This window comes from Teleopsis dalmanni, chromosome 2, assembly GCF_002237135.1.
Source record: "Teleopsis dalmanni isolate 2A chromosome 2, ASM223713v2, whole genome shotgun sequence".
In the NCBI taxonomy this organism is placed as follows: domain Eukaryota; kingdom Metazoa; phylum Arthropoda; class Insecta; order Diptera; family Diopsidae; genus Teleopsis; species Teleopsis dalmanni.
In genome coordinates, this window is record NC_051847.1 from 29,005,361 (window position 1) to 29,149,539 (window position 144,179).

A 144,179-nucleotide genomic window follows, 5' to 3' on the forward strand; every position below is an offset into this window, starting at 1 on the left:
GAGTACTAAGATAACATCTAAAATATTTTTAAATTAAATAGTTACCAGATTAATACACATTGTAAAATAAATGAAATGACTAATAAAAAAATAATAATAAGAAAAATACATCGGTTGCGTTATAACAAATGTGAACTTCGACGGAGATCAGCCTTATTAGACCTCTTTGGGTTTCTTTCAAAAAACACAAAAGTGTGGAAAAAATAGACATATGAGCTGAGTTGTACGTTGTACACTACGTATTCATACAAGACAAGAATGAATTTATATATAGATATATATATAAATGAATATATTTTTAAAGAGTTATGATAAATGAAATAACAATGTAAGCATCGTTTCATTCATGGACAACTATGCCTGCTTGAAAAATGTGACCCGAAATGAAACCTTTCAAACTTGTGTTTGTTTTATATAATAGCATAAGTATTGCCAGATATATGGGTACCATACCATACCATAATCTCTAGTAAATCCGAAATTTCCAGTATTTGTCGAGCCATCTCGCTGAGATGAATGGTACTACGTTAGTTTATCTTTCAACGGAGAAGACTTATTCTTATTCATTTGTATTAAATTTGTTGTATAAAATTAAAAAAAAATAAACAATATAGCAAATCTATTCATTTGCCAATGCATTTTGTTAATTCTCATACTTCTTCTATTCTGGTTTACTTTTTTAGTCTAAATAAAAGATTTAACTTGACAGAATTTCTGCCCTAATCAATTTTTCTTTCACTGTAACTGATGGGTTGACAAATAATCTCTAATATAATTTATAACATTGCAAAAGTAAATGGCTCTGAGCTATGTTACTACTAAGGCAACTTCTAATAGGCCTATAATCTACAATTTCAAACTCTCTTACCTTCCACACTCCAGTGTCCAGCGCTAAGTAACCTCTCGTAGCCTAATATGTTACCAAAACCGACACAAGGGACACTAGCACAAGGGACACTGTGTACAGTTTTTTGTTACACATTTATGGTGTTACCAACCACAATTTTCTGACTGCTAAAGTAGTTTCTAGTTCAATTTACCAATCAAATTTTATTTAATTTAACAATCTTTAGTACTTCCACTATTTCAAACCAAAATTTAGAATTTTTAAAATTCTTTCGAGAACATGTCGACAAACTTATAAAGTTCTTTCGAATGCAATTGAACAAACTATTAAAATTAAACCGACGAAACTACCAAAAAATCTGCATGCAGCAGAAACTCTCCATCTCATCAAATTATTTTTATTTTGCCGCACAGCAGCGAAGCATAGTGCCAAAAACAAATATATAGTTTGAAATGTACTGTAGTACATTATTTATGTTATTGTGAATTGAATATGTCATCTAACACAACACAAATGTCAATCGTTTGCATTTCAGAGATGAAGAATTCGAAAAGAGTAGCAGTGGAGGAAGAAATTATTGGAATGGTTAAATTAAATCCATTTTTATATGAAAGAAAACATGAAATGTACAAAAATAAATGTATGCGAAACAAGAAATTTAATGAACTTGGAAAAAAATTAAATGTTCCAGGTAATGCACGCACAATTTACATATTTTGAAGGATACTATTTTTTTGTTGTAAATATTTTCATACAGCACAACAGCTAAAAGCTAGATGGAGAACATTAAAGGATAAATTTTTTCAGGAATTTAAAGCGGAGTTGATACCATCAGGGAGTGCTGACGAAGCAGTGAAAAGCAAGTGGAAGTGGATGGAGCATCTGCGTTTTTTAGAAAACATATACACGCCTGTGGAGTAAGTACATATATAAATAAGGAAATAGCTCAATACATAAATGGCTTTTTCATATTTACAGCAATTCGCCTTGCAGTAGTTTAAATATCAGTAAGACGGTACAGGAGTTACAACAGAATATGACTTCACTAGTTGATCGTGCAAAAATAATAGCCGAACCTTCTGTGCCCAAAAGTGCTGCGCAGTTATTTTTTGAGAGTTTAGCAAAGCAAACGGAAGAAGCCGAACTAACACCAGCAGAATTTTGCAATTTGCAAATTGAAATATTAAAAGCATTCAACAATTGCATACATAAAAATGAATCAAAAATCAATTCAACTATTTCTAACTTTATTTAATAATAAATATTGATAGAAGCAATACGAAATAATAAATTTTTCAATAAAAAAATAAATGTTAAACCATCTTTATCTTGTTCATAACTAACAGCTTGAAGGCGGCTTCAATACCAAATTACTTGCAGATGTTCTGCTTGCAGCAAATCTAAAGCGTTGCATCGCATATGCAGTCGCATTTGCTGCGCAGCGAAATATTGTCAATACATGCAGTTTGGAGTGCATTGCTATATGTTTTTTGAAATTATTGTGAATTATATTTAGCGAAATAATATCAAAATTTGCATACACAGTTTGAAATGTAGTGCTATCTGTTTTTTTTGGATTATTGTGAATTATATTTTAAATTTTGAAAATTGCTAAATTTGAAATTAACAATAATTCAAAATAGATTAAATAATTTTCAGCACAAAAAAAGTGAATTTGCAGAATTAATGCGTAATTTAAATTTGTACATTCATATGTATAATATAGCACTTTCTTGAACATAAAAAAGATACAAAATCAAACAATTGTCAACAAAACTTAACAGTTTCGCTAAATTATTGCCCAGCGAGCAGTAAAAAAACTAATATCATTCACAATAGAGTTTTGACAATTACATATGTAAGAGCTAATTGGTGTTGAAAATATTATGTTGCATATTGCCTTTTAAATCAATTATAGAATCATAAGAAAGGAAATTGTTTTTATAAAATCAAGTAATTTTGCACATGCAACGATGCACAAAGATCTTGAATAGCCCTAATATCTCTGTAGCAACAATTCGAGCGCTACTACACATGGGTATACACAAGTGCGTTTCTCCAGCAAATTTTCGATTAAATGAGAACATCTGAGAGAACGTAACATCTCTGTCGAAATTTGAAAATGCTATACAGACTTTACTTTTATTTCAAGTAAAATTTGTGTTGATGTGTGAGTCAGCTGTTTTGGTTTCAATTTCAATTTTTGTATTGTTTTTTTTCGCGGCACTGATATTTTCATTAGACTTTACACAAAGCTATTCCATGAAAATCTGTGTAAAAAGCATAATTTGGCACTTTATTTCTGTTACGCTTTCAGTTTGTACTTTTCTTGTGTTTTACTTGAGTTTTACTACGTTTAGCTCGTGGAACAGATCTATTAATATATTTACAGCATCAACAGTTTCAGAACTCCTGCAATAACATTTGGAGAATCACTACTCTAGCTGATCATTCACAATAGTTTCTGTATCAACAAGTATGTAATCGATAACAAAAACATATAAACCAAACAGCTGATGCTTGCAGCGAACAAAAACGTTGCGTTGTTTGTACGTTCGTTAGAGTCTGTCGAGCAGATAAAATAGTTTTTCTTATTAAGTAATAAAATTTTGTAATTGCAAAAGAAATAAAGTAAATACATCTTAATAGAAACTAGTCTTTATAACTAAGTGCAATTATAGAAAACTAAATTTTAATATTTAGTACATGAAAGCGAACTGCCGGGGTCAATAGTCCAATCATTTTTATTTTTGTTTTTAGTATATTCTTTGCATTGTTATAAGTTAAACTAACAAAAAAGTACGTTAAGAATATATTTAATAAAATAAAATAAATACACAATTTATGCATCTTTACAAAAGTTGAAAAATGTCTACATTGCTTAAACTTACGAGGGGTGAGTGTTTAATTTAATTATAGATTAATTGAATATTTTGCTCACACAATTTAATTGTTTTATTACATAACGATAAAAGAAGACAAAAATGTTGTTTATGCTGTTTGTTTAAATTTTCTATTAATTTAATTAAATTTTTATTTAACTAAAAGAATTAAATTTTTAAGTGAAGAATAGAACCAAATTATTTCTCAAAGAGATAGAAGATTCAAGGCAAATGCTACGTGGCATAAACCACATCGTCTGCTGCGGCAAGAAACTACAGAGAAAAGTAATAAAAATTCTTTTTTTTTTAAATTATTTAACCGATAATGAAAGCAATAAATTACTCCAAAGAAGATTGGATTTATTTTTTAAAACAATATCACTATCATTAGTTGCTTTAAGGACTTAAGTTTTCGCACCCATGAAGATTTCCTCAATGAATTCATAATAAAACAGATAGTCTACTACCGTAGACTATATTTTTTCTCTTATATCTATAAATAAAATAGAACGAATTATTTATTAGATAATAAGATTTTGGCAAGTCAGTCCTATGCGGTTTCTTTTTTATTTATTAATTCCGAAGATCACATTTTGAATTACTTTTAATTTTCTTATCTCAAAAAAGTTGTTAAATTTTTATTAAATAAGATTTGTATGGAAAATAATTTTTTTCTTATTATTCGATAACGACATATTAAAATATTTAACATGTAGTACTAAAAAATAAAACACATTTATGTCATCAAATTAATCCACACAACTGACGACCAAACTTTCTTATGAAGTCCCAAATTTGCAGAATAAGTTTCAGATCTTTAACCTGGACTTAACTTAAGCAAAACATAATATAACTATCCATTACGAGATCTATTTGAAAGACTTTTAAAAAAGTTTGAAAAAGTTATGACTATTTTCGATTAAAAAAATATTTATAACAAATTATATACAGACTATAAACTAATTAAGAAGTTAGAATATTTTTGATGATGAGTACTTGAATTTGCAGACGTTTACATAATGATAGATAAGGTTTGATACTATATAAACAGAAGGAATCAGCGGAGCTGAGCACTGCGTCATGCTTTTTGAACTTTGTTTAGATGGATAATTGATATCAAAAACTAAGTTTAAATCTGCAAACTAAATACAAAGGTTGGGTTTGGAATGTAGCAAGACTTTAAACCGAAACTGAGCCGTTAACTAAAAAAGATATATACCTATTGGTTCTAAAAATGATATCGGTTAAAATCGATATTTTGGTTTCAAAGACTATATCCGTTAAAATCGATATTTTGATTAACACAGGAATTCTCTAAATAACCAAAACACCGGTAGATGGTGGTATCTTAAAACGATAGACCTGGGGTAATGCTGCAGCTCCATGGACGGTATATGTAGAGCTTATCAAGTTTGCTCATATATTCTCATTACCATATACCTAGTAAACAACTGATAGCATCCTATAAAAATCATAGTCCATGTTTCCTTTCATATTCTCATTCCATAGTATGTCGTAAATAACTGAGTTTGTTAGTTCCCGAAACTGGTAGTATCTTACAATGAGCAACAACAACAACTATAAAAAAAATTGATTATTTTGTTTTAAATAAAATAAAATTTATAAAATAAAATTTATGTAATTTTTTACAGCAACCAAACCCTTTTTAAATGGCAGTATACGCACAGTGGCGGATGTAGCCAAATATCCAAAAATAACAACTCACTACACAATACATCCAAGAGAAAAAGATGAAAGATGGAAGGGTAAGCAAATACCAATTATCAAACAGATTTATATTTAAATAAAATTTCCGTACTTCTATTGTAGAAATCGAGATGGAACGCTTCGTAGACGAAGTGGACATTGTTATTGTAGGTGGCGGACCAGCAGGCATGTCAGCTGCGATACGTGCAAAACAACTAGCAGCAGAGCAAAATAAAGTAAAAACCTTAATTCTTTTTTAATATAAATAAAATATAATTATTTATTAATTACCTTTATAATTAATTTAGGAGCTACGAGTTTGTGTGGTTGAAAAAGCTGCTGAAGTTGGTGGTCATATACTGTCTGGTGCTGTTATTGATCCCATATCGCTAAACGAACTCATACCAAACTGGGAAGAACTTGGTGCACCATTAAATACGCCAGTTGAGAAAGACACTTTCTCATATCTGACAAAGTCTGGCAAAATTTCGCTACCCATTTTTAAGGGTTGGCCAATGGACAATCACGGAAATTATATAGTACGTCTTGGACACTTAGTTAAATGGTTAGGGGAACAAGCAGAAGCTTTAGGAGTAGAAATTTATCCCGGCTGTGCGGCTTCAGAAGTGCTTTATCATGAGGATGGCAGCGTTAAAGGCATTGCTACAAATGATGTTGGCATTGCTAAGGATGGCTCTCCAAAAGACACATTTGCACGTGGCATGGAATTGCATGCAAAGACTACAATATTCGCTGAAGGATGTCGTGGTCATTTAAGCAAACAAGTAATGCGTAAATTTAATTTAATGGAAGGCAGTCAGCCGCAAACGTACGGTATTGGTTTAAAAGAAATTTGGGAAATTGCACCTGAGAAGCATGTGTAAGTGGTTATATATATAACCGAAATAAAATTTTTGTCCAATGTCCATTTCATTCACCAATCATTTTATTTTATTTCATAATTTTGATGGGCATAATAAAGAGGTTGGAAAATATAAAACGAACTAACAGATGTAAATATCAAATATAGCTTGCTTAAACATTAATCCAGTATCATCAATCCCAGTATATCCTGCAAATATTGTTTTGAGTTATTCTATCATTATATTTTTGGTTAATAGTAATCGTATATCAAGCAATCATTTGTAAATAGTCCATTTTATAATTTATGTTGTCCATGAACTTTGCTACATAACAATTCGTTTTAGCCCCGGTTTAGTTGAACACTCAATTGGTTGGCCGCTCGATAAGTTTACCTATGGTGGTTCCTTTTTATACCATTTAAATGAACCAACGCCTACAATTGCTGTTGGCTTTGTTGTTGGTCTGGATTATAAAAATCCTTGGATTAGTCCGTTCCAAGAATTTCAACGTTTTAAAACTCATCCTAAAATACGTGATGTATTTGAAGGTGGTAATCGTATTGCTTATGGTGCACGTGCTATAAACGAAGGTGGACTGCAAAGTTTACCAAGTAAACTAACTTTCCCTGGCGGCTGCTTGGTGGGATGTAGTGCTGGATTTTTAAACGTACCACGTATTAAAGGATCTCACTATGCTATGAAAAGCGGTAAGAATATTATTTAATATATAATTCTTTCATATAATAATTATAATTCTTTCTTTAAATTACTATACTTGTAATTTAAAGGTATGCTTGCTGCTGAAAGTGCCGTCGATGCCATATTAAATGAAAAACAAGAGACTGCTGGTATTGAACCAACTTCCTATCCCTATAAGTACGTATTTTTATTTAGCTAGATATGTAAATCCAATTTAATAAACATATTTTTCTTTTTACAGAATTATCAATTCCTTTGTTTGGTATGATTTGCATAAAGTGCGTAACGTGCGTCCATCGTTCCATAATCCTTTAGGTCTTTATGGTGGTGTGGCATTCAGTGGCGTATCTATATTACTGGGTGGTACAGAACCATGGACTTTAAAACACGGTCCACCTGATCATGAAACTCTAAAACCAGCTTCCGAATGTAAACAAATTGTATATCCTAAGCCAGATGGTAAAATCTCTTTTGATTTGCTGTCTTCTGTGGCTTTAACGGGCACTAATCATGAAGGCGACCAGCCAGCGCATCTAACATTAAAAGACGATCATATACCTGTCGATCATAATTTAGCTTTATACGAAGGACCAGAGCAGCGTTTCTGTCCTGCTGGCGTTTACGAATATGTACCCAACGAAGAGGGTGGCAATATGAAGCTACAAATCAATGCTCAAAATTGCATTCATTGTAAAACTTGTGATATTAAAGATCCAAAACAGAATATAAACTGGGTCGTGCCAGAAGGTGGCGGTGGTCCGGCATACAATGGCATGTAAATTTTGGTGCCAAACGATTTTTTCATATTGCATTTATTAGTTTTAAAATTAATACGAGTATTTTTATAAATTTTGTAGTAAATTCAAATATTCGATTAAAAAAATTATGTGCAAAATTTAAATTTTATACATTATATGCATGTTTTGTGTAAATAAATTTATATTTTTATGTTTAAATAATTATTTTATTGATTAATAGTGCACTCTCAAGAAATGTGGAAGTGATTTAAGGTACTTATTCAGCGACTCTCTGGTTGATAATTCCATTTATTTTAAAATATATAATTAATAATGGGGGTAATAGTCAGAAAATTTTCCATGCAGCTGTATTGGATTCCAACAAACACACATTGCAAGTACACTTTGGAAACATCTATTGAGTTTACTTTGAAATTGACCGAGTTGCAGGGGCTGTGATACCTACTATTACTAAGAGTGAAATCTACAACGTCGTGATGCCTGGCTGTAACAAATGTTGAGAAAATACTTGCATTTTCTATATACACCCTTACAGAGAAAATAAAATCGAAGCGTTAGTTTTTTCGAGTATTCCATTTACTACTACCCTAATGATAAGAAGACTTCAGCTATTCGTTTCACAGTAGCATATAAGTTCGTTTACAATTCTTGGAAGTGGAGGAAGCAATGAGTAGCTAAGTCTGCGATGAAATTAATCCATTTACCGTGCATTTAATTAAATTATCAATAAATTTACCATTTACCGGTTCTGTAGATTATTTTTACTGTAACGAGGTATTGAGTACAGAATTTTCTAGGTTTAGTAGCAGTAAGTTTAACCGATATTACGAAATTGCCTTTTGGAAAAACGTGGCTTAAAATGTCGCCTTTCACACACATTTTCGTTATACATAATCGAATTGGTGTTACCAGTTATATGGGTACCAACAGCATCTAGTGACCAAAAACAGTGGATGCTTAAATAATATCTAATATAATAAATCTTAATCATAAAAAATAAAAAAAATTATTTAAAATTTTAAAATAAAATAAGTTTATTACCTTTCTGGTATTTTAAAAACTTAACACCAAATTATTTATTATATATTTCTTTTTGTTTAAAACAAATAGAGATTTACCAATATTTTTAACAGTGTACTGTTGAAAATTTTAAATTGCTGTGATCATTTTCTTATTTTTAATTAAAATTTTCTTTTATATATTTAAAAGAAATTTTCTGTGTTTTTTAAATAAAATTTTACATGTAGACATATATAAATATAATATATTCAATATATTACTTCTGTAAGTTATGTATATACTTTTAAAAAGAACTTCACATATATTTATTTCCGTGCACTTTTTTAACTAATATAATTACATAAAATTTTTGTTTTTATTTTTCACAAAATTTTTAATTTTTTAGTATTTTTTCTAAAATTCATATAGCTTGATTTTTGTTTTATTAAATTTATATTTTATTATTTTTTTTAATTTGAATTTGAATTCCTTATTTCATATATGTATATATATAAATATATTCTTCACATTTAAAACATCTTTAAAATTTTTTCTAGAATAGGTACATTTAAGTAACAATCTTTTATGCATATTTCACACATAAAATAAACAATTTTTTTTACAATTACATTTTTTAAATGTTAATTTCAAATTTTTGTCTGTTTTTTTTTCAATTTTTTTAATTTATCCACAATAAAATTTTTTTGCATAAAATTATAATTCTATAAATTTTTCTTTTATTTTCTAAAGACCAAGATTTATGTTTTGGCGCTAGTTTTAAAAATAACAAGTCTTTTAATTTTTAGCTTTTTAAATACCATATACAATATATAATTTTAACATATAAACATATAAATATATTTATATATACATTTAACTATTTATCCTAATGGGTTATTAACAACGTTCAAATTATTTATCTTTATCTTATTTTTGTAGGTAAAATTTCACATTTCTTTGAACTTTCTCCATAGTGCAAATATTTTTATTTATTTTAAAATTAATTTTCTTATATTTAAATTCACTTAAGTATTTTTAATTTTTCATACACATATATATTTTATTAATAATTTTTTTTTAAGTGTAGTCTAGTGTAAATTTGTAATTTTATAGACTTTATGGGAGAACAATATATTAGAGATATTGTATATTTAATTTAAAATATTTACTTACATTTAAGCTTATATTCGAATACATTTATTTTAACTAAATATTTAGATACATTTTAGCTACTTACAAAATGTCCATATCTTAATATCTGTCAATGTGTGGTCCCCGCCACCGGTAACTGTTGCATATATGCACTTAAGTATATCTTAGCGATTGTATATTTTAACCTACGGTTTGCTTAAACATTAACTGATTCTAATATAAGATTTTATCTGAGTGACAACATTTAACATTCAATAAATAGTCTTAAGAAATAAGTGGGTGTAATCCAATTACAAGGAGTGATGCAATAAATTTTTTTACTTTATAATATCGTTTTTTTTAATTATGAACGTATATATATAATTTTGTACATATTATGTGCCGTAAAAAAATTTTAATTCCGACAATCCAGCTATTCTACATTTAAAATTTGATTATTAATATTAATTTCAGGTATTTATTGATTTAATGAACTATTTTATATATTGTATTTTAAGTACTAGCTTCGAAATAATACCTAAGTATTTTGTAGCATTCACATTTTTAAGAAAAGATGTACAAACAAAATTATTAATTTATTATTTATTATATTTTAATTATAAAATTTTTGCTAAATTATATTTTTTTCAAGTAATATGAGCAATGATAAAATGTATCATATCATTGTCTGCCTAGTTTTGTTTAAATGAGTTTAACTAAAATTTAACATTTTATATGCCAAAACAAAAATATATTGTCGAAACTATAAAAAAAACACATAATTGAACATAATATTGTAAATTAATTATTTTAATGAATATTTAACTTTTAACGAGGTTAAACGACGTTGAGTTTTCAACATCTTTATTTTTTTAGCGACAGTGAAAAAAAACCTTTAAAATCGCTTAAAATGACAATTTTAGTCTCTTGTGGAAACGAGTACACGTATAAAATACGCATATGAAGTCTTTACTATGTTAAACTAACTATTGTATTATAAAACCTCATTAGCACATTTTTGTATGAATTTTATACGAAAAATATTCTTTTATTATTTATTTTTAAGGCTAACAAAAATGCAATACAATATAATATAGTACTGTAAGAGATATGATTAAAGTTTTTTGGTGCTTTAAAAAAGCACTAATATACACAGAGACATCAAAACTTCATCAATCGAAAAAGAAATATAAGGAACCTGTAAAGAACGTACGGAACGACTTGCAACCCATAACAATGAAGAAGTTTTAGAACTTGTGAAACTCAGAAAATTGTTAAAGGGGTTGAGGCGTACGAAGCCATTTGATATAATAAAAGTGAACTATATATGATCATATTTTCTATACACCATGAGTATGATATGTAATATAATAAAATTACTATACAGTTCAATTTAAGGGACTAGTGGCAAAAATAAATAATTGTATAAAAAATAAACACAAAATATAATAATTGACTTGAGACTTGTTGTTTCTTTGCTCTTGTCTTTAAGAAGAAAATAAGTACATTTTTTAAGAATAATTACTCAATACCGTGAAATTTTGTAAATGGTTAAATTAATTTTAAAATTAAAAAATACTTCTTACAATCATATTTTATTTGAGATATATGTGTTATAATCCTTCCGTCATAACTAAAGTTTTATAGTAAATAATGCAAGGATAGCTAAACCCGCTTAACAGTTTTAGGACTGTTTGGGTTTATATCTAAAAATAACTTGTCTACATAAATGACCAAGTGTGGCTCATGTTTCTTAACAAGGATAATGTCAGTAGATCTCTTTAAATTCTAAAATATTAGGAATTCTCTTGATGAAGGCAAAAAAGGGAATTTGCCGAAATACGTATAGAAATTTACTAAGAGTAACGGTCGAAATAATGCTAAAATTTAAAAAAAAAAACAAAACGGACTTTAAAAATTATGTTTTTAAATAAATAATTAATAAATAATTAATAAATATTAATAAATAATATTAATAAATATTAAAATATTAAATAAATATTAAAAATAAATTAAATAATTCAGTTTTTGACAAGAATTATGTATAACAATATTAAATTATTTCCTTTTTATACGTTTTCGAAACAACACTGTATTAATTAATAATTTTGTTTTGTATTTATATATTATATAGAACTACTTCACCTATTATATGCATATACATTCATGTATTATAGTTATTAAAATATTAACAAGTAAAATCCTCTATAAGATCTTCAATTTTTTGTTAAAAACCTTTTATAAAACTACTTTCAATTTTTTATTTAAAATTTATTAAAGCCTTTTTTTACTTTAGTAGCACATTTTACCTGCATTTCATTAATAATTATTATTACATTATTTTATAAAAATGTATATGTGTATGTGGTTGTGTATGCAAATCTATATTTTACTTATAAATAATATTTAAGTTTCATGAATTTTTTTATTTTCTTTAATAAATTTTTTACAATAACTTTTTTGGTTTTAAGATATATGTTTTTTTATAAAAAAGAGGCACTGTTTATAAGGCAACTACAAAGTGGAGTAGTAAACAAAATAAAAATTAAATTAAGATATAGTATTAATGATATTAAATAAAAAATAAAATGTATATTAAAAACAATTAAACTAACATTTTTGTATTCAGTTTTTATAAAAAATTTATATCTTAATTTTTAACTTAATTTATTTTTATTATCACTTTAATTAATTAATTATTTTTTAACATGGAAGTTTTTTTTATTTTTTTAAATATTAATTTTGTGATTATTTAAATGATTTTTGTTTTTCAAAATGTATAAATAACTTTATTTATCAAATATTATGTGTGATATATTTGTTTATAAAATATTATAAAATGATTTATACATTCAATTAATAAATTTTTCAAACAATAATTTTAAATGTAAAATAATTTATAAAAAAATATTTTGATATATTATTATGCTTTTAATATTACTGTTATCAATTTGTAAATTTGACTTAATTATAAGTCCTTTTTATTATCTAATGATGGTTGATGATATTGTAAATTTTTGTTATTTTTTATTGTCATTAAAATTATGTATATAATATATTTTTAATTAAAAATTTTAAAGTTATTATTATGTTGAGTATTATTATTATTATGTTTTTATTATTATTTATGTTTTATTAAATATTAATTGTTATCGAGTATATATTGTCGTAGCTATATGAATATAAAACTACTCAGAGTGAGTTTACATTTTTAAATATGTAAGGACATTAGATTTTTACTGTGAATAGAATTTATAAAGAAATTATATATATAATGCTTAGAAAAAATTATAGTCATACCGTAAATATGTAAATAAAATAAATTTAAATCATAGCTAATTGTGGGGAGATACTGTAAATTTAGGTAAGTTTAAAAGTAAATTTTGTTATGATCATTATTATATTATTATAATTATTTTATATTATTATTTTTTCTTAATATTGTATTATTTGTAAAATAAAATAGTTTTCAATTTAAAAATTCAATATCTTTTAATACTCATATAAATTTAATTATAAAAATTATTTTTTATTTATTTGTTTATTGTTAATATTTATTATCATATTTAATATTTATTAAATATTCATATTTATTATATATTTATTAATAGTATTTATTAACATTTATTTATTTTTTATATGTTTAAATAAAATACTATTTATATTATAATAACTCATGTATTTTATTTTTATATCTTATTTTGTTAATATATTAAAATATTTTATTTTATTTAATTTTACTTTAATAATTATTATTATTAGAGTTAATTTTTAAATATTTCCGAATTAATTAAAATGTGAAATATCATTTGAGTCAATTTATATAAATTTTTTCATTAATTAAAAAAAATGTGAATTTTGAAAATTGGTTATAATAGTGATCCGTGAAATTTTTGAAGTCTTTTAAATTATTATTACTACAATTTTAAATTTAAAATTATAAAGTTTTACTTATTAAAATCATATTATTATTTAAATATTATTTAAATAATAGAGATATTATAACAAAAAAAATTGTTATAAATAATTTATAAACATTTTTTTACATTTTGCTTTTTTTTCTTAATTCATTATTATGCAATTATTACACAAATTATCATTATTGTTATAAAAATTTTTTTATTCACTACGTTATTAAATAATCTATTTATAAAACTAATTGTTGAAATTAGTTCAACAAAGAACTTTATTATAATGATTTTTATATGCTTAGTTTATATTTAAAATCATAATTTATAAACATATTGTTATTACTTTATATATATATTATTATTTTTTTATATTAAACATTATTTCTTATAATATTTTTTTATATCCATCATTTTTCTTTTTTTTTTATAACTTTATAACAATGTAATTATTACCCAAATTATCATGACTGTTATACACATTTTAATATGAAATATGTTAATTAAAAATTAATATTAATTTTATTATTTCTATAATCATATTTGCTTACTGTTTATATTAAAAACCATTATTTATAAATTTAGTATTATTATTATTATTATTACATATTTTTCCATGTAATTTTATTAAATTTATTTTATAATTTTTTTAATATTATTTTATTTCTATTATATTTGCATGAATACACAAAAATGTTAATTTAACTGGAAAACTGAAAAAAAAATAATTAAAATTGGAAACAATTAAGTATTATTGCAAATTATTTAAAATATTTAAACTTTACAATATAAATTATAATTTTACAAAATATATTTGTTCAGGAGAATACATCAAATACACTTAACATATATATTTTATATATACAAAAATACATATACTTCTATACAAATATTCAGATACATAAATCTATATTCTTTCAACAATGAACAACATTTATTTATAATAAATATGTGCAATTATTTAGTTAATTTGCATATAAAAATTATATTTTTCCATATCCATTGGAAGCGTACAAGGAGCTTGACTTTTTGCAATTCTATAAATTTTTATATATAAAATATATAAATATTTATCTATATATTAAAATATCATTCTCCTTTATTTTCAGAAACCATGTTATTATATCTTCTAATATTTTATTTCTTATAAAATATTTATATACAGTACTATATGTATATATTTACACTTTGTTAAGGTTTATATCAATAATTTTAAAAACTATTTGTGTTCGAATGTGCACCAGCTGTCAATTTTGCCTATATTAATTATTATTAAATTAAATATAATATAATATTTTTGTTATTCTATATTATACATATATATATAAATATATATATATATATACATGTAGGTTATTTTACACTTAATATATACTAACACACAGATAGGGAATTGACAATATACATTTATAGCTCAATTGTTATTAAATATGTTGCGCAATTCGTTGATTGGAGAGGAGAAGTGATGGAGAGAGACATTATTTTTTTTCATAAATTTATTTATAATGATTTTATTTTTTATGATATTTTAATATTAAAATTGTAGAAAATAAACTCTTTAAAGCTATTAAATATAATAAATAAATTAAGAAATCGAATGCTAATGTAATTTTTTAAATTGAAACTATTATCATAGAAGTTTTTAAATCACAAATTTAAAATTTATCATATTCTACTTACATATTGCAACAAAAGAATAAGAAATCACTTTTTTAAAATAATAAATATTAATTATTATTAATTTTTAAATATTTTAAAATAATATATTTTAATTTTAAGCCAATAAAATATGAAAACCTATATTCATTTTATATAACTTTTAAATAATTTTATCTAATTAATACAAAATCTGATCTTTCCTAGATTGACTCGGTTCCAGCAAATGTCATAATTGCATTTGTACTTTTTATTAAATCACTAATGATACGTGATGATAATACACAATATTTTATGTATTAAAATGTTAAGCTCAGAAATGAGTGCATAATTTCATTACCATAAATGCTAATCATTAAGTAAAGAGTATTATGAATAATGTAGTTAGTACCTTAACGTAAGCTTATAAATAACTATGTATGTGTACAGTAACATAATGAGCTAAAATGCTTAAGTGATTATTTAGGATCGCCCTTTTAACGTAATCTAACCTTTACAGAAACTGACAGAATCGAATTCAATGTGTGACCACCCATGTTATATTAAATTAAGACATCTTATATTAATATTTGTGTGAAAACATATTATAGTGGATCACCAAAATGATCTGTCACTATTGGATAAAAACACTTACAACACTAACTCTTGATTTAAAAATTAATTTATTTATGTAAATAATATATATAAATATTATTGTGATAAATGGGAATTTAATTTATTTGTTAATTCTATGCGATATTGTAAAAAATAAACAATAATAAACTATAAAAAGATAGATGTAAAAAAAAATAATTACAAAAAATATTATATTTGTTTACATGTCTGTAAGATTTCTATTCACCAAAACATAAGAAAAATTGCTGAAGTCTCTGAAACCATATCTGTATAAAAAACTATAAATTATATTTTTGTTCTAAATAAAAAATTAATAAAAGTAAACAATATACAAATAAAACTATAAATAATAATAATAATAGTATTTATTTTTAATTCTTTCGAAAATAAAATTATGTACGAAATAATTATATAAATAGAAATTAAAAACAGAAACAAAAGAAAATTATTTTGCATATTTTTATTTATTAATTTATTTTAAAAAATGTAATTTAAACTTTTTTTCTACAAATTATATTCTTACAAACAACTTACTAAACATTTTATAATTAAACAATTTTTTTACAAAGAACTGAAAACAAATTTCATTGCTCATTGCGCCCAAAGTCCAAAGTACAGTTTTTTCTTTATAATGTAATAGTAATTATAATAATAGTAATAATAATAATAGTAATAATAATAATAATTTAAATTTAAGGAAAACAAAATGTATTTGAGTACTAAATAGAATTATGTAAATTAAAAACTAATGAACATCATTGCATAAATTATTACATATAATATATAATTTCCAAATTAAACAAATTTTAATAAGTGTTGATAATTAAAACTAATTTTTAAATGATATGACTGTAGTTCACTGCAAAAAATATTAACTTAAACTATTATTGAAACTTAAACAGATGCGTATTGACTTCAACTTAAAAATAATACATATATATATGTATATATATATATAAATTTAAAAAATGACAAAATATATATATAAATATATATAGAGTAATGAAATGAATGGCATTTAATTAAATTATTTAAGGACAAGTAAATATAGTAATTCATTTATTTTCAATATTAATTAATTAATATATGAAGTATATTTATTTGTAAAAATAATTTGATTTTCTTTGTAAATGTTGCTTTTCATTGCACGAAAATTAAAAATTGCACAAATATTGTAAGTAGAAAATGCTTTTCTTTTTTTGATTGAAAATAAAAGTTTTGATTATGAGTATAAGAGAATGAATTTCTATAAAATAGAAATATTTTGAAAAATATATTATTTAAAGAATTAAATCTTAATAATAATAAATTATAAAAAAGTATTTATGTATCTTATGACTTTCAGGGTTTACGTATATTCAAGTTATGAAAGTAACGTGCATTATAATTCTAATTAATTGCTTCACATATGACAGCAATATATGTCATTCATAATTTTTGTTTTTTATTAATTTATTTATCTTTTGTATATAACAATTCAATATTAACAATATATTAGGAAGTTCATTAACAAATCTTCACATATATATTTATTGCATTAATATAATTATTTTAAATTAATTGAAGTCTTCATTTCTGAAGAGCATTTTTAAATTTGCATATCTTATTTGTATTTGATTATTTATAGTTATTATTTATTTATAATGTTTATATTTCACTTCTCACAGATGTACTAACAATTACTTAAAATATATTTTTTATTTTTTTAAATATTTTTTATACTTTAAAATTTCTTAAGTTTTGTAAAAATTTTACAAACTTTCTAAAATCAATAATTATTATGATATTTTATATAATTTAACATTTAATTATTTTATAAGATATGACACTTTTTACAAATTTAATTTTAACTTATTTATTTACTATAATTACTTTTGTTCTATGAGTAATTTTTGCAAACGAAATTAACTTATTTATCCCTAATCTCTATATATAATAATATATAATATTACAAATATTTTAATTTCAATGGATGATAAGTCTATCTCTTTCAGTATTTATGCCATTTCTTATAACTATCACCTAATATAGTAAACATTTTTATTTTATGTTTTAAGATAGCTACATATACACAATATGCAGAAACAACAAAAACAATAATGACAATAACAATTTCTTAAATTTGCTATTAAAGAGTTTTAACGCAGTTCCCCTTTTGAGGTATACACTAGTATTGCCCTAGAGCAGTGTTATTCAAGATGAGGTCTACGGCCCACAGGAGGATCATACGAAATTCATCTAAATCTGTCTAAGTCTGTCTGATTAATTAACAAATATTTCGCAGTTAGGATAAGTTTTCTAAAATCTTTACATAAGCTATTGATAAGTACCCGTAATTTTTACTGAAAAAAGAAACTAGTAACTTCTGTCTGTCAAGTTTAATCGTGATTTCATTAATTAGAGTGTAATAAGACTCAACTTGAGTCTTAGACTCTAAAAATCATGACATGAAGAGACTAGTCGGTTTTTCGGTGGGGCACAGTAGGTTATTGTTCAATAACGACCGCCCTAGAGTACTATATTGTATCTAAAAACAAATTTGTACATAAATGTCTAGCATTTACTACATACATTATTATAACAGTTTAGACTTATTGACTCATTTCTATACAAAATTAATAATAAAATATTATTTTCTATTTTATAGATTGTTGTGCACAATCTATATTATTAATTAACAACAAAAAAACTTAACAAACTCATGCTGCACTTTATCTGCTCCGCTGCTGTTTTTTTTAATAAAATTCCTTGGTTTTAAGTATTGGAAATTATATTAATTAAGGTTTCATCTATATCCGGCATACATTTTTAAAAATATTTATAAGCATTTATACCATAATGTGTTTGTTGTTGTTGATGTTGTTGTTGCTGCTGAAGTGCTTTGTAGCTTAAATTGTTGTATTTGTTGCTGCTATTATAATTGTTACTGTTAAAGCCACGGTAACGCATTTGAGGTACGGTCAACATATGCTGTTGGGTGTTACTGTTAATGCTGCTGTTATTGTTAATGTTATTGTTAACATTACTGCTATTGTTGTAGTTCATATTGTATGTTGCTGAATTTTCAGTATTATTGGTTGTGTTAGAGTTAGTCATTTTGTGATGTAATTGATATTTTGTTGATGTTGCATTATTTGACAAATTATTATTTGCATGCAGGTGTGTACCATGTGTACCATGTGGCTATGTTGCCCAGCCACCTGATATTCTGGGACGTTTGTGCGGTTGATTTGGACCACCATCATAGTCATTGCACTGTTGCTGCTGTTGCTGATGATTGAGGCCGGCTGCTGCCAAACGTAAATCTGGCGATGGCACATTGGTGGGCGTTACGGAACCTGTATTAAAAATAATAAAATCTGTTAAAGTATTAGTTAGAGCTATACAATTCTTTAAAAAATAGGACTTGGTTTAGGATTATGTTGGATTAATTGTATTACTGGCTGTTTGTTTGGTTCAATTCAAACACATCTAGGCGTTCTAGTTTGTTGTTCGTTAATAAGAAAAAAAATAAACAAATACTGTTAAAAAAATGCAACTTTTAAAGTTATTAATTAGTTATATTACATTACTTTTTAATTAAGCATATAGGTATTGTATCTAGGCATTTAACTTTTCATTAAAAAGGCAATGTTAATTACTCAACTTGATAAAATTATTAACAAAAGAGAGTATAACTGCTATGGTAAAAAAATTTATATAATCTATCTATAGTTCAACCAAATTTAAAAGTTATCAAATATATATGAAATTATATATATGTATATTTTATTTCTATTTGTATAGTATTACTACAACGCTTATCATTTTTTAAATACTATACTTTAAAGAATGTCGAAAGTATGAATGTATGCTATATCCTAAATAAATTTACACGAAAAACCCTTTATCCAACTAATTATAATATAATTTATTGGTAAACACCACTATATAGTATGTATTTATGATTTAAATGGATATGTTAAGCTTGAGAAAATTTTACTAAAAATAATGTTATTCTTTTAAAATGTAATATTAATTTAAAAATTTGATAATAAAAAAATATAGAAATAAAAAACAATACTAAATGATTCCTTACTAGGAGCTTTGTTCTCAAAACTTCAAAAAAGTCAAAACTTTTTTTATTGCAACTAATAACTGCTGACAGTTGGAGGAAGCAGATGGACTTTACTCATATTTTAAAAATCTTTTGAAAATTTTATGCATATAAATACACATAAGCTTAAATAACTTTTAAGCCTTATAAAAAAACATATAATTAAATGTTTTGAAATTGCTTTAACTACTTTGAAAGACTAGAAATTAAGAATTGCAAATTAAGAATCTTTCAGTATTCCGTTGGCAGTAATACTTTCAAGGAATTTATTGATATCAAATTTGTCTAGAATTTGTTCTGAGCTAATTTAAAATATGGCGACATTTTAATTTTTAAGTCTCTAATACCTTTAATATTTTTTTGCCATAAAAAAAAGATTAGGTAATGATGATCCAGACTCTTTTTTTTACTATAAAATAATATTTAGTTTATAAAATTGTTTTAGTATCTCAAAGAATGTTCTAGTTAAGTTTATTACTCTATTCGTTTAATTATTCACAATTATTTCGAATCCCTACTGAATCTCAAGACACTCTTTAAGAGAAGGTTTTGCAACTGGTTAGGTTTCTATAGTAGGTCAGTTCTTGGTATGATCTAATTAAAATATGAATTCCATAAGTAACGAAAATGCAGAATCATTGATAACCATTTAAACGTAGAGTTTAAATTAGAGAGATAGATTATAGTCAATATATCACCGAATAATATATTTTAAAGGCATTCATTGAAATCAGAACAGAGTTTTTATTTTCTCTGTTATAATAATCGAGAAATAAAATCAAGAATTTGGGAAGTAGGTTATACAAAAGCTTTATTCTTTAGGTACATGTTATACTAGCGACATATAAGTCCTACATTATCTAAAACCACTGCTGTTAACATTGCTTACAATTCCATATAAATAAATAAAGGATTGAAGATAAACATAATTCAGTTAACTGTATATTAAACATTTTCTATTTGTTGAGATCAAGTATATATAAATAAAGCTGCAGAAGCTCTTTTATAATATCATCATAGAAAAAAAATAATGTCTAATGTTAATTTTTAAATCCTTAAAAAAATATGCATATAAAGTATGTTTCTTTATATGTATACTCTTATAAATGTGTATATATTTCACATAGTTTGTTTTATCTTCAAGTAATATTCTAAACTAATTTAAAAACAAATAACTATGGCATTAATACAATTTTTCTCTACATATAAATATTTTTCAATTAATTTATAATTAATTATTATGTTTTAGGTAATTGGAAGCCAGGCAAAATAATTGAAATATCTCTTTTGTTCTACAAAGAAAAAGAATTTTAGGTATTCCTTAGATTATTAACAAAAAGGAATTATTGTTTGCTACCTATTATCTGAACGTTATAAGCTACCAATACCACGAAGCCATTATATGCAAGGAATTAGTAGGATGCTTTCATATACAATATATAAAATACATAACTGACAAAAGTTACTCGAGCTAAGATTATTGCATGCATATAAGCGGTTTTATAAGCAAAAATGTGTTGATGTATATGTGTGTAGTTGATGTGTTGATGTGTATGAAAATATGTGCAGGTATTTGTATTTTGTATGTTTATGTATATGTATATCTGTGTAACTGTGTTTTTGTGCTATTTGAGAAATTTTGGTTTAACTTTCAGAAATATTTTAAAGTCTGAATTTTGAAGTGCCAAAATGTCATATAAAGTAGAGAAAATAAATAGATTCATAAATAAATCGGAAGATTGAAAATTTAATTTTTATAAATTAGCGATAAATCGCATATCTAAGTTTTGAAAGGATACTATATAAAGTATATAGCATAAATATAGTATTATGTAAAAATATATCAAATAAAAACATTTTCAAGTTTAAGGATAGTACATTTTTTTTAAAACATAAGGTGAATATAAAGGGCTGAGAGTATGATGAGCTTGATATATAGTTGTTTAGATATTACATGTATATATATAAAACGATTTTAATATATTTTTTTTATATTTTTGGCCAATTTACCGGCTAAATTCCATAATCTAGAATTAGGACCCAGTTGGGAGCGGTATGGATATCCTTCATATTTATCTAGCACTGTATTTATGCAAAGAAAATAAAATAAAAAATACGAGAAAAAATAGTATCACTTGTTTAATTTTAATTAATTATTAAAATTTCTATTTATAATTTCAACTAGAATAATTAACACTTGTAAGCTGTATTTTATGTACCTAAGCCAACTGATATGTAATTAATATCTCTTCTGCATTAAATAATTTCTCATATTATTAATATTTTACAATATTTTTTATATAAAATTAAACAATGCAATAAAAAAAAATTATTTTATGAAGTTTACGTGTTTGTTGCTAACAATATTTGAAATCTGTTTGCATCAAAGCAATCAATAATTTGCTATACAGCAAAAATGTTACTCATACGCACCGTATACTGTATTTCAACTACGATTTGCTTTCTCTGTTATGTTGTTTATTTTATTATCATGTTAATTTTTCGTATTTGCTGTTTGAATATTAAATTAAGCATTAACTTTAATACTATATTAATTGAAAAAACTTTAAAAAATTGATTTTCATGCCGCAACTAATGCGTAAACATTACAACTTTTAGTAATGTATCAACAGAAAGGAAAAAAGAAAAAACTATAACAAAAAAAATTTTGTTTAAATCTTGCGCTATTAATAATTATTATTATTAATTAGTTAAAAATTTTTATTAAATAAAATTTATTATTAAAACGCTACAAAAACTTTTTGAAAAAAATCTAAGCGTTGTTATGTCTACAAGTAAAAAAAAAATGGAAAAATTTCAACTTACCAGGAGTTGGCGTCAAATGACCAGTAGATGAAGGACGAGATCCTGACATGCCAAGATGCTGTTGCGAATGACCTAAAACACTCAAATTAGCAGCTTGTTCTATAGAACCATTTGTACTACCAGTAGTACCATTTCCACCATTACCTCCGCCTGATATAACACCACTACTATTCATGCCAGTAATCGATAATGCATTGCTGTTACTATTACAACCACCTATGCCAAGATTGCCTCCACCACTACTACTAGCACTGCTACTAACACTTCCCGCAGAACCATTACTATTTTGCTGATGGCCACCAGAGAGATCACGCGGTGGGGATTGTGGCTCGGATTTCACTTTTATATGTATGGGTGAGGAGGCGGGTGGAGGTGTACTATTCGAAACAGCTAAATGTGACAGACTGTTTTTGTGAAGAAAAAACCAAAAAATATAAATTATTAACAAAATAAAATTAAATTATTAAATTATGAAATATCTTATTTCATTACATTATTACATTATTAATTTATACAAAAAGCTATAGGTTTATTTTAAACAGTGTTTGAATATAATACCTCTTACTGTCTATATGGAAAAAAATAGTACTGAAATCTAACGTCAAAGAACTATAATTAGTAATTGAACTATGTATAGCTGTTGTTTATGCTTTCGTTATAATATTGCGAAATTCTAGGTTTAATTGCAATTAATACTGTCTCTATGGAAAATAATAGTACTGAAGTCTAACATCAAAAAAGTAAAATTAGTTATTGAACTATGTATAGCTGTTGTTTATGCTTTCGTTATAATATAAAACAGGGAATGAATTTGTTCATAGACAGAAACAACAAATTGCCAAGACTTCAAGTTAGATAATGACAGGTCAAGTACAGTATTGTTTTAGTTGTCTAAAACGCAACTCTGAGCTTCAATTTGCGATTTAAAAAATATGAATAACTTCGGTAAAAATTTGGACAGACCAATGTTGATGAGTATTTGACAATACTCGAAACAGCTATTTGGTATTTTAGTTAGGCAAAAATTTATTTACATAAAATATATTTAAGCGTTATTAAAATTTACTAATTTACTGTTTAAAACTTCTTTTTTTAAAAGTAGTTTCCATATTAAAAGTGATAAATTAAATTATTAAATTAAATTCAAATTTCAATTAATTTTAAACAATTTATTTATAAACAATTAAATTAATTTGTAATTTTTTTTTTATGTAAAGAAAGGTGTACTTATAGCTTTTGTATTTATAACTTATTATAAAAATGATATTTGTTTTTTAATTTAGATATGTACATACCTTGAATGCTGCACCAGGCTTTGATGCGAGGGCCACGAAGGTAAACTCATGACATCAGCAGAACTTATAGAGAAATCTTGTGGTGCAAATGAGTAACCCGTGAGCGCAGGAATTGGTGTTTGCAGCGTAACAACAGGTGTGTTCAGTGATGTCTGATTATGTCGCTGTTTATTGAAAGAATTTAGAAGATATGTTTATCACAATTATTAATAAATATATATTTTTGAATAAAATTTTAAAAATGTTTTTTAAACAGCATATAATTAATATATTTATAGATTAGAGATTTTTGAAATCTCTAATATTATTTTAAATGTATGTTTACGATTTTATTTTTTGAAATTTTCACATTACTTATTAATTTAATTTTTTATTTAATTTTAATTATATTTGACTATCTATTTATGAAGAAAATCTAGAGATATTTCAAGTATAAAAAAAATTAAAATTGGGATTTATGTTTTACATAGAAAAACTAATTGAAAATTTTTTATTTTAATTTAAGTGAAACTTTTTATTCCTCACCTATTTATTCATAGTAAATATACATCACTGTTATAATATAATTTTATACAGTACTTATTAATTTATTTAAAAATTATACAAAGCACATTTTGTAATGACTGAATAAAGATTGATTATTGCTACTTAAGAAGTAATATGCTCTTTCTACGATTTAAAGGAAGTTATGTATATATTTGCGAAGTAAGTGTTTCATTGCTAGCCGTTGAACATAATTAATATATTTAACAAATACAATATTAATAATAATTAATTGAATTATAAAGTATCACTTCAATTCATTATGAGTTATTTTTTCAACACATTATAGAGATGTTCATGTTTATATTACTTATAAACATAATGATACACTAAGTGTATCCATGAGAGGAGCGCGTGTAATGATTCCACATTACTCATACGCACTGTTGTTATTATTAAAAGACTAATTAAGTAATATGTAATTCATGTATATATTTTCTTAATATTTCTGTTAATTATTATATACTTATTACTTTTATTATCTTATTTATCTTATTTTTACCTCTGCATACGAAATATCATCTGGCGCTGACATGTTTTGAGCAATTGCTGGTGTTGGTATGACAACGCGTAAATTGGAAGCACGTCCATTTTGACTGCCCGGGGACTGTTGTTTATGCGGCAAGTGATGTGCTAAAAGTAAAATAAGATAAAAAATAACAAAAAAAAAGAAAAAATGTTAGACAAATTGTATAGCAAATTCGAAGAACAAACTTGAATCAAAATACAAAATATGTATAAGCAGATGTTAAAAAATTGGTACAAGGATATAAGTTCGGAAAAGAAATATAGTATAAGGACAAATAAAGAACTAATTTTAGCAGTTCAGTATGCGTTACTGCTTGAGAAATCTAAAATTGGAGTGGTAGTTAGAAGAAATTGAAAACTAATAAATATAAACTGGAAATAATAAATAATTATAGTTTTAAAACTCAATAAGTATGGAAGTTTTTTTTTAAAGAATTTTTATTTTCTTGTTATTCAATTATTTGCTTTATAAACCAAGCCGTTAGTACATGCTAAACGTTTCTGAACTACTTTTTGTTAGCTAATTTGTTATTAATTTTGAATTGTATTTGATATTGTTTATTTGCCCACCTAAGCCAGGACTTGGACCCGGACTTGGTGATCCACCAAGTGGCGAATGTGAATGTGGATAACCATTTGACATCTCCAACATGGAACCCGATTGATAAACTGTTTACGTTGTTTTCGTTTAGTACGTATATAAATTGCGTACAGATGCGATGAAATAGAAAGAAAGTATATATGAAAAAAATTTATTTTATATAGAATTACGTAAAATATCAATTGTGCAAATTTTGTGCAAAAATTATAAGGATAAAACAAAATGAAACATAAAAACATTTAAGAAGAGAAGTAAATAAAAATTTCTACTGACTTGAAAAATGTTATATAATAAATAAAAATTTTAAAAGTTAATAAAACATATTGATAAGAAAATAAAGTTTTTAAATATTCTCTATACATGCTTAGGGTGGGAAATAAAAGGGTAAAAGCGAGGATATAATTTTATATTAGATATTGAAAAAGTTTTTTTTTTAATTTGTTATTAATAGCTTTCAATTAAAAAGGAATAATAAAGTAAGAATCTGTAAGAATTTTTAGGATTTCAGAAGAAAATTTTTGTTTTTCAAACAATAGTAAACACAAAACAACAACAAAACAGAACAAAATATAAAAAATGTGCTTCAACACTAACTTATCAATGACATCCCACCTGAATCCGAACTAGCTGGCCTGGGACTTATGTTCGTGTGGGACATTTGCGGACTGGCTTGCAGCATTGCTTCTCCATAAGAACCGGCTACTGGTACTGATACTGGTAACGTATAATTAGAATTTGGCATATTTCGTCTATCTCCACCGACCAGTTGACTGCGTTGCATAACCATTTGAAAGTCTTCATCAATTTTATTATATTTAGCTTCGGTGCGGGGCGTTAGTGTGAAGTCAGTTTCTTGTTCTGGTGAATCCGGTGACATTACACCGTTTTTATTTTCTTTCTGCAAAAAAAAAAAAAATAATAATATATATTATATATGTAATAGTTGTAAGAAAATATTTTTCTGTCTAAACTTTTTCATTACTAATAAAATATATTACTAATATAATATTATTATATATTATTTTTTTTATTATAAATATTTAAAAGCGCCTCATAGAATGTACGATTAAAAAAAAGGGATGATTAAATTATTTACATGATTTTTAGGTCATTACTAAATAGAGAAATCCTACTTTGTATGATTTAATTACTAAGTAACTTAATTACCCTTTAAATATATACCGCTGCATACGAATTACCTACTAGATTGATTTTATATTAAAAAAAAAATTAAAAACAATAAAAAAATTTAAAATAATACTAAAAAAATTAAAAATTAAAATAATTAAAAATTAAAATAATTAAAAATTAAAATAAAACAAATGATGAAAAAACAATAATAAAAAAAAAAATAAAAATAAAAAAATAGCAATAAACTAAAAAAAACGCCAATAAAAATAAAAAATATAGTAAAAATAAAATATATAATAAAAATAAAAAAAGTAACAATGAAAATAAAAAAAATTAAAAACAAAAAAAAAGAAAAAAAATGCAAATAAAAAAATAATATATTGCTAGCTGACTGCACTAAAATATAGAATAAAAATAAAATAAAACATATAAAAAATAAAATAAAAGTTATAAAAAAAACCAACAAAAAAAAATTTTTTTAAGAAAACGTCTATATAGACATTTCCAAAATTAAAATAAATAAGTGAGGTTTTTTATTCAGTATCTTAGAGTAAAACTTTTCTGTATTTTATACACATATTTTATACTTTATATTTTTATTTTTTATACTTTATTGGCACTAATTAAAAAAATTGTTTTCGGTTGTTATTTTATAGGTGTTTTTTAAGTTTTTATTTTATGTTTTGTGTTATTTACTATAATTTATGTTTTTAATTTTTATTTAATATTTTAAATTTATAAAATAAAAAGTAATATTTTATATTGTTTATTTGTTTTAATTAATTTTAGCTTAAATTGTGCAATAGTTACTATTGAATATTTTATTTTATATTTAATTAATAATAAATTATTCAAAATCCAAACAACCAGACATATTAAATAAAAATTCGTTGTTCTCTCCTGCCACTTTGCAAAGCTCAAGTGTCATTTTGTATTAATTGTTTAAGACGAAATTATGTAAATTTAATAGAATTAACATTATAAAGCAATACACAAAACATCTGCTTTGAAAAATGCAAATTTCTCAAACGATGACAACAAAGATATTCAAAGATTCTTCTAAAATACAATTTTGTTTAGCTTCGCTGTACTTTTAGAGATGCTCAATTTACTGAATTTCATTTTACACTCAATTAAATATGAATAATTTTATGCACTGACAACGAACGAACGACAACAATTAAAATGTTTAACTTTGCTTTTTTGCTTTTTTGCTTTTTTAGTAAAACGGGTAAAATAATATATTTACAAAAATTTATACCAACTTTTTATTGTTTGACATGGTATTGACATGGTGTCGATATTTGCATAATTTAAATTTTATACTTTAAGAAAAATATTTCTACTTCAAAAACAATCAAAACAAAATGTTTGAACACATTTTTTACTTACCTCAATAATATTTTTGTTCGTCAATGATTCGTGAGGTTCATTATATTCGGTGTATTTTAATAATACTTTGTCCATATCGGTACTGGCATACTGGTACAATTTATTGCTAGATGAAAAGATAATCAGCGCAATTTCGCAATCACATAACACCGAAAGTTCATAGGCCTTTTTCATAACGCCAAATTTGCGTTTATTGAAAGTCACCTAAAAATAGACAAATAAATTTTATTTCAATAAATATCTTTACATATTAAATACTTAAATCTAATATATATACATATATAATCTAAAATGTGATGCTTTATCTATGCCATAGAAAAGTTTTAATATTTATGATCATTATATATTGGAAGAGTGCAAGTTTTTTTTCATGTTGACAAGTTCATCGGTTTGACATATAACTTTTTCTTTTTATTTCTAACGTATATCGGTTTTTTCTTTTAATTATCAATAATTAACTATCAATAAACGTTAGTACTTTTTTCATAAACACTTTTTCTTAAAAAAATTCATAAGTTCTACTAAACTTTATATACATGAATCATTTTTTTTTCAGCGAAACGACTTTTGACTTCATCATCTCTGATTTTTCAAATTTTTTATGCGCTCATTTTTAAAATAAATATTTAAAATTCAAATATTTTAAATTTATTTTACATTTAAAATTTAAAATATAAAAAATTTGAATTGTTTAAACTATTTCTAAAATATGGAGTAGTTGTCAGTTAATTTTTTTAATTCTTTATAATTGATAAAAATGCTGAAGTGAAAAAAATAAAAGGTTATAAACTTTGATGTTTCGAAGTTCGTTTGACTTCTTCCTCAGGGCACAATATTATTATAAGTTATAATAATGATGAGCAGCTCTTCAGTATGAGCAAATTTTGGGTTCACGTAATAATTGGCTCTTGTTCAAAACCCTGAGCTGATCATGAGTGAGCAAATATGAACCCTGATTATAAATATTTTTCCAAACATATCAAGCAGTTATTTTAGTTTCAAATAATAAACAATATATACAATATATATATATATATATAATGTTTCTAAAATATTTCATCAATTAAATTTACAGTGCAAAAACATTTAGGTCTCTACCATTTACAAAAGTCTGGGTTTCAAAAACAAACAGCTTCAACCAAATCGGAAGTGATAAAATCAATTTTGTCAAAATCCGTTCCGCTTGTAAAATAATGACTCATATGCTTTTTTCTAAATGTTTAACTTTAAGAAATTCAATATTAAAACATTCTTGCTTTTTTGATATTATATTGTAATTGATATTTTCTTTACACTACTAGTGTATTAAAACATATATGTAATGCCATTTTACTGAATCATTTACTTCGATTACTGAGCATTCTCACAAGAGATATGATTAAATATACTTTTAAGAGTGCAGTTCTAATAAAATTTAGAGAAAAATAATTGCAGTACTTTACTAATAACTTAATTTAGCATGTGACAATAAACAAATGATATTATTAATTTTTAAATTAAAAAAAAATTATCAATAGATTATAATATATCAATCATAAATTGCACGCAATAGCTATTACATTTCTTCATACCTGTGTGTAAAATTTAATATATACTTTGTAAATACTATAACATTATTACTTTGTATATTTATATAAAAACACTCAGCAACGTCTTTATGTGTTTGATTCAAAACTTACAATTTCTACTAGCACTTGTCTGTGAACGGAAGTGCAGCCATATTTGATTTAATTATTTGCAATTGATTTTAATTGGTAAAGTTTTTCCGTCATTTCCAGAACTTTAACGGAAATTATGTTGGCGTATTGGAAGCCATTTAATTAATTAAGGAATTATAACGTACACTTCATAACTAAGTCATACAAAACAAAGTAAGTTTTATACTGTTAAGAAAAGTTTTCAAACAAAAAGTAGATAAACTGAATCCTTCATTCACTTAATACCGCTAAATACAGCCAGAATACATAAATTTATTTAACAAGAAAAAAATGTTGGTGGATGTGTGCATTTAAAAATAAATTTAAAATTTTTTCTATAATAAATAAGAAATATAAGATTAATAAGAAATAAAAATATGTGTTTTAAAATGCAGAAATACTTGATAATATTAATATTTATATTACTTGTATTATATTAATAAACCTAAGTCCTGACTTTAAAATCGAATCAACATGTAGTAATTATATATATACCAATAAATGAAAATTAACTCAACCTAAGTGCTTAGCTAATGTGTTTGTGAAAGGCAGTAAAGAAGTTTTTAGTTTAATCATATATATTTAAATTAGTCAATGAAGGGTGACTAAAAGAGGCGTTTTACGGACTATTTAACTTTTTGTCTTGTAGCAAATGCATTTATTAACCGAATAAAATAAGTAACTCTAGCCGTAATTTTTTCTTTCAGAGTAGCAAAAAAATACTCGCAGCTTATGGAACAAAACATGTGAAGCAACAACAATGCTTTTAAAATCCTCAGAGTTAGGTTTTACTCGCGAAAAAATGTGAGACTAAAATTTTAATGCGGCCAAATTCAAAAATCAGTTTATTGTGAATATTCAATGAAAATATGTTTCAAAATTCAAGTCATTCATATCATATCATATTGTACACAATACAACAAAAAATATTTGTCAAAAAAAAGCATTCAATACATTTTAAAAGTGCTGCCAATTTCTTTCAACCAGAGTTAATGTTTTTTTTTTCCTGTTCTGAAAGAAAAAATAGGGCTACTCGTTGAAAATAACAATGTTCCTCAAAGTGAATTTTACTATAATTTTTAATTTATAATTAAATAAAAATGATATAAATACTAACGTTTATAATCTATATCATAATTTTATTAATAATTTTAATTTAAGATGTAAACTCACCTGTCTATTTCGTTCATCCGTGATGCGAGAAATTTGTATTTTCTTCCTACCCATGGCAGCAATTTTGACTAATATTTAACACTGGTATAAATTGAAATTTATAATTTTCTTTTACTTTTTGTTTAAACAAATGAAATGTTAAAACAAAAAAAAAACACTACAATTTTACAAAATTTTCCAACTTTACAGTATTTATATCACCACAGTGAAGTGGTGACACTTAGGTCGTTAAAATAGTTTATCTTTTATATTATTTTACACTTTATTCATTAATTTTAAATTTTCATAAAATGTTTTTTTTTTTTTAGAAATTAATATTAATATTTGGAAAAGTCATAATGTTTTTTTTTATCATATCCAACTATATGTATATTTATATTTAAATATTTCTATAGGTCAATGTGAAATTTTTGTTGTATATTTTTTGTTTTAGAATTTTTTACACAATAGAACTTTTTCTGTAATAGAACTGTGTGGACGGTGTTATTGTATTTCACTATGATTTTATAACTTATATACAAAATTTATTATCGACAGCAGTTATATTGTACATATTATTCCAAAAGTAGTACCAGGTATACAAGTTCTGAAATAAGATAAAAAAATATTATAATTAATTGAGATAGTCAAAATATAAAAAAAAATATATAAATTTTTTCAAATATGGTTAATATAAATAAGACCACTATATAATAATTAAATTAACCAAATTGCACCAAATAAATTAATAATTAATAATTAAATTTTTAAATAAAATAACTTTCACTTTAAATTAAATTTTGGTTCAAAAATTATTTGACAATAAAAAGTACTTTGCATAGACCTTTTTTTCTGTGACTATAAATCTAAGATACACTGGATAACTAAACATACTAAACTCGTTCATTGAAAAGAACGAAGTCATACTACTCCATCAGTTATGTGATGTGCAGAAAGCCCAACAACGTTAGCTTATAGCTCCACAAACAGTTTCAAAGGAATACATTGACGTTGCTTAAGGAATCATTGAAAAGTGAAAAGTTCATTGCTCCTCTGTGAATCTAATACGAATCGCATTGGTAGTCAAATTGTGTTACTTTATAAAACTTGTATAAGACTCAACTTTTTATGCATTAGACCGTTTACAGCATAATTTCTTTTTTTTATTTATTATTTTTTTTTTGTTTTTGTTTTGGATCATGTCGTTATAGATGTATTCATGCCAGAGTTTTGCGCATATTAAATCAGTTTGACCTATATACCCATTAAATATGGCCTGCTGTACTAATTTTTTATAATATTTTCTATCAGCTTCATACTTTTTTTTCTGTTTTTTGGGTTTCTGCAAGGCTTGTAAGGCTTACAAAATTGTTTAATCGAATTTAATTGAGTGTATTCCTCAGTTACGCGCACAATTTTCTTACGCATGATTTAACAAGGAATAATCAGTTACAAACAACAACAACAATAACAATAAAAAAAGAAAACTAAATAGAAAAAAAGATTTCCCATGACGTATATGGTAACTACGTAAATTGTTTGAAGTTCGTAAAAAGGACACAGATATGAAAGGAACTCAATATTAGTACAAGGTCTCAATAAAGTCAAGTCAAAACAGTTATGGCTTCTGTAATTAATATACAAGAGATTTATGTATTTCGTAAAATAATTAATATTAAATGAAAATATTTATTAGACTTAATGTGAAAATTATGTATTGAAATTAATTTAAACATAGTTATATTAATAATAACACAAAATTATTGGGTGATGCACGGGTATAGTTATTTCAATCCAATCATGTTAAGATGAGCCCACTGCTTATTAAGTAAAGAAGCTATTGCAGTGACCTATATTGAACTATACATACATATACCCGCATTATAAGTGAACTATCGCCATCAGGAAGAAAGTAACAATTAACTCCAAATAGTCGCATGAATATTATAGTAACCTATGTTGGACTATATAGGTATATATATATATATAAATTAACACTCGCGTCCTTTCAAATCCGGCTCCTGTGCTTAATTTTATTAACGGCAGGGGCTGGATTTGAGAGAACGCGTTTGTTAACTTATTTAACCGTATATATTAGTAAATTGTCAACAATAAAAGTGACAGTCTACTTCAAATGATCACATTTTAGACTTCATTTTATTATCGTTGCGTTAATGTTTTCTGCTAATATGCTTATTATTATTTATTTAAATTGAAGCATTAATCATCTAATAGGAATAATGGCTTGGATCATTCTCACTAGAGTTGACGTGTCACGTTTTATTAATTTAAGACTGGATTGAGCATCTAGTGAAAATGATAAATTGGATCACTTCCAATAGAGTTGAATCAATTAACATTACACTCTTCATTAATTTAAGAGTACATCTAGTGAGAATGATGGATTGAATCTTCCAGAGTTAAACCAACAAATGTACCATTATTAAAATGTATCATTAATTTAGAATGCGTCCTCGGATAGAATTTTTAATATTTTTGTGAATGCTTATGTTTCTTTAAATTCAAATGTGCTATTGGCCAACATTGAAAAAGTCGTCACTGAAATCAGATTTTTTTTTAATTTTGATTGACTGAATTAAATATAATAAGTCCAATAATAACTTCAATAATTTTAGACTAATTTTAAAATATTTGTATTTAAGTGAAAATTGAAATTCAATTTCATAGCTGTCAAAAACAAATATGTAACCTTCGAAATGTCAGCAAAGGCAGCAATAAGCCTCACATAACTTCAAACAAAAACCCTGTAAAATGTATAAAAGTGAGAGAGCAAGAAGCATTCCTAATTCCTTTCTTGCGTTCCACATGCTTCTGTTACTTCTCTTACTCTTATTCTTACTCTTCTTTTATTATTATTATTTATATATGTATATTTTTTTTTTTAGTTAAAAGAAGAAAGTATAAGAAAAAAAAATGGTTATTTGAGAAATTAACAGTAAGCAGCGGGTTGAAAGGCAAAACATATTGCGTAGGTCGGTATTAAAAAGCTAAAAATCGTGTGGTAGGCAACGCAACCGGAGTAGCATAGAACCAGAACCAACCAACATGGCAACATCAACGAAAATGATGGTGGCAATGGTAATGGCAGCGTTAACGGAAACAAAATTGTAAAGGCACCATAAGCATAATAATAAGGGAAAAGAATCGAATTGTAAGAACAACAATAATATTGTAAAAACCCGCAGGTTTTGTAGCCTTTTACTTGTTGTCACTCATTTCACTTCCAAAACCATTTCGTGCACACTTAAAGCACTCTCATGGTAAACGATAGATTTCCGTTTTCATTTCCGTGGCCTGTATTGTATAAGTAAAGAAAAAGCAGTTCTTGAAGAGGAAAAAGTGTTACACATATTTTATTTGCATACTTTTAGGTTTATAATGTCAAAAATATTTTCAGAAAAGCTTTCCTCTTTCTTTCCTCCCAGTGATTCTTTCAAATGCAGTGATTTTAAAGTCTTAACGTAAGAACTATAGCGTAAAATCCCTTTCAATGCCTTCAAAACACCGAGAAAAAATTGCCTACTAAAGCCTTTCCAGTTGTTTTTGCAAATACATGTAATTGTTTTAGATTTTATGTTACAAATTTTGACTTAAATCCAAGGACTTTATTTATTTGTATAGTATATCAAGAGAAGTATTTCGATTAAAATCCTTTTTTGATTTTGTTTGTTTTTTTCTAAATTCTTCAATTTTTATACATATTATTATATATTTATTTAACTCTCATATTCTCATATCTCAACTTTTTTGTTTCATTCAATTTTCTGCATAATTCCACATTTCTCAACAAAGTTTTGTCAATTTTTCAACTTTTTCACTAAACTGGCACTTTGATGTATGCCAGGTTCAGTTCAGGGAAGCAAATGAAATTTTTATGTTTTTGTGGTTTATTATGCGGAAAAGTTGATAATTTTTTGCATTTAAGTTCCGCTACTACTGCTACTACTGCTCCTGCTATTCCTGCCGCTCTACAGTTGAAGTTCTACAGTTGGGCAGCATAGATTTTGTTAGTAGAATTTCCAAACAATTTTGGTTTCAGTAAAACTTTGGTTACCAGACACGTGTGCCTTGCGTAGGCCTCAATATTGCGTGTGTTCTGTGTGTAAACTTTTCAAAAATTCATTGAAGCATAAATAATTTAAGTCTATTGATTAATCTGTGCGTTCAGTTCTGCAACGACGGTAATTAGTAGCAAATTAAAGTGATATATTATAAAATAATTGATACATTCTGCGGTAGTGGTTACTGACTGTTCCGAAATCATAAAATTTTTTTTTAAGCCAAGAAATAATGAATTGAAATAATCCACTGTAAAATATGCTTCAATTTGCAAATTTAATTAATTTAGTGGCTGATTGATGAATTTTAAATTATAAATTCGACTAAAGAACAGTTTCGTAGGTTCTCTTCTTAAATGCGATTTGCTTAAACAAAGAAGATAGAAACTTATTGAGAAAAATACTAAATAGGTTGAAGATCCTTTCTCTTAAACTATGACACCCAACCACTGATATAGAATAAAATAAATAAAATAAACTATTCGTTTGAGAAAGATTTATTTCTAATTTTAAGTCACAACTATAAATGAGATTTTATATATTATGCTTTAGAACTTTTAAAACAAAATTTTCCTATTTCATAATTTCATTTATATCACGTACCCCATAGAATCAAAAGTATCTAGGTTAATATTTGTCGAGACACTGAACTATAAGTTGGTATGGAGTCAGACTCGGTCTGCCCTGTCGAATCTTCTGTAGTAGATAACTACCGGTGCTTGCAAAGGAAACACCAGAGCAGCTATTGTGTCTACATCCATGCTTGCCAGGAACAATGTTTAACCTATAAGATATCAATCAGATATTTGTATTAATCAAAGCGTCCGACTGGTTCTAATATGCCCAACTTTCTACCCACAATGACGACGAATGTGGAACTAAAACAGGTTCTTTAGCTTATGGGGAGGATTCAATCCGTTTCCATTGCACCTATCTATCGTTCATCAAATTTTAAAATTAATATAAAATGTAATGTATAAGGGACCATGGATTTTCCGAAGAATTTTTCTCTCGAATGCTCCTAACGCTTTTTTATGTCCGCTGGTAATTGACCAAGCTACTGCACCATACTGCAGAACGGGCATAATAAAAGATTTGTAGAGCGTGATTTTTGTTTAATAGAAGAGGACTTTATTTCTCGAACATCTATTAGGCCGAAGTAACATATGTTGACTGGAATGATTATGCGTTGAATATCTAGGTTGACGTCACTACGATGGCTTTTACAACTTCGAACTTATAGTTGTCAACAGTGACGTAGGTCCCTAAATGGTCAGGAAATTTGCTTTTTTTTTTCTTTACTACTAGACCCACTTGCTTTGTTTGTTTTTTTAAGTTGGAAAAAGCTGCACTAACGGCGTGGGTTTTCATTTAGGCCAATAATATCAATATCGTCGGCATACTTAAGCAGTACGGGTATTCATTATTACAATTTAAAGTACTCATATTGCTAATAATAAATAGCAATCTCATTAGGTTATTTTTAATAAAAAGGAGATATATACCTACATATAAAAAAGGTATAATTTTTTACGTAAATAAAAGTTTTTCAACAAAAACTAAAAAGTGCTTATAATTATTTTAAGCGTACTTTCACTGATTTATGAGCATATTGTGCATTAATTTCGAAGTATGTTTGTGAAATCATACACGTGTCAACGAAACTTCCCACTTCTTCTGCCCGTACATTACTCCAACGAACTAAATATAATGTTGTGGCGCACTGTAAGTTCCAGTGTTGCAGGTTTTTCCCTAACAAACTTTATGACTATGTTTGAATGAATTAACCTTCACCTTGAAGTTGAAGTAGCATTTATATCCTTACCATTATATACCATTATACTTTTGCGCTGGTGTTGGTTAAGAATGTACATGAGGTTATTACCACTTTTAAAATGGTTTAGCATTTAAGTACAAACTGAACACACTCAAGCAGAGTGAAAACTTTTTGGAACATAGTGAAAGGAAAGCTTCCTATTTCCGGTTTTATTTTTACACACTGTCTAAAGTATTTTTGTGTAAAATATTGATATAATTTCTCATGCCTTTCATTACTGTCTGCGTTTAAAGGGAATACACATATTTATTTATATCTAGTTGGATTATAAAAATATCGTTGAGTACTTGTATTTATAATTTCATTGCTAAATTATTTTATTTTTGTTTTAATTATGTGTATAATTACTTTGATTGCTTTAAACAAATGTATAAAAAGTACTTTAAAATGCGTACATTTAAGCAAATAATATTAAAACGCAAAAACGGATTTTAATTTAAATTTTACCTACCAAATAAGCGTAAATATATTTTCATGTATTTAATTTTTTTTTATATTAAAGTATATTTTAGTAATATTTTTACAAAAACGGATTTTAATTTAAATTTATTCTACCAAATAAGTGTAAATATATTTTTATATATTTAATTTATTTAATATTCTAGTATTTTTTAGTAATAATATTTTTTAATAAGTGCACGTTATTGTATTATCCTTTGAAGGTTAAATTACCACCGCTTCGATTGTTATATTAATTTTGCCCAACCCAAATAAATTAAATCCACATGAAATTTTTCCCTGCAATACGAATTTACGTCACTTAATTACAGTTAATATCAGAATAAATATAGCTACATACGTAACTAAAAATGCAAGATTTTTTTTATTTATACAGTTATACGCACTTAGTTACACTAAGTTTATATACAAAATAAAATTTCAATAAAAAAATCACTGAATAGTACTTTGTACTAAAAAGTTACTTACACTTGTGGTTGTGGTTTTTTTGTGAAATATTTACAGATGACACTAAAAATATTATTTATTATTTTACTAAGGACAATATTTTCATTTCAGAGTGGTAATAAATAATATGTTGATTTAAAAGGATAATGACCACTAATAAAAATCAATACATAAGATATGAAAAAATATTATTTACACATAACTTTGATGTTAGTTATAAAAAAAATTATTATTTACTATTGCGGTTTTGATATATTTTAATATTTTTAAAAGATTGAATGTAGTTACCAAACGATAAAAGATTTTTATATTATTTATAAAATAGACGTACATAGCTCGTCTATTAGTAGAAGTACCCAAATCAAAATTACTTTAAAAAACAAAATAGATGATATAATGGAACCAACACTGAAATAAATATTTGGTAACCATCAATAACAACGCTTATGCATCTGAATCTATTATAGATCAGAGAACATAACTTTAGTTTTATAAAGTTGACAGAAAATTAAGAGTTTTCAATAATTGTTAAGAAATCCCAAGAAGTTGGTAGTGTGTTATCATAGAAGTTCTTAAATAATGAGCAAGTGAAAGATTAGAGTCAAAATAGGTAAGAGTTGATAAAAAATAAAATAAATAAATAAATAATAAATAAAATTGACCCAAGTACAAAATTTAACAAAGAATTATATCATTATAAGATATATTGTTACCAAACTTTGAATTACTTTTATTTTACTAAAATTTGAAGCGGAAGGAGGATCAAATAGTTAGCTAAGGATGCTGTTTTGATTCCACATTCCTCGTAATTGTGTGTAAAACGTTGGACATATTAGAACCAGACACACGCATTAATAACTGCAAGTATGTACCTACTTTAATGTTGGAACTATCGACGAGTGCATTAAACAATGGACTATTCAAAAACTTAAATTTGGTTCTAGATAAGAATGGACATGGAAACAGGTAGTTTAGTGTCTTCTCCTCGATTGCCGATAGATATGTACTATGGAATATTTGACATTTGATATTTGACTGCTTCCACACAGTCCTGTAATTCAGTATAGTTCAGATACTCCGATTTACTTCTAACGACCAAGTCAGCAGTTTTACATTTGAAATAAAAGAGCCATGTAGCTCTTGATCAGGCTGCTGAGGAAATGTTAACCCAATTTTTACTGGCATATCGTAAAAAATGGTTGCATATCAACATTTATCTCTGTCTAGCAGGTGCAGGGATTAAAACGGAAGGTTTAATAGAAAACGCGACAAATCATGCTAACTCATCTGCGCATTCGTCACTGCTATATTCGTAAGTCCACCAACCCAAAGCAGAGCTACCGTAAAGCTACTACTTAGGCTGTTAATAACTCGTCTTTATTTGTGAATTATTTTGTAAATTTACATTGAAGAACAGAATTTGCATTGAAGAAAAAAACATCGCTTTATAAACTCACAATTAGGAAAAGCTAAAAAAGGTTATACCAGTACAAATATAAATATAAAATAATGACAAGTAAATGAATTAAGAAAAAGAAAGCAGTACATATATTCTTTCATGTTCCTTATTAATTAATATTACACTTACGTATCATGTATTGTAAAAAGTACTTATTTATATATGAAATATGAAATATGTATATTTTTATAAAATATTTAATCATTTCAAATATATAATACTATACAGTATATATTAAAATATTATGTAAAGTAGTATTAAGTTTTCATTTCAAGTTGACATTACGTTTTTAATGCTATCAGATGTAAAATAATAAGTAGTTTTATTTTCATACTAAATTGCTTTCATATCTTATTTAATATCATTCTAGGAATAGCATTAGGTTGTTGACAAAAAAATATACTAATAAGCAATAAAGTATTGTACAACAAGATACATAACTAATATGTATATAAACTGGAAAGTTCATATTTCATTCAAAACATAACAATGGCATATAAGATCTTATTAAGGAAACAAATACATAAAAAATCATAAAATAATATGAATATCTTCAAAGCTGATTTGAATGTTAATAATAAAATGCTGCTTTTATCAAATATATGCTTATGTAAATAAATATAATACTTGTTGCCACAAGCATAGAAAAAAAATTAATTCACAAATAAATGTCAATATATGTAACAATATGTTTTATTATTTTGTATTTTACCTAATTATAAAAAATAATATAAAAAATAATATAAAGAAATAATATATGAAATACTTAGAAAAAGATGTGGGATAAAAGAAAAGAGAATAACTTCTTCTTTAGTAATTAATTTATTTTAGGTATATATACAAAATGTATATTATTTTCATTTATTACTTTTAATGTTACTTTAATATATATAAAAATTAATTTTTGTTATATCTGAAAAGTTGTTACCTTTGGGCAGTATTCTTGAATTTCAATGAAAGGCAATTACGCAGTAGATAGATTTATAGATATACTTATTATTATTTGAATGTACTCAACTGAAAAATAATCACTCATTTTCTTTTTTATCTTAATCTCAATCAAACAATCTTTGTAAAAACCAGATGTTTAAAATATGTATAAATTTAATCACAATTATAGAAAACTTTGATCAGTTAATGGTTATACAACCATTTGAAAATTGCCAAGTAATTCAGGATGAAAATACGTGATTATTGAAAAAGTAAAATAAATATATTATTTAAGATTAAATATTTGACAAGAAATACTTATCACATTATTAAATCTTATTCAAGCGAATTTATTTTCTAAGAAGTAAATATTCATATACATTTCAAATTTCTTTTAAAAAAAATATAAGACTACTATTAAATTCTTAAGTAGATACCAATTTTTATATATTATAGTTTATTTCCAGAAATCCCTTGTAATAAGGTTTTAATGCATAGTCATTAATTAATTATATTCATTAATTTTTATGTAGTTTTTCAGGTAATTTTTTTTAGTAAAATATAATGAAGTGCAATTTAAATAACTAAGCATACTTTTAGAGGTTCTATATTAAAAAAAAAATTATTAAATATTCAATAAATAAAATTTTAATTAAAATTCATTCAATAAAAGCTTGTTATTAAATAGCAATTATATAGATGTCAAAAACATTGCAAATTTTAATGAAAAATATAAAATTTCTTATGCGAATACATAATATATTTCAATTTAAACAAACAGTTACATACTGCTACATTTTTATATATTGTACTTATAGGTTTCTGTATTGAAATATAGTCATATACATTCAATAATGTATCTACATACATACAATATGCTACAAAACAAACAAAGTGTACAATATTTAATTAAAATATCTATGTGCAGATAGTCTTACTAGATTGTTATCACACTTATTTATCGTAGACGTAATTAAAAATATTACAAATAGCATTGTTGTTTCTTCTGTTAATTTGTTTATTGTATGAATGTATTTATTACTTAATTAAAATTAATTAAAATAATATGATTAAAAGATTAAAAGATATCTCAACATTTAATCAATAAAAACAAATATTTTTAATTGGTGAAAAAAAATATTATCACAATAAAAGCAGCAGGTGGCAACATTAAAGGAACTTAACCGTATAAATAAAATATTTCGCGCCATGCTGTCTACAACAGTTTTATTTATCATATTTAAACTACGTTATGTATATTACGCTATTACGCTACTATGTTACTAAAAATATAAAAACCATTTATAAATACAAAAATGTTAAAGGCAATTTTATAAATATGAAAAAATCTTAATACTGTTTAAAAATAACCACCGGCAAAACAGTAAAGCAAAAATATTTAAGATATACTCATACTCGTACTCTAGCAGTTAAATATATACGTATACATATTTACTTATTTATTTACGGAAACACAAATTTATGCACATTGAATTTTTTTTATTTAGGTATAGTAAAACACATATGTATACCAATAAAAACACAGTTATATGTATGGTTAAAAATAAAACTTTATAACATTTCCATTAAAATAATATTAATAAAAATATAGTTGAAAGTAAACAAGAACATTTCAACATATTAGTTTATTGTAGAACAAACATCTGAAGAAAATAAATAAAAAGTAGAATAATTAAATAAAAATTAATATATTTTTATAACATGTTTGATATAAAAAGTATTTATATATATAGATGTAGATGTATACAAAATATTTTAGAAAATAAAATAAATCCCACAGTAACTGGAATATTGTATTTCTCTTAATTAGTTAAGTAGCATTTTTAATTGCACTTAGAACTACTTTTTTATCATAAGAAGGTATTAAATGCTATTTCATTAAAAATATTTATATTATGTTTAGAATTATATTAAAATATATATTTAAATATAATTTTACTTATAGTATGGTATAATTATTGTAACACTTTTTCTGATATACGTATGTACAAAGTATTAGATATGATTTAGTTTCCTTGTTAGAGATAAATTTATAAGAAACGAAACCAACCAATTTATGAAAAATATAATAGTTAATATTTATTATCAAATATTATATTTAATATATAGGCAACAAATTATAGATGAGATCTTTTAACTGCACTTATGTATGCATAACAATAGTTACTAATTATGTTATCAAGATTAGAGGGATAAAGAGTAGGCCATAGCATTAAGTAATTAAATAATGTACAAAATATGAATAATTATTTCATGTTTTTAAATTAATAATAAAGAATACTGCTATTATATTTAATATTATTTAATTTTCAGTCCACTACAAAGTAGCACATATATACCTTCTGCTCAAAAAGTACTCGGTTTTTGTAAATAAAACACACAATTTTAAATTTTATACCAAATTTATTTTATCTCCTTCAAAATATGCTCCTTCTGAAGCGATACACATATGCCAACGCTTAACCCAATCTTCCATACACTTTTCGTAGGCCCGTGAAGGTATGGCTTTTAGTTCCTTCAGCGAATTCTCTTTTACCGATTCAATCGACTCAAAACGCTTACCACGAAGGGGCAATTTGAGTTTCGGGAACAGGAAAAGGCCGCACGGATCCATATCTGGCGAATATGGCGCCTGAGCGATGACAGCGGTGCCGTGTTTGGTCAAAAAATCGCGTATAGCAAGAATTTTCCATAGTAAAAATCGCTAAATGCACTTGAGGCAGACTCACATTAACAGCTGCTGTAAACAAACTAATTGACAGATGGCGCTCAAATTTGTACCATATGTCAAGAGAGGGTGTACCAACATAACAAAAAAAAAATTTTTCCAAAAAGGTCTATTACTTAAGGAGTAGTTAACAAACAACAAAATCCGGACAACTTTTGAGCAGAAGGTATATCGATTAAGAAGGAAAGCAATATATGAAAAATTTTATTTTATTATACTTTGAAATAAATGAATTAAATTTTATTTTTTTTATTTTTGCTATAATATAAGCAATTTTTCTGTATGATAGCACAATATTTTAAAACTATCAAAACACATATATCTCCGTTATAACATAGAAATATTTTTACAATAAAAAATTTTTCTATTGACTTTTCAAATTGAAAATATTTATATTTGCGCTATATATTAGCTGTTTTAGAATAAAAAAATAAAAACCAAAGCACGACTTAATATCAAATATTTGTAGAATTAATTAGTAAATATCACTTTTATATTTTGTAGAGTCAAATACACTTTTTACTACTTTTTCTCTAAAGAAAAAAAACTAGATATAAGTGAGATACTTTTACTGCGTTTATATATACCTACAACATAATATGTTGCTTATACAAATTTTAGCAAACCTTTCATCTTTGAAAAAATGTATTACTAAATATTTTTGTAAGATATATTTGAAATTCTTTGAAAAGCTCTGATTACAAATATTTGAAATTTGATAAATTACAAAGAACAAACCATCATTAATCATTTTTTAACAAATTTTTCATAATTTAACGGTCTTTTTGTAACTCACGTTATTACCATAACGGATATACTGATTCATTGTTAATATTGTAAAACTAAATAGATATTATTAAGCGTTGAACATATTTGCATATGTATTAAGCATTGCTATTAAAATTATTATTTTAGACAAACTAAAGAGTTTTTATCTATTTTGCTACAGATTAAGCACACCAAATTTTTATGTTGACAAAATCTATCAAACAATTAAATAGTTTTTATTATCTTAGGTTCTTAATTTTTACAAAAAGTTACAAAGCTAAACAAATATTTAATATACAAAAGAGTCAAACTATATTAAAAAACTATTCAAATTTATATTAAATCCAAAATAAATATATAGATAAGATTGTAAACAAACAAAGATAACGTATTCTATTAAGTTTGTTTAAATAATTTCATGCTTTTGCTAACAAATATAATTTATAAAATTAATATTAAAAAAACTATAATTTATAAATATACGTAAACAATTTTATAATGATGATTAATTTTGACAAAAGTTTTATGGGTTCATAAATACCTTAATTGATATTTAAAAAAATAGATAAACAATATTAATGAAACAGCACATCTATTAAGACAGAACATAAATTATTACAAGTGTCACTTAAATACCAACAAAAAAAAAATAAAAAATTATTATAATTTTGTTAATTTATTTGGAATAAGTTGTGTATTTCGTCATAAAGCTTTTTTTCATATGAAATAAAAAATTTTATGTGTCTCATACAACTTACTAATTGGACCCTTTTCAATAGTGTAAATTAACCATTAAAATATTCGACCACTTCCTACCTAACAAACCTAATGCTTCGGGTTAAAACTTGACTTATTTTGCATAACACCAAATGACAAAGCCAGTAAAGAGACAAAGTTCTTAGCACACTTAAAAACTTTCACTATTTCCAGTTTTAAGAAAGTAAAATGATGCTGTGATTTGTAAGATCCACTAAAATGCCACTAAAGCTGCATATCCACTTAAGCACATTTGTAATAAGGACACTTTAATGACGCATTCTAGCAACGGAAATAAAAACAAATACGGATAAGAAAAACTGAAAAGCTAATGTAAGCCATAACGTCAAGTGTTTGGCGGATGTTAGCAGTGAATACTGAATAGTGAATAACAGAAGCATGTTATATGTCAACAATGGCGGCAAACTATGCTTGATAATAGCATACATAGCACATAACAGGTCCTTTGAATTTAGTATTTGTTAGTTTAAAACAATTTTTAAAATAATTTAAATAGGAAAATCTTCGCAAAATACACAGAAATTAAATAAAACAATATGTCTTAAGATAAGACAATTAATTTTTGTGAACTAAGTATAAGTTTGTAATTTTCTACTAGTCTCCCGAAAATCTCTTATTTTAGAGTATTTTCAGTAATAACTACGGTTCTGATTTTTTTATAAATTTTAAAAAAAATATACTTATTCCTTTAGTAATTTCACTAATCAATATAACATTGCATGTACTACTTGGGAATAAATAGCATGTGTAATTTTTGTAAGTGTAATCAATGTTAAAAGTTTACAATTTAAAACCTCGATATTTAAAGAAGAAGTTTTTATAGCGGACTGTAAGTTAAACTATCATTTAACAAAACCGAGAACTTACTCTAAAAAAACTTGTTGGCTTTGCAGAGAAGAGAATGACACCTCAAAACACGTACGAGCAATTTGCACGGCACTATAGCATAAACGAGGAAAACACCTAGGTAAGCAACTCATATCGAATGAAGAAATACATCTATACAGAGTCAAAACTCGTAATACAATTTATAGCGGAAGTTGGAATTGGAAATCTACTCTCAGTTCATGGAGATGCCATAGTCTCTAAGTGCAACTGTAAATTCTCTCGTGAAAAATAATAATAATAAAAATCTCAAATAGTCAACTATATCGGAATAAAATAAATAACAATAAAATACTACATATTTTTAAACTTTGTTGTAAGACCCTGTATTCCTACAAAACCCGATATACAAAAATTTATTTGATTTGCACTTTTAAACAAAGGAATTTTTTTTTTTAATTATACCAAAAAAAAATACTTAATAGCGTTTGAAGAAATTTTTTTTAAAAGTAGTATTTGCTTTGATTTATTTTAATAATTACAATTATTTATGTTTTAGATATACAACAAAAACATTAAGAAACAACCCAATTTTTAATTGAGAAAAATGGTAAAATTTAAAGAAATATTACCAAAAAAAAAAATTGTTTTTACATAAAACCCATTAGGCTATTTGCCAATTATTAAAATTAATGTAAATTTTAATAAAATTCTAATTAATGTGGGTTGCGCTCAATTAATTATTAGTAATTAAAAATTTTTAATTTGAGTTTAAAAATTAAAAAATTGCAAACAGATTATAAAAATTAAGCTACTCACATTTTTGTATTAAATATTTAATAAAATGTAAGCTGATATATCTTTTCTCATAGTTTTTAAGTAACTCAAATGTGTGTTCTAAGCGCATTTGAAATGTGTGTATCTGAAAAGCGATATTAGCGCAAAATAGAAAAGAAGCTTACTTCTCTTAAGAAAATACACGAAAACAAACATGGAAATATCACAACAGGCACGGACAGATATTTTGTTGATATTTGTGCCTACGCAATTGAAGCAATGAATGTAAACAAAACTTAAAGAATATTTATTGTTGAAATATGGCATTGCAAAACACATGCACAACAAATAAGGATGTTTGACGATTTCGTAAATATGGCCTAGAACGGAAACGGATATCAATGGTATCTATTGACAACATGGAAATTTTTGCGTTTAAGCAATTGAAGAAATACTGAAATTATGGGCAATGCTATCACAAGAAGTAAGGAACATAATGAAAGCGGGTAAATAGGGGGAAATTTTCTATTTTCAGTTAAGTATCAAATTTGTATTAAAACTTATATTTTATATATTGTACATGAGCAATGGAACTTCAATTATATAGTATTGTAGTAACTTATTTGGAATTGTATGTATTGTATGTATTTAATTTAAAAAATTTAAATTTAAATACTTTTTTAATTTTTTGATTTCAATAAAAAATAAAATAAAATTATATACTTATTATTTTATGACCGAATTTATTAATATAGTGTTGTATTAAACTAATTGAACAATTATTTTAAACTATAGTTGCAAATAAAAATTAAGAAAATAATATAAATTATTTCACATTAATTTCAATTTTAACTATAAAGCTGTTACAATTATTTTAATTACGATTTTTTATATACAGAATACATTTATATTTATTTTATATATAAAGAAAAATAATAAATAAAATATTTATTATTTATTTCTTTATTTTATATAGTTTTTATATTTGATACTGAGCTTAGGTCGTTTATTTAAAACATAAATTTATAAAAATGTTTTACACTTCTTAAACTGTGTTAAATGTTAGGTTATATTTTAATTTTAATACAAATTTACTTATATTACAAATATTTCGGTCTAGTTCGACCGTTTTCAATATATAATGACCTAAGCCGAGTAACAAATATAAAAACTAATTGAATATTGGTCGTAATAACAATTTATTTACTTTATATATAAATAAAAACAATAAATAATAAATAAAAATAATAAATACAATAAATTAAATTAAATTAAATAATAATAATAATTTAATAATTACAATAAATATTTTTATACCGAATAATGAGTAATATAATATAATAATAATGAAATAAAATAAATTGTTATACATTATAAATTTATATATAATACATGAATACTATTTAAAATGTTAATTGAACAGTAAATTATATTTTTAAAAATTTTATAAATTAATTAAATTAAAAGTATTTTACTTTACTTACCTCTAATCAGTAAATATTATCTCTTCCTGCTTAAATATTTGATGCAACAATACGGTTTGTTTATAACATGTGTATATAAGAGCTGAAAAAAAATGAATAACAATAAATAATTAATAAAAAATTTCTTTAAAACATAAATGAATCATTAATATAATAAAGTTTAATTTTTTTTTTTTGGAAAAATTAAATTATATTACAGATGTAATTAACAACATTTTTATTTAATGAATATTTGAATCAAAGTTGTTTCTTTTCCTCATCTTAGTTGATTGAACTTTCATAAAACAAGTTCTAAAACTTGTCACATTACAATTATATTATATATATTTTACATACATATAATATATATGAATTTTTTTTCTTAATTACGAATAAAATATTTTATTTTACCAATAAATTTTAAACTTTCTGAAATCGTTTGTTTTTAATGAAATTAATATTATTTCAGAGAAATAAAAATGTCCAAACGTTCAACTTCAATTATTTACTGTTAAATAAACTTACGAGTTCTTTGATTTTAATTTAAAAACAAAATTTAATTTAAAATGTTTTAAGCCAAACAGATAGCGCACAGCTACAAAAAAAAATGCATTGAAAAAAAATAGTTTGTATTGAATTTTCCAATGAAAATATCAATGTAGCTGCCAGTAGCAAAAGATACTAATGGAGTTATGAGTTACTACTACAGGCAGGATATTGATACGATGACAATATTGACACTAAATGGTATTTTGCATTCAGCTTAAAAACTTTTTTTTTAGTGTTGTTAATGTCAAAAAATTTAAGGATTTAAATTGCAACGAAAACTGTGCAAAAAGAAACCTTTTATAAAGATACTTTTATAATGATTTAATGAAAATAAATAAATAATTTTATAAGATATAAATTAAAAGTTAAGTTCAGATCCTTTAAATTTGATTTATGGAAGGAAAGCGCTATAACTGGCTTCTAATTTAAATCATAATTAGATCAAGAAGAAATTATTTCATAAAAACAAAAAGTACTGATTCTTAAAAGACGTTAATGAGAAATTGGGGAAAGCTTATAATGACATTATTTCACATGCCCTGCATTGCCGTTTTTATGATTACATTAAGCTGGTTGGCTTAAATCTTTAATAGTGTCCCTGCTTTTATGCTGCTAAATTATCATTAAAATTTGCTTATTCAAAATAAAATACAACTCAAACCAGCACATGTATAAAAATATGAAAAAACTTTATTAAAAAGAAAATGAAAGGAAAAATCACAGCACGCGTATTCCATTTTGAAAGAAAAAATTTAATAAAGACACTTGTCAAAGAGCAAAGGAGCGATGTCGAAACGTATATGTAAAGAAATTATAAGGAATATTCTCAAAGCAAAAGTAGCATTTACAATTTAATGGAATTTGGCTTTGTAAAGGATACAATGAACAGTATCTTTATTGATAGCAACAGTAGCAATGCGTTTTCTATTTTCACATTTGTGACTCTAGATAATATTATTTTGTAACATGAAATTAGAACAGCGGGAATAAATTTTAAGTGCAAATAAAATTGTATATTTTATTAAACATAGTAGAATTACTACTGTTCAATCAACTAATATACAAAATTTTCTAGGTATATATGTACTAGTCACTAATTTTAGAAATATATTACTATTGTATATTACTACGGTTTCCACATATATACGCATATATTTGACTAAAATTTGAGCAGAAGATCTAATTGCTATTTATATTAGCTTGTGCTAACTTTGGGATGCACTTATATAGGTTGGGTTATACCCGTGATTTCTAGGGGATCCACTTAGACCTATTGGTCCGTTGCGTTACCGTATATAGAAGGAAAACTTAGAGTTTAAGACCACCTACAACCTTTGGCGTAGCTCAGAATGCTGTTTAGTGGGAAGTCTTGTAATTGAACCCCAAGATCTCCTAAGAAAGGGGCTACTACTAAAGTAGTAGCACGCCGTACATGAGCTAAGCAAAGCCAGAGTAAATGAGAGGCACTCTCATCGTCTTCTTCACAGCTGCAACAGATATGATTGAAATGCACTTATATAAAAACATGATGAATTATTGAAGAGATTTATTTGAAATAAAAATAGAATATTTAACTCTTAATTTTTAATGAAAACCCGATTTTTATAACTAAAAATTCATATATACTTTTTAGAGTCTTTAGTAACATATAAAAAAAAGATTGTTAATATACATGATATATTTATTATCTGAATTTCCGAATGATGACAATCGACTTTAGTCGAAATATCATCAGAAAAATAAATTATTAATATTAATAACAATAATTGTATTATATTCTATATATGAAAATATATATACATATAGACTTTTTAATAACTTTTCATAAAATTTAATTTTATAAAAATACTAATGCCGGAAATTAGAATGCGAATATTTATTTGAGAACCTAACAAAAGTTCCTAGGTCACAACAAAAATAGCATTCAAATTTATTTGTTACAGATATAAATTCCAATAAGTAATGTTATAAATATAAAAATATTTAAACCTTATTATTATATTTATTTCCTTTATAAAATGAAAGTTAGTTTATACTTTCCCAACCTTTGAACCTTGAACAAAGAGATCTTAACCACAAAATACCTCATACAAAAATAATAAATTGCTTTGAATAAACTGCATACTTCTGTCGAAAAAGGTAAAACTTTTATTATAATTTAATACAGAAATTTGTAGAATTGCTTTTGTTATATATACAATATAAAACCATTTAAAAATTACTGACCAAAACAGGATTTTGTTTGAACTTTTACAGAGAGCTTGGCTTTTACTCAATGAAATACACATACATGTCGACAATTTGATATAAAAAATTTTATCGAAATTCGAAACATCTAAAGTTCAAAGACAAATGAACCTTTTAAAATTATTTTCTTGTAATTATTATTATTGATACACTTTGGCATTACTCACTCACTCTTCTATATTAAATGAAAGTAAACTTTATATATCAGTTTAAAACAAATTGTTGTGTATTTTTTAGAATTCATTTGATTATATTTTCAAAGAAACATGTTGTGTGTAGTTTTATGAACTAAAAAATGTGCATGAAAAAGTTATCTTAGTTATTTTTTTTTTTTATCACAGTAATATTACAATTTTGAAAGTACAATTTACAATACAAAGAATACAAAGAATTATAGAATTTAATTTTTAGATTTAAAAATACATAGAATAGGCCACATTTGTGGTCACTTAATTAAAATCCGTATTGACTATCTAAAACAAAATTTTGTCTATATCTATCTACTATATATAGTTACTCGATTTTGATCTTTACAATAAATATTTAAGCTTTGTTATCAAATAGTTAAATATTTTACTGACTTTAATGCAAATAATGACTTCAGAAATTTATCATATTTTTATTATTTTAGGGTATAAAATTATTAAAAGCAATTAAATTAATGTTGAAAGTAATTCCTTACTATATATAAAAATAAGCAAACACTGTAAAAAATATATTTGAATCACAAAAACTATAACTAGGTATTATACATCAATATATATGTATTAAAAAACGCAATTATATTAAATTAAGTAACTAGAGGTTGCTTAATAATTTTTTAATAATATTAAATAATTAGCAATAATTATTGTAGTAGATATATCATATCTATATACCTATCTATATATATATATATATATGATATGTATGTGATATTATATATATATATATCATATATATATATATCATATACATATATCATATATATATATATATATCATATATATATATCATATACATATATTATATATATATATAATATATATATGTAATTTCTATATTTCTATATCATACTAAGCGTAAAAATATTAAATAACAAATCATTTCATTTATACTTAGAGATTCAAGATGCTTTGGATATTAAGGACAAAGTTCAACTAAAACAACTTTTAGTATTTAATATTTAATACAACTAATTATTTCTAATTCCTTAAAATAGAAAGCTTTTGATGTAACTATTTTAAAAAAAATTCTAAAATTTTACTTAAATAATATTGTAATACTTTTGTGTTACATATTTTGGTTGCACTTAATTTTTTTCTTTATTTTTTTTTTGTACTTAGAAATTCACCTTTGACCGCACAGTGTGAAAATTTTTACAATAATATTATTTTTTGTATTTAATTTAAATTGAAGTTTCTATATATTTTTGTTCAATGTGTAATTAGTCTATAACGCTCACAATATATACACATAATTTTATCATATAGATTTAACAAAATTTGTGCGATTGGAAATCCCACCAAGCTAGCGAGCAGACATCGAAGTAATACTTTATGTCTTCAACTTAATACCATATAATTCATAACTTGTTGTACTTTCTTTTAACTGAGAATAATGACTGTTTATTATGCCCAAAGCCAAGGTTAAAGTCACATATTGTATTGTACGAACCTGTAAACATACTATTGTGGTATTGTTTATAGCACACGTTTTTCAGACATTGGAAAATGCATATGCTGGCTGGCCGTATCTTATCAATAAAAAAAAAAGAAATTTATGAAATATGTGTACGTACGAGTTTATATAAAATCAGAATAAAAATAAAGGAAACGAAATACCTAACCTAACAAACATTGTCGCAAACAATAACTTTTGGATTCTGATAAGAAAGACTCTCCCTTTCATTTGTGATAGTTCAGTAATTATAGCAAAAACAACAAATAATAATAAAAATTATAACAAAAAAAGTTTATTCTTATCAGTAAACAAAAAGTATTTGCAAAATTTTATTGTTTTCATTGTTGTAGATACTTGTAGGTACATTTGTATCAGTTTGCCTTTTCTATATGTACTACATTTTCATTATGCATTTAGTTTTAAAAATAATAAATTTGTGTTTATATTTAAATTTCATTGGTATGTTAACTTAAATTTAGCAAGTCATAAGTCATTTATTATATACGTATTTTTCTGCGACGATATTTTGCGAGTGATAGTGCAAAAGATTAACTTTATGAATTTTTATGGATTTTAGGTAATCTTTACCAACGTCAAAAGAATTAAGATTGTTAAAAGAATTAAAAAAATTAAAAAAATATTATATATATGAAATGATTAAAGTGCAAATGCCCCACTAGTTCAAATTGCTTTTAAGTTCTTTCATAAAAAGTAAGATTAAATCGCGGTGTGTTAAAATATCAAAAGTGTATATAAATATGTAACAAATAAATTTTGTTAATTTTAATGATAAGTGATAAGTCAAAAAAATTTTTTTTGGTTTGATTTTAAAAACTAAAACTTGATAAACACGTGACCATTTCATGCTTAGCACACTTGGAAATTCCCAAAAAGTATAAAAGAATTCGTAAATATGGTCAAAGTTTCTACTTTTTACTTTTTATTAATGGACGACAAGTCTAACATATCAATAGAAAAATACAAATAAAAAGTATAATTTTTAATTTGCAATATTAATGAATAAAATATGATTTTTGATTATGATTTATGTTTTAGTACTCAGTATTTTAATATTTTAAAATTAGTGACCGATCAACAAGCAAAATTCTTTAATAGACATACTTGCGATATCCAATAGAAGGCAGACTAAGAAGGTACATATAGATGCTATGAGTGTTGGAAATTTTACAAGAGTAGCGTTTGTAGGGATATTTTAATAAAGAATTTTCGGCTTATAAGAAATTAAAAAATATGAATAATACTACATACAATTAATTTAAATATTTTAATGATCAATGTTTCAATTATACTATATATATTGTGATATTTATTTTTCTTTAAGTTAATTCAATATTTTTTTTTATGAACAACAGACAAATTGTATTGTCTAATCAAGAATTTTATATCCTGTGACAAAAAAAAGTTAATTTCAAATAATAAAGGAGTAAGAAGAAGTAAAGAAGTAAAGGAGCAGTAAGAAAATATTTGGACCAAAAAATTTTTTTATTTTTAATCAAGTGAATTCTTAAGCTAATTGTCCAGTTGTTTCGGATATCACCAAATATCCATCATCAGTAAACAATTTTATTGCGATATATATTATTATATTATATATTTTATTATCTAAAAATGATGTAAAAGTAAATCTCATTTCTTTCATGTAATCCTAAGTATAATAAATTTGATTTTTATTGTTGAGAAAAATAATATGTAGAAGTTTTACAGCAAAAATCAAAAAAAAAAGCACTTACATTATAGACTTTTTTCAAGATATGGAGTAAAATGTAGTTTGAACTGAGTGCATTGTACGCAAGCGAATACCAAGTAATGGCGCCCACATTGGTGGTGGTGGTGGTATATGCCAAAACTGATAAGAAATTCCCATAGTCGGCTTCACAGACACGGCAGACCATTTTACAAATAAAAATTTGCAATAATAATCAAAATAAATAAAACAAAAAAAAATAATTCAAGTAGAAAGTTAAAATCAAAATTGATAAAAAAACGCGATATGATTTCATACATTCAACATACAACAGAGGAATTTTATATATTCATATATATATATATATATATGTGTATTTAGATTTCATACAATTATAATAGTCAAAATATAGAAAGTGTTTAAGAAGCCACAAAAACGAAACAAATCTTATCTGTAAAACATAGAAATAAAGAATTAAAGAAATTGCAGTCATAAAGACAGACAAAAAAAATAATAAATTGTATATATATATATAAAGAGATAAATAAACTTTAAGTAATATATATATATATATATACAATAACTGTGTGCTAAGTTCATTTTCTTTTTTTTTGCGCGAAAATTATTATAAAAATTACTTAATTTATAATAGCAGCTAATTCCAGAAAGACAAATATTATAAAATAATATGAATATTTTTATTACGTTTAGATAAGTTAATAATTATTTTAATGCTTAACATTTACATGTAATGATCGTTCAGTTGTTAAGTGTTGGCATATCATTCACAAAATTATAAAATATTTTATAAGTACTAAGTTGTGATATTAATATAAATATTTTTATCACTTTAAAAAAATTAAATAATTATTTGAATAATCAGCAATTACATATAATGATCGTTCAGTTAGTTCTTAAGTGTTAACATATCTTTACAAAATTATATAATATCTTACGAGCATAGTACTAAGTTTATTTGAATACAGTACAAAATTAATAAAATGCAAAATTTATAATAGTAGTTTAGTACGAAAAAAACTTCAACAACACTAACTAAAGTAATTAATAACACCCGCCTAATTGTGCGTTTCGTCGTTGTGGTCTAAGTTAAAATAAAAATATTATGAATAAGTTGCTACGTAAATAACATTCAAAGTTTTAAACAGTTATTATCGCAAGCAGTTTTTTCGTTTTTGATTTGATATTTAGTTAGTAGATTTAAATATATTTCGCATTAAAAATTTCACAGTTTGACCAATATTTCTTCACAAATCAAAATACTCATGACGCACCAAAATTTGTCAAAAAATTGCTCATGGAACGTAAATCATACAAGGAACAAAATGTTACACTAAAACTACTGATTCATATTAATTGCGAAGTTAACCCCACAATTTACGCATGCGGACAGTCAATGCTCAACTTAGCTGAAATATACAATGTATAATGAAATAATCAATGTGCTATATAATAGCACTAAAAACATAAATAAAATTAGATAGAGCGACAAAACAATTCAACGAAAAGATCGATTTTACACAATTACCTAGATAAGTACTGTACAGTAATATCAAAAACTGCTTTTCAATAATAATTTTTTATAATTGTAAATATTTTATAAGATTATACTGCTTAAAGCATACTTATTAAGTTAAACTACGCATTTTAAAGTAATTTTATCGCTAGTATCCATAGCAATGAACAATTTTTAATTGAGATTTAATTGGTTTATGAGATTATATATAACAGCATCATTACAGATCTTTCCAAAATGTACCCCATAGTTATTAGCGAGAATAAAAAAAAATTTTAAATTTAAAGCTAATTTACTAACTTTTAAATAAACGAGACTAAAAAACAAAGTCTATTATTTATACATAATACACATTACCTACAAGTTTTCCCCGAATAATTATTATTGAAATGAACACAAAACAACCAACGAATATATATAATCACATTCACTATTTTCTTATATATATAAATTAAACTCTTATCATCTGAGGTACTATACATTACTTCCACAAATCTATATAACATGTACCTAGATAAGAGCAATATCAATATCAAATAGTTGTGACGTATTTAGATAAGAAAAATTGTTACTTAATCCGACACTGAAAGTGTAGTTAAGGCAATAACTAATTAAATAAATAAAAAATGTTTAATTATTTGCTTAAACTAAGTTTTGGCGCGCTAATTAATCAGCTGTTTAATGTATATTTCAAGTATCTGCTTATTTACAATTTTAAAAACATATTAATATTTAATAAATAAATTTTAAAAAATTAAAACTTATAGAAAACAGTTTTCAAGTGCTTTTATTTAAACATTCACTTACTATGTTCTTTAAAAAAATAAGTGCTTAAATATAATTTCTCAGCTTTGATATATATCTTTGGTTCCAATGAAGTAAAACTTTAGGTTAGATGACTTCTCCAAGTTCGTTAAACAAATTCACTTTACGCATTAAGTTCAGTGTAATTACAAGTACGTATTTTAAAGCTTATAACAGTTTTTCTCTTATACATTATAGTTCAATATAAACTATTGCAGTTAATAATAATTATTTGTTTTATATTTTTTTAACAGTTTGTCTTTTATGTTACCCGTAAAATAGTACTAAAATTTGTTTATTTTTTTATAAATTCTTTAAAAAGCACAGATAAAGTAACTTTTACAATTAGTATTTTATCTCATATGCATATTTATATTTTATTTGTTTTAACAACATAAAATATGTAAAATTCATTAAGTCAAGAGTTTTTAAAATTCATTTTTGATATGATAAAAATTTTTGTATAAATTTTAAAAGTTAAAAAAACCTAGTCTCTTATTTAAATCATTAAAATGCTTTAAGCGACGGCTTTTTTGTTACTAATTTTTTTAAATATTGTTTATTTTTATTTTGTTATTTTTTAATCTTGTTTTCTTAGCTTAATTTGAATGTTTCATAATATTTATAAACATTTTACACACTTGATAATAAGTTTCAAAAATAAATTCCACTTTACTTTGGTTTAAATATAACAACAAAGCGTAAAATAAATATGTTTTTTTTTTATTTATGTACGAAAATTATTGTTTTTTGTGTTTTTTTTGTTTAAATATTTATTTAATAATCAATTTTAGCAAAATTAATTAGAATATATTATTGAAAACGAAAATATTAAACACTTATAAACATGAAAAAAAATTTTAATATTTTTTATTGTTTAAAAAACTTTTTAATAAAACTCATAAATTATAATATATTATATATAATTTCAAATATTTAGTTTTGGCAAATGACAAAACTCGTGGATAAATAAAAATAACGGTTTATTGAATGTTGGAGCGCGAAAACGTATTACCGACGACTTGTGTTGTGGACGGCGGTGAATCCAACAGTGCGTGTATCTTCAAGTTGGTAGCATTTTAGGGCGCAAGAAATACAACAGAACAGAACAATACAGATAGAGCAGCGAGAAATTTGCTCTTTTTAGTTATACTGATTGTTGTACAATTTAAATACAAGGGCCAACAAAAAATTACGCTGAAATAAAACATGAGAACAAATAAGAAATACCGCATACAAAAGCAAAAAATAACATATTGCTGATGTATCTGTATCTGTAACTGTACAGTGCCGTATAGCACTTTCGAACCCACGATTTAGACGCACACACATTTATAAAGCAGAATTCCCACACAGATATTATTATTCCCTCAGAACGCATTACTTGTATCTGTGCACAACATTTATTTTGTAATCAAATATCTGAACTGCAAATTTCAATACATAAAAGCAAGCAACAGAAGCATGAACAACAGCGCATGTCTGGAGAGGCTCTGCTCACAGCAGTTACATTGAAATCATGATAGTCGCGCAGTGCGAACGCAAATGAAAGCAAAAGTAGCAGTAAACGTGTGAATTGCTCTTGAAAACAGATGTTTTTGTTTTCGACCGGAGTCACATACAGGCCTACAGTCTACAAGCAAAACAATTGTATACATATATATCTGGGCATATTTATACAGATGGGTAGCTACTCACACAGATATTGACGCACACCCACACGGCAGGGTTATAATTTCTGTGTTGGTGTATCTAACTGTGAAAATCATATGTATCGGTGCAAGAACAAATGAAAAACATATGCACACAAATTCGTACCGCACATACGCAATACAAACAAAAACACAGAACACTAGCGCACTTTTACAAAAAATATGATAACACATAACATCGCTGTTGTATATAAATGCCCTGCTTCGAAACCGGCAGTTAACAGCAATGTTCGTTCACAGTACTACAACAACACCATCGCTTGAACAACAGTCAGGGCAGCAACAGATACTTTTCCATTTTGATTTCTGCTGTATTTTGTTTTATTTCCTTTCATTTCGTTTCCTTTTCTCAAATCACACAATGCGTAAGTATGTAGTGTGTAGTTACGAGTACCTAATAATGTTTGAATTTTGAGCTTTCATGCCTTTTTAACACGGTCTGCGTAAGCTTTTGTTCTAGTATTCATTTGCTAAAAGTCGGAACAAAACTGTAGTTGCTTGCAAGCATAGTAAGTTATGTGTACATACAAGTACACTGAATTTAGGAACCTTCGTCCTTCACGCCGGTTTTCTCATCATTATCATTGTCTACATTTTCAATGCCAATAAGCTTTTTTATTAAAAAGAAAATGTTATGGTTGTCTTCTTCCTTATCGAATTCTTAGTTTGTTATTTGCTTTTGGCATTACTTAATAAAATGTAGATTGACCCCAAAGTTTTACTAAGGAACTTTTATTTTTCCGGAAGAAATATGAACAAAAAAAAACCAAGTAAAGAAACTTTTTAAAGAAATATTTAGTTAGTATTCTCAGTGATGCGAAATATGAATCCTATCATCGTAACTTAGTACAGCTTCTTAAACTTTGATTCTATTGAACTTTACATTCAGTTTAGAACTAGAAATAGTTTTATTAAATTTTAATTTTATTTTAATATATTCAACATACTAAATTAAAAACAAGATTTTATTAAAAAAGTATGCACACCAATGCCCACTTGAACTCAAATCGAGAAACGCTTAATCCAAGGAATGAGCAACGAAAATAAATTTGGAAAGGGTATTTATTTTCGATGTTATAGGTCAGGGCTGTCCAAAACAGGGCCTACGGGTCACATGCGGCCCGTGGCTAATGTTTGTAATGTACCATAACTACACAAATTTTCTAAAAGTTCGTCGAATTCGAATAGCAAAGAAAAGACAAAATTCTCGTGTGAAAATCTATTTAAAATAGATCCTGAGATTACAATTTAAAGTCATATTAGTCAAAAGTCAATCTACATTTGCCCAATAGTTTTAGACAATAGTTTTATTTTAATATGACAAATATGAAACTACCTTTACCAAGTAACTTATACTAATTAAGGCATATATATAGAAACTTTACTTAACAGTCTTTTCTTTAAAAATAAGTAAATAAATTTAAATTTTAATAACATTTTTTTTTATTTAACTATAATAACATTAAGATCATAAAACATACATACATAAATATGTAAGAATACTGACTTCTTTTAAAACAAGCGCTTTTTGGTTCAATAATTACAAAACAACTTAGAGGCATGTATGAATCCTAATGAACATACCCAGACTATACTTTTGAGAAATTAAACGTTTTACATTGTCCTTGAATGCTTGACGCCCTAAGCGGTAGATTTGTAGTTGTTGTTTTTGTTATTCATTGAATGCAACAGGCAAACAAATGACAATAACGTTACACATGAGCAGCAAACACATTGGTTCCTACAACAATATTGCACATATGTGCAACATTTGTCCGATCTTCCTTCCACGCATGTGTCATATTTCTGTTAAAACAAAACCGTTTTAACTGCGGATGCTATAATGCAACTAAGTAAAACATAATTTTGAATGAAATACAATACAAATAAAAAAAAATGGTAATAAAAACATAACATTTTGGCAAAACAAAAACTATAAAGAAACAACAACAATTACCACACTTGGCGAAACCGATTTTTATTTTTTGTATTTTGATTTTGTATAAAGATACTTTACTTCACTCACTTGTATGCTCACAAGTAGGAAAGATTGCACTACAATTGGGCGTGCTATAATCGAGAAATAAAATGCACATGTGAATAGCATAATGCATTTATGTAAGACACGATACCAGTTGCGATATGCAAAACGTGCACTATTTGAAGCTGTTGCGTTTTTTATTGACTTTTGCAGCAGAAGCTGCATGCACGGAAATATGGGATTATATGCGTAAAATTCCAAAGTATGCTTAATATTTGGAGGGGTTACTTCTCGTACGTACTAAATGGCAGCAGTAGTGATGTCTGTAGTAGTTTCTAAAAGCGAAGCTGATCCCGATTTTTCAATAGTCAACGATGAAATTATCGTTCCACCACCCGACTAAAAATAAGTTAAAATAGCTAGAAGCAGCTCAAAAACAACAAAACTGCAGGTATAAATGATTTACCGGCTGAGCTGTTCAAAGTTGGAGGCGGAGAGCTATCTAAATGCATACTACAGCAAATTTGCAAAATATAGTACATACCTAACAGTTGATATTTAAGTGAAAAGGTGATTCTGCAAACTGTAGGATTGTAGTAGAATTAAGAAATGTCACTCTCTCGGCAAACAAAAATAACGCTCTACATGTCTGTTCTACTATATGTTACAGAAACTTGGAGAATTAGCAACAGTGATGAAAAGACGTTAGAAAGATTCACGAGAAAAATTATTCAAAAAATGAAGCCCGTGATCGGGCTACTGAACGCGACTAACAACAACTCACGTCTGTAATGGCCAACTAAGTAAGTAAGTAAGTATATGCGCTGATACCAGTTATAATAGCAAGTACAGGCACTATGGAACAATTGTGATTCCACTACATAACATTTAATCCAAACTGTTAATGAATTATAAATCCATTTCGACACCTTTTTAAGTTTCTTTAATTATATATTATTCTTTAGCTGTTAGTTGTGGATCATGTCAGTAAAAATATCGTTCTAAGAGAATCTATTTAAATTATATCCTCAAATCTCAATAAAAAGTCATAATACAGATAAATAAACACTTTAATTTCATCATTTATAACTCCATCTAGCGTGTCAAAGTAATATCAAATTTATACATATAACTTCATAGAAATTGTTTTTTATCCTTTCAATTATTTATACAATATTGAGTTAAAAAATTTATTTCGAAATAAGGTACCATCGTTATACCAATATTTACTTCTACTTAAATTATGTAGTTGCAAAGTTTAAACTTCATTATCAGGAAGTAATAATTTCATTAGTAACTTAACACCAACAAACGGAAGAATATGCTACATAACGTTTTACTGTTAACACCGCAAAACCAATGGCACTTTATTAAAGTTGAAAGAATAAGTTTTAAAACTATTTTATTTAAAAAAAAAAGTGTAAAGTTCAAAATATATGATTTTAACTTTTTTTGTTGTAAATTATATGATAATCTTATCACCAGGTTTTACAGACAGTCATATGACAAATGGTCAAGGAATTTAACGTTCGTTTCGGCATGTTACACAGAGAGTTTTTTATCACAATTGTCTATTTCCTACTTTTAGTACTATTTTGGTCCTATTTTTTTTTTTTGGTCTTAATAAATGGAAATTCTTACATTTATAATTTAGGAATAGTGTTTAAATCAACATAATGAGGCACATAATACCTCGTCACCGTGTTCAAATTTAAATCGACATTTATTTTTCTTTAATTCTCAATTTTTGAAATTTTATTGTAAACAAAAATTGCAAATTTATATGACATGGCCCTTACAGAATATAAAATCGTTTTGTACTAAATTATAAAACCTCGGTTTAAGTGGTCTCTCACTGTAGCTCATCGAAAAGTTAAAACAAAAATTTAAAAAAAATTTAAAAAAATTTTAAAAAAAAATAAGTAATAAAAACAAAAATTTAAAAAAAAAATAAAAAAATTTTATAACCTCTTAGTATACGGTTCTAAAAATTTAATAAGTACTTAAACATAAATTGTGTTTATGAGTTTAAAAGTATGTACTCGTTTCAAAAACTGTCCCAGGTCAGAGCAAATTAAATATTATATTAATGTGTTTTTAATAAATTTAAAAAATTTTCCACAATATCCTACGCAATCCAATACACAAATCGAATTATGTACATGTCTATTAAGGAAATTTGTCTAAAGCTTATCATTACAAAAATAAGTTTCATGTAAAAAATTGAATTTAAGGAAGCCATTAAAAGATTAACCTAATATTAACGTAAATACAGATTAACAATGCTAATAAGCAAATTGCTTTATTTTCTTTTTTCAAGAAAAAAACATATGTACAAATAATAAATAATTATTATACATATATTATATAATGGGCTATATAAGCAACTAAGTACGTCAGTCGAATTAACAGTAAGTAGGAAAAATAAAATAACAAAAAATGTGAAATAACAAAGACAAGAATATTTAAAATTATACTATATCCTTCAAAATTTAAGTAGAATAAGCTGAGCTATTAAGCATGCCTAATTACATTTCAATCACCCAATTGGCATGCTCTGTTCCCCACTTACACCCTTCAAACTCTAACTACGTGCAACAATGCCGGCACTTGGTTTTGACAACAACAACAGTGAAAACAAAAGAAGCAGAAAACTAATTTCAATAGAGAGGATATTTTGTACACCATTTAAGTACAATTAGACTTAAATATGCCTTTGTACATTCCATGTAGTAGACACCATTTCCAGGTTTAATCTCCCTTAACAACAAAATATATAATAAATACCATAACCAAATATAAAAGAAGTGTACATTATAAAACTGAAACACAATAATATTAGATAAGCAACACAAGCAACGCAAGCAACACGGCAGGCTGACAATATATCCTTTAAAGTAATTATTTTTACCTTATAAAGTATGATATGAGTATCGCCACAAGCTTCCTACTCAAACCAACGCCGGCAACTGCCAAAAAAGTGTCGTTTTTCAAACGTGCACCAGCAGAGTGTTTCCATCTTAATAAAAATCAATTTTATTTAATACAAACCCACGCATCAGCACACAACAACATAGAACATACAACAAAACCCCAAGACCCCAGGACCGGCGGTGATATCGGCAACTCTGACGTTTTTGCAATGGCAAAACTTACAAGCAACGGTAGCTTCACGTCTCAAAAAATGACAGCCAAGTTACACAAGCAAACAACAACAACAACAGAAAATAAATAAATAAAAGTACAACGAAAACATCTTTAGGGCTTCTAATTGAAGTTGAAAAGGGAACAACAGGCAAACCTGAAGTGAGGAGACAGTTTTCCCGAATTCAAGAATGTTGACACGTTACCGTGAACAAGCATTTCGCAGCGTAAATATCTGCAACAACTTTTGGATAGGGTATCACAATTATGGGTAGTAGGTGTATATAACCGGGGTTGGTAACACTTTGCAGATATATCACGAGTGTGAGAAACAAGACGCAAGTAAGGAATTTTATGAATGAATTTTTGTTTTTTTTTTTGTTTTTTTTGAAAGCTTTACATTTATTAATTATGTATAAATGCACTTATATATAAAACAAAAATTAGATGAAATAAACAAAAATTTATTTCTACTTTAAGGTTATTTAATTCTAAATAGATTTTAATATAAAACATTAGATAAAAATTATATTAAAGAGTTTTCTCCAAAAAAAAAAATTTAATTCCAGAAAGGGTAATAAATCGTAGGGAAAATATATTTGTCAATTAAAAAAGCATCAAAAGTATAACTAAAGTAATATTTTTTTAGTTATATATTTTTTGTAGTTTAACTTAGACATAGAAAATGCTAATAATGTCAGGAACATAATATATACTGCTAAGTGTATACATAAGTTTTTTACGGTTTAACTAAGAGATCTTCTTCTTAGTATTCGTTTTTCCTAGTGTGGCATAGGGCGCAACGATACTTTTAAACCGCACTTTGTTAGATACTTTTCTGCATATATCGTTCTATGTGTAGTGCGCTTCTGTCATTTCTCTTTCAATTGTCCTTCTCCAAGTTAAAGCCGGTGCACCAGGGCGTCTTCTGCCTTGTGGGTTCCATTTATTTGGACTTCGGATAGTATGCCCTAACCAATTCCATTTACCATCAGTGATGGTAAACACATATATACGAATTAGAATTTAAATTAAATTTAATTTAAAAGAGATGATTTCTACTGTGAGTGCGAAAGACTGTGAGCGCTTTGGTAGACCAGGTGAGTGCGAAGACAAGCAACTGCAGGAGTTATTGAATGATGATCCAACTCAAACTTAACAGCAATTGGCAAAAGTATTAAATGTATCATCAAAAACAATCAGCAGCGTTTACGAACAATTGGAAAGATCAATAAACTGTGTAAATGGGTCCACCATGGTGTGATTGAACTTCAAATTGCAATCACGTTTCCATTTGAATGGAAATTCGCAGTCATTTGTAACCTCACACTATCCAACTCGTAGAGCACCACTTCAGCAATCTCGAGGAATTTGGATGTGGACGTTGAAGGAATGGTTTGCCGCAAAAGACAAACAGTTTTTCTAACATGATATAAGATGAGCCCAATTTCGAATAAAAATGTGGTGCTGTCTTGACCAAAAAGCCGAAAAAAATTTATGCATACACCTGACTTTTTTAAATGTCTCTCTGTATAATATACATCAAAAAGTAAACATTTTTAAATATATTTCAAATAAATTATATTGTATTACCACAATAGAAAATTTAATATATTTATTAATGAAAAAAATTTCTATTTAATATTTTTAATTAAAAATTGCCTAAAAATATTGAACTAACCCAATACTAAAATTCTATAAATAAAATGAGAAGAAAAAAAAATTAATATTTTTTTAAGGATAGCTACTCAAAAATATCAAGCACCTGTAAGTATTTTTATATATATGTATAAATTACGGGTAAATCATCAATTTAAATGACAACTCATGTAATAAAATATCCTGGAATCGACTTTGATCTATGACATACAAAACATATAAGAATAATGAAATAAATTTGCTAGTATTAAAGTAGCAAATCAAATAAAAAAAATAGGGAACAACCAAATTTATGACATGTAAAACACAAAATTATGAACAGACATCACTATTAGTCTCCTTTTACCTTAAGTTACATAAGTACTTTGTCTGTTTGTAGGTACAATATCCATGTATATCAAATATGCAAAAAAAAAAAAATAATTTCATAAATTGGTTTCGCATATGAAAAATTTTCACATTAGTATTTCCCTTTTATATGCGTACATACAGCAGGATTCTGTTAAAACTTTTCGCATTGAAAAACTTTTACGCACTGTTAAAAATTTTGTTATTTTGAATTACCCAACAAGATCATAGGATTTGTTACCATTAGACCTTCTTTTTTGAGATTACATAAAATATCGTGTTTGTACAAATAATCTTTAATCTTGACTCTTAGGATCTTGTTGACGCATATCCGTTTAATTAGAACCATGTAATTGGCAGCTACTTAGCGACTACCCATCGAAATATATCTCAAAAGTACTATAAGATATTCCATGAAAGACTTTTAAATAAAGTCGTATTCAACACCTAATGACAACATTCAAACAATATATTGGAATTTGATCAAAACATTAAAAATTTAATTTATTTACATTTACTTTTAGAAATATATTTAAAATGTTTTACTAAGTTATGCTAGGTAAACACACAATTCACACAATTCACAATTCTTAAAATTAAAAATCTTATTTCGATCTCGGGTGCCAGGAAGCCCATGAATTACAATTATTAGAAAAACCATGTACTAAAAATGCTGCGAATATTCAAAACAGTAGATATGAATAAAATATAAATAACATATTATATGTGTTATAGTATAGCGTTCTAATATTATTTATCTTATAAATATTAACTACAAACTGATATGAGTAAGTAAGAATTTAACGAAAATTAATTCTGAAAGACTGGATTAGTATTATATTCAAAATCTTACTTAAACTTAATATAATTTAATCTATATTGTAAAGTATCAATCTGCAATCTACAGAATAAATAATATTTTGCGATTACATGCTTTTTATTATTGCCACGCTCATGTCTTTTAGCATAAATAAACCTAAACTTTTATGTACTAAACCTCTCGATTTCAGCTTTTTATCCAAATTACTCGAAACTAGTTTCCACACAGTCCTGCAGAGCAATGGTAGAAATCTTTTCCATTGAATCCTAAAAGAAGGTTCTGGAGGATTGTAATATAGAATCTTAAACATTTTTAAAACACTTGAATACTTTTCAAACACCAAAATAATGCGCATTGGTAAGTATTACCTAGAATTTATACACCCAAGTCGTGTGATTTACCTAAAATGACCTGTGTTCGAATACGTCTGCTGTGAAAGAGACGTCAAAAACAATTCGCAAATTACGAGATAACAGAAAATATTTCGTTAATTAATTTTATGTATGATTCTGTCTTCAATTTACTTGAAGTGCACACAACTATTAGAAGGTAAATATATGAAGAATATTTATTTATTTAAAAATTGACATCAAAGTAGTTCTACATATTAAAATCAAGTACAAAAATTTTACTACATTTAATTCAAATTTTATTAGGATGCAAGATTACATATACCATATATGAACAAATACATAGTATATGTGTACATCATGCATAATTTTTAAAAAAATTTTTTCAGTGTACTTAAAAACACTTATATGAATGAACTATTCTTTATACAATATTATTATATCATTTAATTCTTTATTTTATTTTTTGTTACGACTATAGTAACAGGTACATAATACATATTTAAAAGTTTTCATTTTTCATATAATATTGATGTCAAAGTTTGTTTTCGTCAAACGCAAACATCAAATCCCATACTTACTACCAAACTTTTTCATACAAGGTGCTTAAATATGTTATAAGGGCACTACGCAATCAAAAAGGTAACACAGTGACTATAATGCCCACACGCGCGCCATGAAAAGAATGATGTTTGGATATTTGGAAGGGCATAAATGTTAAAAAACTAAATAAAACAATATAATAGACATAGAAATAAATAAAATAAAATAAAATAAAATAAAATAAAGACAAAGAAAAATGATATTAAAATTGTTGGAAAAATAATGTATATAAAAAACTGGTTAAAAGTGTCGGGAAAGTCAAAATGTCAATTGCACAAAGGAGCGAAACTGACATGAACTCAATATATACGCAGCAATCAAAAAACTCAATTGACTTCAAATAAAATTGGAGTTCAGCAAATGGCAAATTTAAATGAAATAGGATACTACCTACAGTGACGTATGAAAATAGTTACCAAAAAAAACATTGACAATATAACAAGATATCGATATAGATATCGAGTGAACATATTACTCTTTTATTGACTATAAATTTATATTTTAATAAAATTTTAAACAAAACTTAACATAACATTAAAAAGTATTTTAAACTATAATTTTACTATAAAAATTTACAATGTGTGATACTTTAATTTACATATTATGTAATTAGTTCTTTGAACTTAAATTTGAACTCATTGTAGATAGTTTTTTCAATTATTTATCTATCGTATAGAAAAACTACAATTAGAAAATAGTAAACAAAAATTTATATAAGCATAAAATGATCATCATCATCCGTGACTATACAATCCATGTAGAACCTAAGCCTGTTTAACAATGGGCTTTCATTCTTCTTCTTGTTTTCCAATTTCTTCTGTTCATACAAAATTAGCAAAGATTTAATATATTTAAACAGTATCTCACATCGGAAGTCATGACACACAATTCATCGTGAACGTTGTCTATTACATTTGCTGGTATATATACGATTACTGGTCACATGACCACTTTGGATCACTTTTTAGATCTCAATTCGTAATTGCTGCTTTGGTCCTCGTTGTAGATTTATACATCCTATTTAAATTACATCATACTTTCCATGGTTTAAATTAATATTATATAACAGTTTTGAATTAATTGACAAAATTAAACAAATTATAAGACAGATACTGAAACGACTTTTCAAGGTACCATGACATCCTCAGGGACCACAAGATTGGTGCGATCAAAAAATACATAAAGGATAGAAACCTGCAAGTATTTACGAAAATTGACAGGCTTATCAACACCGCGTTATCGAATCTCAGAATGGTTACAGGTTCCTCGGGGAGGTATGCAGATCTGAGGTCAATTATTGCTTAGTCTGATGAAGTGATAAACAATAATCTAGTTAAGGCGTAGAGAGGGGTTAACCTCTCTGCGAAGAAACCTCGCAGTTAATAGAGAGTAAAGTGCTCAGGTGCACTTACTCAACTTAAATTTTATGGAAATATTATAAAAACATATTACTTAAAAAAATTTTTATTCATTTTTCTAAATTTAAATCTTTCAATATGATTAAGAATTTTCATAAATCAAAAGTAAATAACATCAATAAACTTTTATCTCATAAGTGGAGACCCTTAGATGTGCAATACGAAAAACTAAATCATTTATTTGCTTATTTAAGACGTAAAGTTGATTATATTAAATCTATTAGCATATCATTATTTTATGTGAAATTTTAAAAAGTTAAAAGGCTTTGAACAGTGTCATAAATAATTCAAAATAAAATTTATTACATATAAAATATAATTAATTGTGTTTACGCAAATTAAAATTGTCAACGCTTATGTTAAATAAGCAATGACAAACAAAGAACAAATGTTGAATAAATTGTATAATTCAAAATATATTATATCTTAAAGATTTTTTGTATATAAAACCATTCACACTTCTTTTTTTTTTATTGACTTATTGAGTGTATTTCTTCAATATTTTCTCAATTACCTTAAATATTTTTATTTTCAATTATGTATATAATAAAATATGATTCTAATAGTCTTTCATAATTGAATATTTTCATTGATATATTTTAAATAATAACAATATAGCTTTTTATATATTTTTAATCTGGCTGTACGTCTCTTTTTGTTGTATAATTAAATGTTTAATATTTTTTATTATACTCTATATTTCAACTCTCTTTGAGAGTCATTCTTAGGTTGACGTATCGTAATCCTGATGCTGATTCTCAAGGGAATTGAAATATAGAGTATAATAAAATATATTAAACGTTTAATTATTTAACAAGAAGAGACGTACAGCCAGATTTAAAATATATAAAAAATACATTTTAATAAACAGGTTGAAAAATAAATTAAATAAAGTTTATAAAATTGTAAAAATGTATTGTATGTATACTTTATTTATACCTTTAAAATGCAAACAAATAATGCTCATACGCTACCGTGAACCGCTTCTTTGCATTTATTACGTTTTAAAAAAAATTTTAGTAAAATTTTTTCAAGCTTATAAACTGTTTAAGTACTTTCTTTTTTGGTTACTTACAGAACTTTATAATATAAGAACTTTTTAAACATCCTCTGCAAAATATTTACTTTCTTTGTTTGATCAAGTATAAATGTTCAAGTATAAATATTATATGTATAATCCTTCGCACGTGCCTGAATTTGTCCAAGCATTTAATTCAATTTCTTACAGAAAACATTTTGATATACAATTTAATTAAAATAACGCATGAGAACCCAATTGAATTTATTCCTGCACTTCTCTCTTATTATTAGTAGCAGTTATAACATTAAAAATATTATTGTGAAATAAAATAAATCAAACAATAAATCAAATTGAAAAGTAAATTAAAACTTACCTTAAAGTTACGTTTTAGTGTATTACTAACAGGTACCGTGATGCACATAAGAATTCACCTATAATAAAAACGAAAATAGAATTGAAATACCATAAAATACAAATATATATTTAAAAATTTTATTATTAAATAAATAATTAGGTTATACATTTCTTGGTACTGATTTGACAACATTGTTTCAGTGATATATGTCTAACATAACTATCATACATTTGATTTGAAATCAAATGAAAACATTTGATTATACAAAAAGAATCGTTCAAAAGCAAACGTTCCAAAATTTTAGACTTAAACTATAGAGCATTTGCTCCATTTGCTTAAACTACAATGATGACAATTTTTCGCATGGATTTTTCTTCAGTGATAAGGCTGATTTTTCATTTGGTGGATATAGCAACACACAAAAATATTCAAACTGAGGCAGTAAAAATCAACAAATAACTGTTAAAATACAATTTCACACAAAAAAAGTCGCTGTACGGCTTAGTCTTTTAGTATATAGGCCTGAGGTAGGTATGAGAGGCCCGTACTTTTTTCAAAATTATGAAATTTTAGCACAAACCGACAATTGTGATGACTATAGCTAAATGCACAACTAATTGTTCTTTAACCTAAAATTAACGACATGAATATGAATGAATATGGAATATGTGGTTTCATTGGAACGATATAAAAAACCACACAATACGTCTTGTTTTGCCTTGTTGCGCAATTTCTCTGGTGTAAGAAATCATTTTTTGTCACCACTGCACTTATTTATGGGGTTCCGCAAAGGTTCACGTTTATGGGGGCACTCATCAAGCTCACGCCACTTCAAAACATCCACCAAGCTATGACCAAGCTGTTGCTAGCTATGTACCAACATGTCTTTGAAATTTATCAGAAAAGGATTCAGTACTTTAAGATATTCTGTAGATAGCATTTGAATGATGTTAAATTTCACACTAATTAATAATAATGTTCAAACAATGTATTGATGTAAAAATTTGATAATCACAAACAATGCTGCTTTAGTTACATTTAATTTTAAAACCACTAAATGGATAACATCGTATAATTTAAATTGAAATTGATAATGCTTTACTTTGTATATTAAATAATTAAATATGGTATTTTTCAAATATATAACAAATAGTCATTAATTTAAAGGAGAAAAATTCATGTATAAGGTTTATAAAACCACAAAAATAATTATGAAACATGATTCATAATTATGAGTATTTTAATCATTTAAATTCAAGCAAACTCTATTTTAAATCATTATGATGAGAAAATAAAGCATTTCGTTTTAATTTGCTTAAAATATTTTGATCTGCATATAGTAATGTAAAAAAATATATATTTATATATAATATATATATATATATATATGATATATAATATATATATATTTGTATTAATATAAATATATTTGTATTAATATCAACATTTCATCTATTATTTATAAATTTTCAGAAATTCTGTCTATGGAAGACTTATATTAGATAAATTAGTTTTATACTAATAAAACTTCAAGGCTTGAGAATAATTGAGTTTCTCTGCTTAAAGTACAGAACTCTTATGAAAAATGTTATAATTGCCTAAAACTGTTTTTTTCTAAACTGTATTTATAAGGAAATTTATCGTTATGTTTTTATAATATAGATTGACGTCATAATTGAATACTTGAGATAAAATTTAAATTTAAACTTAAATTTAATTTAAAAACCGCAATTGCAAAATTAAATAATAAAATGTTAAAATTAAAATAATAAAATTGAAGTCAATTAAAGAGAAGAAATAATAAAATGTCATTTATATAAGAAAGTACCTGAAGTTATTCATTTATATTTTAAAATAAATTTAACAGGATTATCTTAAGATTAAAAATAAATCTTATTTTTATTCACACACATTTAAAAAAAACAATTAACAAAACATAAGCGATGGCACACAATGTGTGTACGATTTCTTAACTTAGCCCATTCATAAAATTTTTTATATCAAAATAGAATACTATCGGTATAAGTCTAATAAATTTGATTATATATATTTGGATATATTTTTTTAGAAATGTATATGCACACTTAAATTCATAAAAAAAATACAAAAAAGAGTTTAAACAATGTGTCAATTTATAAAATTAATTATTCATTTTATAATATAACACTTTTTAAAAATATTCATTTATAAATATAAAATATCAGATATATGTTACTTCCATGATTTTCTGATTAGCGACTGTAATATGAATAATTATAATAATGCATTATAATAACACATAAATTTATAACATGATTAAATATTACATTAATATGATTTGTAAAGGGTATATAATAATATATAATATACTAACATAAAGTTTCGAGCTTTATAAAGTTACAAATCATAGCTGGATAGTGAATACACAAAAATTAATTAAATTACGAATATAAAAAAAAAAATAATATAATACATATACACATACAATTCAAATTAAATAAGAATAAATATTAATCAATTGACATGTTTCCTAATTTTTCAACTATTATTATTCTGATGATAATAATAATATAATTATGTTTCATACTTTCATATAGTTCAAAAATTGTATATAATTTTGATAATTTTTGCTAAAATATTTAATTATAAAAAAAAACGCTCTTAAATTTCGCAAATCCATTATTATTAGCTATTCATTTTATAATATATTTAATTTATTTCCCCATTCTGAACCACACTCTAAACCACATCTGCATTAAATTGACACAACCTCCTGCAATGTAAAAACCAAGATGACACGATATTTAACCATAAACCAAGCTTCTTAAAAGCAATGAAATATAAAATTATCTCAATGGTTAATATTTAAATTCTGTTGTTGGAAAAGCAGCACATGCTTATATAAAGTATTTGTAGTATGTATTAAAGTGACATTTCAACCAAAACATGTTGAAGTTTGCATGTCATTCAGCTTAAGCATCACTACAAAAAACAAAAGCCTTTAACTTCGCATGAGTCCAAATTCGCTCTTAATGTGCGTATATTATGTATTTCAGTAAAGAAAAAACAAAGTATAAATTACTTGAAATTATCTCAAACAACGAGTTGAAAGGATACCATAAATCTTCTTTAAATGTAGCGTCGCTTTGTCCATTGTTGAATGTCGCTGTGGTTTTATTGTATGTAGGCAGGCACTTTAATACAAAAAATCTTTATATGGTTGAAAATTAAAAAACACTACCACATGCATTGATATATTTGTAAAATTTTTATAAAAAAAAATGATTTACTATCAAATATCACTAAGAGTAACGCATTTCACGGCTAACTAATATACACAATATAGAAAGAAATTAACTGCAAAAAAAAAAAAATATTTAACTACATATTTAAGTATTCAAAAAATATTGATACCCCCATCAATATATTATATCCATGTAATGTATTATATATATTTATTATATTATACTGTATTTATATGCATACCACATAAAATACTAAATCAATAAATTATATTAACATCAATATATTATATATTAATGCAATTCATATATATTATATATTTATATCAATAATATACAAAATATGAAGACTTTTTCCGATAAATAGAGAACTACAACAACAAAAAGTCATTTTTATATTATTTTAATTAATTGAATTAATTAATTGAACATAACTCCACAACAAAAATATATTATTTTACTTTGTATCATGTTATATTAAAAAATTCAAATTTTTATTTTTAAGTTAAATTAAGCATCCGATTTTCGACCACTTCTAGCTGTTCAATAAAATTGTTATACTAAGGGGATACTTTGTTACTCAGGTAAATATACTAAATAGAAGATTCGTGCAATCGGTTCTATCATAGTTTTAGTTTAGAGCCTGAAGAGTTAAACACTACTTAACAACACATGCCACTACTCAGGCCTTACTAGAACATAATTATCATCTGTTGCGATTCCTATCAACTATGCATTAAATATACCAATATAAGTACTAAAAACGTGAGTAGTTATTTAATAAATTTCTTCTAAATTTCTTAAGTTTGCTAGAGTGCCATAAAATTGAGTGTAGTATCACAATAGATTTTCTTTTTAAGGCCTTATTAAGCCTTGTGATCTGTAAGGTCGAATCTCACCGGTATAGTACATTTTGTTACAAAAAACTAGTGACCAATATAATAAAATAATAAAAAAAAGTTGAATCCAGTTTTACAAAGATCTGTTTATTTACGTCACTGTCCTCTAAATAAATTCACTATATCTACAAAGAAATGTAGTCATTCAAATTTAAATAACTCATTTTCGCATAAAAATATTTATACACATATAATAATAAATTAATTTAATATCTCATCTCTAAAATAAATATCCCCAAAAATAAATAAGTTTGTATTAATTACAACATTAATTAGAACACATTTCTGAATAATAATTAACCAATTATTGCGATGTGAAACACTAATAGGTTAAGTGTGTTCTATAATAAAAAGCTACAAAGATTTTTCATTTCCTTTATTGACATAACTAAGAACTAACACTAAACAAAATTAGATATTATCGTAATTCTATAAACATTCAAGGTATAAGGATATTAATTAAAAAAAATATATATATATAAAAATAAACTGCCGGTACTAAATATGCATCACCAACAACCACTCCACATGTCTACACACTTCCGCAAAGGATTTCCCCAAATTTACAATAAAAAAAAAAAAAGAAAAAATATTTACTGTTACAATGAACTCATCTAAAAGAATATTTATAATATTTATTTTTATGTTGCAGAGTATGAAATTTGGTTATTTTTATAAATGAAATGTTCATGTTTTCAAAAATAATTCAATCAGCTGATAGATACCGCTCCGACTAAAATTAGCTAAATATATATATCGTATATATAGAATTGTAAGAATATTTATGTAAGCATTTTTAGCATATGGCAACGTTTATTTATCGTAAAAAACAAGCCAAATATCTTAGGATATTTTTAGTTATTTGCATGACGTATTAAAACACTTAAATAAAATATTAAAATAAATAATATTAATAAAAAAAATAAAAAAAATTTGAATACTAAACTATAACGAAAATCCAGTAAACTGAATTTACACGAAAAATATGTTTATATACATCACTTCTTATTTATTGATGGAAGATGCTATGTGTAGTATTAACTTTATTATGGAAGGATTTTTGTTTACTTAAGTAGTACTGATGCATGTTTCCTTTATGAAAAGAAGCAGAGTTTTTTTTCACGTTAAACTGCATGTGTGCTGTTTTAAGCAAGGGCAAGGGATCTTTTTTATAACACAACTATTTATTTGAAAGAAAATGTTAGTATTAGTAAAGAAATCTTAACAAACGTACAAATAGTAAAGTCATAGAGTATAAGAAAGTAAAAATCTAAAAAATATATAAAATAATTGTGAATTAACAAGAAATGTTAAATATATTCCGTCTATCACGCCTACTCCTGACCACTAACTGTCGGAAATAGGCATATATCATCCAGATAGTATCTTTGATCTATGTATAATATCTTAAAGTTTGCAAATAATGTTATTAAGCAACCAAGCTATGTGATTTATTCGATAGTAGTAGTAACTTTCAGAATTTCTCTTTTCGGTCAGAAAGGCGACCTAGAATGTTTACCGATTATTTTCGCATTGTACACAATGCATCTCTATAATATTTATTTTTTAAATATATATCTTTTCAGACATTTTCATAACTAAATTGTATACCAAACCTATGGAGTATATATCTCCACAAACCTAAAGTATAATCCTTAAATTTTATTTATCTATATATATACATAGAAATATATGAATTTTGAAATATAATGCTAAATTTCACATTTCAACTGTTATGTTGAAATCTGATTGCAACCAACTAAATACTTTGTGATAAAAGCAGGTTTTGAAACTATACTAGTAATACAGGTAAAACAGGTAAATCTGTCTGGCGATAAGCCACACATAAATCAATTAGTTCTTACCGATAGATAAAGCATTATCTCTATGTAGCTTTGTAGTAGCTTGAAGCATTACACTTTAAGCGAGTTTATGAAAATAGATGTTCAAAAGTCTCTTATATCGCCAACTCTCTACATTTCTTACATATCTTCCATAGATTGCGACCAATTAATATATCTGTGAAAGTTTTGCAATCTTTCTACGATAGCGTTAGTATTAATCGAGTAAAATTTTATTCATTTAATGTACGCGAATTATTAATATAAACTTAATTATAATTTAGGATTGATTAATCTTTTTTTCGTTATTGATCACAATTTCTGTTCAATGCTTTTTATTAAAATTTGTCACATATCTTCTGTTTCTTAAATAGGAATTCAGAGATGTTTTACACTTTCTCATTCCAATTTTTAAAACTAATAAATCTGAACATGTTTGACTAATATTTTTGTTTGGGTAAAGTAACATGTGTATCCTCATGTAGTAATGCACCCCATATTAAAAATTTCAAAAACGTTTCGAGTGCCTTACTTTAACACATGAAAAAAGTAAACTTGAAGATACACCGTCGTCATTAAATATATGTCTGCCAGATACTCACACGTTATATGAGGCATACTTTAATGCATTAATCTTTTGTACTTGAGCGAACTTTTTGTTGTTCATTCAGTTCTCCTTTATTTACCTTCAAGAACAAATGCTACACAGCATGATACCGAAAAAGGAAAATTAAGAAAACCTTTGCCCCCAGACAGATTAAACCGTAAAGTTAAAATTTTCTTTGATTTTTAAAATTTTCCCTCAAGAAAGAATATATCGCTTAAGACTATCTTAAAGTATTTTTGTTTTTGTATATGTAGACATTAACGCTTGTGGTAACATATATGGTATATAAGCGTATGTTATATTTATTGTTTAATCCATCGTCAACGCCGTTGTTATTTCAAGTTTTATGTGTGTTTCTCAATATAATTGAAAATTATTTTGACTTCTCTTTCAAATGAACGGAAGCAATTAGTAAAATGAGCCTATTACAATTGTGAATATCCTAAAGCATTGAAACACTTAAGTATTCTATAAAACAATCATGCCAAACGTACGGAATTCTAAAAAATAGATTTTAATATTTTTACAAACTCGTTTTTTTTATTCAAATTTAATAAGCTCTTTTTTTATATTTTGTAATTAGAACTTTCAATAAAATAAAATGATGGAAACAATTAAAATCAGGCACGTGCACAGGGCAAAACACCATCCCTTGAGCATCCTTTAATGATTTTGTGATTTGCGCAGGAAATTATGGTTTTTGCATACAAAATGTGGACATTACCACAACATTAAGGGAAAAAAGTAAGGGAATTAAAATTTATGGATAGGTAAATAATTTAATGTTTGCTTGGTTTTCTTTAATGTTAACCTCTAATTACAGCAAACACTATATTTTAAGGTAGTTTTATAATTACATGATTTTTAACCAATATGAGTATTAAACTGAACATGCTTTATTCAGCGTCTAATTGTGAAAATGTTCAATATTATTTTCTCGAACCTAAAATTTAAATAAATAGATTACAAGCAATGCAAATTATTTATATTTGCTTACTAAAAAAAACAGTTTTTGCTTATTAAATAATTAATTATTGCTTAATAATAATTAAGAATTATGGGATACATTGAAAATGTCAAACTGATCGATCAAGATATCAAACTGACATCATACAATACAAAATTATGAACCTTCATGGTTTCTTCAATCAGCATCTTTTGTAACCAACCTGTAGCCTGTTCGAAAAGTGATATCAACACCGAAAGTTGTAAACAGCTGCTTGTAGAAACTACTGATTGTTATATGAAAACAATTGTGTCTGAAAATTATGTCATTTTTGTGATTGTACGTACAAATGTCTACGTTACCACAACTGGATAATTGCATCACATTGTTCTATCTTTACTGCAAAACCTTTAGCCATTAAACTTGCTACAGACCAGGCAAGATACAACAGGCAAATTTCTGTTACGCACAGACAATAAATTTACAATCAAAGCAGTAAAAAAATTTTAATAACACCAAAGAACTTATCGAAAACAACGCTATCGAAAACAACTTCATACGCTATCGTAACAAAATTAAAATCATGTGGGTTCCTGGGCACATAGGTATCAAAGATATTAAAAATTATTCAATTCAATTTAGCATAACAGAAAGATCATACAAAAATTCAGATATTGGACTACCCACCACTGTTTAAAACAGTCAACAATCGCACTTCTTAAATGTTGTTGGAACGTGGAGTCAAGATTTATTAAGGATATTAAACTTAAAGGTACTTTGAATTCTAAAGCAACTAAATATTTCAGTAAGTAAGCGAATTCGTTTTAAAATGATTTGGTGGTTAATCAATTCAGATTCATAGTTTATATAAGAGATAACTATATTAAAAACTCGAAATAATTTCATAACATTCGGTTTGCAATTATTTTTTCTATTTATTTAATAATATTTAATTTCAAATAAAAAAATTAAAGCGTTCTGAAAGCTTGCAATTTATTTGGACCACCTATCTTTGAACCAATTTACTTCAGACTATGTATTTCAATGTTCGATAGTGTCCCAACATCATTCCACATTTTGTGTTTCTTGCTGAAACTTTAATCTACTAAAACCAGCTCCTAGAAATTAATAGAAGAGATTTCCCCCACTGCCCACTGGAGGGTTTCATTCCAATAATTAGGGGACAAAGCTAAATAGCTAAAGTAAAGGTTTTTATAATTTAAACAAATTAAAAACGTTTTAAAAAAACAAATTCTTATCACTTATGCTTTCTATGTCATGCTGAGTCCGTACAATTTTGTTGTTTTAAATAATTATTTATAAATTTTACATACTAATTTTGAAACATATGATATAAAATAATTTAAAAATGAATCATAGTCATGAATCAGAATTTAGTAAAAAACTATCAAAATTAAATAAAATGTACATTGTATTGTATTATATATTTATATAATATTTTATTATTTATACAAATTATTTCTAAAATTTTTTTGCGAATGTTTAAACTCTCCCAAATTAAATTTACATCTATTTTAAATAAAAGATTAAACAAATATAATTGAAATTTTTGATTGATATTGTTTTAAAAAAGTTTGCAAATTAATTTATGTTACAAATCATTTAATGTTCTTATTATATATATGTATATATTTGTTTTTTATTTGAAGTGTCTGACTACCGTGTAAAATTAAAATTTCACACGCGCCAATTGAACCAAAATAAAATCCAAAGGAATTGGAGGGTAGACGATGTCGTCGTACCGCAATGGCTACATAGAAAATATACAAAGTCTAAAAATCGAAAACAGATTTTAAAATAGTTTCCTAGTATTTTTAAAATTATATTTTCTGCATTGTTTTCAAAACAAATAACACAAATCCAAAATTATCCTTTTATTTATAAACGCTTGTGTTTATAAAATAATTTTTATAATTAAATAAAAAATACGTCAGATACAAAATAAAATTAGTTGCCAAAGATCGTGACGTTTGTAGCGCAGACATTTCTTTCTAAAATTTATTGGATATACGAAATTTCAATCTATGATTTTTTTTTTTTGAGTTATATATTCAATTCAAATAATTATATTACGAAATATTCAATAAGCATATATACTAAAAAATTCAATATGGCTACAAAACCCATACATATACTAATGCATGTATATATTATTCAGACTTTTATAAGTATATCTCAATACACAACTATTAACATTTAGCCCAAATATTTCCCCTTAAATTTTAATTGAAAAAAAAAAAAAAATAAAAAATAATAGCGATCTACGCCGGAAATCTACTTTTTTACATTGAAATTTTCACATTTTGCAATGCGCCTGCGTTTTTCAGCATTTCAGCATGAAGAAAATATTACCAATACTAAAGCATTTAAGCTCATATACAAATGCATTCAAATCATATAACTTAACTAGCAAACAAATACACACAAAAAGTCATTTTCGCCGCCATTATTCCCAACTAAAAATAGAATTTCCTTTAGTCACCTCTACGATGATTTCCCTTATACACGCAAGCAAACATATGTATGTGCGCATATTTGCACACTAGTACGTCTGTAGTCTCTGTAGCACATATTAAATGAGGTCTACCGATCGTTGCATGAGTTGCTTTAATTTTCTCTTACGAAATGTGCTGCTGGCGAGGTATGGCGCTGACGTATTTCATGCCTTCTGTGCGCATTTGGACTAAACAATACATAAAACAGTGTGTGGCGGCTTGCTATTTGCTTACTTGTGTTACCACCAACCAATATGATCTCAACCAATTGTACTAATATACAAAGGAGATTTTTTATATATCTTGCATTTGTTCATATGTTCATGAAATGTGGCTTTCTAGCTTTACTCTGTGTTAGTGACGATTAAATTACATTTTTCAAAAAACAAATAAAATAGAAGAAAAAATTAACATGCCAGCGAAAAATGTTTGCTTACAATTTTTATTCGTAATAGGATAAGATACATATATACAAAAAAATTTTTTTTGTAATGACTAAGAAAATTTAAGATAAATTTACAAATATTCCAATTAAAATTTTGTTACGTGTCAATTAAGGCTAAACAAATTATTTTTCCTTATTTTATGTTCTTAATATAATGCCTGTGTAATCTAATGCTTCTTAGGCATCACTACTCAATTAATTACACCTAAACTAAAGTACATACACATTTTATAATAAATTCATTTATATATATTAAAAGGCAAAAATGTTTCAATATATACAATATATACGAGTATATCTCAAAAGAGGTTTATTAATTGTTAATCATTCATTCGGAAAACTGCTCTTTGGACATACTTTCTGCACCATATTTGCAGTATATATAAAATCTCAGGAAAAGTTCTGGATACATCATTTTTTAGCTCACAATGGAGGTTTATAAATTGTCAGTCGTTATACGAGTAAGACCACATCAGCTCACTAGTTTGTTGATTTATTAATGTGAAGTTGTAAATAACTCTTATCCTTAATATTTATGGAAATCAGTAGAATCAACATTTATGGAAAACAGTAGAGCATTAATTAACATTGTTCAACCAGTCTCTTTTAAGCCAATAATTTACCACCTATATACATACATATATATCTAGAATATATGTTTTGCTTATAAATATTAAACACTCACTGATTGAAGAAAGTTGAGAATGCGTTGTGGCTAATTTGTGACGCAGCCACAAAGCAAAATTCATATCATAGTTCCAACAATATTCGTCCACTGCGCGTTTTGGTAAGTGTCACAACTTACTCTACATCACATCTACATCTACATCCCTACATCTACTCAACTCTTCGGGGAAGTTAGTATAGGAACGTATGCAATATTTTGTTTTATTTGTTTTTTAACTTGGAATGTTATTGTTCTGATATATGTTTTTTTCAAATTATATTTTGAAATCGTTTATTTTACCAAGAAATAAAATTTTAACAAATAGTAGTAGCAAAGGAAAATACGGATACAGAATAAAAAGATCTGAGCAGCTTTAAGATACATTCTTAATAATAATATCGGAATTCGAAAATTTAATACTATACTCATTTTTCTACAATAAAATGCGCAGTAGTGACCAAAACAATTTAACATATTTAAGATCTGGTGAAATAATATTCAAGATAGTGATAATAGAAACTAACGGATATGTAGAAGGAGACAGTTGAAGTTACGTCTGATATATTCTAGTCTTTATTTAAAAGACTATGTGTCTTCTACTCTGGTATAGTTTGATGTTATCATAAATGATATTCTGGTATTCAGAAAAAAATAGCGTTATACATTACTTTCCAGTTTCTTTGGCGCCCAGTATCCCTGACGCTCAGCTGCATTAAAGTTAAGTATATTTTAGCTTTTAAAGGTTATATTGTGTAAAATATTGAGATAAACTATCTAATTAAACTTTATTAACAAATATAAACTTATATACATAACAAAATTTTTAATTAGATTTGATTGACTTCCAATCTAATTAAAAGAAACTACAATGAATTAATATTCTATACAAATTGTACTAACAGGCAAAGTTTTAAAGCATGCACCAAAGCACTAATTGCATACATTTTCTATACAAATATGAAATTTCGTATTTTGTTCCTGTACTAGAAATATTCAATCATTGTACAATATTTGCCCATAATTTTCCTCGTCATGACAACCAATCATGATATTATAGTTGCTTATTGTACAATCTTTTGTTCAGTTTATAGATATCATGTTGATTTCAGTTCCTGGAAATTTTCATAACTTCATTTATTTTCCAGAAATATTATACTAGAATTTAAAATTTATGCAATTTTATAAAATATATGAGTAAGTGCAGTAAATATTAAATATTTTTCATAACTTTAACTTGATCAATCAGTTTTCATTAAATTGTCCTTCGTATTTAAAATTTTTATCTTTTATCTATTAAATGTGTCTTTAACACCAGTGAAGCTCATATAAAAAGTTTAAATATTATCTTATAAAAAAAAAATTATTTGATATATTTTTCAAAATAATCTCTATTTACAAACATCTATTTTATAGAAGTGAACATGACAACGTCTACAGCTTTTTCTCCATGTTTTTGTGTAATCCTATCTAAATTTTTCTTTTGAGCATATTAACAAAGAAAAAATGCATCATTAAATCTTTTCAAAGGAAATGTCTAATATGATTTTTTATATTTATTCTGTCACCACAAAATACAACATTACGTAGAGTTTGTTAAGTTCTATCGTCTGTATGTTGTTACTCGTATAATCAACTTACGGAAAGCATAAAAATTAAATAGTTCTTTAACGCATGAAGTGTTCACTGAGCAACAAAGAGTAAGATGTTAGCAACGTAAATCTTCAAATTTCGAAGTAGCACGTGTCTATGACTTCAACCCTAACGTGAAGGCATCATTTACGTAATATGTATACATATATACACATAAAAGATATCCCAGGGGCTAATGCGTATTCTATATTTAGACACAACTCATGCATTTGAGAAAACTTAGATACTAAAAGCATTTGATTTCATATGCAACTGCGCCAAACTTGGGAATAACGCAACAAATGCGTTAGTTATGCATAAGTAGTGTACATCAAGGAGTTTCATAAATTAGACACAATTCATGTATGAGCAGCATATAGGTACTTCAAAAACATCAAGGCATATCAGTTACAATCAAAAAAATTTATAAAATCAATTCTCATTCTATTCTTTTGTTTTCTTTTAAGTAACAAAAGCTTTTATTTAAATAATGTTTTTTTAATTATGTGATATAAAAAAATTATTATAAGAACTGTATATGATCAGACCAAACAAAATTTTAGATAGTTTCATACCTAATACAATGATAACAACATATACGAAATTTTTTCCGTAAGACAAGACTTTGCAAATAAAATAATAAACGTCACATATGTGTAGAAGAAAAATATAAATAACTCTAAAATAAAAAAGTTGAAATATTTGACATATTGTAACACATATATATTATACATTAGGATTCTTAAACTAGAAGAACTACTTCAATTTGATTCCATTCGAAGATTTCCAGATTCTAAAATTTTTTTTTATATACTTTAACTTCAGTAATTTTTAGTTGGCCTTGTTTTTGGTTATCTTTAGGATTTAAGTCTGACGTTGGTTTACATATTTCACTGGAGTCCTTGCACAGCTTGTATTCAATCCATATTGCAATATTTTACTTATTGAGGATATATTGGTGTTCATAATTTTATTGGGCCCTTATATTTTTGATATGAAGAATGGAAAGTTGGTATTTTCGCATTCATACAGTTATGCAGCACTTTGGTGAACGTACTTTTGCAGTTGAATAACAACTTAACAAAACGATATACTATATTGTTATTTATGAAATTGATATAAATTAAGCTTTTTGTATCTTATATAGTTTAGACCAGATCACTGTACGACTAGACTATACTTCAAAATAATTTACGAAATAAAACTCGAATATATACCTTTCATACTAACTGATTTGTTACACTTTCTAATAATTAACTTTATTTACTAATTTATAGTATATTCTAAAAGGATGAAATTGGTTTAGCTTATTTTTATTGATAAAATTTAAATTCTGATTAAATCTGTAACATTTTGAGGCCAACGATGTGTTAGATGTCCCCCTACAACAAAAGACAAGCTATACATTAAGTATTACAAGCATCTTACAGTATTCAGCGATTTTCCGCATGGAATCTAAAAGATATAGGAGTGCTCATCACTATGATAAGATATGAAGCTGTAATGATATTTACAGAATGATAAAAAATTCTTCTACCTAGAGAGAGAAATGAAACACGTTATGCGAGCACATTATGCGAATTTCACGTGAATTAGTTTAAGTTATAGTCAGTGAGATGTATTCATTAAGATGCTGAAATATATTTTCGAAAATAAATATTTGAGCAAATTTTATTATCTTTATAACAGATGGACAAGAAAAAACATAATAAAAAATTTTAGAGTAGATATGAGTTCACTTTTTAAATGTTTCTGTTTTTTAAAAAGGTTTAAGTATGTGAAATATAAGTTTGTAAATTAATTGTTAATTTTATTTTAATAGAGTCCTTAGAGCAGAGTACTATTACAAAAAAATGTCAACAAATCGATGTGGTTATATTGAACTATTAAAATATAACTGTACTTGTTTAATTATCTCATCATCCACACTAAATGTGTACACCTGTTTTCCAAATTTCCAAATCTATTCAAAAAAAAAATCTATTAAATTGTCTCAATATTCAGTATGGAAATCAGTTATGCAAAATGTATACACAGCAAGTACTTACAATATGTCTAATATATAGACTAATGAGTAGAAGTAACTGTCTTAAGAGCTACAGTAAAGCAAATCAAGTTCTACCTCATAAAACTGTTTTCCTAAACATAATGTACTTAACATATAAATTGTTAACAAAAGTTTCTATTTACTTTGATAAGATTGAGAAAAAACTTCCATAGCGAAAACTTTGAAAAACAAAATCATAAGAAGTTTATGTAGCAAACGAAGATATTTTATATATATTGATGTACTACTATACAGTTGGTTTCACATTGTATAGTATACAAAAAAAAAAAAAAATAAAATAAAAAACAATAAAGCTTGTTTAGTAAAGTATCTGTACGCTGTTATATATCTCAGACATTAGAAGATGTTTATGTATAATTAAGACCGCCATAAAATTCATTTTTCTTTTTCACGGTAGCACTTTTAAATTCTTTTCTTTGCTTTTCAGGTTTTTTCTTTTTATTTTGAATAGAGAAACATCCATTATTTCGCAACGTAAAAAATATTTGGATTTTAGCCAAATTTGCTACTCAATAGTCGCGACAGCAGTTGGTCATCAGCAATTAAGCGTGAAAAGTCATCGGCATTGTAGCGTCGCGAAGAGTAACAAGTATAAAGGTGCTGAAGACGAATCGACGATTTATTTAATTGGTAAATACTATAAAATGGCGTAGTACAGTTGGCATTAATGTTTATATAGATATGTAAGTATATATATATTTGTTATATTTTGATCTACTTCATATTGCCTTGAGGTAGTTAGTTTAATGGTTCACATGTACTTATGCGAAAGAAAAGAATTTTGGGTTAATACTCTCAATCTCTGCAAATTCGTCTCTGAATACTCTGAATAGTACTCGTACTTATATACAGCTAAATAATGCAAGAAGGAACTACACTTAATCAGGGAATTACAATTCCAACTGTACTGTAAGATCTAAGATTGTATCTGTTTTATAAAACTGTAAGGAATTATGAAAACAAGTTCAAAAATTTTTTATAAAGAAAAGATTTAAAAAAATAAAAAAAATAAAAAAATCAAAACGAACTGAACAGCTGCCGGACGTTCCGCCATGGCGATTTTATGTTTTTTTTTTTTGGTGTTTGTTTTGTTGGTAGCGCTGTTTAATTAAACATGTTTTTTTTTTGCAACCGTTTGGCATGTAGCAACTACACCAGCTATCAGCATATCGTCGCCAACATTTGCTGTTGGTCTGTTCTGTTATTATTGTTGTTGTTATTGACTTGTGCTTATGATGCTCGTAAATTCTACCAGCTAAAGCACATAATGAGTATTTGACATACACTCATACATTGTTTCAACATAAGAACATTTTAACATTTTCATATAAAATCGTATCTAAAGATATACAAATGGACTCATGTGCGTTTACAGAAGAAAAGTACTTATGGGACAGAAAGTGTGTACGCAGAGGAGTCCACTCGTTGCAGCAATTGTAATGCAGCTTGGCAGCACCTGTCATTTTAGCGACTTAAAACTCCCATTTATGCTTTTCTGCAGCATTACATTCAGCATTAAGTAGCACGTGCTTTAAAGCTAATCTAAAAATATTTTACTAACATATTTTGCAATATAAGTTATTAATTTATTTCTCAAAAAAGCAGATGCAGTTGATGCGAAAAAGGTTTTAAGCATATGGAAAACTTCTGTAATTAGATGACCATATGAACAGAAAAGATTCTTTAATAACATTTCAGCTGCTGCATAGAAGGAAATAATCTGAACTTGTTTATTGAATAATGCTATACTTAGACTTAACTAAGTATAGAACTTAACTTCAAGAAACTAGCGTAATAGGGCAGTAAACTAATCTTATCATAAAGAAATGTACAATAGTCCTTTTGGCAATAAAGAAGTCCAATATAATTTTTTGTGCATATAAGTCGATGGTATATTAGTTTCATTTGTAAAAACTCATAAATAGTCTTAACTCTAAAATAATTTTTTTTTCATTTTTAAATAAAATATTAATGTTTTTAATGATTAGAATTATTAACTTTTTAAATATTTTCAATAATAAATTTAGTCATAAACTAAAGAGTCAAGGTTCAATCGATACGTATTGACTAACTGAGCATGCATAACATATGCATGCATATTCTGGACACGCAGATTTAATAACGATTTGTATTGGAGTTAGCTATTCAGAACAGATTTTGCTACTTTTACCTTCATGAGTGTATTAAATATTAAAATTAATGTTAAATTTTGACAAGTAGAAAGAAACGTCAATATAGAGGAAATTAAAGCCATATTTGTTACCAGTAAAATTAAACAATTTCTAACAAATCTACTGTTAAAAAATCTCTCCTTCAAGTAGAATTTAAAAGTAAAATATCATTTTTATGGAAAGAAGAAAGAGGATTGCATGGAATTTAAAACTTTTTACCCTAGTCCTCTACAGAACAAGAAAATGAATATCAATAACAAAATCTACGGCTCGACTAAACAAACTTTAATCATATCAAAATATAGTTCTAAGGAAACTGGTGAATGTCACGTAATATGTAAGAAATTTGGATATAGACAAGGATATGAAAATAAATAGTATTGAAAAATATATTAGGTATAGAGCCGTAAAGCTTTTCATACTGTGTATACTGAGCAGAATGGAGAAGTGAAACTTGTTAAAAGCTAATAAGTGTTTTGTTACCAGTAGCAGATATTCTTGAATTCAAAGTCTAATATTAAACAACTTAAAAGCATTTTGTTCCAGTCAATGTAATTAAAATTACATCTATACCTACTACTTAATGAATCACCTCCATAAAACAGTTAAAGTGGAGTAACCATAAATCTAGGATGAAAACACAAGAAGAGAATACAAAATGTTAACAACTTTAAATGTCAATATCTCGTGAAGTAAACTATATCGTACATAGCGTAGTAAAGAATTTATTTTAATAAACTGAATCTAGAAATACTCTTTTATAAGAATATCGAAGAAGATTTTAATTAGATTTATAGAATAGTTAATTTTATCTTATAGGAGGGTTCGAGTGAAACTTCTTTATAAAGTTTTAGTTTCTAAATACCTTCAAATTATTTATGTTATATGATATATTTTTAAATTACAGTTTTTAATATATACTATTCTTAACTTACCATTTATTTTTATTATTTACATTCACGATCTCTTCCTTAAGTAATTACGAAAACAGTTTAGTTTTATATATGGCTACATAAACATTGTCCTTAAGATTAAAACTGAGATATATTTCAATTGACTCTGCGACGACGGCGATTTTTCCAAACAAGGTTTATGTGTTGCAGTAATATTCTATTAAAAACAAAAAAAAAGATAATTTAGTTTAAATTTTATTTTATTCATTATTTTAAAAAACATATTACTTAATCTAAAAGATCGATATAAACTAAATTGCTATAAATGTCTAATAATACCGATTTCTAATTTTTGAACTTACGTGTATTAAAAGAGGAGCTAGTTAAAATGATAAAACCACAAATAAATTTTGCCATGACCTTAAGATCATAGATATGTAGACTCACCAAATGAATGTGCAGTAAATGTAGCAAAATTGATGAAAATTGTTAGAAAGGTCAACGCTATTTTATTCCTGTAGCCATAAATCAAGGACGAAGAGAAACCATATACATTATAATAGAGTAATATTTATATATATAAGTTTATCACAAATAATAATAGTGAAAAACATATTTAATTTATAACAAAGCTTCGGCAGTAAAACTTTTTTTCTTGTGACCGATGCTCAAACATTTATTGATAACATTATATATAATAAAAAAATACCATAATATATTTAATTAACTAGAAACATAGTTATTTAAGGTGTATTTGCATTGAATTATTTACGAAATATATGCGGCAATCTCTTGATAAATCTTATCTTTCTTTTAAAATATACAAAAAACATGATTGACTACATCCTATGATGACTTTAATGAGCCAAAACATAAAATGACGTATCAAAAGACATCAAATATTACTACTTGATATATTTTTGTATATATCAGAAAAACATTTTTCCGAGTCATATTTGTTATATAGTACCCCATAAAAATGGTCACATCGAGGTAAAAAAAAAATAAATATCAAGTAAAAATTAAAATATTTGCAGCATTTCTGTACAACACTTCAGGGACGTAAAAACCAACACAAAAACTTATCAAACGCCCACTTCCCACGTATCCATACTCACGTCAGCTTATGATACCTATTTTCCTCTTCATATATTTTGAATCTTTCATTGGTTTTTTTTCTTAATATTATTGCTGTTGTCGTTCATATTGTTTATTGGATTGTCGACTTTTAGTGGGTGGAAAATTACACGCTTAAACTATTCCTAAGAGCAAGCACACGAGCGAGTAGCATCCCTAGAATCATCAGTTTGGAAGTTTTCTGTTGCCATAGCATAACTTCACCATTCTTTTACATTGAAAAAGTATTTCATTAAAAAAATTATACATTTCTTTGTCAACTAAATAATTTCATTATTAAAATAAAGACTAATCTTGGAAAATGTAAAGAAAATGTTGAATGAAAAAATATACTTCTTTTTGCATGATTATTTAATATATACTTAATAAATATTTAATATATTTTTTAAATCCCAATCTTATTTAATGATTAAATATCAAATTTGTCGTAATTTATAAATTATACCGTGAGAAAACATCACTGTATAATTTATAGTTTGTCTTAAAAAATAAGATTTACTTATAAAGTGTTATAAAAAGGTACTAATGATAGCTCTTCTTATAGAAAGCGAGATCGGTTTATTTAAGCCCGTGAACTATGCCCATTGTGATAATGTATAGTAAGAGATCAAAATTCTCAAAGACAAATTTATTCGAATTTTCTTTCATTAACTTTTGGAATTAAAATTTTTTTGTTAAAAAATGGTAACTACTACATTATGAATTGTAATATGCATTATTAATAAAATGCAGCATAAATAATACTTCAACATTACAGTTAACAATATGGTAACAGCCTGACTATATGAAATACTTTGTCCACTTAAAGGTTATAATGTGTATGTTATAGTTTTTATATCATCAGTTCAATCAATCCAAATCCCGGTGTTAAAATTATATATTCCCTGAAGCAGTAGAGAAATATATCATTATTTTTTCTATCCTTAACGAATAATATATATATGAAAAATACAAATATAGATATAACTTTAAGGATATAAGCATTCTAAGGCTTCAATATAAAGCAAATTTATTTGTACTTCATCAGCCTCAGTGTTTTAGTCTCACACCATGAATCGCATGTAACGTATTGATTCTGTACCATTCAATAGTTTTTCGAAACTACAAGAAATGCCTACAGAGTGTATGCCAATTTAATTAACAACAGTTGTTACCGATAAATATCACTTAACGGACGTTTCACTAATTTCATCAGTAAATATTTGTCATGTTTTCATTTTTATGTATATTTCTCCCCTATTGAATATAGAATCATTGTTTCTTGGTACGCCTACGTGGTAAATATTTTGTTTTTACTTTCAACACTTGAAATCTTGGATGGTTTATAAGTTGCTTAATAGCAAATAAATTAGAATAAACATATTATTTTGTTTGACCATTTTTATTAGCAAAAACAATAAATAACAAATGATTCTACATTAAAAAAAACTTAAGCACGTAAAAATATTTAAAAATAAATTCTTAATTAAATATGTACTTCCTGGGTATACGAACATATAATGACTCTAATCGAAGTAAATAAAGTTGTATATTAACTGAATTTTAGAGAATGCAGATCTATATTTTATTACAAATTTCAATAATATTCAATTGTGAAACTTTCTTATACTTTTTTTAAGCATATAAATTTATATTACTTGAAATAGATTAGATTGAAGTGGCGACCTTGTACACCAAAGCCACCTAAGATCAAGGAATAGCTCATGGAATTATTACAAAATTGTCTTCTTAAAATAAATTCTAATATCCACCTTTGAACCTAACCAAACTAATTTCAATTAGCTCATGCCCACGCTGTTGTTCTTTCCTCTTCTTTTCTTTCCTTCACACTACATAAGTGGACTACTGAGGTGATGTCCATTCATGCTTCCTATTATAAATTCACTATTTTCAATGATATTTACAAGAACATGGATCTTACTTCGTTTATAAATTCTAATGTCCACCTTTGAACATAATCAAACTAGTTTAAATTAGCACTACTCATGCTGTTGTCTTTCCCTAAACTCGATACATTCCTCTTCTCTACTCTCCTCTACACCGCATGAACGGACTACAGCGGTCATGTAGCTCATTCATGTTTCCTACTCTAGAGTTACTAATCTCAATGATATTTACAAGAATCTAGATCTTAAGAAAATAGGAGTTACCAATGTAGATTCCTTAAGGAAAGCAATCCATTCACTTGCAATATAGTGATTGTAAAATAAATGGTGGTGATAATTAAGAGCTTTGTATAATTTCATCTTATGCTTTGAAAATGGGTCTCACATACGTATCAAAGAGGAAGAAATAGAAACCTTAGAGCACCTAAAACCGAATGAATTATGCAGTATATAAACGGAACCGCACTAAAATTTTATTCTGTTGACAATCCCTAAATAACTTAAGTATTATATAGGAAAATATATCTTATATACGCAAATGGGGTAGTTTAAAGAGCTAAATTAAAAATTTTATTAGCAATGAGTTTATAATTTTAGAGATACATCAGATATAACTATGTATATAATATATCAAATAAAACTTTAAATAAAAATTTTATTAAAGTCAAAAAAAAAAGAAGAAGCCAACGTTGAATCATAAAAGTTATACTCCATATTATTTGGCAATAATCTATGAACATTAATCAAACTATGCAACATGCATATAGTACGTACATAGCCCAATTATATCACAATTTGTTTATAAATTTTACAGTGAACCCGTAAAATTGAAGCAACAGGCAAAATCTTTTTATTATTTAATTTTTCTACTACACATTTATTTATTTATTTTTTATTTTCACTGGCATCCATCCAAGAAAACAAACAAAATTTTCAAAAATTGAGCAACACACGAAGAAAATTTTGTATATTTTGTATACTTGAGATACACAAATCAGAAAATGTATTCAATTCGCTGCAAAACAATTTTCTTAGTTTTATACGAGTATCTTTGTGGTTGCTTCGAAGTCTGCGTCACCTTTGTAGTGGTCTACAGATAGATATAAGCAAGTGCTCTTTTATATATCACATATACGTACAATATATATATCCTTATGTAAAATAAAATTGAGGTGTATTAGTAAACGAAATATCATTTGCGTTTTTTCATCAAAGTGGAAAATGTCAACGTTCTACATATTTTCATTTAAATTTTCGATTTTTCTTGAATTCAGCATTTTTTCAGCATTCCTTTTGCTTAACGAAAGTTTCAATCTTTTCGGATGCATAAAATTTTAAAAAATATTAGGTTGATACGTGTGACAGGACAGAATGACAGCAAAATATGCAACATTCTTAATTAAAGCAAATATTGGATTTCAGTTAAAAGCAATCAATTTAAATTAAATTAAAAAGCTATTGATATATATTGTATTTCAAACTATTATGCTTATTTTAATTACATATTTATTTTTACCCATTATCTGGAACAATTCATAGCTACAGTTTTTTGTAAATCTATCTTAAGCTAATCTATTTTATTTCTAATCAGTATAAAGATTTCATTTCGTAAAATGAGTACTGAGTCTACGTTAAGCGGAGTAAAGGGGTTTACTTTGTAATTCACATCAAGTTTTTAAACTTGTTATAATAATATATAGTCCTTTATTTTTTACTGTATTTAGAACTTGATATATTTTTCTATTCCGAATTTTAAATGCAGTAAACTGACACTTTGATTGTAGTTTATTGTAATGTATACATTACTTGAGTACTGACTGCATGAATAACTGAAGTGAAAGGATTTATTTTGTATTTAATTTCTAATAATTGAATTTCAACAAGAAATTTTGTATAGCGAAAAATTTTCAATGACTTAAATAATACTTACATATTTTATTTTATTAATCAATTATCTCCTCAAGAGTGAAATAGTTAATTATTAATTTTATTGAACTAATAATAATAAATACTTAATACTCGACAAATGATTTTCAGATACTTCTGAACAAAACATAGATTAGCCAAAAGTAGTTTTCATTATGTACTTAGTGAAGGTGCTTATTTTGACAAATAAAAAAATTTTTAATATATAAAATCGGTTACATTAACACTCTAATTAAACAAATTATAAAATTGTTTAAAAAATATTTTTGAGATATATGAAGTAATAATCAAAAACTAAAATTGGTTTATATGTTTTAGTTTTTTTTATATAATACTACAAATCATATTAAAATAAATCATTTAAAATATATACCTTATATGTATTGAATACAGTACAGTACAATACAGTGATCATCAATAAATATCAATCGACAATGTCTGTCAGTCTTAAAACATTAAAAATTAAGTTTGGACACCGCAAATTGTCAAAAAAAAAGTTCATCAAACTTTTTTTTAATTTTCTTAAAAATATAGTATAAATATATTTTAAAATGATCTATGTTATTTATTTTAATAAACTATAAACATGAACGGCCCTGATCGCAAGGTCCATAACTAAACATAAGGTAACAACCAACCTTCCAAAAAATCTACTTCCTTCACTACTCTAACTATTTTCTTAATGTATTAGAATTAATATTTCTTGCTTTTTAGCTGAGATCATTTTTAAAAGAACTAAAGACAGTATTAAATAAAATCATGAATGATCGTTAAAACACATAGCAGTAACTTAGAATATTTATATAAAAAAATAAATAAATAAAAAATAAATAAAAAATAAATAAAAAATAAAAAAAAAATAAAAAAAAAATAAATGTACGATTTTCCGATGTTACACATAATCTACTATGAATTCTAATGTGATCCACAAAAACTGATATCAATCCAAGATCAGTGGAAATCATCATTTACGCCATCATATTTTTAACTAAATATTTGCCATTTTTAAAAGCAAGTTATTAAACATTCTTATGTCAATAATTTTTAGAAATTTCGAAAATTGCGATAATACCTTGTCACCTTGTCAACACAAAAATCAATTATTTAAACAAAACTGAAGAATTTTCAAATCGAATTTCCTCCAATGATTAGGCTTACTTGTCACTTGGTTAACTAACAAAGTTATTGCATATTGGGCAGTGAAAACATTAAACAATAAAATTGATGCTGTAATGGTATTTAGTTTGGTTTGAAGGTGTTATAGACCCGTTCTTTCTTCAAAATTATGATGATGTGGCAAACTCATAAACTCTGATCGCTACAATTACGTGATCACCAACTCTATTGGATTGAAATTAAAAATATGTATATGACCAATACATAGTGCCCTCAAGTAGCTTCCAGAACAAGACTATTTCATTGCAATCATGTGACAAAACACATGGAAACAAGGATTATGTTTGTGCAAACAATCTTTGAACTGCAATGATGTGATTACAAACATCCATCAAGTTATAGCTGAGCTATGTGCCGTTAAGGCGGTAAAAATTATTTCAAAAACATTCAATACTATAAAAAGTTCTATAGAGGACATTTGAATGATATTGTATTTCAAACTTAATGACAAATTCCCAACAATTTATTGAAAGAAACAGTAAACGAAATCTTAATCGCAAGTGTGTTTTATTTACGTATATTTTCAGAACCACAAACTGAATAATCATATATATATTATGTATAATGGTTTCTTTTTTAGGTTAGTCAGTTTTATTACTTAAAAAAAATAATCAGTCAAGCTTAAAATATTTTTAAATATTGCTCATCATATATATAATATGTAATGTGTACACATATTACATATATGTAATATGTAAGATATATTGAATTATATAGTACTCCAATTTTATGAAAGAAATACTTTGGAAATACTAAGATAAAAACAAATTTTGACGTTTGTAGGTAAACATGAGAGACTTAAAGATATAAAATAATTTACTATTTAATAAATTATTTCAATCTAACAATTCAATTGATGATCAATTCAAAAAGTTAATATGTCTATTAATAATATCAAAAATATAACTGAATTAATTATTTATTTATATATTTAGATATATTTATATATGATTATTTACGATACTTATAATTGTGTATTATTATTATTAGAAAAGCCAGTGGTACAGCTTTGGTAAAGTATTATAACAATAGCAATAATATTATAATAGCCAGCACCAACTAACATTACAATTTATTGTTAAAAGAGAGCAAAAACTATATTTTTTATTATTTATTTATCATTTCACAATTATTTAAACTATTCGCTTGCAGTCGTGATCATTAATTCTATATATATAAAGCCCAAAATATTTATTTTACTTTCTTAAAAAATTATAGAAAGCCTTTATTAAAAACTTTTTTATTTAAAGTTCACAAGAACTTACATTTCACTGCATCGCTCGCTGCGCCATCTGAATTCAAATTGCGAGGTGGTTTGTGGCAAAAATAACTGCATTCTTTTTTTAAAAATTTTGATCGTCGCTACAATTGTGGTTTCCAAGCGGGAAAATTTTTTATTTTTAAACCACAACTGAATTTTTATATTTAAATAACAGATGTTTTTATTTATTTTGGGAAATTATTTCAACAAACCAAATGTTTTTTTTTACATATTATTTAAACTCAATTTGCTATTCTTAGTGAAAATTTCTTTTGTGATTTTATATTAATCTTTTTATTCACAGACAACACAAATGAAATAAGAATGTTTATTTTGAAATATTTTGCACATTTGTTGAGATATAAGATGAATATAAGATAATAAGATGAAGTATAATTTCATTCTTATTTATCTTTCTTCTAAAATAATAGAGATTAGAAAATAATTGAAATGGCAACACTTTCACACAAAATTTAACTTTGGTAACACTTTTTTTTAACGGTAAGAATCGATGATGATTTGCTCCGTTTTAAATTTTTAATTTAATTTACATAAACATTTTATTTCATTTTTTTTTATGTAATATGGGTACACATTACTTTTAAATTATTTCATATGTTTTATCGTAAATAAACACACTTTTAAATATTTATATTAATTCAATTTTCACACCATCCACCGCCAATCGGAAATTAAATATAACAACGAAAAAGTTTTTAAAACATTTTACTACCGCAGAAAATCGCATATACAGCAAAAGAATAATTATAAATAAACGTTCTATAAAAAAATTTTCTTGCTGTTCAAAGCGTATTGTTGGTGTTTTTTTTCTCGTTTCATTTTTTTTTTATTTGAGCCATTTTAATTTTAGAGGTAACCCCAAAATAAACACCCAAACACACCAATTTGTACCACCTTTATTTTTAAATTAAAAATTTATATTAAATTTTAACAAATATTCACAATAAATAAAGACAAAGAAGTCCTTGTTTACAGTAAATTGAGTGAAAGAGAAATGAAAAAGCAAAAAAAAAATATAATTTCTAATAGATTCATGGTTAATAGATTAACAACTGATCAAAAAAGGACGTAGAGGGAATATTTAATTTTTAGAAAAATGTATGTTAAACATTTGAAGTTAAAAAACTAATAAAGTTCTGGAGAATTTTAAAATAAACGTGTATTATCATCAACACATATAGACGAAGGTTAATTACAAAAATTATTCATTAAGTAATAATAATTCGTTCACAATTTACTATTTCATCTCTAGAACTTCTTTCACTATAGTGACCATAATACTTCAAATTATTTTTGGCTTTTGTTATTATTTTTGGCTGAAACATTATTAGTTTCAAAAATAGAAAAGCATGCAGAAATGCGCTTTAAACATATAATTTAATTATAAAATTATTCAAGTAAATTGTATTAAAAATTTAAAATGAAGTTTTTAATAATATAAATTTGCGAAGACATTAATATTGAATAACTTTTAATTAAATACAAAATTTTAAATATATTTTTGAGTAATTTAATAAAACAAATCTATTTTTGTTTTTATTTTTCTAAATCATCTCATTGAATAGAGAAAGAGTAGTACAAAAATAATTAAGAGATTGTTGTATTATTAGAAGAAATAAATAGCCTGTTTCGTGGCTAATTATAAATATTAATCAAAACATTTAATAAAATTTGTTCTTAGAAATTGCTGCATTTAAAATATAATTTAATGAATTGGTACTAACATCACCATTTTTAAATAAAATAAACCATATTTAGTTTTATGAACTATCATTTCCAAAAACATTAAATCAAGTGTTTCTTTTTTAATAATATTATATTGTTTAATAAAGTAATATTTTTTATTTGACAACATTCAGAGTTTTTAAATCATTTCAAAAATGCCGGTAAATTTAAATAAAAGTAAACAAACATAAAGATCATACACGTCTGAGCAGCTAACACCAGCACCTATAATTTTACTGCACTCAAAATATCACAAATTCAAATCCACAATCGAATAAACTTTTGATCGACAACATTGCAAAAAAAAAAATTTTTTAATTTATATTATAATTTGTCATTTTGATTGCATTGTCGATAATCTGTTCACTTGATTTCGGTATTAACATTGCCAGTGGCAACATTCACGGTGATGTTCTTTCATCACAATAAATCGAACACTTCACATATTTAGCAAAAATGTACGATATTTTAATTTTTTTTATTAAGAGAGAAAATATTTAATGCGTCTCATTAATATTTTTGCTACCGTTAGTTGCGGGCTTTAATTATATTATGATCCACGAAGTTAACATAAGCAATAGAATAACGCAAAAATATCTACATATCACCTATTTATATCTAACCACAATTGTACGTTCCGATACTCATACGTACCAACCAAGTACATTGAAGCGGTACATCGAACCAATGTCAGCATCGACTCTTCGCGGCTAAACCTCGAATATGTATGATATTTAAACAAACTAATCAGGCATTCTATTATTAATTTGTTTAAAAGTTGCTTTTGCACTTCCATTAAATTGTTTTTTTTTTCTTTTCTACATATATATTATGATATATGCATATCCCAACCCCACCACTCTATAGAGTGGCAAACGACCATATGGAAATTCATATACACAGAGAGAATAAGGATTTTATTTTTGGCTTCATGTAGAAGTTCTGTTAAATGATGTTGTTATGTGCTTTAAAATTTGAAAAATTTATTTCGCTTAAAGTCAAATAACTCTAAATAAATATAAATTTACCATCAAAATCTTAATTTCTCTTTATTTCAAATATTAAGATTTAATATATATACTTACGTATACTGAATATTCACAGATATAAGTAATAAGATGATATATACAACACATATTAAAAATTCTCTCAACTATATACTTTCATCTTAAATTTTTACATACTTTAAAGGATAATCTAAGATTATTAAAAAATATTAGTACGAGTGAATACCTAAGTAAATATTTTATTTTAACCCAATATTTTTTTCTGTTAACATATTATACATATATAGAACATAATAAACACACTGTTGTCTTATTTTATAACATAGATATTCTTAAAATTTCACTGACAGGAAATGACCAATAATTTAAAAGAGATAACTCAAACTGTGATTTTTACAAATAATCTATATTTGATACGGTATTATTACAATTTGTGGTATGATTCAACCTTCTCTTGCAAGTCCACTTGTTGTTAACCGTCGTTCATGTATTTAATGTAAAAATTACATACTATTTTTGTCAGCAGATGTCATGTGTAATTGTTTAAAAAGTTCACAATTTTAAAGCCCATCATATTAGGAACCTGGATGTATTGTCATATAGCGTAATAGAAAAAGTAGTCACTGAAGAAATCATTATCTTCACCTATGAAGTTCTTTCAAAAGTACAGCACGTAAGAAAATATGGTAGTAGGTATAAAATAAATTAATTTTGGATAGTAAAGTGGGAAGTGCATATATGAGCCATAATTAAGCTGTACTTAACCAAGAATGTAGACAGGGAGGGCTGTTAAATATTAATTGAAAAAAAAAATATTTTAGAAGCTCATTTTAAAGCTCTTAAGTAAATAGGAATGCATTTCAATCACTGAATTCTTTCAGTGCAATATCAAAAATGAAAGAAAGATGAACTTATCATATTACAATCTTATAATACATATATGTATAATAATAATATATCAACGAAAATTGAAGTACACAACTGCCTTAATTTTTTCCTCGAATATTGAAGGGCGGACATTTTCACATATTTTTTAATATAGGTAATATTTAGACCACATATTCTCAATATGAGGACTCCTTGCACCTACACACCTTCTGTTACACTGTCCTGCTTTCGCAAGACATAGACTCTCCTACTTAAGGTCGCACCCTTTCAGCTCATTAAGAGAGCTAAATTCTATTTCCCTAGCTCGTGCCAATGGCTTTGTAGCCAGTACTAAATGATTATAGTGGCAGGTGTCAAATTGTTAAGGGTATCACAATGAACCTTATGGTCTAAGAGCGTCTTCGGACAGCCTCAGTAACCTAACCTGACCTAGACCACATATTTAGGGGGTGTGTAGCATAGGAGGTCCATGCTCCACGAAGAGAAGAGGAATGCGGTAAGTAAGGAAGTTACAAAGGCCATCTACACCCATTACACCTATTACTAAAAATTGAATAATAAGAATATACTGAAATATTATTAACATATTCTATATAGAATATGAGTGGTATGAGTGAGACTTATCATATAAAAGATTACTTTAATTGCTAATACTACATAATTTAAAGTATAAATTTGTATTCTGTTAAAAAATCATTTTTTTAATGTTTCTAATAAAGTTTAGAATCATGTAACGCGATTTCGAAGAAAATTTTTCAAAATGGGTTAACATTTGTTAGTCTTACAGACGATATATATATGTTGTGTTTTTCATCACAACTTTGACTATCAAATCTTTATAGCGTCTTAGAGCTCACAGCGTGACCAGACTATATAAAAGACATAATTATTTTACCCAAGTATTAGAGTCAATATATCTTAAAAGATAATATTTAACTAAAATGGTGTTAGTTACTATGTTAGGATTATTTTTTTTTTTGTCAGAGTTCGATATTCCATAAATAACAAATCAAAGGTAGACTTTTCAGTCTAAATTTCCATATACAGAAAAAAACATGTTTGTTTTTTACACTCCTAAACAAAATAAACGAAATAATATCGATAATGCAGATTCAAATTAGTTGTACTTAAGCATATTGACATAAGATAGTGCCATTTTTAATTCTCTATTCTTTTTTAAGACTATAAATTTATAATATGCATTCGCCAATGCGGAAATTTGTTGGACAAATATTTCATTTAAGTAAGTAAGTAAAAATGTGATAGATTATTTTTAACTAATGTGGTGAAGAGGTGGAATGCTTTATGGACCGTCAAACCAACCGTCGTCGAAATGGTGTGTCCAACTACTACTTTGTAGTATATGAACTAAAACACCCTTTCTTCTTCTGCGGGATTTCTCTACCCGGAAATGCTTTGGCAGGGAGAATATATCAGGGAGAATCCCTTATAAATTGGCCGTCCATGCCATATGCTCCATGTCATATAAAACCTGTGTCCAGGCTCCCAACCCTGATCCGAATAGGAATGTCATACGTTTGCTCTTCGTTTTAGATTAGTGTGCGTCCAGCTCTTTTTTCTGTTCCCTTAGTACATTTCCGATGTCCGATGAATTGTGTGATTTTGTTCCAATTTTCACCACGGAGATATAGTAATAGGTACTTTACCAATTGTTTTAATTGAAATGAAAACTTTGTAATATTATTAACTAGTATTTAGTAATAATAAATAATGATCAATTAAATTAATGTGTGTTGTAAAAAAATAATAATAATAATTTTAAATGTATTTTAAATTGCATTTATAGTCACTATATACTTGAATTGTAAGACGCATATTTCTCCTTTCTTCACTTGATACAGTTCTATTAATAAAAAAGTATTTTAAAGTAAAATTCTTGAATATTACAAAATATATATTAAAATATTTGAGTAAAATAATGAACGCAGCATGTGCTGTTGTATTCTGAATTGGTCCGAATGGTATCCGTAAGTGTATGCACGATCTTATTTTTACGAAAGATTTAAAATTAGCACATTGATATATCAATATTTTTCCTTCAATTTCCATAAAATAATGTAGAATTTACGAAGGAGCTATTTTTAATTTTACTCAATGTAAGTTCATCTGTTTATTGTCAAAATCCTTTCAATTTATATAATGAGTGAAAAGCTAGCTAATACTTTGAGTGCAAATTTTATAAAAGCCTTTATTATAAATATTACATAAATTTATATAACATTGAAATATTTCAAATATTCACTCACAAAAACTAATATTAAATATTCATTCTTAATAGCTTGAGTGAAACATTACTATATGTCATGTGTCACAAAAAAAAAATTATTATAAAAATCCTTTCTAAAATATATCAAAAAAAAATTTCACATTTCATTCTTGTTAATATATGAAATTTTCATGAATGAAAATATGTGATACATTTACCTGAGCACGTGTGTTTTCACTCGTAAAGCTCAAAAGATTGTAAAAGATACAATCTGATAGATTACTTGTCTGCAACACTCTCTCTGGAAATATTAAAAATACGAAAATGACGTTTTTGCTTGCATTGCGAAATCGTATATTTTTGTAAAGCACGTTATCTAAATGCGAACGTTTTTCTATTTTTCCATTTTTTATGTAACTTATACGCGTTATGAACAATTTGATGAAGATATGCTTCATTAATAGAAATTCATGAATGGTTCAGTGATGTTGCATGGAACACAACCACAGAAGTACGCAAAGGCGTTAGCTTCCTGTGCCGAAACACACGTTACTCTTAAACGTGACATACATAAGGCATCTGCTGCATACGCGCGAGTAGTATTGTTGGAATAAAAAATAAATGCAAATCTTTACGAAAATGTCAACAATGGAAGGATTAAAAATAAAATAGACTTGGAACATCTTAACTAATTATAAACAAAAACAACTTTTATTACAATTGTTTTTATTTAAAATTTAAAAATATTTTTACATACTTTTAATTATAATAAATTATATATATAATAATAATAATAATTATAATAATAATATAATATATTATATTATATATATAATATAATATACTATATAATATAATATATTATATATATAATATAATATGTTATATATATAATATAAAGTGTTATATATATAAAATAATATATGGTATTATATATAATATAATATTTCCGGCAGACGGCTAAAATGCCATAGCTGTAAGCTTTATATATATTTATTATAATTATATGTATTATAATTATTATATAACTTCGATGTAATATAATAACTTTAAAATGAAGTAAAAATAAAGCTACTACTACTACTATATAATATAATATATATAATATATATAATAATATAATATAATATAATATATATATATAATAATAATATATAATAATATAATATATATAATATAATATATAATAATATAATATACTATATAATATAATATATTATATATATAATATAATATATTATATATATAATATAATATATTATATATATAAAATAATATGTTATATATATAATATAAAGTGTTATGTATATAAAATAATATATTATATATATGCTATGATGACTATTATCTGTGTAAATCAATTTTTTGTCGAAAAATTGCATGACCGTTTAAACATATCTGTATGAACTCCGATTATACAGAACGCTTTGAACCCTAAATCTATTGGGTAATTCAGAAAACAACAAAAAAATACCAATATATTATTTTGAATATCTTACAGATATTAGAAGACTATGTGTAGAAGACTATATTTGGACCATCGGTGTAAGCAAACCGAGAATATCGCATAAGATGAACTCGATCAAGTAATGGATGCTGATACATCAAACACATAAAAAAGCAACACTTGAAGTGGATAGAATACGTTGTACAGATGGCAGATGAATCTTCGAGAGTGAGGTTAGAACAGCGAAAAGAAAAGAAATACCGAGAAAGAGATAAAGTGACAGTGTTTGTAGAACTATAAATATATATCTGTATAGCTATGGTCAGCATCATGATGATGAGGACGATGATGATACATTTAAAACAAAATCATTCATATAAGGACCTAAATACTCCTGCAGTCAGTGGTGTCATTCAAGCATATTTGAAAATATATTAAAGTTTTATGATTCCTTAAATCAATTACTTGCTGTTTGTACTATATCATACCAGTATTTACATATTAATTATTAGGCTTTAAAAACCTTGGACCTGACAGTCTTATATGTGTATGTAATCACATTTATTGATATTAAAAAATATAATCACTTGTTGTAAGATAGACATACGAAACAATAATACTTTTAGCTAATTTAAACCAACTACTTTGTAACTCCACGCTTATCCAATAAGCAACTCACAATACAGGGTTGCAAAACTAAAAACTCGTCTATTGTGATTTTTAAAATACATGCAGTTGTTACAAACTCTTTATTATTTTTAATTAAACCACTTCCTGTGTCTTTGTAGAGAACTACACATCGCTTTTTCACTGGCTTGGAAGAGATAACGAAAGCAAACTTATCGGATCCCCAAAACTTCATCTGGAAAACCAAATGGTTTAACAAGGATAACAAAACTTAGCAACTTGCCTCTCCCGGCAGAATTTTTGAGGGCACTGCAATAGACGATATATGCCTCCGAGTGGAAGTGCTGACAACTGTCAGCACGAACCTTCTGAACCTAATCCAACCTATTTTAAAAAATTATATTTTCGGTGTAAATATTTTTTTTTAATGATTTGTTGATGTTAATTTTAAATATTGTTTTTTCAGTAAAATATGTCAACAAACTTAGCATTTCAAGTATTGTCATCCAAAGTAAGACATATTTTATGTAGGTTTTTTCTAAAACTCTTACAACAGATTACGCCTATTGTAATTGTAAGTTTTAAAAGAAAAATTTAATTAAATTTAATTAAATTTGTTCCTGAAAAAATTTTGTAGTAAACTCAGCAATTTATTTTAAAATAAACAGTCTATACTTAAAATAATATGAAGTATTTTTTAGAAGTACTATAGAAAATATAAATATAAAATATATTTAAATTTAAATGTATTTATCCTTGATGCTATTTTTTATAATAAAAGTACTTTATATAGTCAAGATTTTTTTTTTATTTAAGTAATAATTGTGTTACTATGTCACAATAAATCAATGGGTTATGATTAATTTGCGGAGTCAGATATTTCTTGCTGCTGTTTTTTTGTACTCACGTAAGAACAAAGTAATTCTTTTTTCTAACATACATGTTATTTATAAAGGATGCTTAAGTAAAAAGTTTGTTAAAAAAATATATGTATATAAAATACAATATTAACAAAAGCAATAAGTAGCAACATAAACCATTTATAATAAAACCTAATAAAAGCACCCACAGGTGTATTTTAAGGAAGCGTAAAAATGATTGAATTTAATTAGTTAATGAGCTGGAAATTTGTTCATTGTTGTTGAGTTCAAAACTTATTCCATTCGCACTACTGAACTGGAACTGAAATTACAGCAGAAAAAACAACATGTAACAAAAACCACGGTGATCTGAAGTGTATGTACAGCGGTGAACAGATACTACGTGGAAACCAATCTGTTCGATCTTTACAAAAGAAAATTGACAGCACACGTACTTCATACAATACTTCTCGGTTATCTTACAAACCAGCGCATTTCATCTCATTACTGCGCGTTTTCATTGTCCTTACTGTTGTTGTTAATAGCAACATATCGATTCTGATAATCAGTTGAATGTAAGGATAATTTTGCTACTACGTATAATAGCTGTTTATATACCTTCACTGACACGTACCATAGTTTATCTTAATTATCAAATGTATGTTTAGTTTATTGTAATTTTTCAATGATGACACTAATATGTAAGGACACATTGAATTACTGAAGTATTTCAACAGGACATATTAAATGAAATGTATGCATATTGTGAAGTTATTGCATTCACCGTAACCGTAACTACGTCATAAAATCCTCGTGCAAGTACATTTCAATGCACTACAACATACGTGTTAATTCAATAATAAAATCAGTTAAGCGTATGAGTGGCGCAAGTTTTGTAAATATATTTTAATAAATTTAATTAGATTTTTTAGTTTATTATTAACGAATAAAATTGTATTTGAAATTTTCTAATGGTAAAAACAAATTCAATATATTTAATACTACGATGCAATTTTAAAAGCTTAAAGTCACTATATTGTATTAATATTAAATTGCATTGTACAGTGGACGCGCACAAATTAGAAATAAAATATCCTCGTAGAAATAGAATTTCCTTTTAGAAATAGGAACTCCTTAAAATTAGAATTCTTAGAAATAATGATATTCAGAAATTCGAATCTAATTTTGCTATACATTGAATGCTTTGAAATTAGAACTTATGGCTCTGATATGAAAAAGTTTTATTTTTCTGAATATTTTATTTATTTGTTGGTGATTAACTAAATGAAACTGAAAAAAGGAAATCACCATATTCATTATATGTTTTCTTATTATGTGACAAAAGTAAGTTACTAAAATGGTGGAAAAAGTAAAATGGACTAAACGGTTTCTATCTAAGTATATCTCCAGTATTTCGGCCGTAAGAAATGAAATTATGATTTCAAAAATCTATTTAATTACAAATCACTATATGCAAAACATAAATTTATTGTAATTATATAAAACATTTTAAGTAAAAATAACATTTTTAATTTTTATATACTTTTTAAAAAAAATAAATCCAGGAATTAAAACATTTTGAAAAACTACCCGAGAACCAAAAAAGTTCTAAGAACTATATAAAAAATCCTTTCCTAGTCAACAAAAAATTACTTTTGTAACTAATATTCTTAATAGCAGCAGTAACTAATAAAAAAACAATGTGGAACTTTTTCCCTAATCTTTTACTTTTCGACATAGAATAGTACGTCCTCAATGGAAAATAACTTAACATGTAGAATATTAAATGGTCTTCTCTCAAGAGTCAATGAATTTTGTAGTAATTATCTACAACTTCAGATATTTTTTAAAATAACCTAACATATATTCAACAATATTTAAATTTAATATTTAATTGTAGTCGACAGTGTAGTGCAAACTCATGGCAATGACAAAAGACTTAAGGACTAATTCCTAAGATTATGAGGTTACTAAAACTAAGAAAATAATGAAAGATCTTTGAGTTTCAACAAATCTGCAGTTCATGTGTTTACTGGAGTACTATTGTGTGATAATTTTACGGTAATTTTACAAGACTTTACTATAATGAAGTAGTGGCGCAACCATTTACACACTTTTTATGTCTTTATACAGAAATAAAGAAAAGAAGAGACTTTAATGTCTGGAAGATTGTTACTTCCATGGAAGTAACCAGAATATCAACTAATATCTTAATGATAGAATTTGCTCTATCTATATAGTACTTTATACGTTGTAACATTAATTAATTAGTTAGATATAGTATATGTAATCATGACTTACAATACTTTTTATCGTTATTATATAAAATGAAACATTATTTAATTTTAAAACTATTTAAAAAAAACAAAAATGTATATAAGCATATAATGGATTTACTTATAATAACAAAAATAAATAACAATTTTATTGTACATACCAAAAACTTTAAAGTTTAATGTAAAACAATTCCAACATTTTTATATCTGTAAAAATATAAAAAAAAAACAATTTTAAAATTTGAATACAAATCAATTCAATGATAACCTAAATATTTGATTTGAAAATAAATTTTGTTATTTTTGATACAAATATGTACAAAAAATATTACATTTATAAACTTAACTAAATTGCTGTAAAGTTACTCAACAATTTTATTTATTAGTTATAAAATATTTACTAAAAATCCGATTTATAACTTTTCATATCTTTCATTTTTCCTATGCTAAACTACAGGAAAGGCATTAGTATTGTAGTGCGAGTTAGAGCTTGGTACGCAATTTAGTTGCAACAAGGACTGGCCTTTTTTCCACAGTCATTCATTCATACATACATACAGTTTTTATAAAAGAACCATAAGTTGAACGTTAAAAATGTTTGTAGTTTGTTGTAATCTCCTTTAAAATTTTGGCACACATTTTTTTTATTTAAATAACTAAGTCACTTATTTGGTTATATAAATATTTTTCATAGAACTCGAAGTGGGACTTTGAATCAGAAATAATAATATTGAAAGATAATATAAACTATTTTAACTTAATATAAACAATAAAAGAATAAGCGTTTTATGTGAAAAAATATTAACATGTAAATTATCATACAGTATTCTTGAGTTTTTTTAATTAGTTACTAGATATTTACAAACTATTTTATGAGAAATTATCTATATCTTAACTGTTCTATGATATATATGTGAAATATATTTAAAAATAAAACAATCATATCAGTTAAATGTTGATCAATAAATTCAAACATAATTGTAGCAGATACTACAATTATCAGAGACTTTAAGCGAGGCAATTAGCTCAGACTCCATTTTATTTAGTTGTTGGTATATATTCTATTCCATCTAGATTTTTCACGCACAACACCCATGACTCTCTATTCAAAATGTATTCGTTTATTCGTTATTCAACAATGTATACCTATAGAATAAACAGCAACCACTTACGTTGCTCATGGTAGATAGCCCAAGAAGAAGGTGAGATGCACTAACATAACTAGTTATAAGCCTGGCTTTTATATTTATGCATTCACACACTCGCATGGTAGATAGAACAAGGAGAGAGGCACTAACATAACTGGGTATGAGCCTCGCTTTTATATTTATGCATTCACACAGTCACAATCCATTAATTTGCTTGATATTCACAAAGTGTTAATTTCCAGCTTCTAATTGCTAAATTATTCCAAGAATATTATAATAGTCAAAAATAATTTTTCCAATGAACTAACTAGCTAGATTAATTGGTGTTCTAAGTAAATTATTTATATCTTTTCAAGTATTTAACTGTAACTTTATCCTCATATTAATCAAGCAATTCAAAGTTGATGCTATCCTTGACCTTAGCAGAAACGATATTAAAATCTACACTGAACTTTTTACAGGATACTGTAGACTTAATAACCACATGAAGATTATAGGTGTGGTAGAAAGTGACTCCTGTCGACTCTGTCATGAGGAGAAGGAAACATCAGAACATATTCTATGCAACTGCCCAGCGGTGGCAAGACGTAGACTCGATTACCTTGGAAGCGGGATATCAGTCCCAAGTCAAATAGGTAAAATTAAGATCACAGCAATTACAAGATTTATAAATAGTCTAAAATTGTCCTAGTTGGGCATTTAGACGCACAATAGATCTTTTAGGTCAAGGTGCTTTAATAGCCTATTACTTAAATAATAAATAATCAAGCAATTGAAAACTAAAAATTGACAATTTGAATTTCAGATATTGGACCTTGACGTTTCCAGTTATGTAGTTAGACCATTTTTGATTTGAGCTTTTATATGAAACCTATTAGTTAACATTAGAAAGAGTTAATAGTTTGAAGATATGTAGGATTCATTTTGAATACTATATTAAATGGAGTATAATTTGTTGAGGTCAACATTCGCCAGTTCACAAATCCCATGAAAAATATATGGCTTTCGGTCCACCTGTTCAAGCCATTAAAATTTTGTAAACAAAATCGAGATTAACTAAATGTAATTTATTGAAATTTACTAATATACGTATAGAAATAAAAATTCGAACTTTACAAATTAATCTTATAACCATAATTGGAAAAAAGCAGAAGTAAGACATAACGAGTGTACATATCAGCAAATTGACAAATGGAAGCATTGGAGAGATAAATATTGAAAGCATATTGAATAAATAAACAATATAAAAAAAACACAAATACAAACTATTATTTACAACTACACTCTCAAGTAAAATGAAACTTATACTATTATTATAAAAAAAAGCAAACGCAAGGCATGACAAGAGTTCCAATGAGCGAAATGACAAAGAAAGCATTGGAGAGATGGATCTTGAGAAAAAATTGATCATAAAGACTAAACAATACTAAAATGTTAGAGTTGATGAATATGAGTTATTATATATAACTTCACTCTCAGTTAATACAAATAAAAATTTTTTTATTATTTTGATAGTTCTATTAGAGAACTAGCGTCTAATCATGAAGTTATATATATATAAAACTGAATATTATACAGTCATTTAAACTGAATCCAAAGTGCAAATTAAACAGGATTTTCAAACACTCATATTTTAATTAAGTCACAAATTGCTAATAATATACGTCAGTAATCTTTCATTATCGGCATCGATCTTTTATTAAAGTAATTTTAACATTTTGTGACCTTTGTATATTATTGGTTTAGAAGTTGTCACTAAAGTTTGACCTTTTCTAGTATAAAAAAAAACGAGATTAAAATATTTGAAGACAGAAAAGAAAAGAATATGTATTACTTTAATAATATCTCAGCAGATATATATGTGCACTAATACCATTTTATAAATTATGCATATTAAAAATCATTATATATGTGTATATATACTTAGATGTCTAAATTCTACTCATAACTGTCAATCATTATTGTAACAAACAGATATTTGGTATTCTTTGTTCCTGACTATGCCTATTGTATGACATATAATATGCATTTTATTAAGGCAGGACAACATAGCTTAAATCAAAAGGCCTAAAGTGTATACGAGTATTTTAAGAATTCCGCTGGCGTTCCAGAGCACAAATTACTGCTTATTTTTCTGCAATTCAGTGATTTTGTTATGGGTATATTTCCGCTGTATTTGCGCACTAGCGTACCGTAGAACAACAAAAAAAATGAATTAATTTATGGCCACAGTGGGAAAATTAAATAAAAAAAAAAAAACAAAAAACGACACATGTACAGTAAATCGTGTTTAAATGTTTCCACTTCACCACTTTCCTGTAATTTTACCGCCATATGTAAATAAAACTTCGTGACTTCCAACCAAACAGATTTATAGTAAATGACGTATCTTAGGCAGCATGTTTAGTTTCGCTTTCCATTGACAAAAGCGCTAACATTAGCTCCCGCCGAACATATGCAATCTCACGTTACTGCCAGCTTATAAGTTGGGTAGCGGCAAGCGTTAGGCAAGCATTAGGCAAGGCAAGGCTACCAACAACAGCAACATAGGTTTGTTAAGGTCAACCACTGTTTAGTAATTTGAAAAGGAAGAAATTCTTACTGTCATGACGCATTTGAATTGAGAGTCCTTGAAACTGTAAAGTCACACGAAAATAAGCTTAGTTCAGCTAATGCGTTGGTTATGTGAATTGCGGTTAACCATACAATCAACTATGTCATTTTGGTCAAGTAAACACAGTTTATTACTGTTTAACCTGATATGAACGTATGACAATTATTCTTAAGTTTAACGCACAATGGAATACATATGTATAGTATATAATTGTGAAATATTAAGTAAATAAACATAAGCCTGTATATATATGTAAGTTGTTTGATCTGTAAATACATTTTTGAAAATGCATTATATAAAAATGTTTATATATAAAATAAAAAAATACTTCAATGGAAACAAATAAATAAATGAATAAAAGAACTCACTGTCAGAACTCACTGGGGTAGAAAATCTTTTCAGTTATTGTAAAAATCGTTGTCCTATATTAGGGCCTTTTAGACGAATTGGTTTTGAGAGAGAATCTTTTTAGTGGAAGAGAAAGTAATCAGTGTGCTTAATGGGGCAAATGATCCTGATTGGAAAAGATTGGTTAACTATATTACTAATGCTTTGAAATACAGAAAACTAATTTTAAACGAATTCGATACTTTTTGATTAAAATTAAAAAAATTTGAGATTAATTTATATTCTTTATACTTTCATTTTTGAATTGGGAATAGTTTTAAGCTAGAAGGCAAATTTACAAAATCCAACACCTTCGACAGACGACTATTAAGTCAGTGTCGTTTTTTAACTTATTCTTTCATTTTTGAATTGGGAATAGTTTTAAGTTAGAAAACAAATTTATATAAATCAAACACCTCCTACATACGACTATCAAGTCAGTGTAATCTTTTTTAATCATTTCTTTTTTTTCAATTTATTTTTAAGTAACTCCAACCGATACTTATATTAAAATATTTTGAAATAAAGTAGACCTATCTATGGATCTATCTTTTGTAAAAATAATTTTTAACTTGGCTAAAATATATATAATTCCATGGCTATAGTAGAGGGCAAATAATTACCACCTTTCCCTCACATAAATGTGCCCAAAGTAATATCTCATAACAAAAACATATTTTTTAAATTGTAAAATCTGTATACATCATTAATATTTACTATACCTTATCACAAAAATAATTTTAATAAGCTTCAAATAAAAAGTTGAAGTCAACTCCAACATTTATAAAACAAAAACCAAGCCCATTTTTTCGATTTAAAAACACCAGTTTTAAAAAAGTTAAAAATATTTTACTTGCAAACCATTTAAAAATTATACATATACCATAGTACATATAAACTACGACTGCCAGTTACACGATACATTTAATAAACTGAAAAACTTTTCCTTTCATTTTCATGCAGAACTTAAATAAAACAATAACAAAGTTTCTTCAAAAAAAAAAAAAATATAAAAAAACTTAAAACGTGTCACTTCAGAATGTCAGATACAAATACAGTGCTTAAGCGTGTACTCGTACTGCCAGCGCTAATGGCAAGTAAAAGATAAAATACAAGTAAATCAAAAGAACTATTGAATGAAAAACATACAAAATAATAAAACATGAAGTTAATTGTCAATCAAGTTTAAGGATGCAATTTACATAAATTATAAAATCCAGTATCAGTTCAGGAATAATTTATAAAAGCAATGCAGTTTTGGTTAAAGAAAACCAAAAGTGCATTTCAAAATCAAGACATGTGAAGTTTATGAATAGTTACTGTTCAATGGATGTATTTAAAACCAACCTAGAGGACATAATTATATTTTAATCTTCCAAATAAAAGATTATTTATCTACCCAACAGCATGAAATATAAACTTAAAATGTAATAGTATATATCATAGGTAATACTTTTTCTTATATTCTCCGTATATCAATTTTAATTTACTTACTTTAAACAACATATTTATAGAATAGAATGCTATAATGCAGAGTCTTACTAATATCATCGATCTAATTTTTAAAATTATTCATATCCATACCTGATTACAACATTTCGTGATAATACATTCCATGAGTACAATGAATTCATCTTTTTATAAAACATAAATCCTTATATTCATTTACCTATTCCAGTTTCGTATTCAAACCAAAAGAAAATTAAAAAAATAAATTAACTTTTTAAAGTTCATAATTAGAGACTAATAATCTTGACATATATTTTCATAACATACATGTAGGTATATCAAAGAAAAGCATTTGATAGATTTTACAAGTGATACCAATTTGTTTCAGCCAGACTTAATGCTGTTTTTTTACAACTCTGAAAGAAAAAAATACAACACACACTATCAACTTTTTAAAGAGTAGTGGAATTACGAAACTTGTTTGACATTAGATTTTATCATTATACAAAAACTATATATTTGCAAGATTTTTTGCAAGTGTTTGATTTAAAAAAAAATGTATATATACAATTAATCCAATCAGTAAGCCAATCAGTAATACCTCAGAATAATATTTTTGGCGTTAGCAACTTGATAACATATTCACTGCCTATTGGTAAAATATATTTGAAATAAATTCTCATCAATTACAATTTGTAAAGACTTATTTATTTATTGGTAGCTTCATTTATAAACTTATCATTTTCCTTTTTAACTTTTTTTCCATATATTTTCATATTTTAAGCCTTATAAAAGTACTCTTTAATATACAAAGAAATAAACCTAAAGTTACTAATATTCACAAGTCACAATAAATAGACAGACAAGACAACTCTACTTGCAATGGGACAGTGTTTAAACTCTTATTATTGATCAAAAGCTGCTGATATCAAACCTACGAATTGTTTGTGCTTAATTCATAATTTCATATAAGCTATATATACCGATATTTCATATGAAGTAAATTAGGATTTTAAGTAATTTATTAAATTTACTAGTTTTTAACAAAAAAAAAAGGAAGTAGACAACAGTAAGCATATTTATCCGACACACCCATGTCTTAATTCATAAAATTAATTTTTTTTCCAGACATACATCTACCATACATTTTGCGTGCCAAATATTTTTTATTTTTTTGTAATATTAAAAAGTTTTTACCTCCGTTAATAATTCATTATTTATTGTACAAAATAAATAGGCTGCGCAAACCAAGAACAAGAATCAGCCCAAATGATCAAAATTGCCCAAGTGGTGTATTGCGAAATCTTGCTCACATTCATGGCGATCATTCAATACATTCTTACAAGGACGCAATGTAATATTTAATATCCTGGTTAAATACATAAGATCTTTAAATAATAATTGTTTATACAATCAATTTATGCATTTATTGCTTCTAAAACAATTTATCTAAGTTTATAATTATTCTATGCATATTCCTATAACATATATACAATAGTTTTTAATATTTTTTCGCCCCTATAAGTATGCAATTAAGTGTTATAGATAGTTGATACTAAGACTCTTGATCTTAAAAATATACAATAAATTTTAAACGTAGAGGAGAAGGGGACACCATTTTTTGTATATAAGAGAAATGCGCTGAAAACATATTTGCTATCGTTTAAAATACTATATCAGAATTATATTATTTATTTCTTCCATATTTTAAATCGTGTACTTATTTTGATGCTGCTTATATAAAAACAACAGCGTATCTAATCTAGAAATATATATATATATATATGAACATTTTTATAGATACATTTCCTTATTTAACATCATACCGTTAACAATAGCATACGTATGCGTATTATAAATACAAACACTTATTTTGAAATATTATGAATAACCATTTTAATTTTATTTGAAATAAAATTGCATACTCTAAAATACGTCATATATCACAAATTTCGTGCTGCAATTTTATTGTTATTTTAATTATTACGTACGTAATAGAAAATAAAAATATACAATATATTAATTTATTCAGATTTAAAAATACGGAAATAAAATCTAAAACGAAACATATATTTTTAGTACGTCAGTTTTATGTAAATTAGTCGAAAGGATACGAACATAAAATAATATCTATATTGCCTACAATATACAGTTATACTATATATATTTATGTTGTTGGAAAATAATTTTTATTTAAAGTTTTATTTTAGTAAATATGTATAAATAATATTATTAAATAATAATATTTTAAATATTTATACATGGGTAAAATAACTTAAAGATAAAACTGCTGTTCTTTATTGTAAATTTTCATAAGAGATACTATTATATTTTGAACTGCATAATTTTTTTAACTTTATAATTACATTTATGATCAGGTTGCCTCCTAATAATATAAAATATAATATAAATATAATAATGTAAATATAATATAAAAAAATTAAATAATTTATATATAACAATGACTCTTGAAAATCTTGTAATCAAATATCCAATGGCTTCATTTAATTTAATAACTTCTCTCAAATATTCCGATAAACTTGTTATTATTTTTTATACGCACACTAATAATTATCTATGGGACTTCCAAAATAATAAAAAAAATATATTTATAATATTTCTATTGAATTGCTAAAATAGTCGGTTTTTTTTGTAGCATGCACTTTCTTTTGAATTAAAATAACTGTTGCAACTGAAAACAAAAAATTCCCAGGCAAATGTTAAACAAAATTTATGCATGTCACGTATGAAGGTCCTTTTTTTTAATATGCACTAGCAAAAATAGCCTGTTTACGCTCAAACCAGCTTAACTCACCCTTCTATGAGAATATTCCATGTTATAATTGTCGTTGCCGTTGTTGGATAATTTAATTGCAAGCAAATACAGTGCAAGAATAAAGCACAAAGGTCTTAAACTATTTTAAGCCAATTTCCAGAAATAAATCTAAACCCCTGAAATATATTGGGTATTCCGTAAATATAAACAGTAACCACTGTAAGTCACGGTGCTTAATATTATTACTGCAGTAGTTGTTTTTAGATTTAAAATTTTGTAATTTCTTTCTGAACTGCTATATTTAGAACAAGTTTAAACGCTCAAAAATATGCAACGAAATGTTAAAAGTTAAATGTCTGAACTTTAAGCTAAAAGCATTTTTGTGTATTTTTATTTTCCTTTAGACATTTTTACAGCAGTTTAATTTATGGTCTGTATGTTTGTATTTTAATTTGGCACTGCTGGGAATAAGACAATTTTTTTCAGATAAATGTTGAACTGACACTATTCTACATTAAACTGCTTACAAAATAAATGCAGTAATATTAAATTAAATGGAAGTTATTTGTTGTAATTTAATTCACTTTAGTTTAATTTCATTATATATTGTTCATTTGATTTATAACTGGGAACTGTGTTTAGATGTGAAAATATAAATAAATTATTCTTTTAAAATTATCAATTACAAACAAGGGCAACAGGGTGTTTCATAGAAAAAATCATGCATACGGAGAAATGATGAGATTATAATCAATATTTTCCGAAACACAGAGCTTTAAAGAAAAGTTTTCTCGAAAAAACTTAAGTAAAAAAATCCGGATATACCAATTTTAAATACATCACATTTTTTTTATGCTAAAATGGTTTCCTCGTAGGATCCTTGACCTTATTCCTTGACGACGATCACCACATCGAATAACCCCGAACACACCGAACTTTATCATGACATCGAATTAACATCCAGCAGCTTCGTTATCTTAATTATATCGTTATATTGATTACACCGCGAAAAAGATATCTGAAACGGCAGTTGGGGGGAAGAAAGCATAAAGATAGACCGTGTCTTCGGTTAAATTATCAAGTTGAAGGAGCAATGCATGAGACTGGAGTAGGCGCGCAGGCAGTAGAGGCACCTGGAAAGGAGTGCTGTATCAAGGTGAAGCCCGCAAATGGGTTGTTATGATCTTTTAAATATATAAGCAGATAAGTAAAATGAATTCGGAAATGATAGTACTCCAAAAATAATTTTCTTCAACATTTTTGTGATAATTTTTTATCCAGTTGGTGATTTTGTATTGTTTTTTCAACAGCAAGTGCTTTCGGTTTTGATTTTGGATGTGGATTTGGAATTGACCCAAGCCTTTATAAAAAATTTATATTAACAAATCTTATCGAACAACCACCCAGAAACCTGATATGGTACTGGACGATTTTTTCTTTTTCCATAACTTAAATTACAACTGTAAGACACCCATTTTTAGGGGACAAATGACAAGAAAGTTAATTCGTGACGAATCCTGAAGTTGATAGTACTGCGTTTAAGAAGTGTTTAAATGATTGGGTTATTCAAAAGTTAAGTGTAATATATCGGGAAGAAACCACTTCGAACGAAAGTAAAAAACGAAAATAAAATGAAACCTAAAACAGATTTGCTGTTCAAATACCTAAAATATGTTCAAATAGCTCGAACATTTCCGAAAATTTGAAATGTTCGATTCAAATATTCCGGTTTGCGTATACTCAAGTATAGCAAATTCGACTCTCGAAAACTTTGAAGTACTCACTTTCAGTGTTAAAGATTCTATAAAATATTTTAAATTAAAATAACACATATATAAGTAATCAATATCATATACGAATTGATAAATGCAAGCTAATGTTTACCCATATGCGTTTAATGTTAGAGATAAACTAATATAATAAATAATGTACATAATATGTATAACTTTTTAATGTAAGACAATACAAAAAAATGTACATTTACATTTAATATCTTGCAGATGCATTCATTCCGCAACCGTCTAGGTCAAAATTCAATGTCAATATATGAAACATAAGTGTGGCAAGAAGGCAAAATCACAGTCGGAACTCGAGCTCATGTGTTGCAGTGGAAAACGCCAACAAAGAGAAATGTGCAATGTAGAGAAAAAGTTAACAAGCTCCATGCAGAAAAATGCAGCGCTGGGTTGAAACAAGCCGACCCACTAAAAGTATCAGGGACTTAATACATGTAAATGAATGTCAAGTGCAATGTTAAAATGAAATCGAAAACGCAATAAATTTTTTTTTTTTCACTTTACACACTGTTTTACAAATAAAATGCGAACGAATAATTTATTTCTTTATGGGAGAAATTTTAATGCAAAAACTAGGTTATACGACGAAAAAATATTTAAATTAAATTATATGAATAAATTCAATTACAAAACTCTACACTAAACTACATTAAAATATATCGTTACACTTTTTTGTTATTAATTGTTTCGAACTTGTACCTAGTAAATCAATACCCAATAAATACTTAATTGTATTTTAAAAGGATGTCTGATCCGCCCATTAAATTCATTTACGTATATTATGGAAATTTTTTAATAATATTTAAGAGAGCGACGAATATTTGTTAAAAATAATTTCCATTTTAAAAATCAATAAACGAGAATACTAAAGTTATGGTGTGAAATTGTGGTTTTATTCTACTACTTATTCTACTCTATCACTCTACTTGTCACCATTACTTATAATTAATTTATATTAAAACACTCCATATTTTTAATATATATACATCATATTATACTGTAACATATGATTGAGAATTATGATAACAATGTTACTGTTGAATTTTATTTATGGTGTTTATATCAAATTCTAAAGAAATACTTAGCTTTATTAATAAATTAAGACAAATAACTCCAATTTCAAATGAAATAAATGCATAAAATAAATGTTTCTTTGTAAAAATGTGTACGACGCTGGAGAAAGTGCTCAAAAATCTTGAAGCACATCGATGTATTGCTAGAACCACTTACTCTTACTCTTTCGCTTATTTTTCTGTTATTTATTGAAATTATTTATAAATATTAATAATTAAATTAAGAATTTATTTCTTAACAAACTTGGCATTATTATAAGAGTAACAGCTGTGATTTATTCTACTTCTCAACGAACTTAATATTTAGTTGTATTTATACTTACGCATACATGTATCTTTCCACTAAATAACACCAACAACCACAACTGAATTGGGAAAAAGAAAAGGCATCTAAATCATTTACTACAGTAACTGACCACATTGAATACCTCCTTCTTACAAAATGAGATTTACTTATATATATTTTATATTTAAATAAATTATAATTAATTAATTGTTTTAAGTTCACTTTTTATCCATAATATAATCAACCTAATGCTGAATGAAATGGGAATGGGAATTTTGCTACTTTTCTGAATCCTTTTATTCTGAATTTTATGGGTTAGAATAACGGCTTATATCCAAAGCCCACTTGCTCTCAAATGGCTCTTCGCGAATAATATGAGGATAAGAATATTGTGCGTAATATCTCTAGCATCCAGCTGTTGTTTGAAATGTTTTCATTTAAAAATTTTCTATGAATAATGAAGAATAATGAAATTTATCTCATTTCTTGTCAAATCGCAGAACTCGATAATTCTGAATTGTATCTACATTATTAATATTAAAATATGTAATATCAATCGTTTATGAAATAATAATAAAATGACTTATTATTGACTTATGATAACTGAGACAACTTATTATAACTGAGAACAACATCGATTGAACTTTTTCAAAGTATAATAGTTAGTATGGTTTATGAATTATAATGAAATGATTTGTAATAAATGAAAAGAGCATCGAATGCGCTATTTCGTATATTTCAATGATAGTAATACTTAACCATAGGCAAGTTCAATGCAAGAAATATGATTCTTTTAAGAACCTAGAACCTAAACTGTAAAATAATTTTATTTTATTTCAAGTGTAAAATATACAATTTACTTAAAAAGTGATTCTCTAAAATTTTCTACATATATGTAACACAAAAAATTGTATAACATCTTTTGCATTGTCATAAGGCATTGTATGTGCCACCACTTGGTTATGTACTAAAGCCACATTTATTATACAACTGTTGAGTCATGTGAGTACATTACCACACTTGTGTACACAAATTTGTGAATACTTAGATATGCGACTACCTAGTTTGTAACGCAATTGCAAGTCTTTAATGTACAACAGAAACCAAGTTTTAGTGCTACGTTCTATAGTTCTATATCTAAAACAATTATTTCCCGTTTTTATTTATGCTTGTCGTGCTTTTCATTTCAATAAACTGCATGTCCATACGTCCATACATCCATATGTGCTTTTGTGCTAAGGTGTGTAAGCTACAAAATACTTGTAGTGTTGTAATACTGCACTTTAGGTGCATATACCTATATGTGAATGTTGGTAAAATATCAATAAAATAATTTACCGACTGACCCATGCACAACAGCCACAAATTGTAATAAAATAAAATTTGCATTTCTAGAAGCATATGACTTTGTGGCGTAACACTCAAGTGAAATAACTAAGACACAACCACAAACCCAATTCTGGTACTATACTTTTAATGTATAAGTAAAAGTAAAGAGAAAGTAATTTCTTTTGTTTATAGATGTGCGTCAGAACAGTCTTTTAGTTTGCATTGCTGTTTTAATTATAATTATTTCACTTTATTTTCATAGTACTTCTCAGTACAGTGATAGTCTTTATACTATAAAATTCAGAATAAACAGTAAACAAGTTTATTTTTAATTCTTTATTTTCCGTTAGCAATTTATCCTTTATTTGTATTAAAAAAATAATTAAATTCATTCAGAATAAATAAATTAGATCTATATAATTTACTTGAAATCTTCATAACTTAATACGAGTATAAAAGAATTTTTATAATTAAATGTAAAGCATTTTATCAGAGCATAAATAAGTTTATTTAAAATAAATTTATTTTTGCCTGAATTGTCATTTTCAGATTATTGATAAAAATGTTTTAATTTAACACAAAAATTTGGAAAGTCATATAAAAAATTTGTCTTTGAATGTTCTATCAAGATAATACATTATCCAGTAATTTTTTTTTTAAATACTCAGGTACTGCCTTATTGAGCAGTGATTTCACAAAATAAAATATCTTAAAAAAAAACTCCTCCTTTGGCCCACATAATTATGGTAACCGAAATTGAGAATACTTCAGTCACGTTTTTTTTTGAAGTAAAACTTTAAAGTAGAATTAAACGCAATTTTATCTAGATTAGAATTCAAAGAATTCTGGAAATAATTTAAATAAGGTAGTAATATGGTTTATGACAAATGTCGTCACATTTAGACGATTTACTGACCTACACTTGTTGTAGGTTTCCTTTTCTCTTTCGTATTTAGAAAACCATTCCATTTTCTCCATGAATACTAAGCAACTTTTAACGTAGAGTTTTTGACAAAAGTTATAGGCTATCTTCCTACAGTCTTTTCGAACAAAACAATCTTAACATTGAACATTCAAAGCAGCGGTAAAACAGATTGTGTATGCTGTTATTATTCATCGCAGAATAGATTAAACTATCGACAACACAATTAGATCTTTTAACTCACCTATTGAAATAACATCTATAGCGGGTTTCCTTCTGTCTTTGCTATTTTAAGAACTATCCTGTTTCCTTCATGAATAGTAAGGAACTTTATAGGTTATATTCATTCAGTAGTTCTAGACTAAACAGTCTTAAATTTATAAATGCAAGATAGTGACATAACAGTTGATATATGGTTTTGTTATTCTCCGCGACATAATAGCTGTAACAAAAGTTTGGAACTATTGTATTTAACTTTTTGGAATGATTTCCTATTAGATCGTGACACGTAATTATTCCTATTAGTACAAATATATAAACCATACTTCTTCTCTATACCTGATTTAAGAGTTCTCTATTCGAACTGTGCCAAATCAACCTGGTGTGCTTGCAAATAACTTTATTGTCCAATCTCGCGTTGATGCTCTGAGCAAATTTCTTGATTACGTATTTAAGTGGCATTGAATTGATACCTATATCTTTCATTACCTGAAATGAACAGAAGTGTGGACATGCTTAATTCCATTTTTCTAACTTTAATAGATTTTAAGATATTCAAAAATATAGAAACGTTCACCAAATTTGATCGTCAAATTTTAATTCTGTCACACTGTGCGTTGGTGATAAAATATTATATCATAGATTTCTATGATTTGTTAAACAACAAATGTTATTTGTTAAATAATTTGATGTACTGTAGTTGTTTTCAAATACTCTACATGGGAAAAAGCTTTGTATTGTCTGAGTTATAAGATACAACATAGTTTCAAATAGTGTAAAATGAAGTCAATGAATATCCTTTTCCTTAACTTGCAGCAACTATTCTTATATTACTTGCTGTCAGTATTTGATTTTTGTTAAATATTTTAAAAATAATTAGAAAGAAAACATGTTAATTAAAGAGAATATAGGTTACTTCACTGTCGAGAATATCATTAAAAAAATGAAAGCACAAACATATAATTGGAACAAAAACAGACAATTTATTGAAAATGTGCTCTGAAAAAAGATAAAGGATCGCAAACTAAACACACAATTTAACAAAAATATGATCCGGAAAAAGAAGAAGGATCACAAGTTAAACTAAAGCGAAAAATTGTCTGGAAACTTTCCAAATCGGAACAGGAATGGGGTCCTGAATGCAGATTCTTCAAAAAGCATACAGAATGAATAGCGAATGAATAAGAGATGCTCCCTAAAGTAATGCGAAAACGATCTTAATGGGGGAACAATTTGAAAAAGATGAAAGGATGTTTTATTCCATACATTACACAGTAGAAGTCAGACACACCATTCCGATGACGTTTGATTTGACGGTGCATAAAGCATTCCACCATCTGATTCACAAAAAAAACTATAGCACATCACTGTTTTGTACTCCAAATGTGTTTACTATAAATCAGTTTTATATTTCTTTTTTGCATACATAACACTTTTAATAACATAACAAATAATGTATTAACATATAAATCAATAGTATTAAACATATAGTATTAACATAATATCAAAAATATACATATAATAATAAACAGTATAAGTACATCGATGCGTATGAGTTACTTTTAATATCCAATTTGAATTTTTTTTAAATTATCTATAACAAGACAATTTAAGGAAATTGAATTAACTTTCAAAACAAATAAAATAGCATAATAAATTAAATTAAGCATAAACAGAAAGCACGTGTATTTTTTATTATACACTCGAAGTAATTATGTTTATGTACAAATCAATATACATGAAAAGCATTCACACAACACAAACTTTAAACAAATATACTTAAATCTACATACATACAATACAATGAGTACAGTGTAAAATATAGCTTATACAATTACTAATACTAGAATACCAGAAGAGAATTCGTCACGACTTTGCCAACTTCTTGGCGCAAATTATGCATCAACAATTGCATTAAATGACATCACAACTTATCAAATATACACACACACTTATACAAACACGTTCACCAATAATTATTATCATATAACATATGAAAACAAAAACAAAAACAAAAACAAAAACAATAATTATGAAGCTCAAATCTACCTATCAATCGCATAACGACAAATGACATCATCGTAAAGTACGAGTACGAGTACATGAGAGTTTCAAACACGATCTGCAAATATACAAAATAATCAAAAGAAAAAAAAATAATAAGAGCGAAAAAAAACAGTGAGTTAGAGAAACAGCCAAAGAGAGAGTACGATAGGGAGCGAATCGTAAACTCAAAAGCTTAAATAAATGCGAAAACGAAGTTGTAAAATTGAAATGAAATTATTGATCACTGCAACACTTTGAACACGCGCCAAATAAAGATTTTTATAAGATGATTTAACAAAAAATAAACCTGCGGTATTTGCGGTTCCTTATTATTATAAAGGGGAAAGAATCTGAAAACATTACAAAAACAAAATACTCGTACAATAATAACAATTTATAAACAAATTAAATATCTGTTAAAATTTTTAAAACAAGTGATCACGCAGAAACTGGTTTCACATTTTTCATAATTTAAACGATTTATAAAAAAAAATAATCTCCGTCTTCTTTCTTCGCAAAATCTTAAACATTATCTTCGCATTATTTATTTTCTAATGGCTAATATAAATTAATTAAATTTACATGTTTATACTAATATAAAAAATACCCTACATCCCATCCCATCCATAACTGATTTTTATATCAAATATTTGCAGTTTGAATTTAAAAAAATTTTAAAATAAATACATACCTGATTTATAGAATCTTATATTTAGAATACAAATTCAAATTCAATTTCTAAACAAAATTATTTTAATTCGTTATGAATAACGAAGTAATAAATAATATCCGACAGATATAACCAGTTTGTACGAGTTCATATATTTGATTTGTCTAACGGAAAACATAATATGCTGGATAAATATCAATATTTCACATCTCCTCCGTCTATCTGTACTCAAATTATGACGGTTAAAGTTACAGTGTATTTAAACCAAATTTTCATATCAAATTCGATCAAATATTTAACTTAAAAAATTCTTTAGACTTGATTAATAATTTTTCTTCACTATATAACAAAAGATGGGAAGACTCAATGATATGTAGGCATTTGACTATTATAAAAAAGTCCAGCACACTCATTGAGATGACCCGTTAAAACATCAGTCTTGTGGTAGGTTTATTAACAGTTCACAGCTGATTAAAGAACCAGGCTAGGAGATTTTATCTCCCTTTCAAATATAACTGACGCAGTTGTAAAGAGGACGATGAAAGAGCCACACATAGACTTTGTTACTGCTCAAAGCAGGTCGTTGAAAGTAAGTTTTTAGAAACTTTCTTTTTTGAGTATATTGTTCAATTGCAGCACCTCGTTCTATTTGAAAAGCATTTTAGATTTTGTCTAAGATACGGTGTGGTTTTAAAAGCTCTAACTTTCTTATATGGTAACACACTGGGCTCATCGGTCTTAGTGGATCATTAGAATCACCGGTATATCCTAAGCTAACCTACTACAAAATTTTTTTTTCTAACCTAACCTAGTAATCACATTTTTTTTAACCATTAATTAATACTAATTAATTATTGCTCACGATTAAGATCTACTAATATAAAAGTTGAATACTTTTTGACTTTTTTCATGCTAAAATAATAAGATTTATATGAATTAACAAAGGTTCTCAATATAATATATTTTAATTTGTTATAAACGAATAATGACAATTGATTTTTTAAAATAATTTTAGTTAGAAACCAGAAAAAAAAACTTCTAGAACTTAAAAAACATAATTGTTTAGAGATTATTTTGAATTTACGTCCCTCCGAATCTCTAATTTTCAGACACTTGAATACGTCTTATTAATGATTTTTAGATTTCAATATAATATATTGTTTTATGGTGTTTCATTAATAAGTGTTCAGGTGTCAGCATATCTTCCTTCGTTGACAGAAATTCGTTCACATTTTAGTATTATGAGTGTGGAATTCTGGTTCAGATGTCAGCAATATCATTTGTATTGAAAATTTGAAAATACATAACATTTTTTTACCACACTACGTGCTAGATCTCGATGAATATACAAAGATCTGTTTATATTTGATGTAAGACGAGGATTTAACTAATTTCCATAACTCTTTTGGATTCAGTCTTGATATCTTCGACTTTAGTTTTGATATTTTTAAGAAAAAATTACCAAAAACAATATATAGAAAATTTAATGATCAAAAAGTTCGAGCTTGAACTTGATCATACTGTGTAATAAATTGTTTAACCTTATCTTTTGTTATAGCGCTAAATGAGTTTTTTGCATGGGTTGCGACGATATCCCACCATGCGACCTTATTTGTTCCTTAACCAATTTTGTGCTTACATGGTTTTTGTTTATATACTAAATACTCCGGTCATCTACACCTAAATTTATATGACACTTGTTTCCTTAAACATAGTGCAAACAGAGTGTTGAAACGGTCGCCTTGCTTAACCCTATTGTTTGCTTTTCATATTCCTCGGGGTCGTCATCATGAGCCTACCTAACCCATTACTTGCATCCAGTAATGCATATTGACCCATTACTTTCAGCGATACGGGAATTTTCGCCTTGCTAATGCTATCAAAAGCTTTCTTATAGTCGATTTTATAATTTACCAAATTAAGAATAAAATTACTACATTACTTCGTCAAAAAAGATTACGATCTAAACGGCAATTATATTGAAGAAGCCTTTAACACTTATTGCATTTTTTAGTTAGTCAATTTTGATTCTTGTTGTAAACATTCAACTAATTTTTTTAAACCAATCCAGAAATTTTAAATAAAATGAAAACCAAGAAGTTAAACTTTTTTTTTAAAAATTTTAATTAATTTTTCCCTTGTTGATTCAAATTAATGTTTTACTTTTAGATTCTGAAATCATATGAAAAGTGTGTAAAGCACTTGTATTATCTGATATTTTGCTTATTAGAAATTCTATTGATTTAAATCGAAACCCAAACTACATACTGCGTAAATGTTGAAATTGTTAACCCAACAAAAAACACAATGTTAACCTCAGTTGAACTGTGTATCTAAATAGCTGTAATTAGTAATGGCCTTAAACTTAATTAATTTAATGAGTTCAAATGCTCAGACCATTCGGCTAAGGATGAAGGAATAAAATAAGAATACACATTGTATTTCTTAAATGAGTTAAATAGACTTTTTAAAGGGTATTTATGTACACTGTTAAAGTTAATTAAAAATAAACAATTTCAATATAGCAATAATCTTACGATTCAAAAAAGAATTAAAAAAAATTATATATTTTATTTTAATTAATCAATTAAAATATGTATGCAAATATTAGTTTTTTTTTTAAATTATTAAACTGAAATTAATATTGGCAGCTTAACCGTTGATTTTGCTTACGCATTGTTGTTGTGCTATCATTAACTTTTATTGACTTAAGCCACCTTGCTATACCCTCATATTAATAAAGATACAAACGAGAAGCCATGGTCAAGGTAAGTTAAGACCGGACCCAAAAAAATAAAGAAAAAGCATGCAAAATCAATAAATTAGTAATGCGAATTTTGCAATTATTGTTTTATTTCTTCTTCTTCATATTATTTACTTTGATATTTTTCTATAAGATACTTTTTCAGCATATGAGATTATCGTTATGCGAATTCATTTATTATTAAGCCGAACCAAAGTCAAATCAAGTTATAGTATCTTATTTTTAATTAAATATGTGTGGATATAAACATCCGATTAACTTAGTCATACCAATGAAATTTAATTTATTAATATTAACAATTTGTATTAAAATATAATATAAAATAATACGTTTAAGTCTTATGATTAAATGTTTAATCTAAATCATAATTTTAAACCAGTGTAATGAAGAAATGTTTGGAAGAAGGTAATACTATCAATAATATATTAAATTATAATAAGTTTCTAATTTTATTTAACACATTATATGGTGTATAAATAATACATTAGAAGAAATTAAAGAAAAATATTATGTACGATTAGTCCTAAAAGATTACCATTACTCTTTATCTCAGTGAAGAAAGTGCATTAGTGACCATGTACTATCAGCTAAGAACGTATTTCAATCATTACTTAAGAAGTATGATTTTATAACTAAAAATAAAACACACTCGGAGAAAAAGCAACCAATACTAATCTTAATAAAATGGTCAACATGTGCAAAACAACATATGTAGAAATTCCTTACTAAAGATTCAATGATTATAAATGGAACACCACGACAACCTGAAGAGAGTCTAAAGTTGTTAGACAAGATCACCTGCTAGTACGGCTTAACATCACGGTAATACACGAAACAGAAAAGTTTCCTCCTTGGAAGGAACCGAAGCCATTCTAACACGTCTGCTTTTTATCGAGGTACAGCAAATGATTTAAGAAAAGGTGATTTAGGTTTCAACTCAGCCACCATAATACTTTAATTAACCTCTATGGGCCGGACAGCAGAAGCTATGGTCCGTGATTCCCGGTGTATCTGATTTACACCTCTAATCGGTTGCCGCAAGTGAAATTCACTTATGTTACTCTTATTTATACTCCAAACATTATCGGGTGGTGCCTACTGGATTTCATTCACCTTTTACAACATGCATGCCTCATCTCATGAATATTCTAACCCGTTTCCCACGGGGGCAATAGACTTTAGAGAGCTAAAGTTAGCCTAGCCAAACTAGAATCTATAGCGAATAAGAATTCTTGGTATAATACAACATCCAGCCTGTGTAACAGGTATCAGACGTAATGCTGATGCTCATTCTGAAATTATGAATCCACTTTAACAAAAAAAAAGCTATTAACTGTAGCGAGAGAATAGAAAAATAAAAAATTTAACACCTTTTGTACAAATACACAGTTCTGATTAGATTAAGCCTTTTTTTTATAGAACCTTGCGTACAAATTAATCAAGCAGACATATCAAGTGTAGATCTACATCTACATGTTGAATAATCCTCTTTATCGAAAGCACAATTTGATCTTAAGAAAAATTTTGAATGTTTGATAGTAAAACAACTAAAGCAGAACAAAAATCTCTACCGGCACTAAAACCAATCTGTAGGGTCGTCTAGTTTCCCTAAAAACATTCCTGACAGATATAGCAGGGCAGACAAAAAGATTTTGGCTGAATTTTGCTGAATTGAGTTTTTTTTTAGAAATTGAAATTAGTAATAAGATTTTCTTCACGAGCAAAAAACAATGATCTAAAAAAGTTTACTGTTTTCTGTTAAATATTTTATTAATTTAACTGTGTTAGAGCAACGTGAACACCAGTTTAATTAAGAGTACATTGCATATCAACTAGTTGTAAGTAAATCTAGTAAGACATCTTGATTGTAAAGTTGAACTCAAAAAATTGACTGTATAATAAATGCTTTGTAAAAGCAAATAGAAGGAAGAAATAAATTACAGTTTGACACAGTAACTTCTTTTAAGCTTGAAAATTTATTAATATAAATATAACTACGAATATATAGGCTCATGCCATACTTGAGTAATTTTTTCAGATTAATTTTGTACATTAATTTTTTATGCTTGCTACACTAGATGAATTCTGCAGATTGAAAATTCGCAAAAAAAAGACAATTTGACAAGTATTTTAGCTTAATTATTGGCATTTACAAATTACATATAAATTTCTTAATGTTGCTGTTCACTCTTATGTTCTGGCATTAAGAATAACATTTCCTATATAAAGGTTAAATAGAAAATATAAAAAAATGACAGAAGAAAAATATTGTGAATGTATTTGTTTCATCACCTTTTCAACAGCATCAAAGCATGAATAAAATCTCAATCTACCAAATTTAGTAAACTGTGCGAAAACTGTTTAAAAACAAATTTAATCCTCAATCTTACTCAAGTCTGGCATGGGCCATAGAAATTTATTACAAAATAAAATTACACATATTTATTCTACGAGAAAAGTTTGATTTGCCATTAACACATCATAAATAATAAAAATAAAAACATTGACTAATCTATTTACAATTGGTATATTTTTTAATATCTACTACTTACATCTACTTATACCTATTTACATTTTATATATATGTATGTATATATATAAGGAATAGTAACTTCTGTCCTAGCATCGACCCGTTTTATACGCCCAATCGCTACTTGACTTGCTTGAGTGCTGCAATTATTAACGCTCATAGCACAAGTTTTCCAACAAATTTTATATAAAAAAGGAAAGAAAAAATACAAAACTCTAAAATGAAGAGCATGTTATGTCTGCTAGTTTAACAACTTGTTACTGTTGGAGGATCATTAAAAAAATAGTCGTTCCATTCCATTCTAGAAGGGTAAAAAGAACAACTTAACTACAACTTTGTGCTCTCAATTACTACAGCATTCAACATACATCCAAAGAAGTATCTTCAAGATGCGCATTATATGTACATTCTTGTATATTCGTACCACATCGAACTGTACACAAAACAAAAAAAAACACATAATAATAATTTAGTTCAGTGTACCCAAATTACAAGTATTTTATTTTCATTGCCTTTAATTTCATTGCAAAAAAAAAAAAGATTTACTGTCCATAAACGCGATTTTTATTTTTATGCGGTACGTTTATTTGCGTCTATTTTTAGAGTTTCTAATGAGTGGATGCTATTTTTAAATTTAAAAAATGCTCGTTTGGTCAGTTTATAGTTTAAAAAAATAAGTAGACAAACAAAATGGTGCATTATACTGAAGTTGAAACTGTTAATATTGCTGGTTTCATCGCCAGCAGCGAACCTAAGAGCCCATTTCTGCGATTTTCTTGTTTTTTGTTTTGATATTTACAGTAGCAAACCAAGAATTCGCGAGATACATTAAAAGCAACGCTTTCTTTTACATTCGTTGGTATGGGAAAGATTTCGATATTTAATAAACCTATTGAAATTTATTTCAGCAGTGAAAGTTACAATTCATCAATTAAAATATAAGTACTACACATAAGTACAGATCAAAATATAACTGTATAGTTTACATTTATAGTCAATTATAAAATTGTTAAATATTTTTAATTATATTTGAATTGGAATTATGTTGTAGTCACCACAATCTTTAATGAACAAAAACCTTATATTTATAATTTAATTAGAATTTATTTTGTAATATTATTTATCTGTAATAATTTTTATCAAAAAGTTGGCATTTATATTTCAAATAAACTGAATTTTCGCATTTTGCTGCGAAACCATAGTTCATATAAAAAAATCCAATCTGCCGATTTTAGATATTTTAATATATTTGTACTTCGCTAAAAACTGTTGTAAGTTTCCACAACTTCCGTAATGAGTATTAAAATTAATACACAGTTTCTCTATGTTATTGTTGTTGTAGCCCGGCGGGATCTGAAAAGCAGATAACATGTAAGGATTACAAGACGAATACATGGATAGAGGAATGGATGGATGGGGTTAGAGTTAAGAGGATGATGGGAGGGGGGAGGTTATAATTGAAATCAATCAGGGTCCAGCCGTAGAAACCTAAATACCACAAGGGGATGTGTACAAAGGTCGATTGGACTTACATCAGTGTGTGTAATGGGACAAGAGAACAGATGGGCGACGTTATGGGGGTAGAGCTGCATTTCGGAACACATTAGGAATGAACGTGTTTATGCGTAAGTTCCTATATATGAATGACCAGAGAGAACTGTAGTGAGCCTTGTAATATTCAAGCAGTTTTTTTCAATGAGTTATATGAGGGTAATGTTAACCGCGTAGTTAATGTCTAGGCAAGCTTCAAAAAATAGAAGTAAGTACTTCTCTTAACGATTTCCAGGGGAACATAAACCGATACTCTTAGGAACAGATTTACGAAAGCACTGATGCGGGTCAAATCATTTGTTTTTCAATCCCTTCATATTTTCTAAGTATTTCAAAATTTTTGTTTTGTTATGTTAAATATGTTATACATATATATACTATGTTATATGTGTATATATATATATGTATGTATAAGTCAAACTTCTAGAATTAATAGAATTTATTAAATGTTTCCTTTGAAGACAAATTCTAAAAAAAAATCCCTAAACAACTTTTAATAACTATTGAAACCACATTAAAAGCAGTTTTATTTAAGTGTCAAAACAATTTTGGGCTATTCCAGAGAAATTTAATTAATTCAAATTCAATATACAAAATACAAAATTCAGTGTAACTGCAGCAAATAATTGAAATTCCTGGAAATTTAAATAGCACAAAAAGGCCCAGCAGCCTAGATTGGTGACTTGAAGAATACAAGAGGAACTAAAAAACAAAAACAAACTATTAAAATCAAACACTAAGATTCGAGCAGAAGGCAAAAATTTAAAAAAAAAAGGAAAATCTTACCAAAGCATACTAAAAGGCATAAACGACAACAACCACATCATACAACGAAATTAAAAGGAATAATAAAAAATATATAAAAAACTGGCAAAGGAAAACCGTTTAAGAAAAAAATAAAAACTAAAAAAAAAATAATAAAATAAACAAAAACAATGCTGCAAGCGACGCCAAGTGACGACCTTGATAAACAAAACATAATAAGCGAAAGATACTTGTTAAGGTTTGCCAAAGAAGAAGGAAGGCAATAGCGTTGGGCTTGTGCAAAAATTTGTAAGTAATAACAAGAAAACCAGCTGCAAGTGGGCAGGGTGGTTCGTACATTCATACAATGTTCGTAGGTTGGCATTATTACTGGTATTATGTTGGCATTTTTTTTTAATGATACAAACGCAAAAGAGCCGGCCATGCTTTCCTACCACAATCAATGCTTACAAGTGCACGTTTTAGCGAAAAATTTTCATAGAGTACAAAACTGTGGTAAACTGAGTTCGATACATAAACAAAAAGAATACTCTTTTCACACATTCATACAAAAACAAAACATAGTTTGTATGTGGCTCTCTCTGTTTCATTTCCAACAATATGTAGCTTATACTTCAACAAGTGGCTGAACAAATTCTACTATATACTGTATATGCGAATTGTGCCTGCAAGCCACAAGTCCAATATTTTTTAATCGTTGTATTTGTTTGTCAATATTTATTAATTTCTCTACTTGTTTACCGTGGTGAATATCTCTCTCTCTGTCTCTATTTTATTTATTTTGTTTTGTATAGTAATTCTGCAAGCTTTTATTAAATATTATTTTCTTAATAAAAAGCTTTTTCTTTTGATAAACAATTCAAGATATAAATTTTTTAATGACGCATGAAACCAGAAGCCGAGAACTACATGAACGGTTTTTCCTATAGCGCATTTCTGCGATTAAATTACGTATTGAACCAGTAAAAATATGTTCGTTTAACGTTTATTTAATGTTTATTAGAATAAATTTCTTTTTTTTTTCAAATATAACAAAATTGTATAAATTAGAAAAAATTTTTATTAAATTTATAATCCAATAAGATATTAAAATTTATTGGCATATTAGCTTGAGATGGGCATAGGATATGATGTTTTTAAATTTAATTGGTAATTAATTAATAAGCTTACCACATAGTTAGCAAGATGATAGTCCTCAGTGGGAAAAAGTTAGGTGGATGGTTTTATATACTTCTTTAACTGGTATCGTTGCCCCATTGATTTATGTAAACCATTTCAAGCCTTACCTTATTTTATCAATGAATAAAATATGGGTTGTATATAATAGCAGTGTCAAACTACCTCAAAGTAGACAGAGTTTATGGACGCATATCTTATTATATAGAACTATTGTCACACCACGGAAGGCAGTAAAATATACTAACTTAACTTAAAACTTTAATTAAAATTTCCAATCAATATTGAATGAGAAATATTATATCATAAAAATCAATGAAAAAATATGGGTGCTAGAGATAACCGGTGACAAACTATCTCAGGGAAGACAAGGCTTACTTAGACCTTTTCATATATAGTTATATATTGAAATGCAAACGAATGCCTAACAAATAAAATAATAGATACTTTTGTCATATGTTTAATAAAGTTCAAAATTGTTATATATGTATTGTTATATTGTTATGTATTACGAATTATTGTTATGTATTGTTATATATATATTGTTATATAAATGATCCTTAATATGGGATCAACAATATTACAAATTTAAAAATAAAAACTGTTAAAAAAAGAGTGTTAAACATTTTATATGTACTAACTTTTTTTGTTATTAGCTATGTTAGTAACTACAAATATTTCTATACTATATCAAATTTTTTTTGAAGATGAAAAAAACATATTTTAATATGTTTAAAGTAATTGCAAATTAAAAAACCAAATCAAATTTTAAGTACTTTCAAAAACGAATTCTAATTGAAGAAATCATTACTTGTATTATTCAAAGATGGACAAACAGCATACTGAAGTGTGGACTTAAGTCAACAAGTTTTTTTTTAATTTTAATGAAAAAAAAAAGTTATATACTCGAGTACAACACATAACCGCAAAAAACAAAACAAATTTTTAATTCTTAAATAAAATTAAACGCAAATGTATATTTGTATCTATAAGTTACATATCTTGTTTTGTAAAGTTGTATTGACTTAGCGAATATGTAGTATATCAAGTGCTCGGTTTGACAGAAACTTGATTTAATGTAAAGGAATTTTATTCGCATACATTATTTTTTTCTTGATTTTTAACTTAATTTTGTTCCATTTTGAGACATCATTCGCAGATTTCTTCGACAACAATTTAAACAGTGGAGTAACAGGATATTTTGTTGGACTTGGAACACTACATAGTTAATATTTTTATTTAAGTAAAGTACATGGGAATGGGATACATGTAATAGTAAAAGTTAACTATATTATATTTTATTTGTTTCCCCAAAGTAAAACATTTTTTTATACAAAGAGATAAATAATCTTAATTTGGTTTAAATTATAATACATGAAGTTTTAAGAATTTTTATGCAATTAGGTAAGGTTAGGTTATACCGGCGATCCCAGGGGGGTTCCACTTAGGCCTATAGGCCCATTGTGATACCGTATTATACCGTATTTTTTGCAATTAATGTTCGCAATATTTTACAAAGAATTCTATACTATATCGGCTATGCTGATTATATAGATATTTATCGGCTGTATAGCATTTCGCCAAAGTTCACGTTGAATAAATCGCAGTCACTACAAAACACCGCCCCAAGGCGGTTTTTCAATACTTCATGACATGTCAGAGCAAAAGATATTGAGAAAGATATTGATCTACATACAGGATGGAACGCAAAAATTATTTAATAAAATCAATGTCTTAAGTAACAACTGTTTTATATGCTTGAGAAGCAGTTTTCATACCAATAGAATTGGATAATATGCGAATTTGCATGAAGTTACAATAAAAATGTTGAAGGCCAGCATAGAATTATAGTACTATATATTAAATACTATCTGAATACTAAATACTATCTGATAAATATTGGTAAATAGCAGCTTTAAAGAAAATTTTACGGTTTTGAAGAATTCAGGACACAAAAAATGTTTTAATATCTTTGAAGAGTGCGTAAATCTGCCTAACAGGCCACAAAATTTATATACTCTTAATATAGCTCAAAACAAAATTGAGCTATATATCCATTAGATATTGTTGTCACTATCTCCATAAGCAATGAAATATAAGAATTGTAAGTCGGATAACTAAAATTACCTTAGTTACCTTGGCTATGTCTACCTTTTTGGAGCAGAACTGTGAACTGGTTCTGTACCAAATTGATTTTAAACCAAAACCTACAAATTTTTTGTGTAATATAATCGGAGCATGCAAAAAATGTTTAGCAAAAACCTGAAGAAGTTCCTGATAATACCACTTTTTTTTTATGTCTGTACACAGACAGAACTTAATGTATATATTCTAACTGTTAAGGCGGGTCTGTAGTCAAGCGTAAGTTAAATAATTTTGAACTAGAATTTTTGTTTCGTTTTATGTTAAAATCACAACAACTGATAATTATTACTTATTAACGTAACAAAGTCTATGAAAAATAGCGGGAAAATTTGTACGTAAGCTGATTTCCCATACAAAAAGTACAAAACTTTAAAAAATTTCCGATAATTACAAATCTTATTTATTTCAATATTACACAACTAATCTCACTTATTTAAACTAAAAATTCTATTGAACTGAATTAAATATTAAACTTACAACGCAAACAATTATTCTAACCAATTTATGTACTTTTAAGCAATATTAGGAATTTTTAACAAAGCAAAAATAAATTAAATTTTTTATGAAACTTACCTTATGTTCTTATATTCATATTTTTTTTTATTTTTTATTATTTACTTATTAAATTTATTTACATAAATATTTTTACTACATCTGTGTATGTTGCCTTAACTTTGTCTGCAAACACAGTTCCGGGGTACCTTTTCTTATCAAAGGCAAATTTTATAAATTCAGCGCCAAGATTCGTTGTTAAATTTTGCAATAGAGAGTAAAATTATGAACTTGAAAAAAGTTTACGTTTCGTGTTTTGACAGAACAGAGGAGAGTTACAAGGGCGAAATTGCTTTTGCAAGCTCACACATTTTATAGTATTTGCGTTTATGATGTGGTGAAAAAGCACTTGTTTTGTTGTGGGAAAATTTATTCATAAACTTTTCCTTATTTATTATATATAATTTAAAAAGTTAATTTTTCTTCTTTCATTACTATTTACTCTTTCAAAGAATCAAATATATTATTACTGTTCATGTACATATATTTATATATATATATAATTTGTAATAAAAACACAAAAGTCAAATTAATTTACTTTATTCACGTTCACAAATTCACCACACATAAACCAACGTAAGCGCACATTTTCTATTACTCTATACACAATTCGTTGTTTAATGATTTTTATTTATTATATATAATACATAACACAATAAATATATATATTTTTATAATGCATAAATTATTAAAATTAATATTATTTTAGATATATCGAAAACGTAATCAATTTTTTTTTATATACATATATTAAACAATTGCAAACACAACAAACTGCACTGTAATGCATATAAATGTTCATATAACCAAATTTTTTAAAATTTAAAACGCACTCTGCTTTTGACCACCATACAAATGTATTTGAGTTTAATAGTTTTCAAATAATTGATTACAAATTGTAGTGTTATTTAATTAAAAAGAATTAAACAAAAGAAAAAATTGACTTTTTTCCGGGACAGAAGAATTTGATGACGACAAGTCGCAGAACGTCAATACGAATGTAACGAATAAAAATGGCAAACAAGAAATACGCAAGAGCACCAAGAAAATGTGATTCTCATACTTGTGCAAAACTACTATTAATGTGGTAGTGAGAGAACTTTAGCTTTTTAATAGTGGCCAAAGCTCTTTATTGAGAACAATTTTTTTTTCGATATAAATAAAAAATATCGATAGTTATTCTATAAACATGAATTCAAATTATTTGAACTGAAGTAAAAACTGATCGCACCACATTATTCATTTCGATTTAATTATTAATAGGTGGCAATTATATTATTAATTTATATTATTAATTTCATATATATAACTATTATCAGACCGAAGGACCTGGCAGTATATTTTAATGTTAACTCACAAATAAATAAGTAAATATAACTATAACGTTACTTTCGAAGAAATAAATGAAATGATTAAAAAAATAAGCATTTATATTTTCTATCAAAAACTTTTTGCAGCAGATCAATTTGTTAGTTTTCTTTTGTTCTGTAATGGTGTAAGATGGGATGATTTTCTAATGATCAAGTAAATCAAATTGAATACTATGTTTAGACTACTGCACTTAACACGACAAATATGCATTAACAGGTCTGTTCCACGAGCTACTCGTGGAAAACTCAAGTAAAATTTACACGAAAAAACAAGAAAATTTGCTGGTGGAACGCACTTGTGTATATACAGTGGTACCCAATGTTACTACGAGTAACTCGCGGAACAGACCTATTATGTCATTTTTTGTGCAAAATCCATATAAAAATATACTAAACAGATATGATAAATCTAAATGTAAACACAATATAAGTTTAACAGCTAATAATTATTATAAACAAATGTGGTATAAACATTTAATGGAATGTTACTAAATGAAACAATTTTATGATGAAAATAGTAATACCTATACACCTACATATTAAAATATTTTAAAAACTATTAAATCGGTGACAAGACAGAAATAATATACGACTCCAAATACAATAACTGTTCCGTTCGCTAATAATTATGAGTTGGTTGTAACTTTCTGTAGATGTATCTAAGCACACGATCTTTTATATAAAATATCAAATTAACGTCGATCCAAAACCAATAGCTACCATAGCTACAAAAACATTTCAAAGAAAATTTTTCAAAATGGGACCATTTGTCACAGTGCATTCTGCCAAGTAATTTCAGGGCAGAATTCAAGAGCGGCTAGGTCTACGCCTTAGCGCCATATATCTATTCAGACGACTAATTAACATTCATCCTTCACAACAAGGTTACTATTCACACTAGCAACCCATCGCTTTAACATTTACCTGTTTCACATTAATATATCAATCATTAAAAGGATCAATATAGGAGATACTACTAGACTAAAGATTTCGCCATTGTGAATCTATTAAGTTTATAAATTAGTTTTATTTTTAAAAGATTAACTACAAAATTTTACAAATTTTTGTTATCATTTATTCGAAATCATTCTGCAATAATATAATAAACATTTTTTTATCATGCAACTTATCTAAAGGTACTTGTTATTGTCGACATTTAATAACAATATCAAAGTAACAAAATATTGCTATATCTAAAAATTATAATACTTTATATTTTTATTTTTATCAATAACATATTTTAATTTTATTATATTGTATATTATAATATATTGTATTATTATTGTTATATTATAAAATATTGTATTATTATTATTATATTACAAGTGCAGTTGATTTTTTAAAGTGGACATTGTTCTTGAATCCATTGGTCTTATATTACTACCGGGATATTCCTTCAAAAACTCGTAGTCCCGCAATTCATTTACGGATACCTTTTGCTCTGACCTCAGTATTGAAATATTTTTCTGAATTTCTTGTTTATCTAAATAAAAAAAAATTTTTTTAGAATTAAATACATACATTATAATATAAAATATTGTAGTTAAGAGTAGTTTGAGTAAAAATATGCTTAACATAAATATGTCTTCCACTCAATTTGCTCGTTTTTAGCTTGATTTCTAATTAAATTAATACCTTTTTTTAGCAATTCTAGAGCTTTTTCCCGCTGAATTTTCACCAACATACTGCCAATTGTGATCCAAACTTTTTTATCTGTACTCTTTGTTATTTCACGTATTGCTACACGCACATCCTCCTCCTTTTTGCTCAATGCAATAATTTGTCCCTTTTGTGTTAAAACATCATCAGCAGCTTTTTCGCATGCTTTGAATATTTCATCTATCTTGTCTTTATCTCTATTATTCATTTTTAAATCAAATCTAAATACCAAAAAACGTTAAATAAAAATTTTGATTCAAAGCCTATTGTGTGCACTAGCTCAATTCATGACGCAAACGTCTTTCTTTCTTCCATTCTCTTTGTTTTTCCCGCTTCATATCGTTCTTTGTGTGACTTTTCTTAGTAGAGAACATAGGTTTATGTTTAACAGCATTTAGATCAAAAGCGCCAAAATGTGTTACACGTGGTACATCTTGCTTTATACCCAATCCTGTTCTTTGTTTGCGCAAAACAGTCTTAATAGGATATAATCTACCACTTTGTGTTGGTCCCAAACCGCTTTCTTTGTCCCAGCCCTGTTTAACCATTAGTTGCAGACCTCTATTCTTAGGAGGAATGTTAAACTTCTGAAGTTTATTAATTGGTAATTCAGACTTTGTATTGAATTGATGTACAGTTGATGTTTGATGTTCGCGAAGACTAGTATCAGTAAATTGTTTTCTACATACACCACAAAAGAATGGTTCTTCCTTTCTTAACTCTGGTGAAGCTTCCTCTAAATCAATTTCAACTGTTTCTTGCTGGTTGAATTCTTTTATTAGTGTAACAATTTTGGTATAACCTTTTTTGGTTGCTAAATCTATTGCTTTCAAGCCGGACCTGTCTTTAATGTTAACGTCTGCACCGAGTTTTAAGAGTAATTTTACTGCATCAATTGCACCTTCACAGGCAGACATCATTAATGCAGTCCAACCATAAATATCACAAGAATTGATGTTTCCAGTGGTGAAATCGATTTTACCAAGCTCCTCGATGTTATTTGAGACTGCATACCGAAAAAATTTACTTTGCTCGAATGACACTTTGCGCTCAACACATTCTTTTTTACTTCCATTAGGATTAGAGTTGTTAACGCCAGTCTTCTGCTGATCTCTTAACTGTTGCTTACTATAGTTAACTGTTTTCTCGTAAAATTGTTTAACTTCTTCGCCATCAAAATTATGTTCAATATTATATTTCTGTGGGGTGTCTGAAGTCAAGTTATTTTCGTTATATTGTTTACCTTCCTGTATAAATCGTTTTAAAGGAATATGAATTGTTGCTAGTGCACGCCAATTAGGATGTAAATTTATACCAGTAGAATCCATTTCTTACTTTTAAAAACTATTTGCACACAAAATATTTGTCACAACAGGTAATTACAAAAACTAATGCAGTACAAGTACAAGAATAAAATTGCAAAGGCTTTTATTTGACAATTGTATACAGCGGCTGTATTTTTCCTTGACGTTTACTGACATTTTGTATTAACTTATCTAGATATTTATGGTATGTATATATTGTCAAAAAGTGCTCGACTGATGAATATTGAATAACTTCTACGTTCAAAACTCCCTTTTAGTTCATTAATTCTAACGTTATATAACGTAATAACATTATTGAAATGTAAAACTAAATTTTTTATATATGATTATCAATTAATAAAAAAAAGGTATTATGACCAATTTTTTTTTGTTCTATTATTTAATATTTTATAAATTGTTATTGTGTAAATATTATTTATCTCTCTTTTCGTTGGTTTTAGATGATGCAACAAAAGGGTTTTTCCCTTAACACATTTTTAAAATAAATAATATATAAAACTAATAATAAAAATACAGTAACAAAATTTTGCACTACGAAAACCACATGGTATGGCTTAGTTCGTATATGTAAACAATAATTAGGAAATAAATTTAAAAAAATATTTTATAAATACATTAGTAGTTATTAAATATTCCCAAGTAAGCGAAAGACAAATTAGCTATTATCACAAAAAATCAAAATTATAACGTAAAAGTAAATAAAGCAACTCACAACTTCAACAGTACACTTAAATGTCAATATGTCAATATCTCTATAGCCGCATTCATGAGCCAAAAACAATTTGCAAACTAGCAAATGTAAAGATCATTCGCAAGACAGGTTTTATAAATTTTCAAAATCACAAACAATTTTTTTTAAGTTTCAGTGATTATTTGATTATCCAAAAAAAATCAAAATAGGAAGCAATTTAGAAATTTTGAAATACATCAGCAAATTACGTTTTCGGAAGACCCATCAATACAAGTTTTTGAATATTTGACTTATTGTTCTTTTTCTTATGTTAACATTTGTCGAACTTATCAATTGATTAATACACATTTACAAATAGATAAAGTAACTAATGTTTTAGGGTTTTTTTACAGTTCAGCGCCATCATACAGCATTTCTCATATATGTGGTGTATACTAACCCCTTCAATTATACACCAGCTGCAAATAAAAATATATGTATATAAATTAATTTTATACTTTATTAACATATTTATTTAGGAAATATAATACAACCAAGGTAATGCTATGTTTAGATTGTTGTACCTAACTCGATGTATATGCAGCAATATGAGTCATTTTATACACAAAATCCTTATAAAACTATACTATGGAAGTTCGTTAAATCTAAATTTTAACATAATATAAAGTAACATAAGCGGAACACGTTCTAAAACATTTATTGTACCGTGGATGATTGTCTACCATTCATACATAATATGTTAATATATGCTGTATAAAATTTTAAAATATATTGATATCTTTATAGCAACGATCTAGCATTGTAAAAATGCAAACATACATGCTTTTTTCACTAATATTTACAAAATGGTATACAATGATGCTTAATTGTGAAGCATCATATTTAGTTCATTATTTTTTTCTATTACTGCATAAAAATGTTCAACACCTGGTAGCACTATTAGTTTCATCTTTATAGCTGGCAACGCCATCATGCCAGCTGACATTTTTGTTATGCCACGAATTGGCTGATGTTTGATGCAGAAAAGTTTGTTTGGTGAAGTGTCTAATTCAATTGATAATATAGCAGTAGCTATTTTTGTTAAGAAAATATAGAGCAATTTGTACTTAAACTGTTAAAAATATGTTGGCTGGATATACCTGGTTCCTGTTTAGTGTTTTTTGTATTATAACTGCCAGGACAAATGAGGTAAACATCGTCTATTTCTTTTTAAACAGAATTTAACCATATATACAAGCATCTAATTATGTGCACTAAATAAAAGTATATTTCTCGAATAATTCTTCCATATGTTCTGTTTTTGGCTTACGCTAATTCTACAAACACTGAAAATGTTGAATTAAATTTGTATGTATTGATTATATATTGTGACGTATTCAAACAAAATTATTCTCTAAATAAATGTTTGATACGCAGACGTCATTGAGCGGCAGTAAATTTATTAAGTATACATATTTGAATGAGTGGGTGTAATAATTGTCTTAATGTAACAGGTGTATTAACTGATGACAAAATAAACAAAAAAAATATGTTTGCTTTGGCTTGGCTAAAGCTGCATACTTTTGTTACACATATGTTTTATAAAATTAATGACTTAATGAATATGCATACTAAAAATGTCTGTTCTTACGATGTATAACTAATATCCAAACGGTAGCTCCCCTCCGCTAACACACATCTAGGTTAAAAATAATAAATTAATTTTGTTTTGATATTATATAAATAAATCGAAATTAAGACTAGTAAACATTTTTTAATTAAATACCTCGAAAATCACCACATATTTGATTTTTTGATAGATGTAACAATTTATATTCAACTGATTCCATTATTTTTTAACAAAAGTTAAGTGTACTTTAATAAAAAGTCTATAAACAAAGTTTTATTCGCTTTAATCAAATGCTGAATTTAGTTTGCTCTGAACAATGCAATGCAATCTATTCAAATATATATGTTGTTCTAATGGTTGTTGTTGTTGTAGCCCACAAAGACCTGCGTGTATAGTCCACTTTGAACGGCACTCCTCCTCCGTTTAAAATTATTCAAAGAAGTTTTAAACGGTACTTCGTCGTCGAGCTCAACGGATGACGTCGAGACGTAGACCCTGCCGTTCTTGGAAGATCTTATGGTATATGAGATCTTCTATTGTTGTTATTGTTGTGTTAAACGACATTTCGTGGTCGAACTCGAAGAGTGATTCCGAGGCGTAGACCCTGCCGATTTTTGGAAGTTCTTATGGTATATAACATCTGTTGGTGCTGTTTTAGTAACCCGCTGAGATCTGCTTGCAAAATCCCTTTAGAGACTGTTGAACGACACTTGATAGTCGAAATTGACGGTCGTTCTTGGAACCATAATATTTTCTATCTTATATAGTATTAACTAAATAATAATTGCATTTCTCTTAATAATCTATGTATAGTTTATATGGATTGACTTCTTTTTTATAAATATTTATATTTTAGCATCCTAGTCCGCAAAGATATCTTCCACTTGCTCCAGATGAGGAAACACGTAATGTAAATAAACGCTTTCAACAAATTATGCAGGGGAGTAGTGCCGATGTGACTTGGCCGCAAGCCTTAAAGCTTAAATCAGAGAAGATAAACGTAAAAGAAGAAATTGCAAAACTAAACACTTGTAAGAACAATTAAACTAACTTTCTTTAAAGTATTACTATAACATAATTTTCAGCTTATGTACACCAAAGTTCCTGGCCTGAAACAAATATACATCTTGGTTCTGTAACTGCTGTAAGTTTTGATAAGGAAGGTAACGTAGTTATATTCCACCGAGTCGATCGTGTTTGGGATCAGGACACTTTCGACAATGCAAATATATTTCAACAAAAGCGTAAAGGCCCTATAATAAATAGCACTGTTTTAGCATTTGATAGACAAAGTGGAAAATTAGTCTATGAATGGGGACGGAAATTGTAAGCTATTACACTCTATATTAAACTATATAAATATAATTCATTTACATTCTACCTTTGTTATAGATTTTATATGCCACATGGACTAACAGTTGATCATGAGAATAACGTTTGGGTAACTGATGTAGCATTACATCAAGTTTTTAAATTTGGACCAGCCGGTTCAAATGATAAACCCTTAATGATTTTAGGAACAGCTTTTACACCCGGTAATGGTAATTCGAAATTTTGCAAACCCACCTCAGTTGCTGTATTAGAAAATGGTGATTTCTTTGTTGCGGATGGTTATTGTAACGCACGCATACTTAAATATGCGCCAAATGGTGAAATGATAAATAAATGGGGTCAAAATTCGTTTGCAGGTAATATTTTTTGTAAGTGCACTAATACAAAACAATTAATATATAAACTCATTCCAAAGGTGATTCGTATGAGTTCGCTCCTAAGAACTTTTTTGCAATACCACATGCGCTCACATTAGTGCCAGAACAAGAACTAATCTGTACTGCTGATAGAGAAAACGGTCGTGTACAGTGTTTCTTTTGGGTAAATGGAACATTTCACTCACAATATCATAATCAAATTATTGGTGATCGTCTATTTAGTATGGATTATACACCAGCTAATGGTAAATATATATATAAAAAACATATGTAGTTAAATATTATTAAAAACAATCAATATATCTTAAAGGTGGCCAATTAGTTATTGTTAATGGACCCACTGCAGAATTGGGTATGAATCCAAATCACTACAATGAAGTACGCGGCTATATAATGAATATGAAAACAAAAGATGTTGTATCTAAATTTGGACCATATAATAATTCACAATTCGAAAATCCGCATGATGTAGCAGTCACTAAAGATGGCAACGAAATCTATGTTGCGGAATTAAATCCAACGCGTATACATAAATTTGTACACACAACTGCTGCAAATACAGCTTCAATGTCTGTGTCTAAGAAACCTACAGCAACAACCGGTGTTGGGCCAGAATATGAAATTGCAAAAGCTGCATTTAAAACCACAAACGCAACAAATGAAAACACTACATTGCCAAATAAAGCAGGTAGACATCCTAGCGGTACTGCAATTTTAGTAGCGAGCCTAATGCTACTATTTACTTTATTCACATTTGGGCTGGCACTTCTAATTGCTCGCCGACGTAAACGAGGTAATCCAGAATTTAATGTTGGACAGCCAAGTGAATTGGTATATCGTAAATTAGTTGCGTCCTCACAAAATGTTTGCGATGATTGTCCCTAAACAATACTATATAATTTTTTTTAATTTTTTTACAACATATCTATAATTTTATTAGTTCTTTTATTAAAATGTAATGTTCCGTAATATATATTTTATTTCCGTTTCAATAAGTTTTTTTTTTCAATTTATTTGTAATAGATTTATGGTGTAATAGATTTTAAATTGTTTTATTTTATATGTGTGTATAAAAAATTATGTAATTTGTATGTGTTAAGTCAATACGCTATTTATTGATAGTTTTTTTTATTTTTGTATTTGTATACTTTAGTTTAATTTTAAATATTTTTATAAAAAAGATTTCAATCTATCATAATTTCAATGTATTTTGTCAGCTATGTGAGTCTAATATTTGTTGTTTAATTCTACCATCTATGCAAGAGCTTGTAAATTTCTTTAAATCTTTAAAGATTTAGTAGTTCTCTCCTCCTTTGTAAACTTTGTGCATTTGATTAGTTAGTATCTTTGTTCTAACCAATTGAACTGCTTGTGATGAAAATTTATAAATATAAGTTTATATGTAATTACAATGAAAATTAAAAAACTTCAAATCACATAATA

The 144,179-nt window shown here is 26.2% G+C and overlaps 5 protein-coding genes and 1 long non-coding RNA gene across 21 annotated transcripts in view; 2 read left to right on the forward strand and 4 right to left on the reverse strand.

Annotated features, from left to right (window-relative positions):
- Positions 1-3,379: 3,379 nt before the first annotated feature.
- Positions 3,380-7,867, forward strand: LOC119679568 (electron transfer flavoprotein-ubiquinone oxidoreductase, mitochondrial). The gene is made up of 7 exons (XM_038092002.1): positions 3,380-3,743; positions 5,382-5,495; positions 5,560-5,672; positions 5,745-6,316; positions 6,645-7,006; positions 7,088-7,175; positions 7,240-7,867. The coding sequence occupies exons 1-7, from the start codon at positions 3,716-3,718 to the stop codon at positions 7,775-7,777; spliced, it is 1,815 nt and encodes a 604-aa protein (XP_037947930.1). The 5' UTR covers positions 3,380-3,715; the 3' UTR covers positions 7,778-7,867.
- Positions 7,868-18,933: 11,066 nt separating this feature from the next.
- On the reverse strand, positions 18,934-31,608 carry LOC119678258 (myocyte-specific enhancer factor 2). 14 transcript variants are annotated; one of them, XM_038089995.1, is made up of 10 exons: positions 31,348-31,608; positions 28,478-28,681; positions 26,549-26,852; positions 25,924-26,022; positions 25,328-25,458; positions 24,283-24,446; positions 23,132-23,391; positions 22,988-23,059; positions 22,172-22,243; positions 18,934-19,424 (listed from the first exon to the last, which is right to left on the reverse strand). In XM_038089995.1, the coding sequence occupies exons 1-10, from the start codon at positions 31,399-31,401 to the stop codon at positions 19,249-19,251; spliced, it is 1,536 nt and encodes a 511-aa protein (XP_037945923.1). In that variant the 5' UTR covers positions 31,402-31,608; the 3' UTR covers positions 18,934-19,248. The 14 variants fall into 14 exon arrangements, with proteins under 14 accessions (XP_037945923.1, XP_037945918.1, XP_037945917.1 ...); XM_038089990.1 differs by having other exon boundaries at positions 22,988-23,391; positions 26,567-26,852; positions 31,348-31,607; XM_038089989.1 differs by having other exon boundaries at positions 22,988-23,391; positions 31,348-31,607.
- Positions 31,609-31,750: 142 nt separating this feature from the next.
- LOC119678260 lies at positions 31,751-106,376 on the reverse strand. Of its 2 annotated transcripts, none has more exons than XR_005252328.1 (5): positions 106,337-106,376; positions 87,754-87,928; positions 69,827-69,884; positions 47,918-47,999; positions 31,751-31,933 (listed from the first exon to the last, which is right to left on the reverse strand). It is a non-coding gene; the product is annotated as an uncharacterized LOC119678260 (long non-coding RNA). The 2 variants fall into 2 exon arrangements; XR_005252329.1 differs by lacking the exon at positions 106,337-106,376 and adding an exon at positions 95,102-95,252.
- Positions 106,377-137,024: 30,648 nt separating this feature from the next.
- LOC119678539 lies at positions 137,025-139,015 on the reverse strand. The gene is made up of 3 exons (XM_038090408.1): positions 138,738-139,015; positions 137,379-137,623; positions 137,025-137,226 (listed from the first exon to the last, which is right to left on the reverse strand). The coding sequence occupies exons 2-3, from the start codon at positions 137,608-137,610 to the stop codon at positions 137,063-137,065; spliced, it is 396 nt and encodes a 131-aa protein (XP_037946336.1). The 5' UTR covers positions 137,611-137,623; positions 138,738-139,015; the 3' UTR covers positions 137,025-137,062.
- LOC119678538 (G patch domain and ankyrin repeat-containing protein 1 homolog) lies at positions 137,623-138,754 on the reverse strand. The gene has a single exon (XM_038090407.1). The coding sequence runs from the start codon at positions 138,728-138,730 to the stop codon at positions 137,678-137,680; it is 1,053 nt and encodes a 350-aa protein (XP_037946335.1). The 5' UTR covers positions 138,731-138,754; the 3' UTR covers positions 137,623-137,677.
- A 1,373-nt stretch (positions 139,016-140,388) lies between the features above and the next one.
- Positions 140,389-144,179, forward strand: part of LOC119678536 (peptidyl-alpha-hydroxyglycine alpha-amidating lyase 1) — a 4,698-nt gene continuing 907 nt past the window's right edge. The window contains exons 1-6 of one of the 2 annotated variants that reach the window (XM_038090405.1): positions 140,389-140,606; positions 141,884-142,058; positions 142,113-142,353; positions 142,420-142,715; positions 142,775-142,981; positions 143,047-143,529. In XM_038090405.1, the coding sequence (XP_037946333.1) occupies positions 140,541-140,606; positions 141,884-142,058; positions 142,113-142,353; positions 142,420-142,715; positions 142,775-142,981; positions 143,047-143,529 (1,468 nt within the window). In that variant the 5' untranslated portion in view covers positions 140,389-140,540. The remainder of the gene's footprint in view (positions 140,607-141,883; positions 142,059-142,112; positions 142,354-142,419; positions 142,716-142,774; positions 142,982-143,046; positions 143,530-144,179) is intronic. The other variant, XM_038090406.1, reaches the window with a different exon arrangement.

Coding starts and splice junctions, on each gene's coding strand:
- LOC119679568 (XM_038092002.1), top strand. CDS start 3,716: ATGTCTACATTGCTTAAACTTACGAGGG. Junction 5,496..5,559: donor AAAAGATGAAAGATGGAAGG/GTAAGCAAATAC, acceptor CTTCTATTGTAG/AAATCGAGATGGAACGCTTC. Junction 7,007..7,087: donor TCACTATGCTATGAAAAGCG/GTAAGAATATTA, acceptor TGTAATTTAAAG/GTATGCTTGCTGCTGAAAGT.
- LOC119678258 (XM_038089989.1), bottom strand. CDS start 31,401: ATGGGTAGGAAGAAAATACAAATTTCTCGCATCACGGATGAACGAAAT. Junction 26,853..28,477: donor CGAACAAAAATATTATTGAG/GTAAGTAAAAAA, acceptor TTTTTTTTGCAG/AAAGAAAATAAAAACGGTGT. Junction 23,392..24,282: donor AGCCTGGTGCAGCATTCAAG/GTATGTACATAT, acceptor TCACAAAAACAG/TCTGTCACATTTAGCTGTTT.
- LOC119678539 (XM_038090408.1), bottom strand. CDS start 137,610: ATGAATAATAGAGATAAAGACAAGATAGATGAAATATTCAAAGCATGC. Junction 137,227..137,378: donor TCTAGAATTGCTAAAAAAAG/GTATTAATTTAA, acceptor TTTTTTATTTAG/ATAAACAAGAAATTCAGAAA.
- LOC119678538 (XM_038090407.1), bottom strand. CDS start 138,730: ATGGATTCTACTGGTATAAATTTACATCCTAATTGGCGTGCACTAGCA.